This window comes from Melanotaenia boesemani, chromosome 5, assembly GCF_017639745.1.
Source record: "Melanotaenia boesemani isolate fMelBoe1 chromosome 5, fMelBoe1.pri, whole genome shotgun sequence".
Lineage (NCBI taxonomy): Eukaryota > Metazoa > Chordata > Actinopteri > Atheriniformes > Melanotaeniidae > Melanotaenia > Melanotaenia boesemani.
The window spans coordinates 16667977-16812155 of record NC_055686.1 but is presented as its reverse complement, the minus strand read 5'-3'; the positions used below and the strand labels follow the sequence as shown (position 1 = coordinate 16812155).

At 38.3% G+C, this 144179-nt stretch overlaps 4 protein-coding genes and 1 long non-coding RNA gene across 14 annotated transcripts; 3 read left to right on the top strand and 2 right to left on the bottom strand.

The window, feature by feature from the left end:
- Positions 1-25453: 25453 nt before the first annotated feature.
- Positions 25454-46760, bottom strand: LOC121639261 (B-cell scaffold protein with ankyrin repeats-like). The gene is made up of 15 exons (XM_041984421.1): positions 46748-46760; positions 46082-46474; positions 44001-44131; positions 43774-43912; positions 43533-43675; positions 42321-42435; positions 41473-41669; positions 33131-33194; positions 32664-32858; positions 31019-31081; positions 29580-29758; positions 26276-26336; positions 26167-26196; positions 25845-25924; positions 25454-25726 (listed from the first exon to the last, which is right to left on the bottom strand). Exons 1-15 carry the CDS (start codon positions 46758-46760, stop codon positions 25700-25702), a joined length of 1830 nt encoding a protein of 609 aa, XP_041840355.1. The 3' UTR covers positions 25454-25699.
- On the bottom strand, positions 27025-27693 carry LOC121640396. Its single transcript, XR_006010451.1, has 2 exons — positions 27178-27693; positions 27025-27099 (listed from the first exon to the last, which is right to left on the bottom strand). It is a non-coding gene; the product is annotated as an uncharacterized LOC121640396 (long non-coding RNA).
- A 3454-nt stretch (positions 46761-50214) lies between the features above and the next one.
- On the top strand, positions 50215-120465 carry LOC121639677 (serine/threonine-protein phosphatase 2B catalytic subunit alpha isoform). 3 transcript variants are annotated; one of them, XM_041985068.1, is made up of 15 exons: positions 50215-50487; positions 80751-80951; positions 90835-90959; positions 91510-91621; positions 92003-92148; positions 92887-93026; positions 96670-96747; positions 97734-97828; positions 104767-104892; positions 107363-107434; positions 110853-110937; positions 112337-112434; positions 112856-112864; positions 115419-115448; positions 118625-120465. In XM_041985068.1, the coding sequence occupies exons 1-15, from the start codon at positions 50427-50429 to the stop codon at positions 118825-118827; spliced, it is 1581 nt and encodes a 526-aa protein (XP_041841002.1). In that variant the 5' UTR covers positions 50215-50426; the 3' UTR covers positions 118828-120465. The 3 variants fall into 3 exon arrangements, with proteins under 3 accessions (XP_041841002.1, XP_041841003.1, XP_041841004.1); XM_041985069.1 differs by lacking the exon at positions 112856-112864; XM_041985070.1 differs by lacking the exons at positions 112856-112864; positions 115419-115448.
- Positions 120466-123264: 2799 nt separating this feature from the next.
- LOC121639678 (flocculation protein FLO11-like) lies at positions 123265-134811 on the top strand. 8 transcript variants are annotated; one of them, XM_041985071.1, is made up of 12 exons: positions 123265-123534; positions 127382-127465; positions 127754-127852; positions 129149-129229; positions 130338-130418; positions 130707-130805; positions 131609-131629; positions 131915-131950; positions 132919-133023; positions 133197-133221; positions 133301-133383; positions 134000-134811. In XM_041985071.1, exons 1-12 carry the CDS (start codon positions 123477-123479, stop codon positions 134011-134013), a joined length of 786 nt encoding a protein of 261 aa, XP_041841005.1. In that variant the 5' UTR covers positions 123265-123476; the 3' UTR covers positions 134014-134811. The 8 variants fall into 8 exon arrangements, with proteins under 8 accessions (XP_041841005.1, XP_041841010.1, XP_041841009.1 ...); XM_041985072.1 differs by having other exon boundaries at positions 123266-123534; positions 131921-131950; XM_041985076.1 differs by lacking the exon at positions 127754-127852.
- A 3988-nt stretch (positions 134812-138799) lies between these two features.
- LOC121640824 (DNA damage-inducible transcript 4-like protein) lies at positions 138800-141141 on the top strand. Its single transcript, XM_041986713.1, has 3 exons — positions 138800-138902; positions 139091-139243; positions 139870-141141. Exons 2-3 carry the CDS (start codon positions 139153-139155, stop codon positions 140358-140360), a joined length of 582 nt encoding a protein of 193 aa, XP_041842647.1. The 5' UTR covers positions 138800-138902; positions 139091-139152; the 3' UTR covers positions 140361-141141.
- The last annotated feature ends 3038 nt before the right edge of the window (positions 141142-144179 follow it).

Genomic DNA, 144179 nt, shown 5'->3' with positions numbered 1-144179 from the left:
ACACACTGGCAGTTAATCAGCCCAAGAAATTGCTAAGACAACCACATGAGAAACAGACATGACGCAGCATCAGCATGCATGAAGCTTGAGAGTACATTTTCAGGATGTTGAGGTTAAAATATTCCACTGTGGTTTTTAGTGTAAAAGCCCAAAAACTTCAGGGTTCTGTGTACTTCTAAACCACCTACTTAGTTTCAATCCATTAATGCCACGGCTCTATTCCCACCAGACCCCTCCCTCTGTAAGCTACCACGTCTAAACAAAGTACCCATTGTACCAATGCCCTCATTCTTCCTGCAGCTCCCTTTTAAGAGTTTCCCAGTGCTTACCTAAACCTGAAGTGATTCATGTAGAGCTGTGGCTAAAACTGAGAATATATACTTTTGATTAATCATGCATTATGACTTGGTGACTTGACACCACTTATCTGAGTCATAAAATTGTTCCTGACCTCATTATCTGGATAAAGCACTTAAACCTTACTTGCAGTGTTAATGTGCTGAGTTTTCCAATCAGTGTGTCCAGTCCTGTGACTTCTTTCTCCTTGGACTTGAAAGTTGCTGTTAACTCTGCTTCTCTCTCTTTTTTTTTAAGTGCCTGTCTGGTTGCTATTTTCGAGCAGAGACTCATTTGTTATTTTAAAGAAATCAGATGTTAGACTGGGTTGCTGTCTGTCATCATATGGGCATCTTTATTAACACGTGTTTTACAGAATTAGGCTTACGACAGCTTCAGGGGCCCCGACAGGAAATTCCAGCATCCTAAACCCATCCAGGTCTGACAGCCTTTTTCTGTGCTGAAAAGCGCATTAGCGATATTTCTTATCACACAGACAGCATCAATTTGCACACAGCCTCCCCCTCTGACATTTCGCCCCTGCCCCGAGATAGATGGACATAAATCCACCATTACCTTGAGGAAGGTGTTGACACTGGGACCAGCACCAATGAAATGCACTGTTGCCTCAATTAGCTGCTCAGGATCTTGTGTCAGAGCCACGAGGACAGGGGGGTGATATGATACCCTGCAGCTGAGGCTCTGTCACTTACCTGTGGGCCCCATAGTGTGTCTTTGCATATCATGTGCCTGTAGACTCTTCACACACACACCCTCCGGGCTCTTTTTACACAAATTCGGCAGAAAACGCTGCCTCTGCAGGTCTTCGACTCCTCCTTGGGCCAGGAATGCATCTGTCTTACCAGGGTCGGCCCTGACGGGTGGAAAAGTTACAACTGATGTGATGTTAGATTCTCTCTGGAAACTCGCAGTTGCCAGAAGGATTAAGGTTAAGGAGCATCTTGGTGCTAGATCTGCGCTTAGGGGCATCTTGTAGCTCAGAGGAAGCAATGTCGGCAGAAGGGGGCAAGTGTTTCTCCCTGCTACCCCCTAGCCACCCTCCTCCAACTGCCATCTGATGTGAGGTAACATGTGAGGGCGAGCTTCCATCTGTCCACGGTATACGCTAGCAGAAGGTGCAGCTAATGAGGCTTGATTTGCTGCTGCACCTGCCTCCAATCTGGGGGGTGATGGTAGTAGTAGTTGAGTTTTAGATGTGTGTGTGGGTGTGGATATGTGTGTGTACAGGGGATGCTGTAGCTCTCCAGCTCACCCCCCCACCTCCCCCTTCCTCTCCCCCTCAAGGTGTAATCATTGGTTATCTTGTATGGGAGCGCCTGCAGGTTGATGGACCCTGGGAATTCATTAGGAAGTAGGTGAGGCCTTGGGTTGAAAGGGCCTTTTGACCTGCCTCCAAACACCCTCACATTACAAAGCAGAGGACGATTCAAAGGAAGAGGGGAGTCAGCCAACTTGTCGATGCGTTTTCATTGCTAACCCCATCTTTTGTTAAAACAGAACGTTTTGATCCTGCTGCTTTTTTTTCCTTCAGAAATTAGATTTAAGTGCTAGTTATTGCTGCAGAATCTGCAGCATATTAGGTTTTATGAAATGCAACCAAAACAACATCCATGAGGTTGTTTTTCTCTCCAGATGGTGTCAGGGGGAGGAGTGATGTCCACATGTTAAATGCAGCATGTTTATCCCTCTTCCCTGTTCCCTGTCACAGATATCATTTGACACAAGAGCTCTTCAGGGGCCAGTTATTCCAGGCCACTGAATCCGGATCAAAACCTGCCCTGTGTTTTTTGACTCAGCGATCAGCTTCCCTTTTCTGCACACTGGTCAGTCAGTTTCTTAATCTCCTCCATCCTAGACAGGAGGCAAGAATTAACTGCATTATAAGCCAGAAATAAGACCAGCTCTCCCGATGCAGAGCGTAGAATGAAATATGTCTTCCTGACGGTGCGTATTTTAGCAGCTTGTAAAATATTCGATTTATGTATGGCAGGGACGTTTAGGAAAATCTCAGATTGCGTGGTTCGTCGTGGGAATAATTTGGGGGGGAAGAAAGCGACGGAAAAGAAAACAAAAGTGAAAAGGCTGCTTGCCCCAAGGCTGCACTTATAAGTGGTGAAACCATCATTGGGAACCCTTTACAAGCTGTGTGAATAATCCACAGGGTGATGTCATCGCTGACAAAAGCTGCGTGCCACTCTAGATTATTTTCAAATTAGCTGCCCCATTCAGAAAGTACTTCTGTATGTTGAGGCCCAAATTAGAACTTGCATATTAATGACTGACCTGCTTACTTTTCAGAGAATGTCCTTCTAGATGTGCATATTGTTAAAAAAAAAAAGTAATTTATTCCATGCAAATTTCTGAAAAATGGCATTTGGAGTTGTCTAAAGTCTCATAAACATTGTAAAGGGACCGATCCAAAACAATATCCTGTATTTGCTACACTTTATGCAGTAATTCATGATTTCAGGAGGACTTTATGTGTACATTTCAGATTAGCTGAAGTGTATAGAAGCTGACAGCAAAAGAAAACAATGTACACTCTAAGCATCTATAAATAAGTATCTTCCAGCCACGTCATAAGTAATCTTGTCCCGTCTCCTCTTCAGATTTTTGTTTTTCTTTAAAAAGATGCAGTCAGGGGCTGTTATGAATCAGAGCTTCGTCACCAGAAGAATCAGGAGCCGAGAGAGAGATACATAAATCCAAGCCCAGTGTTGAAATTATGAGCCAGCTCCATGGGAAGAGTTTATGCTGTGAATCGGAGAAGGCTGATCATCCCATTGGGCTCATTTGTTTACTTTCAAATTCCCTTTTTTGTGGGTTTGGAATTAGAGCAGTGTTTGTGCACGTTTGGCCAAGGGGGAAATCACTTGTGATGTGATTGAGAAAATTTATACTGCCCTCTTCTGGTGAAAAACAATGATAACTTTTCCTTACAAATGTAGAATAATTACTTCAGTAATCCATGCAATACAATTCCAACCCGCTGATGCACTGCAGAGGCTGATATAAATCTTAATTTTAGCCATTTTACTGTATAGATTCATACAGGAAATTGACTCTCTTTTTTAATCCTCTAAAACCTTTCTAAAGCTCTGAGTGAGTGTTTGTGTGTGCATTGGCTATTTTTTTAAAAGCAAGACATGAGAGAATGAAAATAAATTAACTCTGGATGCAGAAATAAAAACAAAATGAACAATTGTTTGACAGTTTAAAAGGGAGCTTTACGCTCTAACCAGGTAATTGTCCAAAGCTTTTAATGACCACTGCAGATCATTCATTAAAGCCATGCATAAATCCCATATGTTTCCCCTGCCTCTCTCTTGTGTGTAATGGTGCTCCAGTCCTGTGGCTGACGTGAGTCAGATCTTCAGGCAGGTGGCTGGGAAATGGAGGCAGATGGGCCGAGTGTACGCCACCACTGAATCTGTGAAGTTCTCTCTTCAGTTTCAAGCTGCACCGATGGGCCCTTGAATTATTAGCGGGCCCCCCATTCATAATTAGCCCGGGCCTGTTGGGGACCAAAGCCCCACTAATGATGCCTTTGTTGCCGCTGATCTGCGCTGCACAATCAACAAGAGAGGACGTATGACGAAGAGAAGCAGTCCCACATTGAGCGATAACGTGCCTGTAGGGCAGCCTCTCTAAAACAATCACGCATGGTTTCAGCTCTCCCCTCGTTAAAGATGAGTGTTCACATGGGGCGTGAGACAGAGAGTGTGGATGCAAGTGTGTGTGTGCGTGAGAAAGAAGAGCTTGTAGGTCTAAAGATATGCCAGTTCCCACAGGCAATATATGGCTATTTGATTTCATAGCCTTTTAGTGGCTGTATGTTAAAGATCCCTCCTTTACTAACAATTGACCATATTTATCAAACTTTCAGCTGGTTTCAGTTTAAAAAAAAAATCCCCACAAGCAATATATGCAAGCAATATGAATATGATTTTTTATGTTGTTGTTAATCTGAACCCACCAAGCTATCATAAAATATACTAATATATAAAAAGCAAATTGACTTGTTTTAACATGCAGAGTTTCAATCATCCATAAACATATGTAACATGAAATGTAACATAAATCAACAGGGAACATTGTGTACTTGAGTGCATCAGTGTTAACATGAGACAAATGCTTAAATGCATGTGTTCATAGTTTTACCAAAACATTTCAAAGCATAAAAAAAAGAAAAAGATTACAAAAAAATCAAACAGCTGTGACCTTTTCAACCAGAGGACAAAATGACCCCAAAAGATTCAGGAGTAACGGAAAAGGTTTAAGATATTTTACCAAATTTCATATAACACTCATTGGTTTGTCTAAAATGCCAAATAGCTGCAGCTTATTTAGAAAACTGTTGCCTGAGTTCTCACACGTGTCAAATCTGCTGCCCTGAGCTGATTTTTAAGTAGTCCTTTTGGTCTATAAAGCTTTAAATGGTTTTGGAAAAAAAATATGTGATGTGATGTGAATCCTTCAGGTTCTCCAGAATGTTTGTTCTCTGTTTTTATGCAACGGAAAAGTCTCATAAAACTGCAGGTCTGCTGCAATTCTCACTTCTTTTGATTCAAACTTGACTTTTCTAAATCCCACTGCTTAAATATCTGTAATAACCTTTTTTAGCTGTTATATTTTATATTTTTCTTTAACCTTTTTTGTGACGCATTTTGTTTAAGTGTATTTTAAGCTTTTTCTGATGCACATTTAATTAGTCTTTGTTCAATTAAGCATCCATAATCTTCCATCTTATATCTTCCTGTTTTTATTCTTTACTTGAGTTCCATGTCAGACTTTTAGATACTTACTGATATTTAACAATCATGAACCACCTTTCATTGGGTTCATAGTTTATTTAGATGGCAGTTGCACTTTATTTCTTAAAGGAGTATCTAGTAAGCTTTTCTTGATTTATCTTATAACAAAAAGTGCATCCACATTTTATTGACTACTACTGTAGTGAATAACAAAATACTTGTATCAGCAAACACTGCTGCGTTCCAGCAGCATTACAAAGCCTTGCGAAACACATCCAGTCTAAAGACACCTGGTCATTCATTGACTGTTGTATAATAATATTCTCATTCTTTACAAAATATTGAGACATTCTGTAGCCTACATGACCATACAAACAGATGCATTAGCCTCCTCTTTTACATGTAAATAGGTTACAGTACATTTTATTTCTGAGGCGTTCATGAAGGCAGCTTAATACTTGATTAGTTAAATTTGACTGATGTGAGCAAAAATCAGCCAGATATACAAAAACAAACACAACACAACTACAACTCTTAACAACTAACACTAGACTCTTAGATGGCATTTTACTAATAATAAACACATGATAGAGTTCTAAATAATCCATCAATAATATGGAAAATAAAAACGACATGGTCGCATGTCAGAGCGGTTGGCTTCCAGCCTGTGTGTGTTTCTCAGTTGATATTCCATCAATGGCAGATGTTAGGCCTTGTGGATCTTTTGTTTATTAGTTTTTTTTGGTTACTTTCTCTCCCAATCCATCAAATCTAATTGTTCTTTTTGTTTGTTTTCGACAGTAATGGCTGCAGACTCGTCTCCACCCCCTGCAGTTATATTTTGAGTCTAATTCATTTGCCAAAAATGAGACTGGAGACTGGAATTAATTTATCACAATATCAACACTACTATCATTTTCAAATTTTCTGTTGTAGTGATAATATCTGTATCATGAGCTAATCATACTATTTGTAATTATGTACAATAGTAAAGAAAAAAAAAGGAGCAGGCAGAAATACAAATGGAAGACACACAAAACAGAAAGCACAAGGTTTTTCTCCTCTCACACATTATGTTAAAGAAGATTATTATAGACTTATTTCAAGTAATTTTTAAAAACTGGTGACATTTTGCCACATTTCAGTAGAACAAACAACATCCCACTGCTTCCATCTGCCAGCTTTTCTTCACCCGTCCTGTTCAAAACGCACACAAAAAACAACCCACTCCCACAACAAGTGCAGAGGAGAGGAAAGGTCACACAGGTCTGAAATCATCTCATAGTTTCTTCCTCCTGGTCACGACAACTCCTCTCCTACCTGGAGGTAAGATGGTGTAAAAAAATGAAGGAAAAACTGAAGATGAGGATGGAAAAACAGTCAAAAAAGGCGAGAGAGTAAGTCTTATCAAGGAATTCAAGAGACTTAAAAATATATCTTTTTTATGACCACCTGCCACCTGAAATAGCTTCATCTTTTATCACTGAACATGTGCAATATTTGTCATTTTTAATTATGTGTGGACACTCAGAGGTACGTGCAATTTACTGTCTTTATCCTTTTTGCATTTCAAATATAATGCAAATGCATCTTCCTTGAACGTTAACTTGAGCATGACTTGAGTCTCTGCTGCTGAAGGTGACTGAATTTCTTGGCAGCTCCTGTCATGTTGGCAACACGGTGGCATCTGTCACTGGCTCACAGTGGCAAGGAAGAGCAGAGAAGCAAAGGTTTATTTAGCATTTTTTTTTTGTTTGGAGGGATCAACAAAATATTCAATCTGTACTGAATTCCTGAAGTATCACGAAGATGATGACAGTGTTCTTTTGTTTGGTACCCAAATAGATCAAGGATGAGATATGTGGTTCATTAGAGTGAGAGTGCGCTAGATGCAACAGAGGACGTCTATCCAACAGGGGGAGGATCCCAAAGTAAGGAAACTTGGCCCTTTTTCAAATGAAAGTGTATTTATGCATTTATTAGTGTGCACTGGCAGCCAGTTTTAGAAGATTGCTCTCCTCCCACGGGTTAAGTTGAGCTTTGAAGTCACTTGTGGAAAGCTTTTCAATTTTCAATCCTTATATGCCAGGACAGAGGTTAAAAAATCCCAGACACAGTCACTTTGAGACTTTCTCAGAGTCCAAAAAAGAGACTTGAGTGATATTGATTTGATTAAATTGAACTTAAGCTCGGAAACATCATCATAAAATCTTCTAACTTTTTGTTGATCATGACATAAAAAATGGAAAAGGAGAAAAAGCTGACTTGGCTGCTTCAAAAGTTTCTACATTAATTTACCAAAGTTTCTGGAACTTATAAAAGTATTTTGTGCAAATTGTTTACTCCGTACAATAGATCAAAGTGTAAAAATAACAATTTTGTGCAGCTAATGCTAAGCACAGTTTCCTTCAGACCTAATCTTCACTGGAGATTTTAAACTTCTTTAAATGAAGGTTGTCTTGTTGATGACTTTTTATTAGTGTCATGTTAATGTCAGCCTGTCATGTTTTTCAGAATCTAATAATTCAGGCTTTGGCACACAGCTCTGATTGTTAAGATGTTGTTACAGTTGTGTGAAATTAACAATGTCTGAGCAGCACAGCTCACTGATTACATTGAAACCAAGATGCAGGAAGTCAGCTGTGGTGAAGCCCTTCGTGGTTTTTTGGCATGTTGGAGAGCTTGTTCACAGCCAATTGTTCGAAACTCTGTTGTCTCTTGGATCTGAGCAGAGAGCACTCAATGATGCAATAAACTGATGAAAAGAGGACATAGCTCCATTTGTAGGACTGTGTTAGATTGCTCTTATCTCAAGAATCCTTTCAGCTTTTGATGAAGCGTTGTGTTTTCAGGAGGGCAATAAAGCCTCAGGCTAACAGTTTCCAGATAAAATCCTGGTTTTCGCTCTGCAAGCAGTTCGCCTACTGACCTCCCAGCTGTCAGTAAAACACACATTTACTTCTGCAACAGAGCAAGGCATCTTAAACAAAATCTGAAAATCCATATTGTGAAATGTGAATTCCTCTTGTTTCTGGACATTACTTTTGGGGCAAACACAGGATAGCCAGCCATTGCTGTACCTAGTAGATTAGTCTCTTTTACATCTTCCTGTTTCATTCCATCCAGGTGCATACCGGGAACGCTGCCATGTATATCCCTTGGTGCACAACAGTACAGCGCAGCTGTGGAAGCCACCTAAATTTGATTCCTCTCGTTGTAACCTAGCAACGGCGGGTATTAATGCTCACAAGCTGGATGGGTGCAGTTCTGGTGCCAGAGGCAGGATGGGCGCCTGGTTGCAGCTCATTGGCAGATGACATTGAGTGAAAGCTGGCATTCTGAGATTAGGGGATCAGATGCTTGCAGCACTCTACGCAGGAAGTAGTATAAAATGTAAAATCAATGCCAGGAGGGCTTGACAGGTCCTTTACACTTGATGTGCAGATGTACACAGATGCACCACACATAATGTTGTTGCACAGCACATAAACCCGCATTACATTGAGTCTCGTTTAATTTGGTGAATGCTGTAATTTGCTTCTTGGAAGAATCCAATATCGCGAATGAAAATGCAATATTTGCTGATGTAAAACAAACCAAAGAGCATTTAAAAATGTCTGTTATCAGACTGTGGCTCCCCCTGCAGATAAGAAAACAGGCCAAGGATGTGAGAAAATTACTGGCATCTCTCCAGCAGGTATGGACCTCTAATGCCACCTTTGGTATTGATTTTTTTTTGTTGGTTCTTTTTGAATAAAAAAAGCTACTTTTCTTTTTCATATATTTTGTGTTAGGAACTTTGGAATAGATGCATCCTGGCAACTCTGTGGTCCAAGGTGTGTGCTGGTAAAAATAACTTCCTGGTCTTTATCCAACCAGGACTTTTGTCACTTCTCTGTTATTTGTCTACCACTTGGAAAAATTCCCTAACACTCATCTAAAAAATAAACCCCCCAGGACAATAAAGCCCCCAAAAAACACCTCTTATGAATTTAAAACAGACGCTGGTAGAATTTCGACTGGCTTGAGGCTGTTAAGCAGGAGAGGGAGCTCTCCCCTGAAAGCATTGGCAGCCGTGCTAGCTTCTGTTTGCTAGAATACCAGATGCCTCACGCCACATGCTTCAACCACTTTGATTTCATCTCTGTGCAGTTGTTGATCAGATCTGTCTCTGTTTGACACAACCTGCCTCCCGTCTTCCTCATAACTTTCATCTTTTCCATGCCGGGCAGGCAGGCGGCCGCGGCTGTCTTGAGATGTCAAACAGTGACGTGCAGTGTCCATCTGGTATACGTTGTAATGGGCCTGGATGAATGAATAGCCAGCCACTCCACTGCTTCCTTTATGACTCTCAGCAGTGGTGCTGTCCAACTTTGATTCCCCAGTTATTAGGGAATTGAATTCCCCACTGCGGTGACGCCCAGAGGAGAGGAAGAGAAAGAGACACACAAAAGGAGTGTGAAATCTGTGGCAGTGCTGCAGAACATACTGCACAGCCCACCACTGCTCTCTTCCTGGAGCCTCTTCTCTCTTTGTGTGGCTGTCAACACTTTTACACTGCAACCAGCCTTCTGAAAGGGGTTCAGCAGATAGAGAATTGTCCCAAAAACCTAATGAGTAGAATAAGAATTTTATATCAATGTGTTTACGTTTGTACATTTTTACTTTTTAACTAATGGGGAAAATAAGTTAATGCATTTTAAAGAAGAGCAATGTAGAGAAAATTAGTCTGAAGGTTGTGTAATGAACCAAGCACCCAACACAGACAGACTACACTAGGTAGATAGCACTCAGGGGATTTTCCTTCATCTTTAAAACTATTGACCGTTTCCCTCCAAATTTAAAGGGCTCCTCCTGGATCCCATCACAAGGGGATTAAAAAGGAAAAGGGCAACTGGGATGGCTTGGAGAGCAGACCCCTTCCACTTGAGCCAACACTCAAGCAGGGATGAAGTGGAGGTGCAGAGACGACCCGGAGGGAGAGAGCGCAGAGGGAAGGGGAAAGGCAGGGAGGTGGCATAGTTTGGATTCCCAATATGTGTCCGGGGAATCCGATGTGAAGCCAGATGGCATAGGCCTGCCGGTCTTTGGGAATCGCAGCATACGGCGGCGGGATGCGTGGCAGAAGGTAGCGGGAAACAGTGCCGGGGTCAGCTCTTGATGTTGGACGCTCCCCGGAGCTGTTCCTTCCATCCCTTTGAACAAGAGAGCATCTCTACACAACTGTGCCGCTTCTCTGCTTAATGCGGCAGTTGACTTCAAACACAGCACTATTCCCCCCTGCCCAAAGCCTCCTGAGTTCTGAACATATGTTATCAGACCTGATGAAAACACTGTGCCAATAACATGCCACAGAGCTCCATGCACAGACATATGTGTACTGTTTGTTGCTGCAACTTTCATCTCAGACAATTCCATTCAGCTCAAAAGTGTAAACGACATGTGGAAGCTACGTCATAAAGCCAGGGTGAATGACAATGCTTCTCATGCCATGCACATCATGCCAGTGTGCTTTGCTGTATAGCGAAGCACAATATGACGGAAGCCAATTATACCAGTCAGATTTCTGAGACAGATGTCCAATATAACCTGGTTAGTGCTAATAGGCCGATTTCTAAACAAGAGTAATTATTCATCTTTCACAGACCAGTAAAAGAGAAGGATGCTAATATCTGATGCTGAATGTGTGTGACAGGTGTTATCTTCAATTTCTGTGAGTCTCATGTGGCAGTCCCATTCCACGAACACATCCTTAAACACCTCCACAATGTAGAGATCTCACACATTTTTAACACATACTATTTGACTTTGGGAAAGAAGCAGTTCTGCGTGCCTACTGATTATCTTTGTCTATTTTTGTCCAAATAAATAACAGTTTTTTGGAAGCCAAGCTTGGTGCTATGCTTGTTATTGCATCTCCATATCCGTGTATAGACTAAGATCCTCTCGCTATTCTCATTAATGGTCCATCTGTCATCTTGGCAGAAGCCCACTGGTATAGAGTTAGCTATGATTAACATTTAATCTATATGATTTTCTAATGAAAGCAGGGGTACCACGTTCAGTAATGATTGATTTGTTTAGCTTTTTTTAAAGAATGGCTCAAGTTGTTGGAGAGGATGTTTTAACGGTGGGCTGATTATGGCACAATTGTTTTCTTAATTTATTACAATGCCGCTCCTTGATTTGAGTTTCCTTTGTGTGTTTACCTGCAGATACACAGATTCCAAGGAGGATACCACCCAACTATAAATTAACTTTTTAATAGCATTTGAGATGGCTAAAAAATAATCATCCATTTTGTCTAATTTTTCAGCATTCTGTCAAAACTGGGCTTCATTCCAGTAAAGAAAAAACAGTCTTGGCTTCTTCTATCAATTAGAAATTTGACATATTTGATCAATTTACTCAATAACATGTAAAAAAATAATGAAACAAATCAAGTAAAGGTCGACTGATTCATATAAGAACCTTACAAAAGGCAAAAGCTGTCACTTGTTTTTGAAGGTTTGAGAGAATGAAACAAACAGCTGGACTTCACTTCAATCTCTTCCACAGGCCATGTCTTAATTAAGATATATCCTACAACTTTGAATTATAATGCACATATAAACTGGATATGAATAGCTGTAACTCCTGTAGCACATTATTAGCATTTGAGAGAGCATACAGTACCTAGCCTGAGAGCAAATGAGACACAACTCACATTTCCACTTAGCATAATAAACACAATGAACATTTCCCACATCTGTAGTTCAACCATACAACTGATCTTGATTCCAGTTTTTTTTTAAAGTCGTGTGTTGAACTGGCCCAGGTTGTTAAAATACTACACCACAAATGGGATGCCTGAAGTCATATGCACATTGGTAGGTGGCTTAATTTACCATTAAAAAGCTTAAAGTAATTCCTCTGTCACATGTCGGCCCTATAGAGGATTTTTTTAATGCCCTTACCAACTTTTTTTTTTGCAGCAGCTGTTAAGGACTGTTTCTTTATGGAACACTTTAAAGTTAAGTTTGTGTTTGAAATTGCATGGCAGTGCATTTTATGTCAAACTGCAATATCAATGCTTTGTCTTTGTACTGAGATTTTTAGTGTATTTAAATGAGCTCTCCTGTCTTTTTAAATAAGCTGAAAAACCCATCAAACAAAATCAAAATACCTATACTTTTCACACATAGCAGATGCCTCAAGACACTAATTGTGTTATGGTAGTCTTTATGAAGAACCTCAGTCACCTTCGATAGACTCACTAAGACATCTGCTGTGCATGGCAACAAGAACAGAAGAGTTGGCCTTGGTTCAAGAGTCTGAGAGGGCCTTTTGTCAGTGAACGGTCCATTGTAGGAGGATAGAAGGATGGTGTTTACGGTCGCCACTACCTCCATGGCCCCCACAACGAGGATAATGAGATACAGTTGTTATCAGTGACAGCCGAGGGCCGCAAGGAGTTGTATCGGCCGGGTGCCTCCACTCTGATCCTCCCAGTGTGGTAGATGAGATTGGGATGATGCTAATGTTCATCTGAAAGGCCTTTCATTAGCTTCTTAGTAGAAACCACACATCTCTAACTATGTTTTGGCTTCATAAAAAGGTTTCAATACAGAGATGTGACATGAATTTTAATCTGTATTTGATCAGCTGCTCCAGTTGCTCAGGAAAGAGGTGAGAAACCATGTGCACTTCTGCTAATCTGTGAGCTAGCTAAAAACCCATTCAGTCACTCATTTTAAAAGTAGTTTGATGACTTTACAATATTAAATCAAATCAAATTTTACTTATAAATCTCTTTTCATGCCAAAAGCAACACAAAGTGCTTTACAAAATAAAACAATTTAGGCATACAAGCCTTCACAAACCCAGGTATATGTCATAGCAATTTAAAAACACACACCTGATTTCACACAGTCCTGCACGTGTGCACACACACACGCTCGTGCATGCAAACACATGTACCCCTTCTCCCATCTGTCCCTCTCTCCATAGTCTACACAAACATGAATTTTATCCCGTATTTTCTCTCTCTTAACTGAATGTTGGTGTAAAAATATTATCAGAAATATAAATGTGGCTTGGCGCTGCTGTAAAGAAACTATATCTGGGGATCCATCCACACCAGGAGCCAGCCAATGACCACAGCGGGCTTCACCACAGGAACCACCCAGATCATGGCAGGCTGGGTTCACACCACAACCAGTGCAGGACCCCTAGCCACCCAGACAAGGACTTTCCCCGTAAAATAAAAATTCAGTTAAAATCTATTCTTAAAATGTAGGTCTTGAGCCTTGTTTTTTTTTTTAAAAAAAACTTCACACCGTCTCTGTAGCCCTGAGGCTTTCTTGCAGGCTGTTCCACAGACAAGGACCGGTCAGATCAGAGTCAACTTCACTCTGGGATAGAAAATTCTAGGAGCTGCTTAAGGAACTCCAGGGTTTTTAACAACTAGCAAATTGGATTTTTAGGAACCATTCTAAAGTACTTGTACTACTTCATTACATCACTTTTTTTATGCTACTATCTACTAAATATATTTCATTTCAACATTTTATACTTTTTAGTGCACCACATTTATCTGATGGTTGTAATTAGTTATTTACAGCAGATTAATCTTAAAAGCTACAATGGATTTTATGAATTGTATAAGATAATAACTTAGCTGGCATATTGGTGAGTGATGAATACTTCTCATTTTAAACTTTCTTGCTGAATTTATTTAAAAACTTTCTTACTGAAGTAAGAATTGGAAACTTGGAGTTTTCAAGTGATAATGCATCCTTAAAATGCAGAAGTGACACTTTTCCTCCAGTGAAATGTCTGAATTTTTCTCCAACCAAAGCCCTACACAAATTTATTCTTATCTTAGTGCTAAAACCAAACATAAAAGCAAATCAGTAGTGGCACACTTTACCCAATATCCTTCTGGATGTGGCACAACATCTAAATTGATTTGTTCCAAAATCGGATGAAGTGACTTAAAACAATCTGCAGTACAGTATATGCCCCTAGATAAGTGTGAAGAAACACAGTTTTTTACTTTGAAGAGAATCCAGCAATTATGTGTGGTATTTGTGGACAAACACCATTGTTCATGGAGTTTAGGGTCGAGGCTGAGGCCCATACAGATGATTTATGTATTCAGCTGGGGATGGGGGAGGATTGATGGGCAAATTTCATCTGGCTATAGAAAGCTCCAGCCCAGCGGGCCTTGAGAAGGCTTAAACATAAGCAGGATGGGTGCCAGGTCCTCTTCTCGGCCATTGTGCTTTAATTAACCTACATAGGAGCTGACTGCTTAAATGTGCAGTGATAGATAAGGCTCCTTGGATGATTGATTTATTTACTGCACATGCTAGTAATTTCCATAACATTACTATTCCCTTTACTTGCCATATGGGGCACAAATGTCAATAACACAATGTATGTTTGTCCATGGATACATACTGTAAAATATATATCAAAGCAGGGATTATGCTACCATACAATATGGCAAGCCTTTAACTGAACTCTGGAAGAACAATAGGGCAAGGCATCAACATCAGACCAGGTCTCAGATGTTTCAAGGAGTGACAACTAGGAGCAGCTACTGTAAACAATAAAGAGATGGTGAATTCATGACTTTTTTAGACTTTATTTTACAAAGCACACCAGGTCTGGCTTTGTAAGCGGAAGTCTGGCATGGACCCAGCGCCAGTCTGAGACCGTGATTGCAGCCGAACATCTCCATCAGAGAGCACTAGAAGGTAACGGTGGGATTAAAATGGGCACTGCTGGCACATACAGGCGGGCAGGGTGCTTTTTTTTTTTTTTTTTTTTTTTGGTAGGCCATTGTTCCATATGTGCTCCACCTGCGCCTCTTAGAGCCTCGCGCCAAACACACGGCCGGCAGGCTCTACCATCCTTGCTGATTGGAAGTTGCCATGGCAATGCTGGAAGCCGGTGCTGAAAATGGGTGGGTGGGGGGGAGGTGTGCTGTAAATCTCAACATGCTATTTTTTTAATTTAGGAAATTGGCAAAGGAAGTGTAGTAAATGAATCGTCGTTAATAATAATTCACATATGGGACAAAACACAATTAGGCTGTTTTTGGCTACAGGCAAAGAGAAGGCAGCTCCCTCAAAAATGTGATCTCATCTCATCAAAGCCACTTCAGCTTTCCCAGTAGTCTTGAGTGAAGAGATGGAGCAGTTCTGTCTCATAATGATGTTTATGGAAATAATATCACTGGAAAATTATCATTGGACACAAAGAGCACAGAGATGGCGACATCAGTCATGTAATAATGGCCCATAAGTTGATTTCTTATCAGCTCATGCAAATGGATAGTAGGAGTGATTCAGTGCTTCATTTATTAGACAACTAACTGAAAACTCAAATTTATTTTCTCCCCTCAGGGAAGCTCACCCACCAACCAACGCTGTTTTCTTTCATAAGACATTTTTTTCATAAATTATTTGCAGTGCAGAGGAAAGGCGAGCAGCAAAGCTCACCCGCAGCTTTTAATAACACGATGGCCACCATCCAGCTTCAGATGAGTGCTGGGATTGGCTGATCTCTTCACACCCTGGCACCTGGAGCAGCTAGAAGTATGTGTGTATACATGTACATACTGTATGTGTGTGTGGGTGAGAGGGAGGAAGAGGGTGAAGAAGGTTGTTATTGGTGGCTGCACTATTGGAGGCGTGACATGACGAGAATCAAAAGCCTTCACCTGCAACCATGTGAAAAGAAAAATCATTAAAATGGTTTCAGGCCAAAAGCCTTTGCATAAAATCCTGAAACTTTCAGTTTAAAAAACACATCTTTTTCCCCCCTTACCATTGAATTCAAAGTTCAGAGTGCATTTAAGGAGATTCTTGGCTTGGATTTTAATATTTGAAGCCAGCGTGAGGGAATATGTGAGGTGAAATAACCTCCTGAGATGATCAATGTTTGTGTGGGACAGATAAATCTGCAATTCTGTGGTGACCCATGTATTTGTGACCCACGTATTTGTGGATGATTAGCTCCCTTGTTCTTAAAACGGCTGTGTAAATATGATATGTACATTTGCATGCTTGCTGTCATTGATTTCCCCATTAATCCATAAACCAAACTGAACTTGTTGCAGATGGTGCTGGGTGGATGCGTGTCTGATTGTTCAGCTGTGGTTGCAGGAACATCGACAAGATAAACACACAGATAAAGACCGATTCAAGGATTTCTGACATCTTGAGTTGAATTTCAATAAGTCGGTACTGTTTGTGAGACTTCTGAACTGGTTTATCCAGCCCGGATGTGACCTTTCCAAGTCATTGAAAATGCAGAGTAGCCACAGATAAACTGACCTGCAGAGGAATTAGTCGCTGCTCCTTTTCGTCTCCGGCAAACCCAACAGCTTGAACACGCCTGGGCGCTGCCTCACAAAGGCGCTCTACAGAGGAAGCCTATTAATCTTCCTAAAGCCTCAAAAAGCAAAGAGGCCAGTGTGGGCCCCTGAGTCTGGTGCCCGGGGCCCACAGACAGGGGTCCTTGGCAGGCTCTGTGGGGTCAGTCTTGGCCCGCTATCAAATAGGCGTGGGCGGGACAAGGGCACAGGATGGTGTAACTCTGCCCTTTAGCAGATGCCAGGCTGGAACTGACTCCAGGGAGAGGTGAGAGGATCATTTCTAGTGCTGCTAGCCTTCACAACATCAATCAGGATGTAGCTGCTGCTCCTCCTTCATTAAAGAAAAGATGGATGGAAAGTAATCTGAATGAGCAACACCTGTGGGGCCACTTTTAGCTTCACTGTCCTCATCGTTTAATTCATCTTTAGGAGACGTATTCTATCAGTAGTTTGAAGTCTTGACAATGAAGACGCAACAGCTGTTAGGCTAAAATGTAATTTGAGGATGTAACTGATCTGTTTAAACTGCAGTAGTAGGCAATGTTTAACAGCTGTATAAATAGTCAGCACATGTAATTTCTACTTATTAGTGTTTACTTTTGGCTTGCTGATGATAGATAGAACTTATGCATTAACGTCTCTACAAGCACATGTCTGCATTTTAGTATATTTAATTTTTTTCTGTCTTTATCTTGACTTTCTTCACTCTAAAACAGCACAACTTTAATTCATATTAGAAGGACATTGTTAAAATGGGAGAAATATTTTGTTTTTGCTCAGTGAAAATGTATCATAAACAAATAACTTTACCAACATTGTTCACATTGCTCTGGTGATGTAACCCTACACTTCCAAAAGTGACACTTTGGGGGTGTCTTCTGCATTCAAAGGTAATGCAACAGATTCCTGGCTGAAAATCAGAACAGCCTTTTTTATTCTAAAAAAAATCTGTCAGCACCCAGTAACATCTGGCTTTTGAGTAAGATGTCAGTGTTTGTCTGGGATTCAGTCTCATTTCAAATAATTGTCCTGTAATTGTAAGGATATATTGACTATTGGCATTAATGGGAACACAACACCTGGGTCACTTTGACTGTGTTATCCTCTATGGTTGTCCTTTTTCTAAGCTACGAAACATTAGCTATTGATTCTGAAGTAAAAATCAGCATATAATAATAGCTGAGAAAGTTTCTAGATTGTCACCTGGATAATCTGCTGTATCCTCACCAGTACTCCCTGTGTTTCCAAGAGGGATGCAGCTTTAAAGTCACACACACACACGCGTGTTAGTACAGAATTAAAACAAACATGCATGTGAATGATCCTTTACTTGTCCTACAGACTACCAATACACATGATGTTTTGCATAATTTTTGTTACTTTGAGGGGATTCTGCACAGGTTTTGTTTTTTTGTTTGTTTGTTTTTTATTCCATAATTTTAGTAATTTTGTCACAATTTGATTATTTTAAATATTTTGTGCTACAGTTTTGATTTTAACTTTGATTTCTTAATGGCCACTTTGTGTCTCCATGTGTTACATATTGCAACAGATTGCAGGAGGTTGTAAGACTGTGTGGGAAAATTGCAGAGATCTCCCTGAGCGACCTCTCAGCCCTGTTCCACACCAGAGTCCAATGCAAGGCCCGTTCAATTCTTGTGGATCAAAGTCACCCCTTGGCTCATGAGTTCCTATTACTTCCATCAGGGTGCAGGTACATCCTACCAAGAAGCAAGACTTCAATATTCTTTTGTCTCTGCAGCCATCGCCCTTTTGAACAAGCTGAAAAAGTAGCTCTATTTTTCTGTTTTATTTTATTTTATATATATTTTTCAATCTATATATCATAGCCCTTTTAGATGTTTATTGCTGTTTGTGTGATTGTGCACTGACTGATTGTTTTTACTGCTTCCTGTACAACAAATTACCCTCACAGGATAATAAAGATTCCTTGATCTTTGATCCTTGATATTGGACATTTTGTGTCACATTTAGACAACTTTGTATCTCACCTCAGTTGTTTGCTTTTTTTTTGTTTCCCATTTAGGATGAATGCAGTCAAATCTGGATGGCTGTCTCATTTTCTATTTCTGTGCTATTATCTTGTCTTCTTTTTTTGGTAACTTTGATATATGTGGTATTTTGTATGTCTTTTGGTTGTTTTCTGTTTTTCTTGGATTATATTTCTAAAATAGTGCTTACAAACCATTCGACAACAATGAAACAATGAAACCTGTATTTGTTGTCAGTCCTGTGGTCAGCGTTACTCTCTTGGTTTTAAAAGGTGCACGAATGTTGCATTGGAAACAGTTTATAATCAGCTGGGGTGAGACACAAAACCATAAAACTAATATCTAACTTTCAGGAGATTGGCTGAAAATGCATCAACTCCATCAAATGGAGATAAAATTTATGTAGCCACCCACTAGATTTGTAAAACCCTCACAGACTAATCACTTTAAACAATCCAACACAAACAGCATCTGGTTAGAGAGTTTGTTTTTAACACAGAAATCGATTCTCACACTTATAATGGCTGACAAAATACTAATGTAATCTGATTATTTTCTGTCTTTGGTATGTGTGAACATTCCCATGAGCCACAAGTCCCAAGGGTGTAATTTTGAATCCAGTGCTAAACTCAGTGGGGGAGGATGAGGTAAAATAGAATATCATGACAAGGATGAAAAAGAACCAACATAGTTAATTATACCTGCATCCATTAACCATTTTAAAGTAATGTATGTAGTGTTTAAATATAGGCAAGGTGCTGCCCTCTTCATAAGAAACTTTTAAGCTCAACATAAATCAGAATTACAAGACAGCAAAAGACTTCAGCTATGTGCTTTTAAGTAATTTATCAGCAAAGTTAAAGTGGAGATTTTAATTTGTTTTACTCTCAGACTGTGGACAGGTCTTCTCATATCTCTCCATTTTCATCCCTTTCATGTGTAGTTTGGCCATACTCCCAATAAAATAAGAGTTAATATAGTCCCTAAAAGAGTTTATGTTAAAGTTTCTCAAATAAAAAACCTGCTATAATTAAGTTTCTGGATTTTTAAATGCATGAACAGCAAATAGGAAGCTTTTTATTTGATTTTATATCCGTCAAATAAATCCGATAGAAGCGAAACCATAAAATAATCCTGTTATTTCCTTAAAGCTTCAGCTGGGTCTATTGCCTCTTAAACAAATAGACCTTGCTCAGGCTTTTCAGTGTGTGTAAAGACTTGTCAGAATAGATGCTTCCTGCTGTGGCTGCTGCTCTTTTCACCCCACAGCCTCCGAGGATGAACAGAGCTCTACTGTGCCTCAGCGGACATTGAAATTCCCCTGACGTTTGTACAGTGAATTCCATTTCCTTGCCTTTTGATTCATACTCCTTTTACCTCCTCTTCTTCCCGTGAAGTACCTTTTTGTCCCCTGTTTGAACTTGGTGAAGAATCGCTCTGCAAATGGATGTTGGGGTCAGACAAAATGGGTGAACTGAATGACTTAAGAAGGAGGGAAATCTATGAAGAATGGTGGGATGAAGAATGTTAAATAAAATCTGAACATGATGGCCTCTTCTTGTGAAGCTATTACTGGGTGTGGGTTGTATAAGAGTACCTAGTTACTGGTAAATATCAGAAACTAAAGGTAGATACCTGTAGACACAAATCAATCCAAATAGAAAATCAGTTTGCATTTGCTTTAATATTTTATCTTTTTCTTTTGCTGTTCAGAGTCTCTACAGCCAATCAAAAGTGTCCACATTGACTGGTGAGGTAAAAAAAAAGGCTTATTCTCATCGCAGTAAGGTTCATCTATAACTGTATGCGGCTTGTGGATTAGGGGATGAAAGAATGCCACTGACTGTGAAATTGCCTGATTTTTATCGGGGATGTTGGGGAGCAGCTGTGCACAATCCTCTGCCCTAATCTCAAGGCTGAACAGGGGGAATAGGCAAGGGGGGAGCAGAGTATGTGTGTGTGTGTTTTTCTTGCCTCCCTGTGTGTGTTACTGTACGTACATGCAAAGGTGCATAACAGAGAGGTTTTGAATGGTTGTGTTTATGCGCGCTCCTTTAGTGGACTTCTTATCCCTGATAAGTTATTCCAGTGTTTTTCAGTAGAATGGAACCAGCAGTGTTGCTGAAGGCATGCAGTAGATGAGTGAGGCGACAGCTTGGCTCTTCATGTTTCAATTGATAAAGGCCATCACCCAAGAGCTGTGTCATGACATTATTACTGATGCATCCACTGTATAATCCTGTCTCTTCACCTAACCAGGCCTGGTGCTGGAATAGAAAGAAGGAAGGAATCAAATTAGGAAGTTGAACAAGATTTATTTTGGAATTTTCAGTTCATGCTGCATGATAGTTGAGACAACTTCCATCTATCTATTTTCTATAACCTCTTTATCCCGTTGAGGATCATTTGAGGCTGGAGACTCTACCATCGCAGGCCTAATAAGAAGGAAGACAACCATCAAAAATGGGCAGTTTTAAATCACCAGATGATCTAATATGTTTTTGGCCAGTGGAGTAAACAGGAGCAGCCTGGACATTTAAAAATCCAAATAGAAAGAAGCACCATGCAAGATTGTTTTTTTAAAAAACTTTGTATAACCTTTATATTTCTAAAAGTACTCTATAAAGTCCCTGAAGAGGTCTTTCACTATGACATATCTATAAAATAAATAAATAAATACAGTAATACACTAACAACAAACTGATGTTCCTTCTGTTTTCTGCAGAACAATCAACATCTTTTGTTTAAACCCTCACAAATTCACTGTCTTGGTCCAGTTTCACAGCTCTTTCCACAAGCCTGGCTGCATGAAAATACTATCACGTTATGTTTCCAAAACATTTGTACAGTGTGTAGCCTACTATTTGCTTTCTTTCTTTGCGTCCAGGTTGGACTTCAAGCCATGTATTCATGCCAAGCCATGATTAGGTATTTTATGCTAAAATTCTAAACAGAGATAGCCTGGTTAGGACACGAATAGCTTGTTGCAGGAGTCTTTTGGTGACATCTACCACCATCCCTGCGCTTACTGACTGCTTGTTTGTTGGTTGATTTGATGTTTGCTTGTGAGGCCAAAGTCACTCATGCATGTGATCCAAAGATAATTTATGTACAAAAGGCAAGTAGAAACTGTGTAAGCACGTAAAAGTGTCATATTGTTAAACCTTGACTGGTCAATGCAGCAATCATTCTCTGTTTGATGTAGAAGAAAGCAGGCATATAAAGTCCATACATTGTAGTATTTGTTGGCTTAACCCTTTATCTACCATTTGCTAGAGCAATTTTTCCAGTGACTATCTTCTTTCAAAGGCGTGGAAGCAAAGCTAAAACAGTTATCAGTATCATTTGGTTTGAGCAATACTAAAAGTGTTATCCCATTGCTGTCTTATGTTTTAACCATTAAACTAATAATAATATATTATAAACAGTTATGTCAACTACTTGTTAAAAAAATGTTTTTTTATAACTATTAACGTCCCAAGTAAATGAAATTTGCAAAGAAACATTTTTCATTGTTTATTTTGCTTAGTGTGAAAATGAAGTATGAAAAAGGTCAAAGAACAGATACTTCTCTCAAAAGTCAATGGAGATAAAAAAATACCAGCCAAAAACCTGGGTTCAATTTAATCTTACAGGAATGCACATGTATAGCAAGATTTCTCACTGTCGGAAACAATATAAAAAACAAGCAGACGAGTTATAATTGTGCTGTTTTATGGCATCAGGGTGAATAGAGTCCTCTCTTCATAGTAGCCTACATGGTGTGCAATGACAGGTAAAAAATGTAAAAGACACTGTTATTCACTGACATAACTTGGTTTGTTATGCATACACTATTTCACAAGACCAAGCAGCTGGGTTGGTATGAAACGCATCTGTGACGCAGTTAATTTTGTTGTTTTATGTTCAGCAATAAGTTGACTGGCTGAGTTTTCTGACAAACTGATAAGTATGAGAGAAAAGCAGCTGTGAGCAGGTGTCTGCCTATGGCCACCTTAACTTTTGAGTGCACCTGTTACCTGGTGCAGTTGTGGGACCACTGGTGTGACTGATGCATCAGCTAATTTATAGAACAAAGGGTAAGCTAGATGACATTAGCAAGTCCTGGACCATCCATGTGCAACATAACTTCATATTAAATTCCTTAATAGCATTTTGGTTGTGATATAATGCAAAACTCAACCACGAACTATGTGACCTCATTCCAGTCTTCCTTCCTACGCACGCCTAAACCACCGAGAATAAAAACAAATTACAGGGAAAACAAATATTAAAATGTATCACCTCTGGCATTGTGAGCAGAAAACTGTAGATTTAGAATAAGCTTGATGAGAAACTAAAAAGGTCTTATTTAATCTTCATCCTCCAAAAATAAAATAAAAATAAAAATGAAAGAAAAGCTAAAAAAGCAGCTCCCATCATTGTACAATTTATTTACTGATTATATCCAGAAATTTAGATGAGTAGGTGAATTGTTTGATGCCTCAGTGTTATTTTCATTTTTTTCTTATTATTTCTCTCCAGTAGTGTTGCATAAATTTAATATATCTGGAATCTAATTCAGAAGAGTGGGTTCGATATTATATTATTATATACATTTACATACATATTTACATTATTATGTGTTACACAAATCAAATCAAACTTTATTTATAAAGCACTTTTCATACTGAAGGCAACACAAAGTGCTTTAAACTATAAAAAAAAAAAATTCAAGCATATAACATATAAACATTATCATGTTATATTATTTATCTGTATGTTGTTGTATTTAAAGAACTACTGGCCTGTATCTCATCTAATTATTCTTTATTTCTAGATAATAAGGACCCCTATCATAAGTTTTAAATAGCTGTCTTGGGATGAGCCTCTCCTAGGTCCCTCTTTGTAAAAATGTCCACTGTATATGCTCAGTTTTTTAATGATAAAGATTAGATAAGACTTTATTTGTCCCACTGTAGAAAAATGATATGCATATCTCAAAAAGAGTAAACTAAAAACAAAGAAAAAAAAGATAATATAAAAAAAATAATCAAGCCTTTTTTATATTGGCCTACTTAATGTTACTTCAAAGGGAATGTGAATTCATGTTAACTAGACGTGTTTGTCAAAAAACATGATGGTGTTGAGAACAATTGTGTTGCATTTAATTACTAGAATATATCTATTTTAGAAAATGATCAAGATAAACTTCGACTATATGCCAAAAAACAGAAAGCAAATTAGTCTTTTTTTATTCACAATGTGATGAATTATGTTTTTACCAACATGCAGGAAACTACATGTTTAAATTGTTCAAGGAAAAGGAAAATTAAGTGCAATATATTGAACACAAGCTTATGTTTCTCAGGCCAAATGTCGTTTTGTCTCACGCACTTAAAATGTTTTTATTGTTTGCTGTAATATGTTTTTCTCTATTTACAGAATGTAAATCAGCTACGAATGTAAAATGTATTTAAATATAATATCTATGTTTTTGACTGTTGCTGCAAGTTAAATAATTTACACTTCAGAAAATAGCCTGGTTCATTTCATTTTCAAAGGAGATACACATTACCAGGGATTTGAAATACAGTACAGTGTGTCTTTGATCTTCTGTCTTTGATTTAGCTCTGCCCACATATAGAGGCATGTTTGGTGTGGGAGTCAAATGCCATTGAACCTCTCTCCTTAAGTCACTGTGATTGGGGAATTGCTCCTCGTGGTGGCGCTCACGTATTTGCATACATGATGATTTGAGGCCTTCCTCTGTGGACATTTACGATGTGTGTAATGAAGTACACTCAGCAGGTGATGGGCAAACATATGCCTGAAATACCATGGGGTCCTGAAGCCGGATCATCTCCAAAGGCTAACTGGCAGGTCTTAGTAGGGACGGCATTAATACATATTATTCACAAAGAGCATGATTGAACAGAAAAATGTGCCCAGCATGTACCCAGCTGCTTTGTTGGCACACAGTTCAGCCTCTGCCTGGGTTTCAAGACTGAGCTTGGATTTAGCCACGCATTCACTGAATTCCCCATGCAGCTCTTATTCATTCATTCAGGCACAGGCACGGCTGTACCAACAAGCTGGTGTCTGTATGTGTGAGAAAGAGTAAGAGCCAACTCCTGAATAGTTTTATAAATGACAGCAAATTCTGAATTTTAACAAGTATGTACAGTAAATGATCAGACGCTCAGTAGATGTGGGGTATAAAAGGCCTCTGTGTGTGTATTAAATAATGCAGGTGTTGCACTGTGGCAGCTGAACATGAGTCTCCCAGCAATATGAAGCCTTTGACCTTTAATTCTTCGCTTGCTTGCTGTTGCGACAGCCCTCTGTGAACGTTTTTATTCATCACAGCAAGCGGACTCATACTTTTACATTTTTCATTTTCTTTTAATTCATTCACGGATTCATTTTGACATTTCTTGGCTCATGCAAGCCACAACTGAACACATGCTTCCTGTTTGCAACCGGGCACAGCAAGAGCCCCTTTATTGATGTTCTCACCCTCCGCATGAGTGTTTTTACTTGTTGTTTACATTCATAAACGTATATGGATATGTTTTTCCATAGCTTGCCTCCTAGCCAACAGGCGGTCAGCAGGTGCTCCTGTGCTCACCAGATGGATCGCTTGATTCAGAGTAAGGGGGTGAAAGGGATAATTAGAGATAGGCCGCCCTCTAGAGGGAGATTCTGTTTCTTTCTTCTTCTTCTTCTCTTTTTTTCCAAGCCAAAACACACTGGGAAAATCTCTCAGTTTTCCTGTCTCATAAAATTCAAACTAGAATAAGAATTTGCATTCAAATTAGAATACAAATGTTTAAAAAGTGTGGATTTTTATTAGATAAATGAATACAAAATATGGTAGAATAACCTTTATTTAGCTATTTTATTTTCAATTTTCTAAATCAAGACAAAAAAAATCCAGTGTTACAATTTCAAAAACAGTCTAAACTTGACATAAAGTAGCTAATCAGACACATCATTAGTCATCATTTCATTTTTGCATTACTCTAAAAAAAACAAGACTAGGTTGAGAATAGTGAAAATAAACAAAAAACCTAACGACATCTATGAAAAATCTGTCTATGCTGACTGAAAATCAGGGAAAGAAAACTGCAGAAATATTGTGTGACTAGATATAAAGAGGCTAACTTTAGAATAAATTGGTGGCAGACAGTTTGATTCTCATTGACAAGTTATTTTTACACATGTATTCACCGTTTGTCACTTCTCCGAAACATCTGCAAAAAGAAGAAAAGGAAATCGCTCAATTAACGTGCAATAATCTGTAAATTATGTGCTAATACATTTCTGCATACTTCTGCCAAGCTATCCTGTTGGCAAATGAGATAAACTTACCTGCTGTCCTTTAAGCGGCTTGCTGTAAAAATCCGACTCCAACGGCTGGCTTGCTCTTCTTCTTTCATTAGTTGCAACACCTGGTGATGGGAGATTATACAATATGTACTGCTGAACTGAGAATTGTACAGTCAAAGAAAATAAAGCACTCATTTGGCACTAGTGAGACTTAGTAGATCAAAACCCAGCTCTGGGGATTTGATTAAACAACCTTTCCCACAGGATTAATTCCCCACCACTGCAGCTGGCAGTGGAGCAACTACAAAGGCATGCAAACACAGATTTCCTCTGTGCTGTATGAGATAAGTTTTTAAAGACTCACACGATGTATGATGAACAACGCTGATTTTATCTGCAGGGAGTGAAGAGTTTCTTAGATATTTACAGTATCAATTCACTGACTGTTTTTCCCACATAACCAGAATATTTACCATAGACGCTGTCGTCATTCCTGTTGCTGATGATTTTGGCTCTCAGGTGACTCAGCTTCTCCTGTCATGATGAAGATCAATGCATTAGAGCCCCACTCTGCTATAAGTAACATTTCTTTACACTTTACAAGATGTTTTATAATATGTTACATGACTGCGGAGACCTGCAGAACACCTTTATTTGAGATCAAGTGAACACTTACAAAAGACAAAACATAAAAAGCTGCATGAACACAGAAGACGATAAAAGACAAACATTAAGCAAACAAGTAAAGTGTGTGTCTGAGGTCACCTTCTGAGTTCAGAATAGAACTTTACTGTCATTGCAAAAATGTACAACAAAATTACAAAGCCCTCCAGTCAGTGCAAAACAGAATGATAAAAAAATAGAAAATAAAATTGCAACAACATAAATAAGATAAAATAAAACATAGCTACAACATAATAATAATAAAGATAAAATAAAATGCAAAATAGCTGCCAGAGTGTAATGTATGATATAGTTATTTTAATTAAGGCACCGGTGTTTAGTTCAATATGAAGGCACATGAGCTGGAATTATCAAGTGCTCGTCAACCATTGCTCAAGGCTCTTACTACTGGCTCTTACTTCGGAGATTTTTTATTTATTTTTTTCTTTTTTTTCTTTTTAAAGATGTGGCTTACTTGACACCTCTCAAACAGTTTTTTTTCTGTCCAAAATGTGTCACAAACCCGGAGATTGGACTCAAAAGAATCAGGATTCCAGTGAAAGGTAAAAAGGAATTTATTTGAACAATGTAAATGTGCACTGGTGATCTATCCGGTCTCGTTCGGTCAGCTCTTCTGTGGGGGGGTATGAGAACAGGTGTTAGGAGGCAGGGAGTCTGTGATAATGATGCAGGATGTTACAAATCCACGTACCGGGTGCTGTAGTGCAGTTTGGTGAGATCGTACAGGCAGAACCCGGGAAGCCGGACGGGGAGTCCACTGGAGTGGGTGGATAACTGCTGGGTAAAGAACAGATTAGTGGGGGAATAACTGGCGGGGGTCAGGGTCTCCAACCCACGGAAGTGGGTGATAATGAATATCTCCGTCTGGGCAGAGTAGATTATTCCGTGATCCAAAATCCACATCCAAAAACCAGTCCAGGGGTCAATAATCCAGAAATCCAATAACAAACAGAGATACCAGTCAGGGGGCAGGCAGAGACGATGGTCCAGGTCCAAAACAAGGTCAACAACAGGCAGGTAGGCAGGCAGACAGGTAGAACAACGGCTGGAAACGTGCAGGGTAGAACCAAGACGATCTGGCGAAGAAACGCTGTCACAGGCAGGTATTTAAAGGGCATCAAACAGGTGAAGCGTATTACCAATCAGAGTGGGAAAATTAGGTTGCGTTCAGGGAGGCTGGGAAGTCCGACCCTTATCAGACGGATCATTACAAAATGTGTACATTTTTGTCCTCAAAAGAGTGTCCTTTGTCTTTTAGGTGCAGATGAACCACAGAATCGTGACCTGTACAGCTGCTGTTGTGCCATGCATCTACACACATGGACAAAATTGTTGGTACCCTTCGGTTAATGAAAGAAAAACTCACAATGGTCACAGAAATAACTTGAATCTGACAAAAGTAATAAAAAATAAAAATTCTATGAAATTTACCCAATGAAAGTCAGACATTGCTTTTCAACCAGGCTTCAACAGAATTATTTAAAAAAATAAACTCATGAAACAGGCCTGGACAAAAATGATGGTACTCTTAGAAAAGACTGAACAATTTTATCCACATGTGTATGAAGAGGCTGTTGGGCTCTCCTCCAGGTCTGAGCATTCCTTGCTGCTCTGCATAAATGACACCACGCAGCTTGTGTTTGAGTGTTCTGTCTTTTGGATGAAGCAGCCTCTGTCTGATGTGAAATATACAGGAATGTCATAATTGTGGCAGGAGTTTCTCAGAAACATGACAATGTTCTTGCAGCTGTTTTTCTGTCTTCCCTGTTTGTGTTTGTGTTTCTCTGATTTGTTAAAATCCCAGTTGGGATAACTCCTACCATGGATTACCAGAAATCTACACCAATAACCTGATGTATAATGTTTTTTTTAAAATAAAAATCAGTCTTCCTGTGCATATTTTGCTCCACACTTTTGTCCTGTCATGTCTCTACTCTTCATTCCTGTTTTGTTTTGTCTTTTTGTTACTTGAAGTTTATGGATTTATCCTTTTTTGTTTGTTTGTTTTGCTTTTAAGATTTGTTTTATTTGTTTGTGTATTGATATGTCAATTATATATATATTTAATGAAACACTTTCTGTATATATAGTATTTTACACATCACTGTATTGGTAATTTTACTTTGGTAGAAGATGCCGAGCTTATGTCTATGGTTATTGTAGCCATATAGCCGTAACTGTACACCTTAGAGGGAAACTTGCTTTTAAATTTATGGAAGCTTAGAGAGCAAAAAATAAAAAATATACATATCTCATGAAATCATAAGTCACTTATTTTATGATCTCAAGATAATCAAGCTCATTTAGTGACAGATTTACCAATTATATCATTATCTTGAGATAATGATGTTTTGTTGATATAATAGATAAATTTGTGTTTTTATCTCAAAAGGTTTGTTTTCTTAAGATAACTGGTTAATATGTGTTGTTAGTTCAGCCTCGTAAAGTCTGTGCTCCCGTCGGGCTGTCCCATGGTCTGTTTACTGACTAAAACACGTGTGATGAGCTCAGTTTGTGATTGATTGGTAAATATTAAAGTGTAGGGTAATCATTGAGGTAACATAATAATAATGTCCAATTACAAAATGGGAGTTGATTGAAGTTTTAGTTGCTCCCACAGTTACACACTTAAATCTGTCATTTATTTCTATGAATATAATTATGTTCTTATTGAGTTTCATTTGGAAAAATTCCTTCTTTGTTGTTCTGAAAAACATTATTCATAAAATGAAAAACAAAAACTTTTTCATATTAATTCAATAAAGGCAGTAAAGTCAACTGATATTTTTGCTGGTTAGTTGATGAAGCTGTTTTCCCAATGAGAGGGCATGTAGGTCTTCCAGTTATGTGTCAGTTTTTTGGCACCTCTGGCTCCCTGTACAATTCATAGAGGATGCCCCATTTTGAACTTCCAGATAGTGGTCTATCACTTTCTCCCTGCCTCTTTCTGTGAGAAACTTTAAAGCCTTGCAGCTATTATAATTAGTTTGACAGATGATAGCTAACACAGCACCTATCATGCAGCATTAGCAGCACACAGATCATAAATCAGACTTCTTTCTCTTTGAATGTGACACCATGCAGACATCCTACCTCCTGCTTGGCATCCATGCCCTTCTGAACCTGCTGCCAATCACTGAAGCGCTCAAGAGTCTCATCAGTGCGTAAACCTGCTTTCAGCCTCTGTTGGAGCTCACCAAGCCCATGAAGTTTGTACATCTGGTTTGGTATAAAGGTGTCATAGGTGGAGGTGATGCTGCCTTCTGCAGCTGCTGCAATGATAAAAACACTCCATAAAAAATATCTGATCAGAATCAGGTAAAAAACTTTCAACATTTCATCAATAACCCAGTAGTTTTCTCTCTTAGACACATTATTCCATTGTATTATTTATTTTCACAACCGTTTTGGCACCTGCTTGTGTGAACATGTGCTACTTGCTTATTTTATTGCTTTTTTTACTGTTTACTTTCCCATCTCGTTGCCTCTATAATGATTCAATAAACCATTGCTATTGCTGTAATTGTAATTGAACAAAACTCAACAAATTATTCAGCACCTCCCAGCAGGTAACAGGAAACCACAGGAGAGTAGGAAGCAAAAATAACTAGCTCTGCAAATTGCTGCAAGTGTTCATAGCAATTCTACCCCAAAAGAGGAAACTTTAGTTTTTTATTTTTATTTTTTTTTTAAAGTTTTTTTAACAACCTGCACTAACTTTGAAAGACGTAGAAAATTCCCAGCACAAGACTATTTCAGTCCAGCTCAGCAAACTTGCCTCATTAGTAAATGAGGAGTGTGCAAGATGAACAATACTTAAGTATAAATATAGTATAATTAAGCATTACAAGTATATAATGATGTCATGATATATATACAATGCATATCATGATCCATCTGCAAATGCAGAGGCATCAACCTTTAAAATATATTTTGTTAATACCTGCAAGGGGACAGATATTTATGAAATCAAAGGAAAATCATATATAAGGGGAACCTGATGAAAATCAGAAACAACTGTTACCATTCATATCTGAAACTAATCTTTTTTGTTTTTGTTTTTTTTTAAATATCTTGACTAACTCTGGCTGAGCTTGGTTGAAAGCAAAGTGGAATATAGTGAGAAGTCTTTTGACAATGTTGTGTCAGATGGGGCTTTAACATGGTTCTCTGTTGTGATAGTGGTACATGTGTATTCCTTCCTGACTCCTAAGAGTTTTTGAACAAGTTCTAGTTGCAATTTGACATTTAAATTTTTATGTAGTCCAAAATGTGAGCTTTTTACCAATTCCAAAGGAAAACATTGGTGTGTGCTGTTTTTGATGACTTGAAAATGTAATAATTATTACAATATTTGAACATTAATATCAGGTTTATATAAAAAATGTAGCCATGCTGCAAATTTAAAAGGCAGACATAGGCATGCAACAATTTTGGAGCTCAGAAATAGACAATTTAGAGCAAAGAAAATAAATTAATACATTTGTTTAGTACAATACCAAGTGCTCAGATGTGACCCGTGTTAAGCTCACCTTGTTTAGTGGGAAGTGAATACAAATCAGCATCGCCTTGTTGTGTCTTCTTCTTCTGGAACACTTTGAACAAGTGGAAGTAAATATACGTTAAGAGTAACACAACAATCACAATTTACATTTGTTAAGCAGGACAATAACCTAATTCAAACCAGAGCTGACTTAAACAATTATGGCTTCTGCAGTACAGCAGTTCTTCCACCAGGGGGAGACATAGTCTAAAGTTAAAAATACACTACTGATGGACAAGATCAGCTACAGTACGTGTGGAAAACCACTAGAAAAATATAACAATATTTCTGAAATGTGACAGCATATGGTGTGCATAAGGGAGTATGAATAAGAAAATAGAGATTCTTGTTTTCTCTCTGTTAAATTTACATGCTGAATTAGACATAACAAATGATGCCTTTTGGCTTGGTAGTGAGCTCTCATAATGAAAGGCTACACTGTTGAGCTGTCAGAGGCGGTGGACCTGCGGTTGTGTGGCCAGCAATGGATTAAAGTTCAACATCCACACCCTGGAAGATAATCCCACCTCTGCCTAGTTCCACATTGACATCCTTCTTTTCCTCTTCTTGTTCAAGCAGAGCCTCTCTTCTCTGCCTTTGCTCGGTCTTTAAGGCTTCATTCAGAAAAAGGTACTATGCGCTGATCCTCATGTAGCTTACATATCTTCTAATTCCCCCCAACAGGACTAAATTTTATTCACATTCTAGCTCTTCTGTCTCACTGAGCTGGAGACGTCGCCGCTAACAGGAGGCTCCTCATTATTTCCACTGCAGTTTTCTCCAATAACTGGCTCCTCGCCTAATCCTCCACCAAGCCTCATCTCCTCTCACATCTTTCAGTGAGGTGGTGGGCGTGAGGAGCAAAACGTGATCCTTGTGTGGTTTGAAACTCTGCTGTTTCAATAGATGGAAACCTCTCCTTCTCTTGTACACTCTGGGGACAAGGACGATGGAAAACATGTGTAATGACTTATTATGGCTGACTTGGCCTTGGTCGGGCCAAGATTGGTTGCAGATGGCAGCCTAGTCATTCCCTCTATTACTGAGGGGATGGTTGGGAGATGGAGGATTCAGTGGAGCACTTCTTGCTACAAAATAAGGAGAGGGGCTCTACTGAGAGACAATGACCACATTTATGTGTTTTGAATGAAACGGATAGTCAGGGACAGGTGTAATATTGTTGTCAGTAATAATTAATTGTAGAAGCATGTGTTATGTCTGCATTTGCGAAACAAAGAAGTCAGAGCTGTTTTAATGATTTATGAGTCTTAATAATACCAGTCACTTTTGAATGTTTCAGCTTCATGAAATATTTAAGCAGTTGAAATTGAACAGTTAGAAGATATGGGCTTTCGGTGCAGCCAAATGTGTCTTTCTCCGGCCTTGCTGTTGTTTGTTTAGCAACAGGGAGCGAGTATGTTCTTGTGGTTTTGTAAAATCAAAACAAACTGCATCGTATAAAAGGCCCTTTGCTTTGTTCAGCAGCGCTCCACTGACAACTGAAATGCACATTCCAGGCACTTCCTCCCTCCCACATGAACTCCCCTTCACATATTGTGCATATCTCAGACTTGTTTTTACACTTGTATCTAAATGTGGGGAAAAGTGGAGAAAGATGCATGAAAGGGAGGTACCTTGGGCAATGTAAGGAGTTTTGCTGTCTTTCTCCGTGATGCCTTCAGGCCTGGGTGTGGGTGCTGGAGGGCGATTGGTGATAACCAATGCTTTTGCTGGGTTCAGAGTGGTGTCATGTTCATCATTCACTCCTAACGGTGCATAAAGGTCCTCCTCCTCATCTTTGTCCTCATCTTGTTGCTGTTTCCGCACGACTGTGATGGAAAGAGTCCATAAGTGTTTACTGCACTGTTGCTTCAGTGTCATTTTGTGTGTGTGTGTGTGTGTGTGTATGTGTCATTTCACAGCTGATAGTAGGCAGTGCTACATGATGTCCCCATCAGCAAAAGGAAAGCTATTCAGTAGTCGGAAATGAGCAGCAAACCAGCTAAATAATATGATGAAAAAAAAAAACACAAAAACAAAAACAATCCCATTACTGGTTTTCTTTTGTCCCCGTTCCACTTCCCATCATTTCCTCCCTCACCTGTGTTGCACATCATTTCGTACACACTGGCATCGTCATTGTCCTCGCTTGAGTTGAACATTTTCTGTAACAGCACAGAATGAGGAGAAGCATTTTAAATCACAAAGCAACAGCTTGAGAGGGGCATTTTAAAATTCAGGGATTTCATCTGTTATGTGAAGCTGAATGTTTGCCACATGAAATTGGATTTTTTTTTTTTTTTTTTAACAAATCTTACAAAGTAAGCTTGTAAATTTTGGCAGACATGTGAGTTTCTCCTTTTAACTGCTCATTTCCTCACCTACAGCTGTCCTCCAAGGCAGAGCTGGGCAACATTTTCTTCCTGAGGGTCATATTGACTTTAAATGAAGCAGCCACAAGTAATGAAACAGAGGCCCAATGTGCTATTTGTCTTTTTTATACAGTGTAAAAGAAAATATTTGCACTGTTTTGCTTGTATAACATGTACATAGAGTTGTTCCTTATTTATTTCTTTGTCTAAACGAATATTCTGCCACCAGCTTTTGTTGAAAGACAGTTTTTAACAATGTAAAATGTCTCTTCAGTGCTTGATGTTGCATCCTTTGAACATAGTGGTACACCTTTGGCATATAAAATACATATAGATTACCATTCTTGGTAATAAATAAATAAATAAACAAACAAATAAAAATAAATAAATGAATAAATAAATGAAAATAAAAATAAATAATAAAAATAAAATGAAAAAAGGACTGCATTTTTAAGTATCCATCCTTAATCTGTTTCTGCAAGCACAACCTCTGACCTTACTAACTTAGCTTCCATCTCTGTAAGAAAGGAATACAATGGTACTGTAGATTGCCTCAAGAGTTATTATAAAAGCTAAGTTTTTTCTTTTTTCTAATCCTTTGAACAACTGATTAAGTCTGTCCATATTCCTAGAATTGGAAATAATTAGAGATGTCCACTGAGCAGCATCTGCTTCTATGCAATGCTTTAATACCGGCTGTGATATCATTAATAAGCTATCTAATGTTCTGCTTTGACTTTCAGAAATGCAGTTTCAGGGCTACAACATGAATTGAAGAGGTGTGCTGTTGAACAACACCCGCTGGCTAACAGAAGGAAGTTTCCCTGTAGCAACAGAGCTGCTGCAGAGTCGGCCTATTTGTTAATTGCATGCTGTGAGACAGACAGGGCTATGATCAGGGTAATTATGAAATCACACAATCTTCCCCATTCACTCCAAACATATCATTTAGCAAGTGACTCAAGACCCTTTGCTTGACATCAGACTGCATCCGTAATTAGAATAAGATATTACGAGTTATTATTCATGACCATATTTCCAGCTTCTGATAGAGATGTAAAGTATAGAAGAGTTGCATCATTAAAGGGTTAAAAGCAAAAACAAAATAAATCTAATAAATAATTCATTCTTAGTTAAAAAGAAACTGTGTGTCATATTTTCTCAGAATTGTAAATACATCTACTTTAAGTCAAACTGTCTTTTAAACGGTTTGGCTTTTCTATTATTATCCCTTAGAATTATATATTGCTCTTCTGTTTATTTGAGAGGAATTATTACCAATTTGATGTAAAAACGTCTGTCTAAATCTGCAGGATTTATAAGATAGAGCTCACTTGGATCAAAATATTACCATACAGCCCGCTCTGCACTGTGTGCCGTTCCTAAGCAACACAGCCAATCATATCTCAATTACAATATTGTACTCTTCCTCGAACTGCAAATTAGGTATTGGCTAACATGAATGCATTAACTGACTGTAGAGATTCTTTGCAGGCTCAACAGGTTCAAGGAATGGGTTATTTCCTGCTGCTTGAACATTGAATTTTAATAGTTAGCTGCTGTGGTTCTGCTCAGTATGGTATTTTCAGAGGTAAAATCAGAGCAGGGGAGGGGTATTTATTTACAAACCACAAATGCTAAATTATTTTACAGATGTCTGAAACTAAAGGACCCTCAGGCATTCTAGTTAAAATCGGTTTCACTGCTGCAATCCAAGCAGCAAGACTCCAGACAAAACAGCAGGCAGGCTTTTGTCGAAGTGAGAAGAAATCTTAAGTTTATCTAGAAGCTACAGGATAAGGAGAGCAAATCTGTCTGCAGCAGCTGAAACGGCCAGTTCAAAAGCAGGCTTGGCTTTGCTCTCAGTGGCAGCAAGCTACTGTCTTTTAACACACAGAGTATCAGGATGAGAGTGTTTGATGCATGAAAGACAGCACCCAATGCAGTGCAATCTGCAGCTCTGAGTTTTTGGAGGATTTTTTTTTTTTTTTTTGAGACATGAAACAAAAAGAAACAAATTCAGCATGAAATATTCCACACATCTGCAGCATTAATTTTGCCCATTAAAGTGCCAAAAGCAAATGTATGAAGTTATTTATTTACAACCCAATTCCCCAAAAAAGTTCTAAATGAAGTTGAAAATGTAAATAAACGCAGAAATTTGCAGAATTGACCAAATTTATATTCACAATAAAACATAAAAAGTGTATAAAATGTTGAAAGTGAGACATTTGACTAATTTATGGAAGATATAAGCCCATATTGAAACTGACAGTGGTACTTAAAAGCAACAGTTGGAAGAACTTGTTGCAACTAATTAGATTAAATGGCAACATGTTGGTAACGAGGTATAGAAAGAGTACTTTAAGAGTCTCTCTGACATAAAGATGGGTAGCAGTTCAACAATCTGCAAGAAAACTGTGTCCACAAATTGTGGATATTTTTCATAATAATACTCATTAAAGTGAAACTGAAGAGTCTAAATATGCCACAGGTTACAGTACATATTATCATCAAACCTGGACACATCTCTGAGTACATGAGACACGACCTTAAAGTCCATATTGAATGCCCATTACTGTTGGGCCAACTGACTACACAGCATTAAAACAGGGCTGATTCTGTTGTTGAAATCACTGCATGGGTTCAGGAAAACTTCCAAAAATCATTGTCTGTGAACACAATACACTCTCCCATCCACAAACGCAAGTTAAAACTCTATGATGTAAAGAAGAAGGTATATGTGAACATGATCCAGAAAAGGCCATCATCTTTCTGAGCTTAAGCTAATTTAAAATGAACTGAAGCAAATTGGAAAATTGTTCTGAGGTCAGGCGAATTCAAATTGGAAAGTCTGTTTGGAAGTCATAAAGGCAGCATCCTTTGGCTCTGAACCATCTGGCTTGTTCATCATTCAATAAAAAAAGTCTGCATCTCGGCTCATTAGTGCCTGAAAATGATAATCTGCACATCTGGATAGGCTGTATAATTTCTGAAAGGTACAGTATATACAGGTTTAAGAACATATGCTCCTGTCAATGCATCTTTTTGAAGGCCTTGCAAATTTCAGCAAGACAATCCTATACCCTACTGCATCTATGGCCCACCATCAATCCAAATCTTCAACCAATTGCACAAAACTCTGCATGTGTAATAGAAGGCAGCAAAGACACAGTCTGCAAGTCATCTGGTCTGTGAGACTCAACAAGGTGTGCCTTAGGCTAAATGCAAATGACAGTCTGTTCACATGTTAAATCTTTAACAGGCTGACTAACAGTTTAGCACAACATGCTCACATTTGCTGAGCTGCCACCAAAACCAAGTGCAACTGAACCATCAAGATCAACCTCATGTTACAAGAGGGAAATTCAGAGGTATCCTCAGGTGTGTGGGGTTTATCATTCAAGAATCATGAGATGCGTGTTGTCTGTGGTTTTATGATGCCACTCCTAGCCTTGAAGTGGTTAAAAGTTTTTCATCTGCTCTATCACAGGTAATCTGAGGGAAGTAACTGTTTCCTCCTCCACAGGAAGAGTAATAATGATATAATTCAAATGATAAACAAATCTCTGGTGTTTCTCCATTTTGACAAACATAATGGGCAGTAACTGGCAAAACAAACACAATATGCAAAGTAAGGCCTGTACACTCAGCAGTTCCCTGGACTAGAGTGTAGTGTATCACCTAATTTGGCTTTCCTCAGTTTGGGTAATGTTATACGGTAAACAAGCAGAGCATGCAGGATATGAATGGCTCTTTGTTGTCTATCAAGGCCTTACAGTTCCAGGCTTATTTATATTTATTAATTTCTGCTCCACATCTGAAAACAGCCAGAGAAATCTCATATTCCATCTAAATGCCAAGTGACACTCAGACAAATTTATGGTCCAGCATTAAAATGTTAAATAACAACCATGTGTGCTCATGCTGGTTTTTCACCATGCACAATCATGCACTCTGAGGATATAAACATTATAGATAACAGTGGAGCATTTTCTGTATTTATATGCTAGTTATGTTCTCTTTGAATAATTCAGCTTTCCCCACTGGAGCAGTTCGCAGCTAATTAACAAAGAAGTGCGACGCCAGGGCAGACTGGTAGATCTGATGCAGGATTCGTGAGTGATTCAGCCTGTGTATGAGGCAGGGGACTGATCCATCTTAGATTTATTGACAGAGTGCTGCTATACACCAATGCCCAAATCACTGATTCATCATAGGTTGATTAATTGGAGGTTGGTGGAAACACTGCAGATTAGTTAATGAAAGTGCTGAACCTCACCTCACAGCCATGACTCTTTGGATTTCTCCAACATGCTCCGACTGCATATGTTTCAGCTGTCAAGATTCATTTCAATTACCCTGCACAGAAACGGATGGTGCTTATACATGTCAAATCTGTCTGTTGTGTTACATCTATAGGCTTGTTGACGTCCCTGTGGAGAGACCTGTGTTTGACTCAATTGCTCCCCTGTCAGCTCTTTCCAGGCTTGCAGCAAGCACTCACTAAAGCAGTCTGATCAAACCATGCCCAGTCTGCCGTCACTCTCAATTAGCAGTGTTGCTAGGACGATAAGTACATTGCAACAGCTGTTGGAGTTTCTAAATTTCCCTTGGGGCTAAATTCTCCATAGGTTGAGCCGAGGCATCAGTGAAAGTTAAAAGTTGGTTGTAAGACAAACAAACACAGGTGATAAGAGGAGAATTTCATGAGAAAGACTGAGCACTACGTTAACAAAGTGCTAAAACATGATAATGATTCAACAGCTTGTTTCAAAGGATCATCATGGTAACAACAAATATAGGTATGAAGTTGTATTCTTAACACACTGACGTCTAGTTGTGCTGAGCCAACAGACAGTTGTGGTTTTATTTGTACAGGTTTTGAGATACTTTTACTAACTTGTTGTGTTTGAGTGTTAATATTACTCATGATTTGATGGTTATCCATCAGTTTATTTCAAACACTTACCACACATTTAGCTGTGTTACTCATTCCACAAACACATGATCCTCACATGTTGTAAAGGTGACTCATCAGGCTCTCTATTGAAGTACAACACCACATACACAGGCTAATATAGTTCAACATAAATGGACCCTTGACAGATGAGCAGGTTACCCATACCGTGTGCACTGATGCATCTCTCTTCCATCACATTCTGGCTTTCAGTCTGTGTGCTGATAACAAGATGGATGGTGCCTCTCCCTTTCAAGCTGGGATGATGCAATGTTCAGGCTTTTAAAAAAGAACTTTTTTACTTTTTCAACTCTGTCTGCCTTAGAAAGATTTCAACACAGAAAAGGTAGTACTAAACTAAAGTTTATTACCATTCAGTGTACACAATGGTGTAGACTGATTTACAAAGGCCTGTTTGATCTGCTCCTTCTCTACCTGTGTGGGTATTTCAGCAAAAGTCTGATGTCCTCATGCACTCAGGATTTCTACACACTGACCGTCCCTCATGTTGTTAGTGGGTAAATAGTATTTCAGTATTGTTCTCCTTCAGATTGTAATAGTCTTCAAAACACCTTAAACTTCAAAATCTTAACTCATTGAATAATTTTAAACTTAGAGTGAAAGTCTTAAAATAATAATAATATTTTTTCAGTTGTAACAGCTATTTAGTCTTGAAATTAGTCTAAATTAAGAGTTCGAAGAGTTTAATTATTCCCTTGTCCATTTGTCCATTTGTACTGTATTTTGGAAATGTAGCTGAACTTTGTAAAATAACAAGCTAACTATCCTGATATAAAGAAGGCATAGTCTACTATTATTATGCCTTCCAAAAGTCTAAACCTATTGTATGCTTATTTTTAGAAAATTTTTTTCATTTAAAGAAAAGCATTTTTTCTGACCTGTCATGCTAATTATCATATTTTCTGCCTTTTCTGAAATACGACTTTGTGGCAGTCAGCTGGCTGTGCTCAAAAGGAGAGAAATTGTATTTGTAAACTCAAGCAATATTTCAATCCAAAAACCCCTCACCCGCTTGTTTGAGAAAACTATTTTCTCTCTGCCGATCTTAACCTGTCAGCCTAGCGTATTTTGTTTTAGTTGAAATGGTTTTTCAACAGGAATATCGCTCCTGATTTCTTTCTGATTTATTTTCTGGCATTTTCAGCACCATGAGACAGGGCAGACATGGTTGTGACGGATGTTTTCAAAACTCTGCTGAGTATGTTAACCCTGAATTTAGGGAAACCCTGGCTTTTCTGTTTCAGAAGGCGAGGTAAGTCTTACCCTGAGTCTGTTACCATGGTAACCGACTGAGTACTTGTCTCCTCCCACCTGAAGCAGCTGTCAGACATGGGTTCCAGAGATTAATACCACAATGATTTATGTAGGCAGAGGACTTTTCAGAACTCAGGACAGATGTTTTATAATTTCCTGATGAATATCTCTTCAGTTTTTCTTCTCTGTAAAATAGACATTTTCATTTGCCTACATTTGTGTTTTTCCCCAGTGGGACTGAACGTAGAAAACTAATATCCACCAATATTTTAACCCACATGCTACAGTTTTAATAAAGTTAAGAATTCTGTGAGTGGACCATTGGACAATGATGCATCTCTCCTGAGCACCAGCATTATTACAAAATAATTTTTCTTATTGCCTGTATGCTTCAATAGGAGCCTATCACTCCAATCAGGTAAAAGAACTACCTTTTTGTCTGTGGTTGTCATGGTGAATCCAGGTATTGTCACACCATTGATGGTGGCTTTTTATTGTGGTTGCTAACTAAGTAAGATATTCAGAGTTGTTTGAGCCAACTCACAGCAGCTGTTCTGGAGCCGAAAATTTGGAGTTGCTCTACTCAGAGTTTTTCCAGAGTTGCTTTTGAGACTCAGAGTTAGTTGAACCTCCTTTTTGAAACAGGCCACAGATCAGAAATTTTGTTTGTATGATGAAATTTTTCCTTTGAATAAAACACAGGGTCATTTCTAATTTTGTAAGACTTACTTGCTTTCTGCCTGCAAAGATTAGATTAACTTAGCATTTGCCTATCTTGAGGCTAGCATGTGTAGCTTAGCGTAAAACTAAGGAGAAAAACTGAATGCAGATACACATGGATATAAAGTATTTTGAGTTTTGATATTTATGAAGCTTTTCTGTAACATAAGCAGGTTCAGTTACAGATAAAATGGGAAAATGACTGTCTTAAAGGAAAAAAACAAAAAAACACCCCAACAACGAACCAAAGATGCCACATTTGCCAACAGCCAAATTTTTCTTAGATAATTTTTCATCAAAAGAAAGAAAAATGTTCAAGCAGAAATGTTTCTTTCTTGTGTAGTATGTGGTTTAAAACTTAAAATACTTTGGTGCTTTCAAACTTCAATCCTAGATTTTTTTTTCATTGTCCTCACTGCCTGATGAAATTTGCATTGGGAAGAACATTATGATACTAGCATCCTCCAGCTGTATAAAATAAAGAGACGTGCATGCATACAAAGGAATGATTAAATCTGGATGACCTCTCATTCGTGAGTGACAAGCATGCTGTTTTGGCATTAATATATCTTTACAGTCAAATGGCAAGTTGAGCAGGAATCTTCAGATTAAGAGGAGAAAATGGCAGCCATTATGCATGAAAATCTCTACATTAGTGGCAACATTAATTGTCTGAATCCATGCAGACGACCTGTGCTGAAAGTCATTGTGTATGCATGAACAAACACAGCCTGCCTATTCTCTGTGGGAGTGTTCCACAAGGAAGCTTGCAGGCCAAGCCTCCTTCAAAATGAGAGGAGAAAGGAGCTACTACATACCCTCCTACTGAGCCATGAGCTGGGTGTAGAAACACTAGTCAAGAGGGAGATTGCATGTGACATACAGGACATTTTCTGCCTTTCTATCCATTTTATTTTAGTCATTATTAATAAAAAGCCACACACTCACAGTCTTAAGAGCATCCCTGAATGCTACACTGCACTTCCTGGCTTTGAGATCTCAAAAGTCAAAGTACAATCAGTCATTTTCCTCACCTCTAAGCATAGATCAGCCAAGAAATTCATAATACTTTTAAAACAAACATGATTTGAGAGTAGCAAGCAGGTGATCTGTTACCAGTGTCTCTTTCAGTAAGATGTGAAGCTCTGTGTGGCCATGGCTCTTTGCAATCTCAGTGGGAGTTTGTCCGTGGCGATTGGTTGTGCACAGGGCTCGATCAGCACCAGGACACTGCAGAAGCAGGCCAGAGACATTTCTGAATCCGTACTGAGCTGCAAAGTGGAGGAGCGAAGGCACATCTGCACGGTGAAACTCTGCTGACGACATTCAATTTGAAAGAGAATTTCTAATTAGTCTGGTTAAAATGAGCAGGTGTACATTTATGCACTAAGTGTTCCACAAATAAACCATGATTTTGCCTCCTACACGAGTAATAACTTGAGAGTGAATTAATGCAATGTGGACAATATAGTACATCCAGGAAAGTCAGAGAACGACAGCTTGGAGGCACTTATTGACCTGCTTGTCATAGCAACACCTCTCTCTGCCCTTTTTAGCTTCGTTAGGGATCAATCTCAGAAGCTGATGAAGCCATCAGTCTGCTGCATAATGAGCCAAAGAAATGGAAAGGTTTTTTTCCCCCCACATTGGATATTGTTTATCATACAAAAGAATTGTGCTTCGACTGTGAGCAATGTTCAGTTTAAATCACAGCAGAAAAACCTGATCAGAAGAAAAGATTGAATAAAATGGACCTTCTCTTACAAATAATTAAGAACAATACGACCTCTATATTTTTGTACTTCCAATGCAATTTAATATTTAGCAATTTCACCCAAATAATAATAGATAAATGCACAGGTAGCAGTTAGTATCTAATGTTAAAAGTCCAAGTAAAATTAAAAGAAAGATTCACCAGGTTGAGTATTTTTTTTTCTCAGTGTGATTACTCTGCAGCGAAGTACCTCTTTTATGTGTGGCTTCACTCTTCAGTCCCTGAAAACCTCCAGTGGGCATGCCTTCAAGAAGCATGGAGGACAACTGTTGATCCAGTTTGTCCACAGAGGAAACCTGAAGGGCCTGAAATCCAGACATACTCTGAAATGTTTTGTTGAGTTATGGCTGCACAGGAAATATAGAAACTTTGATGTTAAGGACCGATGTCAGCAAATCGTAAACTTAATCTTGAATGTGTTGCAGGATAACAGAAACACTGGTAGTGAAATTGGAAATGTCTATAGAGACACAATAGAAATGCCAAGTTTAATTTAGTAATACACGCATCAAACTTCTGCTTGCTTTTAGTTTATAAATCCCCTTGGCGAATTCTTCCTCTGACATTACTCAAGTTTGCTTTCTCAACAAAAATCAAATCTAATCAAATCAAGTCTTCATTACAGAAAGATGGACGAAAGCTGCTGTAGCCTATCATTTCAGGGATAAAAAAAAAGTAAACAGTGACTCATAAAAACAAGAGCAGAAATGCTGATTCGTTGCTGCTTTTTCACAACTTTCAGATAGAAAGAGTTACTTTTAATAATTAAAGCATCCTTCAAACAAGCATTCCTATGATTAAATCAACAAGTAATTTGAACATATTTGCTTAGTCTAAGAAGTACACCCACTTTTGTGTTTGTTTTACTTTGCATTTTACAGCATATCTATTAAATAAACAAAGTGCCAGATACAAATATATATGCCTTGTTGGGTACATTTTCTGGAAACAATTTCAAACCCGCAAAAAATATGGCCCCAACCTTCTTTTGTTTTATTGGACTCATCCATTTATTATACTTCTACCATCAAGTCAGGGGACTTGTGGCTGACTTTATTAAAAAGAACAGTCAGTGGATGACATGATGTTCTGACTTTCAATGTTTTGTACAAGTCATTCTATTGTAACTAAGTGGTATATTTTTGTTGGCATTTCCCTGCCTAAATACCAACAACTTTATCACTTTATAATAACAAGCTCTTTATACATTCATTTTCAATATGTACTCTTAAACCAAGGTCAAAACATCCCTGATGATGTCACCCGAGTTATTTACTCAGACCTGTCAATGACCATAAATCCCCAGGTAAATACAGACCTTTCCAGGAAAACAAATTCAGATAAGGCACAAAAACTAAATGTAGATATTCACTGAACACAGATAACCTTTTAGAGATTTTACCTGACACATAAACTCCACAGGGTCTGCGACCCTTGACAGGAGGCAAGCAAGTTCCTCCATACTGGTGTAGTACTGTAACTGCGTGTTGATCAGTGCTTTTCCACCACTATACACAGTCACTCTCACATTCCCTGCTGGAAAATCTGCAGTAGAAAGCATGCAGGAAAAATACATAAGCTGGACGAAAACAGAAGAGTCCTTCATAAATCATGCAGTCATCTTTTGTTTTTATTTTGTTCACCTGGTGCATTGACACAGAGGATCCGCTCATTCCAGCGAACAGGCTTTTCTCTCACTATCTGTGTCTCAGCGCTGAATTCAACCATACAGTCACAGCCAGCTGCATCATTTTTCAAAAGAACAAACACCTCCATGGAGCTCTGCCAAACAGTACGGAGGATTTCTGTGTAGTCAGTGTTACAGATGCTTTATGAATAAGCGAATGGGATTACTAGAAGAGCATCTCACCCCACAAGGAACTCTCGAGGGAATGACCACAACATTGGATCTGACTCTTTCAGCTGCAGATGAATGAATCTGCTCGACCTTTGGCTGTGATGCTGATTGTGGGTTGATGTTTGCTGCTGTGGCTGATGTACCTGTAAAAGATACTGAACTGTTGTGACAATGTCTTAAAAACGTTTTTTGATACCAGCTTCAAGTAAGGTTTATTTTGGCCATGCTAAATGAGGTTCTCTTGGCAAAATTAATGTCACTGATTATTGCATTTTAATACGGTATCAGCCTAGTAGAAATGACATGCATTGCTAAGATTATCTCTTTTCATGATTAGAGGTAGACATGGTTTTCACAGAGGGATGCTGAACCCCATTGTTTCCTGTAGTTCAACCATGAATTTTGTATTTGTGAAACTCAATCAAATATTCCAACTACTACTTAAAAATTATCATAAAACATTCATAACTCCATGAGGATAAAGTGTGTCCACTTTGTGATTCCTTAACTCAAAATCTAATGTGATCCTCAGCCAGTTGTTTCACACTGAACACTTGAAAAATATTTTTTACTGCTTATTTATGTTTAAGGCAAAAAATCTGTCTGTACTTTCATCTATAGCATGCTACTAGCTACATGCTAAGTAGCCTAATGATAAAGGCATAGACTGTACCTGCCTGCCCCAACGTTGTCCCTGTTAGCAATTTAGTGCGCTAATATTTACCTTTAGGTAATGATTTAATTGTTTATGATGGAATACTTATTTGCTTAAAAACAATAGTGTTTAAGCCTAACCAGCAAACTGTACTTTAAAGTTTAGTTTAGCATGCTAACACAAAATAATACTATGTCTGTTAGCCTGTTGATGTTGTAACTTTCATGCAAAAATATCACAGATAAAAAAATCTTATCAATTTATAGGCTAAGTGAATTCTAGAAGCATTCATTATTTTTCATTGAGAAGTTTGTATTAAAAGCTAATCTCTCAACTTTAGCATGTAGCATGCTATCACACGCTACCGTTTAAACTGACTACATGCTCAGCACATTAGCCCGAATTTATTTTGTACAACCCTCCTTAAAGGTGGCTGAAAGCTACTAACTTGATATTTAAAAGTGGATATATTTAAATTATCTAAAAATAAAACTTCTTTATATTTATTATAGTATTTTACTGCAGATCTGTGCACACAATTATATTTTCATGTATTTATGTTTGTTTAGTGAGTACTTACAATATATAATTTCCATGTGCTAATAAACACACTGCATCATCCTGTAATACCAGAGGTACTTGGGTTAAAATATAACTGTTCCTGGGACCTGTATCTATGCCATGAAGTGATGCAGAGTGCTCTTGAGTTTGAATTGGCTTGCAATGAGTAATCAGTGGTGGCCATATTTGCATCAAATGTTCCTCCTGCTCACACACCTGTTTAAACACAAGCCTACAGCTCTACATTTGAATTTTATACAAAAAGTGCAATTAGGAAAAACTAAGAAGGAGGCACCAGATAACTGGCAGGGCAGAAGAAGATGTGGTAGAGATACACACAGTATCACCAAAAAATTCTCTGTGGGCGCTGTAGAAAATGTTTTATGTCAGATTTAAACACAGAAAATTAAAAAATGAAGCAAAACAGGTTCCCAGGCTGCTGCAAGCATTTTCACAAATAAGGATCCCTTTCCTCCCACCCTCAAAGTGGCCACTAAAATGCTTCTTAATAGGGGAAGGCAACACAAAATAGTTTTCAAGGCTGGGATCAGCTGTAAGGTTTAATTTGTTTTAGGATATTTGTTTATAATTTAAATTTGTTGAGACTATAGAAATAGAGGCTATATAAAAACAAATTAATAACCTTGTAACTCCTCATGAATTAATTTAGTAAACATTATATGTTCATTATTTAAGAAAACATTTCTGAGACATGTTTAAAATGACTTAGTCAATATAAGCAGCATGCAAATACAGTAAACAAAGTAAAGTACAAAATTTTATTATTTTAACCAATTTTTCTGGCCCTTAATATTCTCTCAACTTTGCAGGTCTTCAGAAAGTGAAAATTAAAAATACTTTGGAGTTGATGCCATACCTTTTCTTATAATATCAATCACAGTGGACAGGTACTCAGGGGCGTCTTGTTCACTGGAAAGCTGCAGGCACTCATCACCATTCAGGGGCACCAGATCCAACAAAGGAGTCAGGCTTTCCACACCGCACAGCAACACCACCACGTTAGATGCAGGACTCAACACACGGGAAAGGAAAAAACGGCGTAGATGGCAAAAATCCTCAAGCATGCCTTTGGTCAGGATCAGGATCTTGCAAGTGTAGCGGGAAAGTCTGAGGAAGTCATGTCGTCTAGACAGTGTAGCAACATCATAGCAGCAGATCCCAGCCTCTGAGACTGGGCCAGTGAAAACTGACTGAAGATAGGTAGCCCATTGCTTTGCCTCTGTCTCGTAGATGATAAGCAGATCCTCACCTACAAAAAATAGAAAATAAAAACAATCCATAAAACACAATTCCACAATTTTCTGTATCCTGTATGATAACACAATATTTCCCCCACTCAGCTGAAATTTATCAAACATTATTTGAAGCTAACCTGAATAGTCTATAAGAGCCATTGTTTACAACAATTGGTTCTTCAGCTTTACAGAGAAGAAAAATATCATTAAGACATATCAAAGCAATAATCATCTTCATAAGCCGATAAGTGTAGTTAATAAATTAATAATACAAAGAGATTGCATACCTGTCTGGCTCATATCTACCTGTTGGCAGGTCTCACTTCATAGTAACATGAAAAACAGCAGGGTTATTGTCAGGAGGAGCCCAGATAAGAGTGTTTCCTGCTATGTCAAAGTGGGTGAACAGAAATCTCTTTTTCAAACAACATGCCGACTCCTATCTGCTCTGCTAACAGTTAAGGTTTATCATTATTAATATTATTATTTTATAGAACAAACAGCTTAATTACAGTATTGTTGAGTAGTCAGTGGTGCTACAAATCAACATGTTTATGTGGTGGAAAATTCCCACCTAAGGGTTGGGGCACACAACTTCCAGCTTTTCAATATCATGCTAGAGCCAGCAAAATATGAAGTCATAAAATGTGAAGTTATAAAAAGCCAAGGTTTAATCTTTATTAAATGAAGAGGATGGTGAAGTAAGATGAAAAATGTGTCTATTTAATATATTTTCTCACTACATCACTTAATAGGAAAAAATGTGGATATGGTTCTTGTAATAAAAATCCACCAACAGTTGAACTACTTTAGAATAAAACTGAGAAATCCCATCTTCACTTACTATTACAGTGTCTTATATGAAGACTGGGTAGGAGGGTATGTAAGCAAAAAGAGAAAGCTGCAAATATCAAAGGTGACTGTCAAATAGGCACCAGGTAACCTAAAAATGAAGAACCTGAGTTTGGATCTTGACCAGAGTTTAATTAAGTCTGGCTGCGAAGCAGAACACTAGAACCTGAGGCGTGTTAAAACTAATGATCTGGTGTGAATGTGTCCACTGCAGGGAAAGATAAAAAGGATGCTCTGACCTGCCACACAGTCAGACCCTCTTTGAGGGAAATGTAAAACCCAGGGATTCATTAACTGCCTCCACCTTTCAAACAGACAACTGACTCATACTACATCCGTGTCTGGTTAATAGCAGTTTGCCTCCATTTACTTCGACTGCAGCTCTAATGCAAAATGTTAAAAAAAAGAAAAAGGTAAGCATGTGAAAGGTGAGGTCTTGTTTATGCAAATGACTGGTATCTTATGACTCACCAGTGACAGATCACACAATTCCTGTGCATGCACATTCAGATGCTTTCACTCTTTCATCTTCTCTGCTTGGCTGGGACAGGACCTGAAATCTTCTTTTACATCTGTGGTGAGTTCAGCTGAACAAACCACAGCTTGTCACACAGCCAAGATAATAAAGCAGCCATAACTGTTGCATGAAAACAAGTTGAATAGTTAAACTTAACCTAAAGATGTAAATTATAGGGAGAATGGTGAAACAGCTAATCCTGTCCTGAGGGTGGTGCCAGTGGGAAGGACATAGAAGAGCTGAAAACTAATGATTTATCTTGGAACCATGAGTACTCTCTGGAGTTAGTTTTTGAAAATTAGTTGCGTAAGATGAGGATAGAAATTTATTGAGGTCTTTGTTGATGCTTAATCCTGAGGATGGTGCTAGGGAGAGCACCGTAGCATTAATAAAATGTACTTCTCTTATTAGAGCTTTAACCTTTTGTTTCCCCAGTTTATTTTGTATAGGGTAATTGAAATTAATATCTCTGTCTCTCTTCCTTGTATTCATTTGTTAACCCTTTTCACCTAGTCATTAATCCTGTTGTTACTGTAGGTAACTGTGTCTGTGCCACTTTCTCATTTATGTTGTCAAGATTTGGACTGCATGGCATGCTATGAACTTTATTATTCAACAATATTGTGAACCACCCCCTCAATTTTTAATAAATTACCAAGAAAGAATTAGAAATAAATGCAATGATTTGCTGAAGCATATCCTCCTGAGACCCAACAGAAAAACAAACTTTAGCTTTTTTGATGATTTATGATAATTTCAGAAGGTTGCAACATTTAAAAGAAAAAAGTTCATTTTTATGAACTGTCTCTCTGTAGTGTATATTGGGTCTTGCTTGGTACACGTAATGATTTAATGTTATGATTTTGAGGTTGTTTTAAAGTGGGTTTCTTTGAAAAATTCATTTTGTATGAGGGAGGAAATCCCCACATTTATGTGTTACCTTATTGCAATTTATTGATGTTCTTGGCTCTAAATGATTCTGCACACTGCTGGGGCTGGGGCTTTCTGGAAAATGAAAAGTAAAACATAGTGCAATGCCAACTGAAAGCAAGTTGGACCAAAGACCAACTCTGGATCTCCAGTGCCACTATATTGCAGGTTTAGATGTTTCCCTGCTGCAACACATTGGACTCAGACTTGAGCATAACTTAACATCAAGCTGTTGGAGAACCATTTCATTCGAGTCAGGTGTGTTGCAGCAGGGAAGCATTTAAACCTGCACGACACTGGCCCTCAGGTCTGTTAATAAGTGAATTATTGTTAAAAAAGATTCTGTGTGACTCAGAAACCAAAATGGGTGTGTTCAGAAATAGACATTCTTTAAATTATGCTCAACTATCTAGACTGAGATCTCAGCGTCGTGTTAGGTGCTAGGAGAATATGCATACTGCAGCCTTTTCCCATTGTTACCCTTCCTTAGTAATGATTTCATGACAGCTACCCTTTCTATTGAGAGCATTTCTGATGAGGCTTTAGTGAACTGTAAATGGTTCCGTTGAAGGTCCTGATGCATCTCTCAGGTCCTGTGTCAGTTCTTTGCTAAATTATTTTCTTTTTCTTAAAGAAGTCATTTTTTGTTACAGTTAATCTGCTGTAGATGTTTGTTTTTAGGCCAGACACCTTTTTCTTTTTTCTTCCACTTGTCTATTTCCAAAATTTTTCAAGGACACACTGCACACCATGCCATAAAATGTCTTTTTTTTTTTTTTTTTTTTTTTTTTTTTGGCTAAAACTCTTTGAGAAAGGTCTTTTGGTGACCTTGTTGGTGGAAAAATACTATTTTATGTCTGTCAAAGTATGTTATCTTTGGCATTGTTTGTGGTCTCACCTAAAGAAAATGTTTGGAGGCTGGAAAATGATCCAATTTGTAAATAGTTTCTTTGCCAATTTGTCTGTTATGTGCAGACACAAAAGTGGTTAATCCCTCGAATTAGGTGCTTTTTAATGCCTGAATGATTTATAGGTTAGTGTCTTACCTTTATATTACTTTGTATTTTGTTTACAAGGAGCCAGACTTTCTTAAAGTAAAACTATTAAGTAATAAGATGCGCCTTAATATTTTAGCACAGTGCTAAACATTTATATACCATTTTACAGCTAAACTTACCAGCAAACCCTCAATCTGACATAAAAAGCCTTGTTTATTTCGCAGTTTTGTTTTTGTTTTTTTATATATATAAATTACTCGTTGCTACAGATTTGTTATAACTTTATTACAATAACACTAGTCAGTAATAGATGGACATAGAGGCAGCCCTTTGACAAAAGTGAATGTACAGATACAAAAGCCAATGGAGCTCTTCACCAATAGGAAAAGCCGGTGTCACGTAGGGGCGGGTCTTGAGCGTCAGCACGCTTGACTGTACACTGCGCTCAGACAACTTGATACAGAGTAACAGTAAATCAGACAGAGCAGCTCCCACAGCTCCAGCAGTGAAATTGTAACCCTGTAGCAAGTATTTTTGGCCGCTGATAGGACCGAGTGAGATCACTGCGGTCTCTTTTCTTGGATAGACTTAAGAGTTGTTCGGCAGGAGCAACGCAGGGGCCGTTTTACTCACATTTCTGCTATATCTTAATTTTATATCACACTGGAAATGTCCGAAAACAAGCCGAATGATGAGCCGAAGTTATCTACGACGGACAGGGTGGTGAAATGTAAGTGTAAATTTTCTTGTCACGCTGAAATGAAACGCCAGCACAGCTCTGTTTCTGGCCACCACAAGCAGACTTGTCGCCGCAGCGGCAACAGCAGCAGCAGATGTAGTCGAAAATTGTTTGGTGGCTTATGGAGGAAGAAGGGTGTTAGCCGAGCTATGACAGCAGCTGTAAAGTAGGAAGTGAGGGTAACTCCAGCTTGTAGACCAAGAGCAAGAATTTAGCAAGAAACCTCTCACTGTCTGCATGTGAGGGTGATGCAGCTGCCTGTCCGGGAGTGTGGCAGATGAATGATCATTTTGATTCATGTACAGTTGCAAAGCTCTACAGTATGCATGCAGATATTGCACAATCCTTGCATGCAACACCAAAGACGATTTTGACTCATTGTGCATGCACGAGCAAACACTTTTACCCTCCGTTTTTCCTTTAAGCATTGCACAATATTACTCAATGTCGTCTATTTTGTAATGTCATAATTGGGGTGTTCTTTGTGTGCTTTCAGTGCACATGCCACATAGGGTGGTTCTTCCTGCCTCCTGTGTTTACAGGTCTGACATTCCACCTTTGCAGTCTACCATAAAAATGCAATAAAGATCATAATCAAGTCGACCTGCACCAGAATGGGAGCAATGTAGGCTGCCCAGTTTAATTTCAGTTAACATCCTCTTAAAGACAGCTTTAAAGCCTAGTTCTGTTTATGGCTATGAGCAAGTAATGTGTCACTGGAAGACAGATGCATGGTCTTTCTTCAGAAGTAAGATGACACACTCATGCTTTTTTTGTTTGATCCTGCACTGTACATCACAAGAGGCATTTGCAGGGATAACAGTGTGCAACATTGCACCAGGGATTCACTGAATGATTTTATGAAGGCTGTCGATTGAAGCGATTCGATCCTTAGGGAAAGCTTTTGTAAAGAAATTACAAAAGCTACCGATTCAGTCCTCAATAGATCATGACTGAAGTAATTTATTCTTTACATCAAACCCTGAGCTCTTGCTTGCAATACTCCATCACAGATATATTGCTTTCTTAGCTTGTGCTATTAGAATTGGAAAAGTGTTAAACACAAGAACATCTGCAACGATTTCTCTCTTGAATTACAGAGGAAACCAGTTGTGTTATGGCTACACTTACTTGGAAAATGGGGGTGAGTGCTAAGAGAGTCACAGCATGTCTTGGGTGCTTTTGTAATGAATATTTCAGGAGTTCATACCCCTACAGTCTCCACCAACTTGAAGGCTAATGAAAAATGAATATGACAGGGTTGGGCTCTAAAGAGATTTTACAATATCACTGGGTTGACATGACTGGTCCCGTTTTACGGATTTAAAGCCACTTTTCTCATGTCACATAAGATGCTGCTGAACTAAAAATCTTAATAGTGTTTCTTTAGCACCTTACCTTTAGCACCTTTACAATATATTAATCAGTTTGAAATGTATTGATTAGACATTAGAGGGGCTGTCAGACAATATAAGATCCTAGTTTAAATGGCTTTGTTTTAAACCCCATGTTGAGATCGTGGTAAGTAATTTGACTCATATTTCATTCATTGAGTTTCGAGAAGTCAGTGTTTTGGTAATGCATCAATATTATGACAACACAGACGCTGGCTGTGTACAAAACACCTCTCCAAAATATCTGCAGGGTAAAGGTGTGAGGTCATTTATTTTCAGCTGTCTACTTTGCCATGCTACAAGGTATCTGTCGTAACTTATCAAAAGTGCTTTGCATCCACCTGTTTTCAAAAGGCTTTATCGTAGTGCTCTTGAAAGCCACTGCTGCATAGCAATTACTCATAAGACTTTAACCTGCTGTGGCAAGAGAAGTTGCAAAATTTCCTACATGGTTGTATCCTCAAAAAAAAAAAAAAAAAAGTGAGGCAATTTCCATGTTGTAACATTTCAGTTGACTGGAGCCGTTGACTTATTGCTAGTTGATGATGCTCTGTATTCAGTTAATACTCACTAGTTGATCATTGCAGCTGCTTTGTGTTATGTTTATAAAGGCTTACCTAATCAAGTATCTAGTAATTTATGATAATACTAATTTTCTTGTTGTTATGATTATTTTCTGAAATGATTAGCTGTAGGGCCAATAGTAATAACTTAGTCTTTCTATAATTGATTAATTACTTGATTATAATTCTGGTATGGGAAAAACAGTCTGAATATACATATTTAATGTATATTGCTTGAATTAACAATGTTCTGAAATATAGAAATAAATAAATATTGGAAGCTCAGCCATATTAGACAGCTTGGAATTATTATTAATTTGTAATTTATTGTGATACCTGTTCCATTCTTTCATTCATTTGTTTTTTTTAGCACATTATTCATCATTCTTTGCACCTTTGCAGTAGATACTGTGGACTTCTGACATTATTAAAAGTTTAAAGAGGAGAACCTTAGCATATAGTTATATGATTGTTTGTACAAGCACTACCATACAGAATAAATACCTGTTAATATGGTTGTCATGGTGAAGTCATGACAGCCGCAGCTCTCTGAGCTCAGTAATGGTGTTTTTCCATCAAGCAGGGCCTCTGCGCCCCCGATGCTGCACCGGGTCCTTTTCTGTGAGTGGGGATGGATAACATCTGACATTTGACTTTTGAGAAGAGGCCCCCATGCTCAGACATGCGTGGGTTGGAGAGATCGCAGTGGTGACAGCGGCGCAATGCCAGCCACTGATCCCAGCTGGATGGCCGAGTCATTTATAGAACAGGACATTAAGTAATGCCACATACTTGAACCTCTCCTTACATGTGATCACCTGCACACAGATCTGCGTTTTGTTCATACACAGACATGTGTGCCATCATTATTTTCTCTCAGTTGCAGACGTGCACTGGAGGGCTCCAAAAGTAAAGGTTATGGGAAATTTTCCTTTAGGTGTTGCAAAGTAAGATTGCCTCATTAGTATTCATAAACCTTGTTATTTGGTCTATTTGCATATAAATACAATTGCTGTGGTAAACGTAGGTGAGTCATCATAACTGTTGAGGATATTTATAATTTTAATCCTGTACCAGTCTGCTTTGACTGTAATTTGTGAAGTTCAAATTTTCGATGGAAATTGTCTGCTTTATTTGTGTTACTAAACATGTACAAATCAAACTTAACAGTCACTCCATCCTTTATTTGTTTTTGGCACACAATTTCCTCTTTTGCTAACCATCCAGTTTTAATTAGGAATCAGTAATGACGCATGTTTGCTGCTCTGTGGGACAGAAGCACTCAGAGGCAGTCTAGTCTGTACATGGCAATGCAATATTCTGAGATGGCTGCATTTTGTACACGATACAGACCACAGAGACTTTAAAAAAAAAAGACATTAAAGCCTTTTTGTTTTGCACTTTTTAGGACTGTAACTGAATTTATTCTTTTATGCTTGCTTGTTTGATTGTTTAGCACTTTGAGATTCCCTTTTTTTAGGCTGTTGTTTTTCTTCTAATAAATACAACTGATCATTTCAAGAATGACCTGGCAAATTGCATATATTATTGGAGAAAGGATTGAGTGGAAAAACAAGTACAGCCGCTTTGCTATTGGTTATTTGGATCGTTATCTATAACCTAATTGTTAAAAGAGGCGAAAAACATTTAATTAACAGTGATAGTCATTTTCACTATAAAACATAAAACACTGATTTCTTTTGGGCTGATTGGATTTCTTTGTCCTTTGTGACAGTTAACTTGTTGCAGCTGGTCTTTTGTATAAAAGAAGAGTCTAAACCTGTAGTTGTGCCGACAAATGATCAAATGCAACAAAGCAGACATTTCAGTGACAGGTTGTCAATACAAAAACGAGTTAAGGTTAATTGTTTGCATGAAAAATCCCCAAGATAACAAATATTAATTGTACTGCCATACTCCATTACCTAAATCCCTCCTCTTCACTTGCTTTTGCAGATCTGTGCATTTTTTCCCCCAAAATAGCGTTTTTGTTGGCTGTGCAAAGCTGTTATACTATTGTTTTTTGTTTTAACTTATCTGAATTAGTGAACGTCATTCGAGGTGGAGCCTCCCTATATGTTGACTTGTCTTATCAGGTGAAGGTTTCTGGCTGCTGGGGGGAACGCATCTCCTTTTGACAGCTGTTCACCTGCACTTCTGAACCTGGAAAGCAAAAGCTAAAAGTGAAAAGAGGACAACCAAACAAGCCTGCCATGTATCTGCTTGTCACATAATCTTCTGGTGGTTTATACTAACACTGTATTGCATCATGTCAGAGGAGGGGAGACCTGAGCAATCTCTATAATGATGTGTCCCTCCGATAGGCGGCATGTGGTATTTTTGAGCCCATGTAAGTGCACCTTTACTGCTCATTAGATTAAGGAGGAATTATGCTCTGTTGTGGATTTAGGGCAGTGGATTTGAACAGATTAAGCTTCATATAGCGGGATAAACGCAGCTCTGCTCAGAGGTTGTAATCTGACTCCATGCATTAGCTCCTGCTCTTGCTAATTCATGTGAACAAATGGATGTCGGGTCTTGATAAAGAAAAAGGTAGAAAAAAACTGCTTACCTGCCTTTGCATTAATGATTATTGCTTAGTCATGTTGATTCATTTTAACCAGTACTCATTAGTTTTGTAGCTTATATGTTGATGGAAGCACTTTTTCTGTTGCTTTGTTCTATTGTGGCTATTACGAGCCCCACATGCTCCACATTTTCCTCTTTTGCCTAACATCAAACACAAAAAATTCCACTCTTCATTGCCTCTGCCCACAGAAGCCATTCTTGAGCTGTAGAATATAATGTTGTGCTATTGTATTTTGTGAAAATCAGCCTCTATATAAACAAACCTTCAACATTTCTCATTTAATGGCTGGCAGACACCAACATAGTGTTGCAGTGAGCTAACAGAAGCCATTTGGAGCAGAGGCAGGAGTTGTGTGTCATTAGATAGCTCTCTGGTTTTGGTTGCAGCACAGTCACAAATTAATCAATATACTGTCTACAACACATGTAAATATATGTTTGACGCTCAGTGCTCTGAATGTGGGGGAGGTGAGGATAACCCAGTAAACTGCGAGCAGTGGGGTTGTTAGATTAAATTATAGGCCAGTTGCAGAGACACCTCATTTGTGGGTAGATTCAGATTGATGTCATGTCCGCACACTCATGCACTGATGCATACGCACAAATTTGCAACATGGGTTACTTTTAGTTATTCAGAAAAGCACATTTTTGGAAGAGTTGGGAAGAACATCTGTCATGGGATTGTTGCTTAATGCTGTTCAGCAAAATTTAAGAGCTATTGATTGGTCAGCAACTGGCTTGATATAAACTCACTTCAGTTAACTCAGTGTATGAAGTTGACTCTCATGTGTGTCTTACATTCCTAATTGTTGGGTTTTACTTTCAGTTGAGGTTAAATCTTCTCATTTATGACTTTTAGATTTTTCAGAAGGAATAAAAAGTAAACTCTTTTATTAAGTTAAATGCACCTTTCTTGACTGTGCTAATTATGTCTTAATAACTGTTGAAGTAACAGGAGAAGTAAAAATTCAACTCAATGCTTGTCAAAGCAGGTTGTTTGTGGGAGTAGATAAATAAAAGGGTTAACAGGAGGCAAAACAATAAATAAAAAACAATAAAGAGAGGTTTTAGGTAAATTGTCATAATAGTTTACTAAATTAAGTATGCTAATGATACTTTCAGGTAGGGCTGGGCAATATATCGAGATTTTCAAATATATCGAGACTTTATCAGACGCAATATAGAAGGAAGCAATATCGTTTATATCGAGATAGCTTGTTTTGAGTTAAAAGCATCTTTTCTTTTGTATTTTGCACAGCTGTATTTTTGTTATGGTCATTGAAAAGTATTTTAAATTTATTTTGTTTCAGGAGCAAATAATTTAATATACAGGTACTGTAATTTCAGTCAGCTTTTTTAATGCACATGTGCAGCTGTTCCTTAATAAAAGTATATTTGGCACTAAAGGCTGTAAATTAGAACTGTCTTTTTGGTTACTTGACAAAGTAAAACTAAATAAAAATATTGAGATATATATTGTATATCGTGATTCAGGTAAAAAATATCGAGATATAAGATTTGGTACATATCACCCAACCCTACTGTCAGGTCCTAAATCAGTGCAAAACTGGTTGCGATTGATTCAGCAGTGTAACAGCTTGGCTGGTGAAAATGCTTACCCTTACCATAGGGTGAATAACTTTTTTTTTTTTCAAATTCTGGGAAAATTTCATAAAATTTATACAGTGAAATCTTCATAAAATGTCCTTATCAAATGTTTTGCTTGTCTTATTCATCTGCAGTGTGAATTTATGAAATACATTATCAGTGGTCAAGAAAGATAGATTTATTATTATTATTAGATTAATGCAGTTGCAGTCAATGCATTAAATACAAGCCATGCAAGTTTAAAGCTTTAGCTTTATAATTAGCTAAACAGGATGAATATCTCATGCTTTGGAAGAAATATCTTAGCAGAAATGTCTCTATATCTTGGAAAAATATCCAATGACAACATATGTGTTGGCCTCAATTTTCCTGCCACACAAAGAGGAGCTTCGCTCTGGTAAGAACATTCCTGTCTTCTTAATCTTAGACTTTGTGGATTGGGGCAAGTCTCTGCATGCTGCTGTGTGACAGATGCAAACATAGACGCACTCCTGTGTGGTGCAGGGCGGTTGTTTGTACTTAAATATGGACAAAATGAGTAAGGCGGCGGTTTGACTATAAATGGTAGATTAGTAAGCAGAGGAAAGCCACCACACTGGAAAAGACGCTCTAACTCTTCAGTTAGCTCGTCAGCTCAATGCATTTGTTAAAGGGAATGACATAGAAAGTGCACTTTAAATCTTGGTGACTGTCTATGAGATTGCCTCTAAGCATGCATAGCGCTACACACACATACATTAATGCTGATGCAAATTTGACACCCTCCTTTGATAAACCGATGCAATTCTATGTTTTTGTCTTTTTTAGTGCATGCAGTGAATATACAACTTGTACCCTACATTATATCATAACAGGTCTAGAAAAAACCTTGCCTATGAGGAAGCGTGTTATAATGGTCTGACAGTGCTTCTGTGTCAGCACAGCCCAAAAAGAGAGTGTCACGGGAGTACTAAACAACTCTCAAAAGCAAATTTGCTTCTAAATCACAGCACCCAGCGGAACAAATCCTGGACATGAGAGCCTTTGAGACCTAATTTTCTCATTTCAGTCAATGCACCACAGTCATTACTGAGGAATCTTTTTTTCTAAGTGTGTTCGATAAAGCCAATCAGTGGTCATAACAAGATTTCACATAGAATTCACAGTAGTTTTCAGGCACAGCTCCTCATGCCACTGCAGGTTTGTTTTGGCGGGAGTTTGGTTTGGCATATCACTGTAGCATAAGCAGCATGAGCAGATTCATCCAACATGGCATCAGCACTGTGGAGTGAGACATAATGCCCCAAGTGGTTTCTGGCCAGTGATCGCCTTTAGGCCTTTAAGTGCAGGCTGACATTTTGCAGGACGGGATTCACAGCTTTTGACTTTCAAGTAGTATTAGTAAAGTGAGAAATATTAAATGTCTCGTGAACCACTTTGTCAGAGGGCTTTGTGATAAAACCAGCATTCGTAGGTTGGTATTTTTAGACTTTAGGTGGTACATAACAGGAATTAGAAAAGCGCTATACAATATGTATTCTACCTACTATTAGCTTGTGTTTGCCTTTAAATTGCATTTTCTTACCCAACTAATCTTTTTGCCTGCACATTCTGTATTTTAATATTTTAATCTAAATTGTTAATAAAGGCATATTTATACCTTTCTGTTTGTTATCAGGTAGTCTGAAATCAGTTGGTTCCATATATGCTTTTAGGCCTTAATATTTGTAGACATGTTCCAGAGGAGTTGCATGCAAGACAGAAAATATTTGCATTTAACCTGGACTTCCTGCGGAAAATACCCAGCTAGCTAACTAGTAATTACTCCACTGAATAGGCAAATGAGACCATGTAATCATCTGTAATATTTATGGTAAGCAAGAGTCTGCTGATAATAGTTCATTTTGGATATGTCCATAAATATTGAATTGTTGTCAACACAAAAACAGTCATTGTAATGGATAAGAAGGGAGCCTCTTCTACCAGTTGTCAATATGCTGCAAACACCAAGTTTTTATATTATGTGATGCCTCCTGGGATGATGGATAAAGTAACTAGACTTCACTCTGTGGGTGAACTACAGATGTCCCAATACAGATCTTTTTCTCCAAAACAGATCCTATTTGGTTCAGTAAAGGAAAGCAGCTAATAACTGCTTATTCACAACTAGTTGCAAAGTGCAGCCTGAGCTTGGTACCCCCTATATCATCACTTGATGTTTTTTTTATATTTCTTGCAATATCATGCTGAATCATGGAAACCTGTTGCATGTCTTTTTCCTGTGGTTTTAGCATGGAGTAATGCATGCTTTGATACACAGTTTCAAGAGGTTCATAATCCATATTCTCCACTAAAGCGATGGGGAGGTCATCTAGAGTAATAATCTGAACCAATCTCTGCAATCCCTTTTTTTTCTCCTAATTACTGGAAACTCCTTTCATCTTTCTAAAATTTCCTCCAGTGTGTGTTGCTTGGACGAAGCTGTAGCAGCAGCTTTAGGTGGTTTAAACTGTAGGTGTCTAATGCTGTTGGCAGTATGAAGTGAAGTACTGTCACTACTGCTTGAAGAAATACTCATATAACAGAAATGGGTGGCTGTTGTCTTCTCTTGTTTTATAAAATAACAACAGCTATCCTGATGCTAATCATAAAAAAATACAGGGATGAAACTAATTATAATTAGCTGTCATTGATTTTATAAACACAAAATGGCAGGCGCAAAAGTTTTTTTTTTATTTCGTAGAGGTGGTTTTCTTATACAGCTCCCTGCTGAGTATCAGCAGAAAGTGCTGCTGCCATTGACATAGCAGAGTAGACAGTGAGGTGTGTGTAGGTTTACTGTTAGGTGCTTTTTCTTTAAAAAGAAAAAAAATGGCAACAATGGGGAGAAGTTATGAGCGATTCTGCAGCTCACAGACACAGAGGGAGAGATTGTGTGTGGGGGTTGTGCAGAATAGAGCCACATCCAGTGCATAGTATTACAGAAGAAAGGTCATCCAGTTCTACATCAAACTGTTTATATTAATATAAATGGAGTTTTCTCATTTTGTAGCTCATTTGACAAAAGGTTGTGGCGCTTTTTTATTTATCATTCAAAATCACTTGCAAGATTTATGTAATCAGTAATCAATAAATATTTTTCTAGAAGTGTTATTAAATGCCATTATCACCCTGTAAACAAAAGCTAGAGCACTTGTATTTTTTCTCCTGTGTGCTGGGATCTAAGGGGATTTTAAAGGGACATACAATGCATGGATTAATTTTCACTCTGTTGTGAAAAGCCAAGGCTATTCTCAGGTTCTGCATGGAGCCTTTTATTAGAAAGTTTGTTGTTTTTTTTAAACAGATTGAGTTAAAAACAAGCTTAATTAAAGGAAGCCTTAATAACAGATGGGTAAATAAGCAGATTATGTGGCGGGAGGTTTTCCTCTGTTCATTCACTGTTGATCCTGGTGAGTGAAATGTCGGTGCTGGGAGTCTTTTCTTTCAGGTGTCGTCAGCTCACTTGCCAGAATACCCAGCGTGTGGACCAGAGAGAAACTCCAGCTATACAAATACAGCTGGAGGTGAGTCGAGGCCCCAAGGTTTATTTGCACACATTCACATGTGTTAATTATAGACCACCTGGCTGAAAATTAACCCTCTTATTCATTGTGGAGGTAAATTTGGTGTTGGCTTATCTTAGTTTACTGTTGGAAAAAAAAAAAAATCTTTGATTGGATGTCAGCACGTTCTATAATTGACCTGACAGGATGTTGTCTCGTCAGATTGGCGTTTGTGTGATGAGACATGACAGCACTTCCTGATGTTGGCAGACATACTTCTGATCCATGTATAGACTATTAACTGTTTGTGGCTATTTTAATCTAATATGTCTTTTTAAAGCCCTGTAGTGAAAACAGAATGGGACAAAGAGGTGTTATGTTTGCCCCAGAGCTGATGATGGCAGACCACTCAGTAACTCCCACCAATGTTGAGAGCTGAGGCAGGAGGACTGCTGCTTTGTCCACTCACTCAAAACACACTCTGCAGAGGCAGGGCAGAGCCAGAGTCGTGACTGTGGTGCGTGTGCGTTGGTGGGGAGTTTTGCGGGGTAGTCTAGCTGTAAAAGGGGCATGTGTTTGTTCCCCTGGCCTTGTTGTTTTGTTCATGGATTATAGGGAGAGGACCAGTCGATTTCCTTTGTGAATATTCTCATATTAATTGCAAAGTTAGCCGGTTTTGTCCGGTAAGATTTAACAGTGAAGCTAAATTTAATTTACACTACAGTGTGCTCACCGTAGACTGCAGCTCACAGGTAACTCTGGACGCTGGCCTCTACAGTTGCTTTGCTGAGTCGTGTGCAGTCATGGTGCAAACTGATATTTCACCAGTCTGAGCTTACAGTGTGGCTCCGTCAGCCAGATTGGAAAGGGGTTTGTGTGTCCCATGGCTTCAATTGATTTTGTGCCTGTGCAAACAACACAGAAAAGCCATATGTTACAGTGACCAATCATTGAAGCTTTAATGTTGCCCTACTTCCTTTTAGACCGCTAAGAGTAGAGCAAGAGCTCAGTGACTCCTATAGGGTCTACCATTTATGAACAGTTCCATTTTGCTTTATTGATTTCAATCATAGAGGTGCTCAGCTGACTGTAGTTGATGCACTATTTAAAAATCATTGAAAATGACATGCATTTTCATATACATGTTTATTTTTATATTGTATAGCAGCGGCAAATAGTAGGAACCTAGTAAGGAAGCTAGCAAGCAAGATTGTTCAAAGAAAGGCAGAATTTAATGAAGCTTGTTTGAGAGTTGAACCATTGAAAGACTTGATTAAACGGTGATCCATTGCTTTAAAATCGAGACCTACAGTCTCTGCATTAAGTTTTTTGCCAAAATGACTGAAAACTGAATTATAAAATTGTAGGAAAGAAGCACAACTTCCCTTTCTTGCTGGTAGGTGGAACCAGAGGATTTTTAATCAGTCTCAGACATATTCTGATTCCACTCTGCTCAAATTTACTTTAACAAGGATGCTTCTAAAGTCCAGCGACAGTATTTCACAGCTATTCACACTTACAGAACTGTCCAAAAGTCCTGACCTCCCTTATTATTTTATGTGTTGCCTGGAGGATGTGAAATTCTGCCTCCTCTTTTGAGTTAGGTGCCCTTTTTATGCTTGAATGATTCAAAAGTTAGTATTAAGTGTCTTAACAGACAAATAAACCCACATTTCTTTGAAAAAGATCATGTACAATAACTGAATTGAAAAGTAAAAAAAAAAGCAGACAATTTCCAAGACTGAAAAGATTACAAAAACATCTGGCTGCTTGGAAAAAAAATTCTACGAGAATGGGTTTTCTCAAGACCAGGGCTGCATAATATATAAAAAATGTATCATCCCAATATCACCATGTATAAAACCAACATCACCAAATACTGCTTGGACTGCAAGAAATGGTACACTATAGAAATTTCATGGCAAATATTTTGACTTAAAAAAGTAAGATGGTCTATCATTTCCCCTTCTGGGTTTAATCAAGTATTTTTTTTATTTAGGTTTATTAAAGAGGGCTGTACTCCACTTTAATAAAGTCCTGCTTTTTTGCATGTTTTATAGGTAACTAGCATGCACAGATTCAAAAGTGTTAATACATAAGTGTTTATTTTTAGTCACATAAATATAGTTATGACATTATTCAACAATGATATTGTATATTGTATCAGGCAGCTTTATTCAAGACTATTCCTCCATACTGTGCATGCAAACATGTGTTGCCATGGATGTTTGTCATCGATAACGAAAACAGAAAGCTGACAAGTTGATCAAAAGTTTTGTTTAAGTTGCATGAATAAGATAACAAAGTACAGTATCACCCTCTCTAGAAAATCTCCGAAGATTGAAACCTCTCTGGTTCACATGAACCAGGATCACATGAAGATTAGACAATTTCAAAAAAGGAAATCAGGTCTGTACTTTCTCCATACAGTAGCTGCATATCATATTCACAGCACAACCAGAATAGTGGCTGCATCTTCCAGTTTGTGCATAATCATGATGGTTTTTGTGTTTTCAGTGCAATATTACATTTGTTAAGAGGTATTTGCAATGTGAACAAAAGAGATGAAGCAGGATAAAATGAGTGGTTTTAGGGAGTTATTTGAGAGCCAGTGTAATATTATGAACATACTGTTGGAATAAATATGTTGTATCAAAGAAAAGATACAACTGTTTATCTTGTCCATTTTAGTTCTTCAAAAGAAAAAAACTGTGATCGGTTGGAGAATCTCTCCTTCTGGGCTTTTTTTTTTTAAATACCATTTCCATGTCCCAGTCCTACACCCACATGTAGCTGTCATGTTCTGGCAGCTTATTTGTTGCTTTTCTGTATCATACAAACCTTTAATAGTGGCCTGCCCCCACAGAAACTGGCAAAGTAGTTGAGTGACACAGCAGCTCACTGGTGCAAAGTTACTGCAGTGAACACAAGTTTGGATATGCTCACATCCATGTCACACAGTCTGAAGAATACTAAGGGGCACAGTGTCTTTGACAACTTTTCTACTGGGGCTTCACAGTTACTTCACTCAGCCTTTTTCTCTATCCTGTGAAAGTGTGAGGCATACTGTACGTGGCCCATTATTTTATTTTCCACTGGCTCTACTGCTGTCTGTAGCAATCATGTACTCCAGCTACAACCTGATAACATATTTCATACTTCTATCTTTATGCGGGTGTACCTGTAGAGCTGTCTTCCTTGCTTTCAACCTTGACTGCAGTCCTTCTTTTAGCTTCCTGTGCTGCATTCTCTTTGCATTTCTTTTCATTCCCTTTTGCACACTTGCTTGCCCGGACCATGTTGTCAGACCAAAAACACCCATAACACCTCAGGCCTTTCTCTCCCTGTATAGAACGTAATCTGATCCCCCAGGAGGAATGTGGCAAGCCTCGGGGACGGCCAAATCGAGGTACAAATCAGCTGGTTGGCAGTGAGCGTATCTCCAAGTGATTTTAAGCCAGCACCTCTAGAAGAATAAAATCAGTTTAATATTTATCTCCCGCTGGACCAAATTCATGGTTATATTTAATCTAAAACACTCCGTGAAAGCAGTGACGTAGGACTATGGTTGTAAGCTGCATTAAAAATTTGTTGAGTACTGTTTGTTTTGTAGCCAGCAGTTAAAAGGGCAGGGGCGTCTTTTCAGCCTAACAGATGGTGTTTGCAGTACAGAGCTATGCAGTTCCACAGTACTGGGCTGTAGCACTGCATGTGATGTCTTTAAAAAGCCTGTTTGCTTTTGATAAAAGTAAATATAGTATGTTTGAGAGCTAGATAGCTTAAACAGCTTCTTAGCGTATGGCATGGTAAGTTTGTCTTTACTTTCTCCTCTAGACAGAAATGGCTATGTAAATTACCAGCGCTCAATTTCACATTTTCTGTATGTAAGCATTGCAGTTATACGATACATATAATTGGCAGGAGAGCTTCTCTTGGAAACACACCCAGCAGGAATGCCTTTGGAAAAAAAAAAAAGTACTTAAAAAATATGGAAAAACTGACTATCCATATCTGATCTGCAGTATTTGCATGCAGTGAAGTGCAGTAAAATAGAGTCAAGACTCCCCTCAGGCAGTCAAACTGTCAAGTGAACTGAACTTACTCACTGACCTGTCTTCAACAACACATGACCCTTGTAGCAGGGCTGTTTGTCCCGAAGGCATCGGGGCACACCCTCTGCAGCTCACTGCTGCTTGACCCGCACAGCCCCACAATGCTTCGAGTCTTACAAAGGCCCTGGCCCTTACTCATGCTCTTATATTTGATTGGATGCTGACTGCAGAGAAAGCTTTCAAATGTGATGCTTTAACTGCCTTTAATCTCACGGCTGCTAGTACAGCCTGGACAGATGGTGCCTTCAGCATAATACTCCACTAGTGAATTTTGAGAGTGCTTTCTCTGCAATATGGAGGTCAGGCTGGCAGCAGAGATGGATGATTTACTTAACAGTCACTTCTAGCCCAGAAAGGTTGCATAATAAGTGCTACTTCAGGGGCTCGGTCGGTTTCTCCTGTTAGAACTCCTCTGGGGGGTTGGCGAGACAAGATATGTGTGTGTAGTTGGTGTGGAGTAATATCCCTTGCTGACTCAGAATTCCTTTGGTCTGTAGTGCAGTAATTCCTTCGCTGCCCAACCTCTCCCCAGTCCCAGCCCTGTGCTGTTTTTGCTTTTCTTTCTTGGCAGTCAGGTATCCCTGCTGGCATGAGAACCCACCACACCCCCACAGTCATGGCCTAGAAACGAAGATGTGCTTTAGAGGTGGGCGTGGGGATTTGGGGGGGTGGCAATAGCAAAGGAAGAGAATTCATAGGGGCCTTGTTGTCTTGGCAAGAGGTGGGAGGAGGTGCCTGGCTGTGCCATCCCATTGCCTCACCACCTGTCCTCTGAAAAGCCACGGTCAGTCTGCCAGATATGAAAACTCGATCACGGAACACTTGAATCCTTGTTGGAATATTGCAGGCGACTTATCATGCTTAAAATATGTAGCTTTATTTATGCTTTAATTAATTTAGAAATTAATATTATGCTCGCAGTTTGTAGCGTGACCTTGTTCTTTTGTCACTGCATGCAGGAATGCTATTTCATGTATGTGATGTGGCTATTCTTGTACGGTTGGAAGGGTTTGCCCCGGACCACAGATCGTTGTGATTGCTGGCAGTGCCGCATTCATTTTTAAGTCAGGCAGGTAAACTTCCCAACTGAGAGGAGTGGGGGTTAATTAATATTTAGAAGTGTTATCTACAGTTCAGAGTGTGTTTTATTTGGGTCAGTCTCAGGTCTGGTATGCTTCGTTTACCAAGTGTTGGTGCAAATATAGACCGGCTTCAGCCCCTCTGTATGTGTCTAGTAATTACATTCTAGAAATGCCAACATCATGGCTGCCAACTAGCCCTCCTTGGGAGGTGCGATCACGCCTGTTGAAGCATATTATCTCAGAGGCAAGCTGTGAATGACTACAGAAAACACTGAAGTCAGTTGGATTTTTGGAACGTAACAGCATTTTTTGATTAATTTATATCACATACTGAATCATAGTAGATAACATCATGTTCATTTAGGAGTGATTTGATGTGTCGTAGTGTAGCTTGGGTCAAATCTTCACCTACCACAGCTGTAGAAGAATATTGTCTCTAAATATGATCCTAATTTTTTGAATTCGTTATCATATTTTGTTAAGAAGAAATAGGATGTCCAGACACTGAAAACAAATATCTACAAACTGTGGATTATATGGTTTGAAATATTTAAAAAGGGTTGGAAATGTACGGCTCTTCACAGTTTCCTGTAGGCAGCAGTAAAACAGATAAAAGCGTTCAGTGGCCGCAGTAAATAATTAAACCAGGTGCAAAATAAAACAAATGTTCTTACCTAGCTAACTTTAAACGAGCATCCAACATTTCAAAGCATTTCTGTGTATGTTCCTGAGAAGCTGTCCGCTGCAGTTCTGGCAGCTTACTGAAGTATATTTAATTTTTCTGGCATGTTGTCATTATAGTATTTAGTTTCACATGCTTAGTAAAGCTTTTGAAGTCCGACTTATGATTTTGTGATGACAACTGCAGCCCCAGCTGATCTGCACACTGCTGATCTGTGTCATGTCCAGCCACTCGTCCCCATGTCACGGCACACTCATAGAACGAGTCACCAACAAGGACGCTTTGTAAAGTGGCTCTGGTGCTCTAGTTGGGCTGTCCAGGGTTAGTGGAGACATATGTTCTCCATAGACCAGTGTTGCCACTTCTTCCCATTACAAGTGCCAATGGACAGCATGATGGAGAGAGGTGGAAGACTCACACAAAGGTGTTTCTGTCAACGCAGTGCTCGATTTTTGTCCAGAACGCAATCAAAACATGCCCACCAAGTCCTCCTCAACTGTTTGACCTTTCTGTTTGCCATGTAAGGAAAATACAGAAATTATAGCCTTGAAATCCTGTGGAAATATGCCACGATTACAGTATGTCAAAGCCTAGACATGTAAGACCACATGGCTAACCAAATTTAATTCAGTTTGATCCAGGAATGACTTGAAACTATTTATGTGCTGTATCTATTTGAACAATGCAGGTATTGTGTTTTTGATGTAGATGAGATGATTCATCTTATTGATTTAGGAAGGTGTGGCCCCTTGACAAACCTACTTCCAGAAGTTTCACAAACAAGGGCTGGCTTAAGCTTCTTTGGGACATGCCCTGGTTTCCATGACTCTGGTGACAACTAAATGCGTACGTGTCTCATGTGAAGACCACCCTGGTGCTTTTCTGTAATATTTGGCGACAGCAATCTGACCAGGTTGGACCTAGTAGCATGTACTTATCACTTTCAACACGGCTTAAGTCAAAACTGCTAACCGTGTTAACTGACAGGCAGCACAGCAGCGCGGGATTATTTTTGACATATGATCAGGAATCTAGCAGATCATGTTATTTAATAAATAAAGAATATCTCTGATATAACGTTCCTCCTCCATGGTTTTACCTACAATAATTAACTGCAGCAGTGAGTTGTTTTTCACTCTGTATGAGCCAAATAAATAAGAAATAAATGTTCTTCTGCTTAAGCTCTCTTCTCTGATTGTAAGTCAATATTTTCAGCCACTTTAATTCACCACCAGTTTGTTTAACACAATGCTGCATGTTTAACTTTAAACGAACTACAATTTATTATATATATAAAAAAATATTATCCAGTAAGTGTTTTATGTGGTTGTGCAGTTTCTCATCTTACATACAACATGTTTTATGTAAAGATTGGCCATAAGGTGAAGAAAAAGCTTTTTCTGGAGTTGATGACTTTGCTTTTGTTGTAGCACAACTTGATTTAAGTGTAACACTGAATGTTCAACAAGCTTAAAAGTAAAATGCCATCCACCATTGTGGTGTTTTATCTAACCACTGCTCGCCTGGCATGCTAACAAGAGTTTTTATGGTGATAGGACAGATAATTGTGTTGAATATCAGACTCAAAACTACTATTATGTCTTTGGTTATCTATTTCACAGTCCCATATTAATAACAAATATCATATGCCCACAGTGTCTCTTTCAATTTCACAGGCCTGTCTGAATGCAGTCACTTCATTAGATTGACATATCAATTAATTTTCCATATCTCATGTGTGAAAGGGTTCAATTAGATATTTATTCTCACATGATGCCCTTTGCATTTGACAGCAGTACAAACACTAAAGCCAGCTGACATCTGACATTTATGTATAAAGGACTGCCATAAATAAACTATTTTAGTTGACATTCAGTAGTCATGCAAATAGCTGACATAGATTAATTAATGTGAATTATTAAATTATTATATAGAAAAAGCTGCAGTATATTGCTGAAAAACAGATATAAAATAATGTTTGTCTTTCAGGTTTGTAAAAAATAATTGCATGTATCAGATATAAAATGTCCACAGCAGAAGACAAGGGACACAGTCCGGGAACCTAACATGTCTGATCACTAATAATTACCTCAAATACCGTGACAGGCTGGTGTCTGTGTGGGTTTTTGCTTTTCTATGTATTAGTGTTTAGTCTTCTTTCTTGGAAAAATAATCAGAGAACAGCACAAATAAAGGATTACCTGGATTAAATTTTGATTTTTCACAGTTGGTCTGGTAATAATCTTTTGATAGCTGCCAAGAAAATGAACTTTATATTAAGTATAGGGACAAAAACTCTGCCACTGGCTGTCACTAAAATTCTCAGAAGGATGTTAGAATTGCCATGCTTCCACTGTCATTACCCCGAAAAGACTCATTAAGTAATTAATATATTGCATTGACTCTATATTTGCTTTTTTGGTGATTATACCTATTTAATTGGCAAGTACCGAATACTGAGTAATATATATAGATAATGTAGAATGGCTCTATCTGGTTGATGTGTGCCACAGGTTACTTGTGGGAATGAGTAGCATTCAACTAAGCCTGCGCCCATAGCACCCTGTCTTCCAGATCCTTTTAGCTTCCTCTATTGTTCCGTCTCTGCTATGCTCCAAAGCTGATTACAGCGCCTTCTCTAATGAAAGCTAATCCTGTGTCACAGCTCTGTGGTGGAGGAGGAGAGGGGGTAAAGCAGGCCTCAGCTTGGCAAAGCTACCAAGGAATGTCTTCTTAAAGGCCTGTCAGAGCAGCTTTCAGAGAAGATGCCAGAGTTGTAACATCTCCACATACCTGGAAATCCGTAAGGGATTTTAAAATTGAGCTTTTTTTCTCTGCTGGTCTGTTGGCTCTCAGCATCTCAGCATGTTGGCTTATGCTAATTAATATTTAAGCTTGTAATGCCATGTAATTGTTCACTTCTGTTGAGTCTTCTTTTGTTGAGGGTGTGAAGGCCAACGTTGTCTTGTAGGTCGGTAGGCGTTTCTGTTGTAGTCAGTTGCAGGTTTTGTAGAAATAATGGTTTCAAAAGCTGGAAAGAAATTATCATTTAAATGCAATAAAATAGATATTAGTGATGCACCTGCACAGTTTCCTTCTTTCTTTGCAAAAGCTGCCCTAAAAAGACACCTTAGAGTATCTGCCAGTACCAATTCTAAGTCTTAGACTACCTACTTGACTAAAGCTAAATTCTTTCCTTTTTCTCAAAATTAAATTCATGCACCTCTCAGAATTCAGTGTAGTAATGTTTTAGGGGGGAGTAAAGAAACCTTAGGGCAGAGATGATTGTGTCACTTAAATTGGGAGCTAACAGAACACTGAATATTTAAAGGGCCTTAACAAAGAAGCTTTTTAATATGGATTGGTCATGTCATTGTTGATACCAGAATAATTTAATAAGGTCTTTGTGGGCATAGAAACCAATCCATCACACTGGACTGGAGAATGTCTTATTAGTTTACATTTAATTTCTGCTTACATATATTATTTAGTATTTATTTGTAAAGGACTTTTTTAAAGGTGCCGTAATTCTACATTAAAGTATAAAGATGTTCATGATTCTTGGTGTATTAGTTGAAAAGTACAACCAGATTATTCAAGGAAAGTCATGTTTACTTTAAATATGATTCTTGTAAAGGGCTCATATCTCATCAGAAATTTCATCCCATGCTCATCTGCTTCGGGCACAGCACACCCACAAGGTCAAAATAATGGCCGTCTTGGTAAACAGAGTTTCTTCTCAGGCCTGGTTGCATGCCCTGAATAAACTCTAAACAGATGAGCTGCGCTGGTTGATAAATCTGTGCAGTCATATTCGGTCAGATGATGCTGGAGGAACAGCAATGGGGCTTTTCTCGGTGTCACCTTGTCCTTTTATTTTTTTTCATTTGCTTGTCGGCTGGCGAATGCAGCTGTAGCGTTACCTGCAGGAGAGCAGCTGGTGCTCTGGTCAAGACTAGTTCCTCTGACATTAGAAATATAGCTTTACTCAACCACTGCTGGCATATTCAGGTTGGGTGCAAAAAAAAAAAAGCAAATTGTTAGATAATTTGGTCAGATTTTGATATGTTTAGAGTTTTAAAAAGACTTGCATCTGCTGGGAAGCTTGTGTTGCCTTTCTAACAACATAGCAACTTGCTACTTGTGGAAGTTTCTCTGGCAATATAATCATTGTTAAACAATCAAAAGTGTATTAAGGAATCCTTGGGAAAGGCAGTGAATTACACTCTTTTCCTTATTATGTCCATCAGAGTGCATGTATGTAAAAAAACTGCATCTATAGAGCAAGTCCTGAATGAGTGGGTGAGTGAGAAACTCATAGAAGGATACGTAGAACAAACAATCCTTTTGATTAGTCAGTGTTGCATCAAGTTGTAATTGGTCAAGAATTTTACAGTTTTACTGCAGATGCCACAAAATAGCCATGTAGAACTTAAAAGGAGCTTATCAGATCACCTTCATTAATGCTCTATCTGCTGAGAAAGTAATAGCTCTTTCAGGGTGTCAATATTTAATATAGCTTTCCAGACACTGAACTGACATCAGGGCATGGCTTGTAATTTGCTGCAGACTCTATGTGATGTGAGAATAACAAATCTCTATGGGCATCCCATCACTGTGAGTCAAAGAATTGAGGGTTTTGATTGAATGGCAGATGCTTTTTTTTCAATCCATTTTGATGCATTTTCATGCCACTGACTGATCTTTCACTTTCCCTGACTCCTATCCTTCACCTGGACCAGTTCCAAATAACTGTAGTCATTTGCCTGCTGTGATCCAGGTCCCTGGCAGCCTTTCACTCTGCCATTGATCTGCCGCTGCACTGATTGCTCACCGCGCACCCAACGGAAATACTGTAGATGGACATCTCTCAGAAAATGTCTCTCTCGTCCCCACCTCATCATCCTCCGCCTACTCCCTTCCATCAATCTTTACATACATATATATTCATCCATCCCTGTGTTCACCCACGCTTCAGCCCTAACCTCACTAATTACTCAGAGATGTAGTTAGAGTTCTTTCTAAGCAGCAGTGCATTTCTGTCACCTGCTTCTGCAAATATATTCCACATTTGTCTTCTAAAATCTGCTGAGGCAAAGCAGGATTAACGTTTGCTTGTCCCTCACCCTGACATAACTGTTTCCAGGTCTCTAAAATACTGCTGTAGGCTATCTGCTGTTTAAGCCAGATGCTATTTGATAATCTTGACAGCTATGACAGAATGGATGCAGGTCTTGGGTATATTGTTGGCTTATTTAGTACACCAACTGTCTATCTTATATTGTACATCCCTAGATTGCTGCCGTTGATTCGAGCTTCAGTGGAGACAACCACACGTGTTTTTTTAATGCAGTGAACAGCTGTCAGATGCACCGTCACACTCATACTGTTTATGTTGGCCATGTTGTTGCAGTATGAATGAATGAATTTTAGACATGTAAGGGAAGAATATGTAGAAGCACACATCTGCTGCCCTGGATTTAGTCCTTGCAGAATGTAACTTGCTCCTGAAAACTCATTTTTAAGCCAGTATTTTGATAGATGAAAGATTAAGACTGAGACTCTACAGCACTGTTTCCCTGGCAACCCTTTTACTCACTTTTATCTAATATCTCTTCTGTTTGTTGATGCAATGTCAAAGCTTGTATCTCTGCAGCAGATGATAGAGATGGTCAGCAGCTCTTTAAAGTGCGGAAATAGTCAGCTGATGACATACAGCTAACCATAACAAAGTTACGGTTATTACAGTGACAACTGACCAGAAAATAGACAGAAAATTCATATAATATGAGCATGAAGCTTAAAAATCTTTAAACAACTTCATAGTTTGGCAGTATGAGGAAGGAGCAACTTGAAATCTACAATATTTTAACATTTTTGTTAAAGTAAACACTAGTGATCTCTTCAATCTTTACTCACTAACTTTAATTTTTAAACATTTTGATTAACCATACAACATGTCACACTTTATGCTTCTTTTACCAGAAAAGACTGAACTGGTTTATTTTTCATTTAAAGGAGTCGAGTCATTTGATAACCTGAATTATTAATTTAAAATAGCAAATTAAGTTGTGGAAGACTACAAGTTATTAATTTTAGGTAGTAACTGATTATGATTCTGCACAAACTATTAGTTGTGTATGTATGTTCTGTATTAGGCACAACCCCCATGAATCTTTTTTGACAGTACTACTCAGAGTACTACTAAGGTGTTTCTTTTTCTCTCTTTCTGTCCCTTGTGAGGGAATAGCTCTATTCTTCCCACCTTTGTTATCATTACCATCATAGCATCTAGAAATATTCAGCAGTCTGGTAAGATTTTCATCTGATGCTGACTTCTATCCTCACTAATGCATGGTAAAGAGGTTCATGCCAGCTTCTGCCTGACCCAACCACCATTAGTCCAAAAGCCAGTAAGCTTTGTCGATATCTGGTCTGCCCTCATTGCACAGTGTGTACTGTACATGCTGTAGGTTTAATCAATTTCATCTTAATGCATCCTTATATTACATCATATTTGAGTTTCCTCTCTGGTAAGCCATGCTGGTCACACCAGCCTCAAAGCATGCAGCTAATCAGCTCAGACATCTAGCAAAGTGTTGCTACTCTTCTAGAAATATGCAACAACTGTGCAATAAAATCACACGCAAGCCGTGAAGTTCATTTTAAAAGACATTTAAATTTGAAGCTGTTTTGATTTTGACTAAATTTACTCTTTAAGTGTCAGTGACAAGCTGCAAATGCACAAGAAGACTTGAAAGAAGATCCAAACCACAGAGCTGTTTAGGCCATGCGTGTGAGGAGGAGACAGTATATGAAAACATGGATGCATCTTTACTTCCCAGTCCTAATAATACTTATTTTTTTCATTGCTCCATATATAATTTTTAGCAATCAGTGTTGACATGCATCATGTCTAAGGATCGTTGGTCTATAAATTAGTGATTGAATGTTATTGGCTGTTTAGGAGTTTTAAAAACTCCACGGTTAAAGTAAACTTTATAAGAAACAAGTTAGCACCGTGTAAATATATTGTGTTGTGTGGCTCAGGTGCTACATCTCTTTGTTGTTGGGAAAGATAACCATATAATCTCAGTGTTTTGCATAATGTGTGACAGGTAATCAGCTTCCCAGTGGACCAAATGCTGTAATAATAAAGCAATTACACTATTGCTACGTGACATTTGAAGTTGAGGATGCTTTCTGGTGTTCAGTATGTCTTTTCTTTCCTGCCGCCCACAGAAGGTCATGCATTCTGTTAATCCAGTTCTCGTATCCCACTCTGATTCAGTGCTGTTATGTAATTTAATTAACAAACCCAGGCTACTACTGGAGAGAGCTCCACTCTCCCAGTGCCCTATTCAACTTTTGGTGACTGTCCTTTATGCATGCAACACACAGACTGAAGGTGGCTCACACTTAAAGGCCTCTAAATAGAAAAAGCATGTGCTAATTTTTAAATTATTTGTGTATTGTTATTGCAGACTAATTTGATATTCAGATTCTGAAGCACGCTATCTTATTTGCATTTTTCTTTGTGTGTTGACTGTTTCAAACAAACGCTGATACATGCCTCCCAGTTTAGGCTGTGATGTCTTACCTAGCAACTAGTATTTATGTACCGTTTGATCAGATAGTAAGTTTCCACCTGATTCACTACTCAGAAATCTTGCTTGTGCTGCCACTTATCTCACCTTAGGATAAAGAACACAGCACCATCATTCGGAAAGGCAAATAATGGTGAGTGCTGCTTTGTACAACTAAGGAAGCAGAGTAATAGATCGGTATCACACTTAAGATCAGACACCGTGCTGCCTTTGCATAATAGCATCTGTCCATACAGTCAAATTACCTCTGGTATTCTATACTTTGTGTGAAGTGACCTTTGTTGCTTTCATACTTGACTTCCAAGTCTTTGTTCAGCCTCAGCTCCCTGTTGGTCTTGCTGGGATTTCCACTGGTCATGCTGTGTCTGAGGGGGAGGAAAATTGCTGGTGTGGTGGCTTGTCTGGTGGAAAGGGAGCGGAGCGTTTGATGTGGGCAGTGACAACCAGAGTCTTGCCGATGCTCAGGGAGGGCCCCTGCTGCATCATGCACCGTCAGCCTTTCTTTGGGGTGAGATTTGCATTTGATGGAGAGACTGTACATTGCAGCATTGAGGCTTGTGGTACTGGATTTAAAAGATTCTTTTCATTGGTTGTTGCTTTTCTTATCACAAACTTGATGTGTCTGTGTGGTTTTAAAGGGTCCAAATGCAATATTTTAAACCTCAAACATGAGTCTTTCCAACAAAGTTTAGTTCAAATTTAATCTTAATGTCTTAAATTTGTTTGAGGTTTTCAAAGGTTGTTTATTACCACTTAAAGATTTGTTTTTTTAGATACATTTTGAGACGGTAGTTCTCGGTATAAGTTCTCACATGTTTTTTTTTGTCTCCACATTTTTAGTTAATAAAACACCTTTTCTAAGGTCTTTTCTAGTTCATATACCAGAGTAAGGGGGGTTCTTAAGATAAGGGGAGACATGTAACCATGCAGTGATATAATCTCACAACATAACACTGGAACCTGCCATGAAGAGAAAAAAAATCTTAAAATGTCAGTGAAATGTTCACATTCAAAGGCAAGGCAAGTGTATTTGTATAGCACATTTCATGTACAAGATAATTCAAAGGGCTCATTAAAAGAATTACAGATGGTGCAAATAAAGTATTAAGAAGTAGTAAAAGGCTGTAATAAATTACAATTAAATCTTAATGAAATCATTAAAATTATTATAAGCAAGATAAGTTAAAAGTTACCGTGCAGATTTCATGCATAAGCCCGTGAGAAAAGAAATGTTTTTAACCTGGATTTAAAAGTGTCTACATTTGGTGAAAGTTTAATCTCCACTGGTAGTTTGTTCCACTCTGGTCTGGACTAGTTGATCAGCATCTTTGGATCTAAGAGCTCTGGCAGGTGCAAATAAAAAGTCCTCATGTTAGTTTCTGCAAACTTGACCATTAAGCAGAGGGATGGAAATCTAGGGGCCTAAACTCAGTCAAGAGGGGAATTAAGATTAGTTTTAACTCATCTACAAGTGGCCTTTACATCAGTATTAATATCTGGGGTGCAGATGCAACCAAAGCAAACCTATGCAAGTTTGTTATCTTTGATAAGCTCCACAGTCCCCAAAATTCTCAGAGAAGTTCTGGTCACAGTGCAAAGAGCCTCAATGGCTTCAATGTCAGCTTGGCTCAGGTCATGTTTTTCATATATTTATTCAAACAGAAATAAAAATTTGATGACAGCGTGAGCTTCATGCATGGTCTGGAGCTGTTACAGTCAGTGAGATTTTATCAAAATTCTTATGTGTATTTTCTAGTTGCACAGTAGAAAAACATGCAAAATTTAATGCAAGTTTTTGACTTTTTGGAAAAGTAGTTGCACAATCTCCATTTTTCTGTCCCCTACAGCAAAGGTGACTGACTTTATCCTTTATTTTGTTTGTTTGTTTTTTTGTTTGTTTCTGGTTAGCAACTATTTCTATGTTTTCTATGTCTGCAATACATCCTAGTTTACTCACTTCAAGCCAGCTAATGGAAACACGGCTGATGTGTATTTTCCATAAAGGAAAATCTCAAAAGTTGGCTTGAAATTCCCATCACCTCTGTATGGATACCCAGCCAGTGCTTGCTACAGCTCTGTCTGCATGTTGATGTCAGTTGTGCTTCTAGTCAAATATTGATTATCTGACTATATTGTGTGAATAGAGCATTTTAGTGTACTTGCATTATCTCTGTCATTGTCCTCTTAATCCTAAAAGTCTCTTCTTAATATCAGGAAATGTCATTGTGCAAAGGTGTTTTTAAATAATGTTCAGTGCACACACAGAAACCTGGCAAAGCCAGGAAGAGAGATTATGTGCAGGAACTGTAGACACCTGAGCTGTCAGATCAGGCCAAACTTCTGCTTGCACTTCATGTTCCTCACTAAATGAAGCCAGAGGTTAGTGAGCCGTGCCATACTCCGTCTCACATTCTCCAATTAAACTGATCTGTCCGGTACCTTATGACAGCACGCCTCTCATTCTGGGAGGTTGTATCAGCTCAGAACTACACCAATTTCAACATTTCAAACTGCCCCATTTTCCATGTGGCTTCTTGATAGGTCCAAATGGAGATTCGCTGCACGCTGCATGGTAGATTTAAAAGAATTCACACCAGATCTGCTTTGTGATTTTATCATTTCATGTTTGACCCATGAACAAAGGAGGACGCTAGACTGGTCATTTAAAACTTGAATCTTAAACTTATCAAATCATTAAATGCAGCTGTTAACCTGGCCAGTGCAGGATGGTATTCTTTCATTAAATAAACTTTTAAAGCTTATTTAACACACCCTACAGACATTCATTGCTTTACTGCTCTATTAGGTCTTAAACCCAATGGCTGATGGATGGTTTTAATTTGTAGTGGGTAAATTACATATTAATGTGAGACAAATTACTGCAGAAAGTTAAATCAAGCTCCAAACTTAGTGTTTTCTTTTTTTTTTTCTTTTGTCTCCCCTGACCTGCTGTCACTCTTGTCATTTCTTTTTCATGCTAGATTTGAGGCTGCAGAGCAATTTCCCAGTTACATAACAGAAAGGAACAGAGAAATGGTAAAATTAATGAAGGCAAGAGCCACCCGCTAATGGAGACCATTTCTGACTCACACTCGAGTTTCAGGCGCGCCGCTGTGGGTCAGTTAATGTTCTCCTGGCTATAAAACTCTGCGTTAAAGGCTGGATGGATGCACGTGGAAAACCTGTTGTCTGTGAAAGTCCTGCTACTGCTGACAATGAAGGGTTTGGATGACATTTTGCTGTTTTATTCTGTTTGTTTTAGAGTAGTTCATGAACTAAATTTGAAAGTACCATGTACTTTGTTCAAATGAGTAAGAACCACAAATGTTTTGAGAATTTGTAAATCCACTTGGACCTTTTTGTTTCCTTAGCTCTGAGATTTTCATTTTTGTCATGGGAGTAACACCTTTTTCTTCAGTGCACAACCCACCATTACAATGTGCCATGTAATGTTTTGGCAGAGGTGGGTGTTACTCTTGTTAATAAGAGGGCTGTTATAAATTCCACAAGAGGAAAGTTCACAGTGCTTCCATTGTCACAACTGTAGGAAACATAGGAGTGATGTGTTGAGAGGTTACCGGCGTGCCAACATCCACATCGTTCACATCGGTTAGTTCTATTGTTGGAAAAGTGTTCTTTACTTTTTATTTAAATGAAAGAATGTGTTACATTTTGTCACCTTACTGAAGCAGACGTGGCTCATTTATAACATCCACCATGGCTTGAATGGAACAGTTTGTTTGTGGGAATGGTAAAATTCTCCAATCAACTTGCTGGCTTCCATTGTATTTTCTCACCTGTTGTAATTTATATTTAAAAGGGTCGTTGCCATATTTCATTAACTGACTATAATCGTTGTTGATGGAAACTAAATAACCATTATCTAAAGAACTGCACTTTAAAAAAACAGGCCTGTCCTCACTTACAGTATTTATTCCATCCTTACTGTTTATTTATGAAAGGTAAATTCTGCTTTTTGTACAATTTTTTTTAATAAATCTTCCTAAATTTTGAAACTCAAGACCAGTTTTTTTAAGTTATTTATCCAAATATACACACAGTATAAAAATAATAATCCACAATATTATCATGAATATAACTGAACTTTTTTTAGAAAAAGGGTCTACATACCATTTATAAGTTTGTTTCTTAGAGCCTGTCTGGTGGTCAGTAAGTCTCACTTTAATTAAGTTTGAATTGATAGGTTTATCTCTGCATTTCAATGCAGTACGCATGATAAACAAGAGAGCTAATTTAATGAATTGAAGTGCGTAACAACAGGTGTTATAATCAAGTAACCAACCTACGACCTGATTAGTTTATTAGGAAATACTGTTAAATGCTGGCAAAGGGCAGGTCTCTACTGTTAAATGTATACAAAATTATTTATTTATTTAATTATCAGATGATGAATAATTAATTAGCTAGCAGTTAACATAAAATATAATACTATAATGCTGCAAATTCTTTAGAAATGGCTTGCTGTTTACATAATAAAGTTTGAAGACCAGTGAAGTTGTAAACTAATTTGGAAGTTTGCAAATCATTACAATAATGCTTAACATGTTAACAAAGCGGTCTAAGGCTAACACTGTCAGCATCTCAACTTCTGACCCTGACTGACCGTTAAACACAGTCAAACAGTCTTTATTTAGACAGCCAGCAAAATGAAATAAACTTCTTCTAATAAGCATGCTGGGATCAGGATTTTCTTGGCCCATCACAAATTACCGGACAGGTCCTGAGCCACCAAGATGTCAAGCATTAGTTTCCAAGCTTTCCCAAGATAAAAAGTCAATTAAAAGACAGAATATAATAAATTGTAGTAGTTAATGACAAGGAGCTTTAAAACCATTTACTCAAACTCAAGTACTTTATGATATCTGTTCTTGAAAATTTGACTTGCCTAATACTGAGTCCTTAAGTTCAAATATTTCTCTCACAGACATATCAAAAGAATTGCTGGATCTCCTTCCTTGTGTTTACTTCTGACTCATCATTTGCTTAATTTACCAGCAGCAACAAAAACGTTTGTATTAGGGTTCCACGTCATTAGGAAAACATTCCAGTGTTTGACATTCCAGTGACGGTTTGATTTGAGATATGTAAACAAATATTTTGATATTGTACTTCATGTCGGCACCTGTGCATGCTAGTTAGTTGCAAACATGCACAAAAGCAGAACGTCCTCTGCCTGAAACACACACATTTTCTTGTCCTGTTTTAGTCAAATTGTCTTTGCAGTTTTGCACATGTAATGATAACGATATATAGTCCAGCTCTATTTTGTGCTCTATATTTAAAGAGAAATCAGACTGATTGTATTTTTATCTCTGAACAAGCCTGGGGGTACTCTTTAATCACCATCTGTGGTGTATCTGTTACATAATCATGCTGCAGATTCTTGACCCAGCTGTCATATTTACAGCACAGCCCCTAACTTGCTATTCAGATGGAAAAAGTCCCTACAGGTTTATAACCGTTCACATGAGTGTTCACACTGTATGATTAGCATCTCAGGGAGCCAGTGTGATGTGGTTGTTTGCCACTGTGGAGTCCAAAGCCCCCTAAGCCTTGGTCCTGGGCTAGAATTGTGCAGCAGGTGCTCAGGGAAGGCTGACCAGGGGCCTGGGGTAATTCTATCTCAGATGGGGACTTCTGGATGCCCCAGATAACTTAGTAGGCATTAGGCTTATGTTGTTTAGTAAGATTTATTTAAGGATGTTGTGTTTTTGATGTGGCTAGAAAACAGTAGAAGTTAAAGGCCCAATTTGAACCTTTTGATATTAAGTATGCATGACTCAGCAATAAATTTTGAATCTGAACCAGTGTAGAGAAAAAAGGTCAGCCTGCAACCTGGGGTTTTAGATTGTTGCAGACAGTATTGTTGAAAATATCCAGGGTGCAACGTTTCAAGTCCTCTAAATCAGTCATTTCAGCATACACCTGTTTGCAAGCTGTGACTACTGCAGCTGAGATCCCAAATATCATCTATCACCGAGCACACTGACACGTAAACGAGCTGGTCTGATTACAGTTGATGTTACCTTTGGGAGGGATGCATGTTAACACATACATGAGCACACAGTATGAGTTACTGACTTATTATCATGCTTTCATTTTATTTAGATTAATTTCTTAAGGATTCTTGGCCTCTAGTGGCCTTTACATGACAGCACTAGCAAAGGGTTCCAGGCCGGGGCATAAATCCTATATTTTTATAGTCAATACTTCCATTATAGCTCTTTTAATTAAAGAGCTAAGACTTATTTGAGGTTCATTCAGCTTTTTGCACCAAAAACAAAACTAATTTAATCTAATTCTATTTCTAATGCAGTCATTGGACTGGAGATTATTCAGTTTTAAATTAAGATACATGCAAGCAATATTAAATCTTTTGAATGCTCAGTTTTCCCAAAATGTTCTGTGTAAAGATATCCCTTAAAGGTAACTCATTACTTACAGTAACCAAGTTGTTTTGGGTTTGGTTAATTAAATTTTTTCAATTCCTTCACTGCTTTGAGGAAGAAATGTAATTTAGCCCTTTTTAATAACTGTGACTAAGTGAATCCATGTCAGAATGATAGGGATGTCTATTCCTCTCACACATAAAATGGGGCATGTTAAAAAGCAGAGGTGGTTACACATTAAACCTTGCAGATATGTTATTCAGACAATGAAAGGCTTCTTATTTAATAAAAGAACAGGCATGTCAGCTCTCTGACTCATCATCGAAGTGTCATCTCATTTGCTATGAATATTGGCAAGCAAACTGAAAAAAAAAATGTGTGGATCTGTTATAAATATTGAAAATGGAATGACTCAGATCATAGCGGCAATCTGGTAAATTGTCTCAGAGGGTGGGCTGAAAGCATGGGAGTGAACACTAACTCTGTCTCCTGCAGAGAGTCGATCCCCTGGAAGGTACAAAGTACCTGCTAATCAGACAGCTTAAATACCCTTACCTCAGTGATGTGGAATTAACTGCGTAACCACACAAGTCTTTTGTCAATAAGAAATACAGTAAAGCATTGTAGATATATTTTAAAAGGAACGCAGCCTTAATTATTTTTGGTTTTTTTTATCCTTGCAGCTGTCCCCTTCCCTCCCAGTCACCGGCTGACAGCTAAAGAGGTGTTTGACAGCGACGGGAAGCCCAAAGTGGACGTGCTGAAAGCTCACCTAACCAAGGAGGGCCGTGTGGAGGAATCGGTGGCCCTCAGGCTCATCGGAGAGGGCGCCGCAATATTGCGTTCAGAGAAGAACCTGCTGGACATCGAGGCCCCGGTGACAGGTCAGAAACTGAGTACAACACATAGTGATTGTCAGTACAAAAAGCTGAAGCAATCAGTTGGATATTTTCTTTGTCTTCTGCTGAAATGTGCTTGAGTTTAATCTTTGAAATGAAACATTGGAAGGTGTCAGCATGGGATTTATGAGATCAGGATATTAATCATCATAGGTGTTTTTTTTTTTTTCCCAGTGGGGTTATGTGAGGTACTTATGAGAAGTACTGCTGTAGATAACTGCCAGAGTACTTTTAATTTGAGAGGATTTCTGATAGAGGAGCAAACCAAAAACTACTTATAGCAGAGCCACAAAGGAGCTAATTTTACAAATAAAAAAACAAAAGAAAACTCAAACCTTACAAAAACGTTTGATATAGTCATTTTTACTCCATGCCACTCTTAACCTCTACTCCTTATTACAGGTTAGTCTGACCAAAATTGATGAACGAATCCAGATACTGTGGTGGGAAGTCAAGTGTCTCCTGCATGTAAACGCTCGGCTAGACTCAAATGTGCATAAGCCTCACAATCTTACATTTCATTTTATCGTGGAAAATAGTAAAGTTTAAATGTACATGAACACGTCAGATTCCCAGGAAGCTGCTCTCTTTTACATATTTTTGTTACCTTAGCTAAATGCATCAGAAGTTGACTAAAAAGCCGCACATTCAGACCCCATGTCAGCTTGCAGCTGCTGAAACAAGTTAGCTGTCCAGACTGACTGAAATTAATGAAATACTGATCTTATAGCGACAGCATCATTTTGATAAAATCACCATAACAGCAACATAAAAACATCTGTGCAGTGAGTTTATCTATACCAACATGTACAACAATCTCCTACAGAGAAAGTTGGAGGCAGCAGAATATCTTAAGAATTTTTTTCGTGCTGTCCAAAGCATCATGGAGTGTTATAAGATGTTGGTTCCGTTATATGGCCAGGTCGAACTCTAACCATAGCTTGACTCAGCTTGTTGGACAGCTTTCTGGGAAGGAATGCTTTTACCAAGATTTAAAAGGGTGTAAAAGTTTGCACCTTTCAAGTCTTTTTTTTTTTTTTTTTTTATCTTGCCAATGTTATTGAGGGATCAAACCAACAGAACTGTCAGTCAGTGGTGGAAGAATAAATTGTTCCAGCTTCAGGTACTCTTATGTTCAGATAAAAATAAGTTTGAGAAGGAAATTAAATGTTCAGAGCAATAAAAACGCAGTATTGCTAATTAACTTATTCGTTGTATGTTAAGACCACATGCTTGGTGATGTGTTTTGATATTTAGTCACTTTGTAGCTGATGCATTTTTGTACCTAGATAGGATTTTGAAAATGATGGCTAACTTTGAAGAAGATAATGTAAAACAGAGATATAGTGCTCTAATTCTGAGCATTGAGTGAACATGTTGAAGGGGGGGTTGCTGATGCATATGCACATATCCAATGCATCTATTGTTGTCTTTCTCACTGGTCAAGTGTGCTGTTGCTCCATTAGACTTTCTGATGAGGCTTCTTTGATGTTGATGTAATCAGAGGCAGAGACCTACTCAAGGGATCTATGGCAACCCATCATATACCTAAAACAATCTCATTCCCACAATGTAGTCCAGACAGGCCCATGCTCACGTTTGGTTGACATCATACTTCAATTAATGCATGACCCATGTGGGTCTCCGGTATTTATTAAGGCTGTCATGATAAGAAAATTTGTTGTCTTAACAAAAAGAAGTAGTAAGAAGTAAGACTGTAGCTCTTCTCAACAAGACATAAGCATGAAAGTAAAAATCACAGTTTATAGCACAATACATATTACTTACAGTCTTATTCAGACTAAAACTTAGTGTATTGATCTTCCAGTTAAAGTCCCCACTACGTAGCAAAGCAGTGGACTATTTGTAAAAATTAAACACATATGCACAAGAAGGAAAAGTCTCTTTCCCAGACGTTCTCCTCTTCCTCTGCCAGCACTCAGATGATTAAAAAAAAGAACTAAGACAGACTTTGTTATGGGAGATATTAACTTAAATGCCTAAAAATTAGATGTTGGGTGTGGGAGAGATTAAATTACTAACTGATTGCCTAAAAACATTATTTGATTTCCTGGTTTAACTTGATCACAATCTGGATTTGTGTGTGTAAACTTGCTCTAATGCTGACCTTCCCTTGTGGTCAGGTTGTCTTTCAGATTCTTAGAAGTTACATTCAGAGCTGACGTGCCTTGATTTTTTTTTTTATTTTTTTTTATTTTTTAAGATTTTATAGGAGTTCAAGTGGTGGATCTGCCACTAAAACCCTCCTTCCTTTGTTGTGTTACATAGAAACAACGGACAGCTTCTGTTCTGTGTGCACACTGCCGATCCTGAGGAGCAGGGTGTGTGTTTGTGTTCATCCACTTGTGTATACGAATACGGCAATGAAGCACTTCTTTCCCTCCCACTCAACGCCCCTGTCTCAACCCCTCTCCCACTCACAAGTGTTTTTCAACAAGGATTCTCTGTTGCGTGTGCTCATTGTCCTGCTGCGTTTCCCTCTCCTGCACGCTGCCAAGCTCACACATTTTCTTTCGGTTTTCCTCTTCCCTCCGTCTGCCATGTTTTGACTTTGCTCCCTCCCTTTCTCTCCAGCAGTGCCCCCCTCCTCCCTCCCCTCCCCTACGTGTCACATGGCCAGCAAATTAGTATGTAAATATTTATCATGGATGCAAAGCACCATAACATGTCAGCTATCTCTCTTTCTGCCTCTTGCACTCACACAGTCACTTCCTTGTTGGGCCAGATGGCAGGTGGGGCTTTTGTGAAGGGAGGGGTGTGACAAACGGAGCTGGCTAATGCTGTTGAATACAAGCTGCTCCCATGGCCTTCACTCAACTCACCAATCAAAAGAGCTCTTATAACCATATCACCAGGCAACAGTGAGCTTTTACACCTTTCAGGCACGCTTGCAAGGCGTGAGCTCCAATATGAATATGGTCTCTGTTTTCCTTAAATAATGTTTGTGGTAGATATCATGATAACACTGCACAGCACAATCTAAAATGCTCTGTGTCTTTAGCAGTTCAGATTTTGTAACATTAGACTTTTTTTTTCTTCTACATATGTTATGCATTCTTGGTAAAAGAAATATTATAACCTTGGTTGTGGAATTTCCTGTATACACCTTAAAAAAGGTCTCACTAGACCTTGATGAGGATGGCAGTTTTATGAGCGTAATGTGGAGTGTGTTCGCTCTCTGCAGTGTTTCAAGACTGTTAAGTCTCTCCAGTAGCTTCTTATGCAACAGACTTACAATGAGAAATACACTTGCATGGACATTTGAGCTCCACAGACAAATTTGCACGTCCAAATTTGGCTTATGCGCAGATCTCATTTTATCTTCGTGTATGGCCCCATATGTTTTGGTTCAAATGGTGAGCTTGATATGTATGCATCAAGCCTACTGTCTGACTCATACTACAATTCTGTTTCCAGAAAAGTTGGAAAAATATTAATGAAGTCAAAATTCTGAAATTCATAAATCATCTTCAACTTTTTTACAGATAGATTTGAGTTGTTATAACCAACGTATCGGCATTTTTTTTAATCAAATAAAAAAATTTGGCATTTTGATTATTAGAAAAAAGGAGATGTAAACAATTCCCCTGTGTCCTTTCTTGGTAAGGTTTTATAAATGATTACTCTCAAGGCCATGTTGATACTGAAGACCAATTCGCTCATATATGACACATGTGACCTATATATACATTTTTATTTTAGTTCGAACAGCACAAATCTGATTTTTTTGTCATATCCCACCAAAGCCACTGTCATTTTTGTTACTAAATCAGATGTATCTGTAGTTTTTATAACAAGTCTTAAGTGGTGATGTTGCGTTTCATCTAAGTTATGTCAGAAGTGAGTGAGATAGGCATCATAATTCTGTAGCAGAGGAGACGGGATGCGCCAAGAAACAACATATCGTAGTTTTGTCGACTCTGATTGCACAACAACTTTGTTTATGTAGCATGTTTTGATCAATATTTTCAGTTTGGATCTGTGCTATTTGATCATTGATCGTTGAATCGATGTATGGGTGTCTTGTCAAACCCCTCATATTATTATCGTAAAAACAAACACACAAGCACAAGTGTGTTAATGAGGGAAATTAGTGGCTTACACCAAACCCGGCCATAAACCAGACATTTTTATATTTATATATTTATTGTTGCTGCTGCTGTACTTTAATACCAGCTTTTTACACAAAGAGATTGATGTTCCTAACAGACTGTATGCGCCACCTCCGCTTTTGCATAAATGCATGCTCTGCAGGATATAGGCTCGTACAGAGAGGCACAATAAAAACCAGGAGAAGTGAGTAGGGGGTTACCATTATCACTCAGTCTCAATCAAAACACAATCTGGCACAGTCTGCACCACCGTGGATTTCACTCACTCAATGAGCCCGGCCTTTGGAGTGGCCTGTGTAGGTTCTGAAGCCAGGTTGTGTAATGCCCACCACCCACTCAGTAGCTGCTGCCCGCTGATATGCTGCTACTCAGGGGGATCACTTTAGCACACAAGCAGGAGATGGCCAGAACGAATTGTTTCTCACTCCGGATAATGTACTCCCACCTGCTCTTCTTATGTGGGCTTTGGTTCTCACCTCGTTTTTTTGTGTGTAGTGTGACAAGAGGGAGGGAGGCGAAGCACGTCTGTAGGTGTACTGGAACAGAGTGATGGGTGGATCGTGTGTTTGCTGTGATAAACCAGAGCCCTGAGCTGGAGGAGTGAGCTGTTGTTTCTCTCTGACTTGCATTGACCAGCATCATCCATGCTTGCACAGATGCTGTGACTCGGTTCCATCTCATTGGGTCTTTTCAGCCAGTGATTAAACTGTCAGCATCACCTTGTCAACCTGCTGTGATCCTCATTGGAAAGTGATAACTTTCAAATAAGCCCACTGGAGGTGCAGTCCTCCCACACACACACGCATATTTTGCCCATCAATGAATTTCTAAAAACTTTAAATATTTTTTTATTTGCTTGTGTAAAGTGGATGGTTTTTAAAAATAGCATAACTGAGATTTGAATGCAGCCTTCTATGTAATGGGATACTGTAAACCAGAGATGTACCTATCTGATCTCAAGTATTAAATTGGGCTTTTTTTTTTTAATGATCAGTATCGGTGGCACATAGTAAGTCTTACCTCCCAAGTGTTTTGTTTTAAGTCAGCTAAGGCAGTAGTGCTCTGTATGCATGTAATGTATGACATTAAAACATCGCTAATGAGCATATTGACACAGAGGCTCATGAGGGAAGTTATTTCTTAGTACTCATTGATAAAATACACACAGCACCTAGTTTCCTCGCTGGAATAAAATATTTTTTGCTCACCAATGCCTGAGTCACGGGGAGATGAAGGGATAATGGAGACGGCAACATAGCATCATGTTTCACACACATTGTTAATGTCAGAGCACAAAACGCTGTTTTCAAGTCATAATGTAATGATTACTGTTCAATATTGGATGTTTATTTCAACATCTATATATTTTTTTTCTTTCTTTTTTATTTATTTATATTTTTTTTAAAGCAGCATTTCTGATTTTAGGCAGATTTTCCCACTTTTGTGCCTCCTAAGTGGATAAACCTCTGATCAAGTCCTCTTGGTTTTCTTTGCTGGATCAGCCATGGTGCATGTCCAAAACGGCCAGTGTGTTGATATCCAGTTGCTGGCATGTGATGTGGTGCTGAAAAGCAAAACACAGCTGTCACATGATGCTCTAGGCTGGAACACAACATTGTGAAGTGCAGTTTCACAGCCTTGAGACGCAGCAGGGCAACAGCCATTCCAGGAATGTGCATAATGAAGTCATTGTGCCATCAAAACAAGTCAGAAGCACAGAGTTTTAGTGTTTAAAAGCTATGTATTGTCGCTTTTAGATGTTCATTTTACTTATGCAGTGTTAAACCACGTATAATAAGCACTAACTAGGACAAGAAAAATGCGTCATTGATGTTTTACTTTCTAGAATTATTAAGAACTTTATATAAAAAATAAATTCATTTAATTTTTATGAAATTTTGCATGATTATTTCGTTAAATAATATTTCTATTTCTTTATTGTACTTTCAGTGTGCAGTTGTAACTGTGTGCTGAAGATGCAGATATTCAGTATTAGCTGCACAGGCGGTTGCTTGTTTAAACTATCTGTGTGTTTTTAATCTATCTGTGTGGCACTGCATTGTTTCCAGTAGTGACACTCATAAGAGGTCCTTTATCAGGACAGCCCAGGTTAGTTTTCTTTTTCCTTCTTCAGTGACATAAGCTGCCATTGTCTAAAGATTAAGCACCATTGGGATGTTTTCATAGCAATATCATGTCATAGAAGTACTAGGATTGTTGAGTTGTGTTGTGCTTTAGAAAGATTCTCTTCTCATTCTGTTTATCTTGATGTTAAGCAGTACATTTAGTTTTAATGTTAACAATGTGTTTCTGATTCCCCTCTCAGAAATTTGAAAATTATGTTTACGTAGTCAGGATTAGATTTTTTTTTTAACAGAACTTGTACTCTAATAATAGAAATGAGAAGAAAAAAGACAATTTAGTTCCTTTACTTCAAAGTTTGTAATATAAGACAATAAATAAAAGAGCAGTTGCAATTTGAATTCCACTGTTTTTGTTATTTTTATTCGGTTAAAACAGCTTCTCAGAAACCTCACAGCCAATCAAACACAGACCAGCTCTGCATTTGTAGCAGACTTGGTTTGATTGTGAGAGAAAAGAAGGACATCTTTAGAAATCAGACACAAATAACAAGGTTGCTTTTTGAAGTCGGTCCCTGCTGTGGATTTCAGCAGTTACACAATGTGGGTTTAATAAAAGACAAATGCTAAAGTGGAGGTTTACGATACAGTCAAGGAGAGCAGATTCTCAGAGCTGTCTCACGAGGCTCATAACTTGAGATAATTGCTTTCCAACGCTGTTCTCCTGCTTCCACTAATTGGGTATTTCTACGTCAGATTTTTTTTTTTTTTTTCACAGGTTCTCATTGAATTTCTTGCTCCTAGATACAGTTCATAAAGCTTCAGGAAACACAAGTTTGTATCCTTTTTTAAATTGGATTTTATTATATTCACCCTTTTGTTAATGACTTAATTATCTGATTTAGTGTGAACTGGATGAATGGAGACACACTTGAGGCTTGGAGACATCAGGCTTGGATTCTAAGCTTATGGTTGCCTTTACTGTGATGGCGTTCAATAAATACTACTGATAGCTATCTCTGTGTTATCTGTTTATTATTACTATTAGCGGAGAAATATTACTTTTCCAAGCTGTTTAGTGAATTGGAAAGTGGGCTTGAAGGCATATTTGTAAAACTGTCACCAGTACTTCTACTAACAAGAGTAGGATTTTTTTTTATTTAATTGCAATCAGTGTCTATTATTTTGTAATTTGGGGCCAATTTTTTTTTGTAGTGGCAGCATACACACATCAGCTTACAGTATCCATCATCCACTCTGTGTCATTTAATGCAAACCTCAGTGTTTTTGCCAAGAATGCAAAGAATAAAATCTAAAGTAGCTGAAGCACAACTTGCTTACAGTGCTGTGAACTACCAAGAGCATTAAAAACGAATCCACTTGTAAGGAAAAGAAGTAGCCAGAGGTTAATTAAATTTTACAATATAATATAAACTGACATTAAAAAGAACTGCTGCAGTGCTGAAAATGTTGTATAGCTCGACTGTGTGTTACTTCTTAAAAGTCCTCAGTATTGGGCATTTTTATTCAAGAAATTTGCAGGCAGGTTTTTCCCAAACATTGTAAAGAATTTGCCACATTTTTTTTAAGTATTTAGATTGATCTTCTGTCTCTTCATGCAGTCCCAGACTGACTTCATGATAAGTTTCATGGCTGTGTGGGGGACAGTGCCATCTGTTGTAAGGCATTCTGGTCATGAATTTGCTGTTTGGGGTAGTTGCATGCTGCAGAGTAAAATAAAGACTGACCAGATGGTCACTTTCTAACCAGTTTCTAAACAATTTTCTGCACTAATTTTATACAGAATAGCCACTAAATTAAAACCACTGGTGGGTAAAGTTATTAACGCTGTTCATATTGTTGCATTGCAAAGTTTTGCTGGGAAAACCTGCATCCTGCCTTTCACACAGACGACAGCTCAGACAAATGCCACTTGCCTAAATGTTTTTGCAAAGCAACCACAACCCTCATAAAACAGCCAAAACTGTGTAAATACATGATAAAGAATCTAAAAAAAGCCTAAAAAAAAAAAAGAATTGTAAGATACTAACAGATCTTCTGGGATTTGATGTCTTTGTGTTGCAAACTGCCTTTTGCCCAAAATCCTAGTACCTACTCACTGCTAGGCATGTGGTCTTACATGTTGATGACCCTAACACGTAACTGTTTAACATGTGATAGGCTAAAATGTTGCTTAATGTCATGCAGCAGCACCATAATCTCACAATTTAAAACTACACATATTTCGAGTCGTGGCTTTTTCTAAGTATTTAAATTTTTTTCTATCATGCTAATTAATGTTCGGACTGAAAAAGTGATGTGGTTGTCCTTCATTTTTAAAAGTTCTTTTTGTTTATACCTCATTTCCAGCCTAACTGTTGTCCAAATGCCACAGAGAATAATGAATGCTGGAGAATGAATAAATTAAATATCTGTGTTTTTCTCAAATATGGGGGTGAAATGATCTTAAAGATGACTCACCAGTTGGGAAGAGATGTTTGCAATTATCTTTGCAAATGTGAACATCCCTTGAGCCGATCTTTATTATATTCACAAAACTTACTTTTAAAGCAGATGATCTCACATGCTCTCTGTCAGTCAATAGGAGCTCTGCATCAAATCTGTTTTGGCTTTTTTCTCCACCGCTCTCCCCAGAGAGTATTAGAGTATTGGATCTCACAGGGCGATAGGAAACCAATCCAGGGCGAATTACTTGTGGTAGCTCATATCTGACGCAGATGTTTTCGTCCCACATCTCTCCCTTGGCGGCGTTTTACAGCCGCCTCACCCTGCTCTTCGTAACCGTGCAGACTTGATAGAACAGCTGATTAAACTATGTCAAGTGATACAGCGAACTGAGCAGGTCTGAATGTGTTGAGAGTTCCTGTTAGCAACAGACCTTTCTGTCTGAAAGAGGTGAACCTGTAATTATCTTTTAGTAACCGCCATGACACACCGGATTTGTAATCACGCTTAACTCAACAGGACAAGTTTAGAAATTGATACAACTGACAGCTTTCCAGCGGTCTGAGCCAGTGAAACTTTACTGTGTTTGGCAACGACGCTCATGTTCAGTTGCAGCTTAGCTCGCCAGTTGAAACACAAAGAGGCTGAAAGAGGATGTGGTGGAAATGCACGGCATGGAAACAGGCACTTCGGCCAGTCCTCATTATGGATGAATATTTTATACATAAATTAGTGTGCACTTAAGTGTTAGTTTGTGCTTTTACAACTTACACCTACAGGTTTGACTCCTTTTTCTGCTCTTATTAAAAGCTTGACATGTAACCGTCCTGGCATTTAGTGCCTGTTTTAGAAAAAATGTTGCATGCACACTGTTAGACTTTAGTCTTTCAGGGTAAAATTACAATTACCGAATGTTTTCATTTGTTCTCTTCTGTGCATAATTATGTGGAGTAAGCCGCAGAGCTGATAATGAACTGTGGTCCATCTTGTCACTTCTGCAGCTACTGCCGGCATTTTATGTAAAGTGCATGTTTTTAAATCAATTAAGCATGTTAGAATTTATTACTTCAAGCAAAAAGGCTCACTCAGAGTTCTTCACATCTAATAGAAAAATATAAAAAATGATGAAACACGTTCTCTTGTTCTGTTTTTTTGAACGTGTGTTCTCTTCTTTCTTCCATATTCCAGTTTGTGGAGACATCCATGGGCAGTTCTTTGACCTGATGAAGCTGTTTGAAGTAGGAGGATCACCAGCATCCACGCGCTACCTTTTCCTGGGGGACTACGTTGACAGAGGGTATTTCAGTATTGAAGTGAGTCCGTGTATTTGTTTTCGTCCTTGCGCTGGGGGACTAATCAAGTGTGACATATGGCATGTCCCTGACAGAAGCTGGGGTTTTTTAATAGCTTTCTTTGAGCATAGATGAAATCAGGCTGCAGATATTACAGTGGTAACAGATTTAAGTGATGATTTCAAATGCAGCCTGGAAAGCAAATATCACAGCAGAGTTAAGGGCTATTTAGAAAGAGATTTTTAATGTAGACCAAAATGCAAGTATTTCTGCCATTGCCTTACCTTAAAATCACATTTTTATTAATAAAATATATTATATGGAAATGTGCTGTGCCTGTCTTCCGGTGTTTCCTCTGAAGGTTTGTCTTCTCTTTCTCTTTTTTCTCCTTAAGGCTTGGAAACACATGACCAAACTGTATGAATGTTTGAATACGTGCAGAAGTACTCATATTGTGCCACTGTTTGAAACTGACAGAGTCTGACTCGTTGGGGTTTTTTTTTGCCTCCAGTGTTGGTAACGGTGACACGCTAACTCTCCCCCTACCTCTCTTTATTCTTCTTTGTTTCAGTGTGTGCTGTACTTGTGGGCCTTAAAGATCCTTTACCCCAAAACACTGTTTTTGCTGCGTGGGAATCATGAATGTCGACATTTAACAGAGTATTTCACATTTAAGCAGGAATGTAAGTATTGTGTTTGCCTTAGTCTTAGATTAGTCGTAGCTTTGATTATGAGTCTCTATAGCTCTGCACAGGCTGGATGGAGAGTTATTCTTTTCTGTTTATTATGTGTATAGTTCCACCACTTACCTTAAATGCTCATTTTAAGGGGTTCAGATTTTACCTTTATCAATCTTTATACATATCAGAACTGTTTGTGTGGACTCAGATGGGATGAGGGGGAAAAAACTGTGAAATTGTGCTGTTTTGAAAAAAATTTGAAGTTTTTTGGCAGTGCCGAAAGCCTTTCCACCCCAGACTCTAGCACGCTGCCCCAGTATAAGAGAGCAGCTTTGTTTGACTTGGCCTGCTCTCTTTTCCTTGCCCTGTTTCCCCCCATGACAGGTAGAATTAAGTATTCAGAGAGGGTGTATGACGCATGTATGGACGCCTTCGACTGCCTTCCCCTGGCTGCACTTATGAACCAGCAGTTCCTGTGTGTACACGGGGGACTATCTCCAGAAATCACAAATCTTGACGACATCAGGAAAGTATGTGACTGATTTGACTTTTTTTTTTTCAATAATTTCATAAAGTTGGAGTCTGTGTGTGTTTATTTTAACAGCAGGTTGTTGTTAAAGGCTGTAAGATATCAGTGTGTTTGTTGAAAATTGGAGCTTCTTGTCCACTTGGTACATTTTCTCCTTTCAGTCAATTTAATAATAAAAAAAAAGCTGTATTGGTTTTTCCTTTATGTGCTGTAAATGTAACAGCCTTGTTTGCAGTGCATGAAGTGATTCTCCCAGATCTTTCTCAGATGCTGCTCAGGACTTGGACACTGGGGGATTGTGAGCACCGGAACGGTCCTTCTTCTGATTGAAAAATCTGGAAGAGTCGGATCCTGCTTTCAAACAAATTCAATAATTCCAAATGGATTTTGTGGCTGCAATCAAGGGGCATGCATAATTGAGTTTTCTCCACTCAAGTGTCCGCCATGCTACCCATCCAAGCTTTTGTTTAAGAAACAGCTATCCCTGAAAGCAAAGTATTTTATGTCATAAATAGTGGCTACTGTGAATATTTCTTTAAAGCCTTTCCAGAGCACATCTGTGCTGTTTTTGACACATCATTTGTGTGTGCATACAGTTTTAAATCACTTCACGCTCAATCGTGACTATGGCTGCAGTTGTTAGTATGGCTCTGAAGGACTTCCCTGCAGTCGTATATTGACTTCATCTGCAATTTTCCAGGCAACAGACTGACAGGAGTCCTCATGTTTCCTTCCACAGCTAGACAGATTCAAAGAGCCTCCAGCATACGGACCGATGTGCGATCTGCTGTGGTCCGACCCTCTGGAGGACTTTGGAAATGAGAAGAGCCAAGAGCACTTCACCCACAACACAGTGCGAGGCTGTTCCTATTTCTACAGGTGGGTCTCTCTCCCTCTCTCTCTCTCTCTCTCTCTCTCTCTGTGTGTGTGTGTGTTGCAGTAGTTCTCTTATTGCTTATTTTATCGAGGATTCCAGGTAGCAGTAAGAGAGATAAAATTTTCAATCCTAGCAATAAACTGAATATGTAGATTCACACTATGTTTTAAACTGGGTTGTTGGAGTTGCTATAATCTTCTATAATCATATGTCTGTCGTGATTTTCAGAAGCAATGATCAAACATAGAAAATATCAACATTCATTCATTCATTTTCTGAACCGCTTAGTCCATCAAGGGTCGCGGGTAAGCTGAAGCCTATCCCAGCATGAACAGGGGAGAGGCAGGGTACACCCTGGACAGGTCACTAGTCCATCGCAGGGCCAACACATAGGAGACAAACAACCATTCACACACACACACTCACTCCTAGGGAGAATTTAGAGTTATCAATTAACCTAACATGCATGCCTTTGGACGGTGGGAGGAAGCCGGAGAACCCGGAGAAAACCTACGCATACACGGGGAGAACATGCAAACTCCACACAGAAAGGCCACCGCCCTCAAGGTTCGAACCTCCCCCCAGCTGTGAGGCTGCGGTGCTAACCACCACACCACCGTGCAGCCCAGTATTTCAACATACAGTTAATTAATCAAACTCTTGCTTTCAAATTCTCTCCTTGTCATATCCTTATTGCAGTAAGGGAGGGAGGCCAACGCTGGTTAGAACACGGTGTGCATTTGAGGAATCTCAAAGATTTAGTGTTGCTAGTATTTGTGCAGCCCACATTACCATCAATTGAGCTGAGTAACTGAACAAGCACAGGAAATGCTTGGAGCAAGCAGCTTGCGCTGTCACAAAATGTAATGAACTGTCACATTACCACAAGGCACAGTCCTGTGTCTAAATGCATTCAGTTCTCCCTCTGCTGATTATGGTAAGAGCTCCACTTACTTGGCCACAGCATGCCCACAGGCAGGCTAGCAGAAGTAGACAGAAATGTCCCAGGGCTCCTAATATGCATCTTAGGTTGTCTTATTTATGTAATAGCAGGTGTTTCATAATAACTTTGCTAATGGTATTTTAATGTCGATGCTTAGAAATCGACTCTTGCGCTTCAGTTGTTGTGGATTTTTGTGGGCATATTTTTGCCTCACGATTTTTATGTTTAAATGAGGCGTTTCTTTGCATGATCCACAACTGGTTCTGTGTTAAAAGAACTTTAGCAACTGATGTTTTCATTTAACTGAACTGAGACTTGGTAGAAATGCTAGGTATGTAGTTATTTTTTCCCTCAAACAACTGATCTGAAAGTCAAATGCTTGTTGTACCGTCATCCCATTTAACCCCTTTGCCATTTGGTCAAAATTCCTCCGGAGTCTTGTTTTCATCAGTGTCCAACGCTTCATCTGCCCGGGGGACGGCCGCTAATTGGCTTCACACTGCTTTTCAAGATTTACGAGACAGTTTCAGTCAGACAGAGGGAGAAAGCCATTCCCCAACAACTCCTCCTCAAAAACCATCAGCTTCTTTTTGTTTCTCCTGTCTATTTCCTCCAACGCTGCAGGCACGCTCGTAACACTTTTACAAATGCAATTCAGCCATGAAATTGCACATGCTTCAAAAATGGTTGCTTTTATTGTTGCCTCCACACAGCAGTGTAGACGGGTCAGCTTAAAGTGATTTTCTTTTCTTTTTTAACACCCTTTATTAATGCTTTTTCATCCAAGATATTGATATTTAACTAGAGTATTAAACTGGGGAACAGTGCACATGAACAAATTACTCCTGGTGTCCTCAGAGCTCATTAACATCTGTGCCCTGTTGTTGGACAGATGGGAGATGATCTGATCCCAGAATTTATTTTTTGTCTCTCAAACAACACCATATGGCACGTGTCTACATCTGCTGCAGGAAATAAAATGAGAAACAAATCATTTATTTCTAATATTTGTCCTCTGTAAAGAAAAGATTGCTTTTTTAATTCCCTTCCGGCTAAGCCGCTGCTCACATGGTTTCCAGCAGATGTTTGTTGCCAGTCAAAAACACACATGTTCTCATGTCTACGTGCACCAACACTGTTGATCAATCTTTCTTCACTCCATCACCTTCAGTGATTAACCTCTTTTCTAAGCTTAGTAGCCGATCAACTTGCGCAAAAGCATCCACTTAAAGTTCATTTGCTGTGCGAGCTTATTTTCTAATGAGCCAGTCCCTGAAGGACTATACATTAAGAGATGTAGTAAAGCTATGTAATGATGTATTGTGTGTCTTACTTGACCAGAACTCCAGAGCAGCTTAGTGCACTCATTATGAAACCTGAGTGTAGTGTTGATTATAGAGGAGTTGCTGTTCAGATTTGTCGTGCTGCTAAAGAAGAAGTAGAGTTTAGTTTTGATTGCACCATGTAGGTGTTGTTCATTGTTGTTCTCTGATGTTGCAGGGGTGTTGTGCTTGGATTACAGAACGTAGTGTGTGAACAAGCACATCATATTGCTTTCATTGAACCACAAAGATTTGGGGGTTTGGGGGTGTTTATGGATTCTCGTTGCACTTTTTTTACCTTAACATTGCTTCACTAAAGAACACCTAAACAAAAACTAATGGATAGTCGGTGAGATGAGACTGACACTCCATTCAGACCAATAAAAGGACACAATTTTCAGTAACTCAAGCAAACCAAGTAGAAGATATCGACGTTACATAACCTTGTCATCTATCTGGCTTACTGAAGGCTATGAAATACCCAAACATTTCTTCTGTAGCTTAAATAACTGTTAAGTCACTGTTATAGTATTTAAATGAGCCAAAAAAAACTCTGTAACAAAAGTGAAAATGAAACATAATGTAACCATGTTTCTGAGGAAGTGTTTCTGATGAAAATCAGCAGTGTCACTCATTTATTGTGAGCTGCCTCTCACTTTCTTCATTACAAAGCATCCCACGATTCAAATATCTGTCATCCACTGGGGTTTGGGTTGAATTATTCCTCACATGTATGTTGATAATGTAGTTTTAAAGTCAGATCATGTTCAAATCAAGGCATTTATCTAAAGAAATACAGCTTCCCAGTTACTTGCCATGTTCTGTTTTCATTGCGAGCAAAGCAAATTTCCAGGGGGGGCTCCACTGGGGCAGAGAAAGCTCTGAAGTCTTGTAGTTTGACTGCAGTACAGCTTTTGGTTTTGCAAATCCCAGACTGAATACTTCAATGTGAGCTTAAAACAACCTCTAACACTCCCCAGCGGTAGCTTTTTATTTTTTCTTACAGGAGTCTGATAGGAATCATGTCATACCTGACATTTTTAGCTCCATTCAAAAAAACGTCTATCATTGTCTGGAAGCATCACACCTTGTGGGCTAATACTGAAGTTTGTTTAAAAGCTACACATTTTATTAAACAGTTAACAATCATGTCTTTACTCATGCTTTCTGTACAGCTAATCTTTCAAGGCAGCATCTCTGTATATAGGCTGCAGTGGAGGAAATTTAGCTTGAACTCTGGTTGTTTGTCCACTGTTGCTTTGAGCACAATCAATAACACCTTTGGCTTATTCAGTTTTTTCCTATTGATTGTCCTTCTTGGGCTTACTGGGATTTTTTTTCTTGATGTCTGAGTAAACTAAATGTCTCTTTATTCAACAGCTACCCTGCAGTCTGTGACTTTCTACAACACAATAACTTATTATCTATCATCCGGGCCCATGAAGCGCAGGATGCTGGGTGAGTGTTGTGGCATTTTAGTCTTTTCCCACCACACGATTACACAGCAGTGATTGAGAACCTAGTATTAAATGAAAAACATCCTTTGTATCAGGGGCTTTCTTAAGCTTGTCTGGAGAGCAGGTTCGAGGCAGTGCGAACTGTGAGAAAGGGGTCTGTTAATCCCAGAAATGAATATCTAGCATGGAGAGTGAGTCAGCCAGATGTGATAGATCAAGGATGACTCATGCAGATTTGGTTCAGAACTCAAGAGCTTACCCAGCGATTCAAGATAAAGCAACAGAAAAGCTCTTTGGAAAGTTTGCTTTTTGAAAACGGGCAGGTGGTTGGATGTGGCTAGCTGGCTTTGCCTCTTAGCAAGGTCAAGGCAGTGGGAGGCACGGCACAAAGTTGTTTACCATTTTACTCCCACAGCATGGTCACATGGGAAACCTTGCCACATCTCAGATGGGATTGCTGCCCCAAGATGCCTCAAAACACACATGCAAATATGTTACTGGACTCTCTTTATGTCCAGCAAATAAATGCTAAACTTTAGATAATGCAGATTATTCCAAAGATGAGAACAAAATGAAGACACTTACTGTTAACTCAGAAGATGGGAGTTTAATATTGGTTCGGAGCAATGTGATGTCAACTTGCGGGCTTGTTTCGCCTGTAACTCAGGGGTTTACTCCCCTGAGGGTGGACTGAGGTGTCCCCATGGCACACACTCACACATAGTGAAAGCAAGAGGCTGTAATATCTTCTAAAAGTTGTCCAAGCAATAATTAAGAAGACTAATACTCTGAAACAGCACAAAAAAGGCACATTTCCTGCTAGTAGATGAAATATAAGTCATGGAAAGAGTCATATATTTTGAAATTGTTTAATGAAAGATGGGAAAATTATAAAATCCTTCACAAAAACTATACATAAGGTTATACATAACTGTTGCATTATGAAAGCTGTTCTGATATTAACTGATGCTTCTGTTTTGGCACCAGATATCGCATGTACAGAAAGAGTCAGACCACTGGCTTCCCGTCCCTTATCACCATCTTTTCAGCACCTAACTATCTAGATGTCTACAACAACAAAGGTAAGAAGAAGGAAGCTGTCATTATCAGAAGCCAATCATTATCTATTATTGGCTTGTCGTGAGACTAACACTTTCTTTTCCGTGACTCGCCTCGGGGAGAGCTTCTGTTAAATTTAAGGACAGCTTTGGGATATCTCAAACTGCCTTTCTCACTGCATTTTGACATCACTGGAGGAAAAGCTCAGATGTTAATGGGAGCATGATGAATAGTTGTGTTTGTCTGAAACATCCAGCTGACATGGCTTGTGGGCACAGAGCGATAGAATGGATTCAGTTGTTTCTTTCCAGTAGAAATATATATATTTTTTTGCTTATTTCTTCTTTAAAATCTTCAGCGTTTGTTTTTGACCAGTTGTGAAAAGGGCTACCAGCACCTTGAGAAAAAAACAGCCTCAAATAAAAATGTGTTGGGTAAAATTTCATTTATATGCAGTGTTTTCATATTCCGATGCAGAGTGGTTCTACTCTGTGTCTGTAGACCATTTTCTAACACGGATTTGGATCTACTCAGGAAGGGACCTGGTGTGAAATAAAGTGGCCTGGTGCCGGTTCACTTGGCACCTGGTGGAGCCCTTTGCTGTGCTGCTGCGCCCATGCACCAAGACAGGCTTGCACTTGTGCTGTGAGTCAGCACTTTTCCATACAGAACAGGCTGTATCTGCTTTAACGGTGCGGGCATATTTGGAGTGAAGGCAGGCGAATGGGCAAACCACAGGAAATGGAAATGGGAAGGAAAGAGTGATGGTGCTAGGGCATGCTGTTTTGCAGTTGTGATAAAATGCCATAATGCTGCAGTGCTACTGGTGCAAGGAGGCTTCACAGAGGAGCTGGGGCTGTCCCCTTTTCTTTTTTTTTTATTCCTCCTGGCTCATTTGCTAGTGTGCAGTCTTTGATGTAAGCTTAGCTTACATTTGTTTACCCTTTCCCCCACGAGCTGACTTTATGTAAGATAGAAACAGCAAGTCAAAAGCCTGTCTAGGTTGTTGTTTATTATTAGGGAACCTATTTGCTCCATGCCAACTAATCTTCCTACGGCTTCCACTCAACACAACACAACATAAACAAGCATAGTAATGTCAGGCGCATATTGTTTTTAGTTTTGGCCACCAGTACCCTGGAAAATTACTCGCGCCCCTCAGGCTCAATATGGAGCAGTCAAGATATCTAAAATGATTTTGTCTGCTCTCTCATTTTAGCCGCAGTTGGCCGACCTTCTGCTGATAAAACACTTCCCCGTGGCTATCAGAGAGAGGAAAATGACTGTGTTTGTATTAGCTCTGACTTCATTTAGGCATAAAGATGCATCTACTTGCAATGGTACATATTTTTTTTTAAATTTTCTCTTCATCATTCACTCTCGGAATTATTTCTCTTTAGCGAAATCTGTCATATTATGATTATATAGATATGATTGTAGAGGAATAGAGCAATTTCTGTGCAAATCAACATCCCTCATGCTAAAAGTCTGGCCAGAGATTTTTTGTTCAAGCTTTTAAAGCTTCAATAAATTATTTTGCTCCCAATTCACTGTATCAATTATTTACTTGACTCTGCTTGATGGATTTTTCTTCCCCCACAGTTGCACCATTTCATGGAATAGCTACAGCTAATCGGTGCAGCCCTATCAGTCCTGTTGATGCTCCTCTAATCAGTCATGTAGGTGGGCTTCATTGGTGGAACCTGAAGCTCCTGTAATGAATCCCACTGCTCTTAGCTTTGTGTTGTAGCTCCGAGCCCACTGAGCAACGCCCCTGTGATTGATGGCCAGTCGAGTGGGCACATAAATCTTAAATGGAAGGGAGGAGGCATCAGCAGTCCCCATCAATCCTGCGCTGGGAGTTGGCAAGATTGGCCAATGAGATGTCTCCATGTGGGAGGAAAAAAGTAGCGAGCATTGCACCTCCCATCACTGAGGAGGAGGCGGAAGTAAATTGAACTTGTAGCTGAGTCAGAATAATCAACACATAAATGTTGCTGAGGATGGGATTCGCTGAAGTCCAGCTTCGAGATGCCTCCCCTTCCTTCCGCTTCCTGCAATGAAGCTGTTGGTTTTGCAGTAAAGTGTCAGGCGTTGACCATCTGTCCATCACTGCTATGACCCCTGCTCCCTATCGGTAAAGCAAAAAAGTCGGGGCAGACGCTTGAGCTGGCAGCGATGCTGGGTTTGGATGAGCATGCAGCAGCAGTGATTTGGCAGTTTTCACTGTTTAATCTCTCCCAGTTTTTAGTCCTTAAGTGACTGCAGCGGAGAGAAAAGAGAGATGGAGGAGGATAGAGGTGTAGCTGGCAGTTGTACATGTTGGATATTGTTTAGGGTTTTGCATTAATGGAATATTTTGTGCTGCATCATTATTGACCAGTCCAAGAAGCCATGAATGAATCCTGATGGTTGCTTGGATGAAACATAGAAAGGGATGTTGCTAATGCTGTTAATAGGGTGAAGGATTGTTGTGTTGCTTCCTCTCAAGTTCCTCTCCTGTGGTTTTGTTTAGTGATGAGGTAGAAACAGGGATCAAGTGATGGAGTGGAAAGTTGAATGAATTAAAATGAAGATCCTCTCAAAGATGAGTAGATCACTCTAGCTGATCGAGCCTTGACAGATATCACTATACTCCATTTCCTCCCTATGCTGAAGTGTAATGGGATGATTGGCTCCAGACCTTGCTACTGGAATACATAGCAAGATGGAAGCTAGAGCAGTGACAATGCCAGCGCAACAGGGAATTCATTTCTCCCTCCTCGTCACTCGTGCCAGAGAGAAGAGTATCCTTGCTGGCAGATGCTCATCCATCTGTTATCATTCCTGGCCATTAGTGGGCTTCCCTTTGTTTTTCTGTAAACATGGTTCTGCTACAAAACTTCTCATGTCATGTCAAACTAGAAAAATGCACAACATAATGTAATGCAGGACAGGCTCAATTTGTTTAATACCAACCAGAAGTTTGCATATTATTATTATTATTATACATTTTTATGCAAAAGTCTTTTAAAAAAAACTCATCTTTTCTTTATATATTGGCGGGAAAATTAGCAATATGTGCAGTGATTTATTGAGACATCTGCTAACATTAATGAAAATGCAAAAGCAAAAGAAGAGTTTGAACCTTTTTAACAAGCTTTAAAGTTGATATTAAGAATGACCACATTTAGCTTGAACCCTCTTAGGCAGGCTTTCTTGTAATTTCTTTCAGATGATCTCACACTGCTTCAGTAATGTTAAGCTCCAGGATTTGGGGAGGATTCATCACTTCATAAGAGTTTCCTCTGATTTTCAGTCTAGCTCTTGTGTCATTTGGCATACCTCTGTCTTTTCTCCCCTATTTCTCTTCCTTAAAATTGGCTTCTTAACAGCCACCTTTCCATGGAGACCATTTCTAATGAGGCTTCGGGAAACAGTAGATGGATCAGCTGAGGGGTCAGATGCATCTTTTAAATCCTGTGTTTTCCTGTTTCTTTAAGCCATCGCTTTCAGAAGCTGTTTATTTACTAATAGTTTCTTTTTAGCCTACCACTTTCGGGTAACACAAAGAACCTTTTCCTTTAAATGGAGCTGGGTTTATATTGAGTTAAAAACAAGCAAATGTCTTAAGAAAAACTGCTGGAGAAAAGTTTGGAGAACTACAGCTAAAGAACACTTTAAATTATTACGAGAAAGTCTAGCTCTATTGAAGTAAAAAAAGGAAAAGCAACTCGGGATTGACTAAAGGCTTTTACACAGTACATTATATTATCAGTTATGAACCGATAGCAACTTCTTCTGTAGATTCAAATTCTTTTAATTAATTCAAATTATTTCAAGCTGCATTGCATTCTTGAACCATCATCTAACTCAGCATGGTGGGAGGTGGAGCCTATCCCAGCTGCCATAATTTACGCTATGCAGGTCACCAGTCTATCAGAGGGATGCTCACACTAAATTTAACGTCACTATGCATGTTTCTGAACTGCAGAAATCAAGATTTGCTAACCAATACACTACCATGTAGCCACCCATTCTTTACTATATACAGGCTACTGCACTTTCTACTGCAACAGCTCAGTTTGGTAGTATCAAGCTGTTTGGTAGTTTGTCAGGTCATTTTTAATAAGATATGGCATCAAGGCTCAACTGTGTTTGACTACAGTATAAATGGAAGATGAAACAGTTTCCAGTGAGTAAGTGTCCTCATTAATTTGTCACCTGAAAATAAATAGTTTAACTGAACATGGGGAGCATTAAGTTCCTGCCATCTACACATCTGCCTTCATGTAGAAGTAGAGTACTGAATGTAATGAAGCAAGAAGGTCTGGCTTAGAATACTAACCAAGTGGAACTTTGTACCGGAGGCATTAGCGACAGCTCTGCAGTCAGCATTAAGTGTTGGGGAAAGACAGTGGGAATCTCCCCGTGGTCTCAAAGCAGATTTAATAGTCCTTGTTACCGGGGAAACCAGCTGGAGGCCCTCCCTTATGAAATATTAATGATCGGGTGTCGCCTTGCAATATCTTTGTTAGCATTGCAGCAAGTTTGGCCTGAGCTGCCATGTTAACCACCACCAGTGCAGCAGAGCCCTCTAGTGGCTGTCACGTAGGAGATGGATTCAACACAACCCACATCCTTAGATGATAAATAACTTTGTAAATAGTTGTACTTTTGTTGTATTAACAGAGAAGCAAAGCTCTAATCATGTCACCCTCATCTGCATGTTCAGTGGAGTATTCTAAAAGAAAAGTGGGCCTTGAACTGCTCGCAGCCAGAGCACAGCGAATGTATTTGTTTTGCACCAGGGAGGTTGTCGGGTGTCTCTGTTCCTTTAAAAGGAATCTGATTTGAAGGAGCGACAGCAGGGGAGCTGACCTTCTCCCCCGCTCTGCCTTTTTTCCCTCTGGGCTTCCATGGCTGCATTCAATCAAGTGCCTCAACGATGTTTATGCAGTGTGTGATGTTTATGCAATGGCTGCCCACGTGTGCGATTGCTTTCATGCACGCCAACGCACATGGATAAACACCCACAGCTCCATCTGAGTGAAGTGTATCAAGTAATGCTGGGTTTTGCTGATAGTGATAATCATGCCACATTAATTCTAGAAGTATATGGATGGTTCCATTTAAAACTAAACGTTTGAGGTTGTGTGGGGTGACAGCAGGGGAATCCAGAACTTAGGAACTTTGCATAGTAATTGCATTACAGTTTTTAACTAATTTTGCTAAAACACTTGGGCATTTATACACTGAGGCAAATCTCAGCACAGTCTGACCCAATTTGCATAACACCTGAGCTCATAGCTGCTTGGAATTCAGGTTAGATGGCTTGCTGTCACTGAGGCTGAGGCAGGAAAGTCCCCCATGGTGACCCAGCCACGGTGTCCACTTTCTCCAGACTGGCCTTGTGTGTTAGAGAAGCCGAAGCTTCTATTTCCAGCATGGATATTTATGTTTGGCAGCTCTCATGTTTGCCTCTACACCAACGTTCGCACTGTGCCCCAATCAAAGGTGAGGAGGTCACATGAAGCATGTCACGGTCAGGAGGAGGTTTTTATCTGATACATCTGATTATCATCTTGTATTTTTTTCGCTGAAAAAATGCACTAACATGACATATTCATAACGTAAGCATGGACACCTGTCGCTGCAATGGTGTAGTGTCTCTGGAAAATCAGCTGCTGTCAAATAGGCTTGAATTTAAAGCAAAGCTTATTAGTTGGGGGGGTTTCATTCTGTTTCCCTTTGACACACCCTCACTGTAAACACCAGCCTAACCACAACCACAGGAGTCATTCCTGTTACATGATTAATAGATCTGTTTAAATAATTCAAAACTACCGTGTGTGGAATTTTGTGCATCCTTCCAAACATGGAAGTAATATTGGTTTCCAGAAATAGATTCACAAACGTTAATAAAGGAGGAAACTGACTTGCTTTCATAGCCAGAATGACGTCTGAGGAGTAAATCTGAAGCCTCAGAAATTAAAATGTTTGTTTTGTCTTTTAATGAGATTTTAAAAATGTCTAAAAACAGTGAAATTTCCTAGCATTTAAGCCCCATCACTTATATGAATTCTTTCTAAAGTTAGAGTTTGATACAATTTAGTAATATAATTTTATAATAAAGGGGAAAATGAGTAGGCAGCTGTACTTAATGGGTTAGAGTGCATGTCAAATTGCTTGGAAACTAAGATGATATTTTAGGTCATTGCTGTGTTCAGTACTTGTGCAGTTATTGCACATCAATACTCGTCTTCCACCTTTACCAGGATTTGCTTTTCTGTTGCGTAAATTAAAAGAACTCAGTCTCATAGAGCCGAAACGTTAAGCCATGTGCTTCTTTGATTTAATTCATGTATTCAATCCTTCCAAATGACAGGCATGTTTCACTAACTCGGGGGGTGGTAATCAATACGCAGAGGAAATGATCCACAGGAGAGAAAATGGGGGGATTGATTTTCATTATAAATCTTGTGCAGTTTTCCAATCTTCATTTTCACAACTCAGGTTGTAATTATGTGTTTCAATTAGTCCTACTGTGATAGTAAGAGACTGCATAAGATCTGCCTCTGAGTGGATCTGCAGGTAGTTTTGTACTCAACCATCTTTTTTTATTGTTGCCACTGAAGGTTGACTGACAAGATCTTGAGCTGTATCCAGTCTAGTCTTGGAGTAAATGATCAGTTTGGCTGTTTTTTTTTCTAATTTCACAACAGTTTTTTAGCCAACTGAAGCTCTCTTGAAATCGTGTTGTTAAATCACACCTCAATACAACACCTGCACCTAATAAATCATTAACTATAAAAGTAAACAACAAAAACACCTATGTAATCTGAACATGACACCTTAAGACTGATATTCTGTAATAATATTTAAATGTTTTGTTTCTTCTTCATCCTTACTGATTTATGGTAAATCTCCTCAGACATGCAATCATGGGTGCTAATGTGATCTACCTTCTGTCTGTTCACAGCGGCAGTGCTGAAGTACGAGAACAACGTGATGAACATCCGACAGTTCAACTGCTCACCTCACCCTTACTGGTTGCCCAACTTCATGGACGTTTTCACCTGGTCTCTGCCTTTCGTCGGCGAGAAGGGTGAGAGTTTAGATACGACTCTGTTAACAATATGAGAAAATATTAATCACAGGCAGTTAAATCCAATGTTCTCTTGTTTCTTGGTACTGACAAGGGCCTTAAGAAATGTTTTGCAGACATTTGATGCTGTGCTATTAATATTTGATGAATTCATTAATAACTATTCATGATTTATGAGCCAGAAATGCGACTGCAGTTCGACTACATGCAGTTAGTAAAAAGGAAATAAAGTATACAGTTATTAATCTCTTCAGTTTTTAAGATTAGTGACTTTTAAGGTTTGGACAAACCTCAAACCACCACTGTGCTTGAGAGTTAGTATGAGGAGTTACTCCTGATATGTTTTGTGTAGCTTTCACCAAACGTGGTTATGACGAATCACATCTACTTTGGTCTTATGTATACAAACAACATTGTTTCAGACGTTTTATGGTTTGTACAGATCCAATTTTACTAATCTAAGCCACGCTGCCATGCTCTCTTCTTTTGAAACAACCTTGTAACCCATCCAAACTGATGGGTAGCAGCAGTTGCTGATCATTGCCGATGCTTTTCCATCTTTCTGGCATTACGTAAACTCAGCTCTATGCTATAGACCAGGGGAAGGCAAGTTCGGTCGTAGAGAATCCTGCAGCTTTCAGATGTTTTCCCTGCTCTGACACACCTGATTCAAATTAAATAGATCCAACACATTATCAAGTGATTCATTCATTTGAATCAGGTGTGATGAAACAGGGAGACCTCTAAAACATACAGGACTGCGGCTCTGTAGGACTGAACCTGTCTACCCCTGAAAAACACCAACAAACTGCTAAATTTCTGCTTTAATAGAGGTGCTTATGCTAATGATGGTTAGTTAGTTGAGTGTATTTTGATTAACAGATCCTGGCTACTTCCCTTCATACTTCTTAGAAAATAGTATTTTACACACCTCTTCTCCATTTTTTCATGTTGTAGTATAATGTATAATGTGTTGCAGTTAATCTGACAGCCCGATAAAGACCAAATGTTTGTTTGTTTGTTTGTTTGTTTTTTTTTTTGCTGTTTTTTGATTTTATGATATGTAAGACTTCAGCTCAACCTCAACGCAGCAAAAGCTTCAACCCTCTTCGTGTTTCAGAACACGTACTAAGCAGTGAATATTGATTTAGTTGTTTTTCACAGCAATTCAGAAATGGACTCGGAGGCTTCAACTTGAGCTACCCAAACTTTGTGTTGAGTCTATAATTCTTCTGACAGCCAGTGAAGTGAGGCCTCCACTGCAATAGTGGCTCTACGTGCTCTGTCTTTGTCAGAAACAGGACTATAGCAATTTTGAACCTTCTGCACACAAGCTACAGATGCTTGTTTGAGGCAGAAATCTAATGATTTACAATAGTCTAATTGTCAGGTCTCTTTTCAAATGTCAAATAGTAAATCATGGGTATGGAGCAGTCACTAAAAAGTAAGGAAAGCATTGCAGAGGTCTTTGTGTCCTGAAGATTGTACAAGTTGTACAAGTGCAGCTGTGACACATCTGTGTAAATTAATCACACATAACTATGGCTCATGAGCTCATTGCACCAGATCCAGTTGGCGTGACCCTTATGAATAACTCCTTTCTCAACAATGCAGTGAGTCATTTTACAGATTAACTAGGCGCATACTGAGGAGGTAATCAGGGAAACTGGAGTGTCTGACATTGGTCACTTTGCTCAGACATTTTCACCAGGCCATATTCACGCTGATATAGGACTGGACGATATATCAAATATACTCATTGTATCCCGAGAAGTTTTACGTACAATATATAAAATGGCTATATCTGGAACATCGAGTACAAACTGTCATAGCTGCATTTTGAACCGTCTACATGGGATTTTCTTCATGGTTTAGTTTCTCTCACTCACAGCAGACAGACAGCTTACTGCCCCGCCCACCCAGAAAAGCGCAAGCTAGAAACTAGCAAGCTAGTTTACAAGCATTAAGAGATTGAATCTAAATGTGAAATGTCCATTTTAGGCAGTAGTTCGCCTCAGAAAAGACGACAATGACAAGGTGGCTGATTGTTTCCCGATGGACATGAGGTTCTTAGTACACCGGAGCAGGAAACTCCTCCACCTGCTTCTCCTCCTCCACTTGCTGATCTTAAACCAGATATTTTTGTCTGTTTTACAGGTGTTTGACATGACAATTTCCCACGTGTACTGTCTGTCTGCTGGTGGGACATGTACAGACGTGGCTTGACGTAATTACATGTCACCATGTGAATAGTTTACTTAAATCCTACTGGTGTCTTCGTATGCATGATATTGTTGAATTCAACATTTACTGTGTTTTAAAGAGAGATTTCAAAACATCATATATACTGCATATCGAGATACAAACAAAAGATGTTGTGATATCAGATACGCTGATATCAATATTACAACACAGCTGTATGTTAAAAATAAATATGTTGTGGTGAAATCTGTTTTTCTGCTCTTTACAGTGACTGAGATGCTTGTGAACGTGTTGAGTATTTGTTCCAATGATGAGCTAACAACTGATGAAGAGCTGGATGGTAAGAAATGCAGTTAGCAGCTTTCACTGTAGTTTGTAGCTCCACTAGAGGGAGACCTCTTTCCACTTGTTACTTTAAAATCTGGTACATACATTCTTATTTTTTAAGTTGTCAGAACAATCAGTTCACTTTAGAATATTACAGATTATTGCTGTATTAACATTCAGCAGTTATACACAGTCTGCATATTTCTGCCTGTGGAAAACTAGAAGCTTAAAAACTATCCGATACTCTTTATATAACACTATATCTAGTTAGACTTTCATGCTTTCTGTCACGCATATAACAGGAGCAGGTTTGATGATCTCGGGTTATCTGTATTGAGATAACCAGTTTTCCTCTGACTGCCCCAGCTCTGATTGCCAAACAGGAAGTGCTCTCACCACTTCTTCCCCTCGTCCTCGCATAGTTTGACTCTCACACATGGGTGGGGCATTAGTATGTTGGTAGATCTAAACCACGTTTTCAAAACTTCTTGACATTTAAATTTAAATGTTCCATCATTGAACAATCAGGGGAAACAGATATGAAGTAATATAAATTTCCACTGCTGTGCTTGAGCTGTAAATAAGATCTTTTCCAATAAAAATTACATGTTGTATTTGCTTTAAGGTTCAGATTATTTCAAGTTACACAGTTTTTAATATTTATTTTTAGATTTTAAGAACAAGATTCACTTATATTGTTGGACATCGGCACAGCTCATAAATTACAGCATACCTCAAATTATTAGCAGTCCTTTAAGATCTCTTCATGTTTCATCAAGTCACTTCTTTAGTCATTTTAGTTGATTCTGATTTAATTCTACATATTCTCATTCCTTGTGCTGGCTTTGTGTCTCCTCATGAGCTCATTTTCTTTCGTTTTGCAGCTATCTCCACTCTATTTTCTGTCGGTTTTCACTCTTGACATTTGAATTATCATTTTTCTTTTGCACTCATGATCTCCCTTCCAGTGCCCTTGTAATCTCTGATAATCTTTTTTTGCTGCCCTGCTCTTTGCCTGCTGTTGTTTCCATGGTTTCCAGTTGCTGTTACATTGATCTTTCCAGCCTCACTACATTTTCACATCTTCTTTTTGACATCTTCCTTTCCTGTCTTTCTCTCTCTCTGTTTCATGCTGTAATGTTGTCACTCCCATGATTTACTCATCTGATTTCTACTTTTTTTTTTATGTTTTCCAGAGTTTTGTGCTCAAGGCATCGCTTTCCTTTACACTTGTGCTTTCTTGCCTCTTATTTCTCTCCTCCACATCATCTTTCATTCTACAGCCCATCCACTGATCTCTCTATCCTTTCTCTTGTCCTCTCTTCTGGGGGTGTTTCTTGAGAAGGACAGCTAATATATGCCCCCAAAAAAGGTACAAACATTAGCTATACTGGTGTGTACAGCAGTTGCTAGACTTTTGCTGCTTGCTGTCTGCCTGTAAACTAACATCACTGTTCAACGCACTTTTAACGCTTCTATTGAATGTTTCTGTTGCTCTTAATCTAATTGGAAGATGTGTCAGTAGGGTTAAAGTGACAAAACCCCTTTCTAGAAGAGTTTAAATGCAACAAAAATTTGAATCTAATTCTGTTATTTGTTTGTGGTTTTAAACCTTAACATAAAGGCAATTCTTTTCATTGTCTTCACTGACAAACTTAGTCATTAAAAAAGAAAAAGTTGGAAGAGACACACAGAAAGAACAGTTTGCAGCTTTGCAACTTGGAAGATTCTCCAGTCAGCAGATTAAAGCTTGTTACATACTCCGCGAGAAGCGAGAACTTTGTTCTTGTTCTCAAGGCTGCAAGAACCAGAAAAAAAATTTGTTTTGATCCGATCTTTGTCTACGATGGGGTGGGGTTGTGCACGCAGCGGTGTCCGATCAGCTGTTAATTAAAGCTGTCCGTTCAACTGCACATCATCGGAACTGCAGAAGTGACAACTTTCCACTTCACGTTGTTCCACTTTAACCACGCTCACTTCAAATGTTCGACCAATTATCATTTTGTTCTCTCGAGAACAAGAAAAAGTTCTCACTTCCTGGGGAGTATGAAACAGCCTTAACTGGTGATTGGTGAGGGTGTCAGGATTAGATATAAAAGGAGCATCCCCCAAAGTTAATTAAAAGATATTTCTTAATGAACAATTGCAAATGTCTTCAACATCTTACAGTCCACATTATGATAAAAAAAAAAAAAAAATAGGAGTCTGGAGGAAATAATTCAACTGTTGAACGGACATGAACCTTTGAGCTTTTAGGCAGCCCTACATGAGAAATCAAATTGCCTCCAAGATTAATATAGGCACGTGAACTCAGGAGTACCTTGGAAAACCATTTGAATTTAGCACAGTCTGCCACTACATCCAGAAATCTAACCTAAATCTGTTATTACAAAAGAAGAAAGCTGTATATCACCTCATCTCATATGGTTGTTCTTTTGTCATTTTCAATAGAAGTGCTATAAGGGTTAGAGGGGTTAACACAAGGGAAAATATGCCTTTATTCCAACTTTTTATTTGAGTGTATTTCTGTTATCAAATTCAAGATGTGTTTATATTTTCTAAATACAATAAAGTTGGTCTGTGAACACAGAAAATAATTTCCTTTGTCTGTTAAAAAATTTTGAGCTAAATGAAAATCCACAGATATCAGATTTTTCTTTCTTTTTTATTCTTTTTTTTACTAAACTTTCCGCAACTTTTTCTTGGAAAATGATTTGTACCTGCTCTGCTTTTGACAAGGTTTAAAAGGCAAAACAGTGATTCTCATAAGCCAAATTAATCTGTTCTTTGCCTGTATAAAATATTAGGAAAGACACTAGAGTCCTGTGGAGAAGCAGCAAATTCAACAAGAGCAGGGGAATTTTAATTTTTTTTAATAGGGGAAAAAAAAAAAAATGTTTTTCACTCCAGGAAAAGTCATGTTAAAGTCTACACAAGCAAAGCACAGAACAGGAAAATTCTCAGAGCATGAAATCATGCTGAACAGACACGTTTGGACAAGGACCAGACCATTCACAGATCATGTACATTAACACGTTGTAAAATGTTTGAGTACTATCTGGGGAATACAGGGCGAGGGAGTAAAAGGCACCAAAGCCCATTGCTACAACTGGCATAAAACATATAAGCAGCATGAATTCACCGAATGCTGGGAAATTCTCAGATGTGATTATGGATTAAAACTTTTTGTGTAAACTGAACTTGAGACTTTAATAATAACATTTTGTTTGTATTGTGCACTTTGGGTTAAAACTAATAGTCCAACAAACTTGCTGTCTTAGCCACTAAATTTGACAGCATCTGAGTGATTTAGAAAGGGATTCAGATATGAAACAAGCACAGAGATAGTGATCTGCATTTCCGCATGATTTGATTTAGCATGGATGAATCACTTATTTTCTGACTATTTTTCTGACCTTTGACTCCCTCAGGTGCCACAGCTTCTGCCCGTAAGGAAGTCATCCGCAACAAGATTCGTGCCATTGGAAAGATGGCCAGGGTATTCTCTGTGCTCAGGTATCTGCATATGGAAAATCTCTATTTTCTCTAGTACTATAGTATTAACATTAACTGGTACTCTAATCAGTATGTTTTCATTAACAAAATATGGAATTACTTTGTGTAATAACTTCTTGCTGGTGGTGATAAACTAACAAAGAATGAACTTATTTGCTTACATGACATTAAAAAAAAAATCTTTTGTTCAAAAATGAATTATTGAAAGTCCAACTAACACACCTAGATAATGTGATTGGGAGTCAAACTTTTGCTGCAGCATGTATGTAGCCGTATAGCTGTCCAGTTCACTGCCTGACCAGCTAAAATAGGTTTTTCCTGATATATATTTATATATATATATATATATATATATATAGATAGATAGATAGATAGATAGATAGATAGATAGATAGATAGATATAAAAGGTCAAGCAAAAAAATAATAACAATAATAATAATTCTCCCTTTGCATACATATATTGGTAAGTTTGTGTCAAACACTCTCAAACTTCACTTTGCATATACTCCCATGCATGCTTTATGCTGGCATAGTTGTTAGGCAGCACATTCACCAGAGGGCAGTGCAGAGATGATGTCGGGGGTAAAGATCATGTACATTTTCAGAAAGGAATATTAAAATAGTAAACGGCGGTGATCTGTGCAGCCATTAAATACGTTGCAGCTTCTTCTTTGCTACTTTTGCTGGTTGCACACGAGTTATGCTGCTCAACACTGCCCCTACAATTTCCAACGGTACTGCTCTGTTTGCCCTGTTGGCGCATCTGCAAGCTCTGCAGATATATCAAAATATGCATGACATGAATGCAGAGGTCAGACAGAAGTCTCATATGTGTAGGAGTATTTATTTTAAGCATAAATGAGCCTTTACTCTGCCGACATAGTGAAAGGCAGCTTCTTAGTTACCTGATCTGCCGCTACTCAGGCTCTAAAACTAAACCTCTCATTCACTGACGATGCTCCGAACATTTAAGGTTAAATGTATTGATGCACCTATATGCAAACTTTCAGGGGAAAATAAGTGTTTTTAAATAATCTATATATAATTGTTTTATGTAGTTAACTCCTTGTGTTAGGACTTTGTTGTTGTTATTAAGAATGGGGTCTCTGTGTGGTAATAAGATAGAAGAATGTTTAACCTTATGAAAAATTGTGCAAGTTGACATCTATATAACAATAATCATATTAAAAAGGAAATATTTAGTAGTAATACCAGAACCAATAAACAAGCAGCTTATTACTCTATACTCAAATCTGAAATCATTTAACCCAATTGTCTGTTTAAATGCCAGATTTCTGCACATGTCCTTTTTATTTCTGAATGTTTTTGAACAAGAAAAGAACAAAAAGGAAGTGCTACCTAAGGAACTGAGTACATGTTGATGTGTGTCTGCTTCAGAGAGGAAAGTGAGAGTGTGCTGACGCTGAAGGGACTAACCCCCACTGGCATGCTACCAAGCGGAGTTCTGTCCGGTGGCAAGGAAAAGCTGCAGAATGGTAAGACTGTCACAAAGACTCACAAGGCCCCCCATCCACAGCCCCCAAAGATGGATTCCCACACACATATCCCCCTCACAAAGCAGAACTCTGAACAAAGGTCTAACTCAGTGTATGGAGAGGTTTTTATACACACCTTGACTTTATCCCACAGTTATGCCCCTGTATTTAGTTTAATCCAACTAAGCAAAACTAGCTGCTCTATGTGGCTTTCTTTCAATTTTAATCTATTTTTGTGTTTCTGGATAAATACAAGCTTCCCCAACAATGTCAAGTAGATATTCTTCCAACCTTTGTCTTCTTCACTGTGTCCTCTCTTAACATCTGGCATTAATACCCAGTCTTCCAGGCCTGTTTTCTGTTTTCCACTGGTTTTATCTCAAATATTACTTATGTCTTTTTCTTTCTCCTTTCTCCCTAGAAACTGCAGGTATAATCGGTTTGTGCAAGTATTTTGTTGTATTATCTTTTTTGTTTTTGTGAGACAAATTTAGAGTTCAGTTCACCCTCTCAGTTCCAAACTCTCCCTCAGCGAGTCTGACAAGCTGTTGCAGCTCGGAAGCTGAAAAGGCTTTCTGGAATCACCTTTAGGAGTGCTTCAAATTGAGTCGGACTTCTGACAACTTCATTGGCCAGATTTAGAGAGCGAGTTGTGAATCTCAGCAGTGTTCTGTCAGGTTAGATGTAGCTCAGGCAGTGAATTGGAATTGACACAAACAACTGTGAGTGAAAGGAGGGGATAGCTGCTGTCTGCCTTGTCATTCCCGAAATAAAGCAGAAATCCAGACCACTTGCCTCTCTTCTCACAGGTTCTCACGCCACATCAGCTAGCATTTTCCTGAGTATGATACTAGGTTGTCACAGAGCATGCTGTCATTTGACATTGTGCATAGTTTCAGTCAGGTTGCCACTTAAGTTTGGACATTAGATTTATAAAATTGTGCTGTTTGCTTAAGTCAAACAACATGATGCTAGTTAACAGGAAAATGTGCAAAACCTTGAACTCATCCAAAATGGCATTTTAAGTTTTGGTATGTGTTTTTCTTCACCCAGTCTTGCTTCTGTCATAGCATTTTGTAGGGGTTATCAGTTCCCGTTCTGCCCACTGGTACATGCTGCCTGCTAGCTCATTCAGATCGCTAGAGAACTCATCCTGAACTACTTCACAGAGTAATGAAGACAGCATTAGGAGGAGTATACCCTTCCCTTCATTATTACGAGAGACAAAATCAACAGCTATTAATGGATAAACATAGTTTTATTAATGTTTGGGCGGTGATATTATTTCAGACTTTTTTAAATTAACTTATTAGCTGATGTTTGTATACTTCAGCCAGCATCTGCCACTGTAATAGGGTGGATTAAAAGTTGAAATGTTGGGGAAACCCTGAGCTCAGGGGTGATTTTTGAGGCTGATATGTAGAGCCAGCCCCTACTGGCAATCAAGGGTATTACATTTTACTGTTATGAGATAGTCATCTGATAAAGACGGTTCTATAGATTATCCGTCCATCAGTTATCTGTACCTGCTTATTCCAGTGCAGGTTAGCTGGAGTTATGTCATTAGGTTACTGCAAACTGGGTTGTGGGTTTTCTACCGATGCATAAACACAAACAGTCACAATATAAACCTGTGGGTCCAGTACATACCTACTGGCTCAATTAGCCATCAGACTGATAACACCTACAGAAAGGCCATGAGAACAAGACTGGCTGCTCTCTTTGGAGAAAAAAGTGAGCAAAGCTGACACTTATGCTAAGCTGAGTCATGCAGGATGAGATATTCATCTCTGTAGAAGCTTGACCTCTTTCATCTAGAAAAACAAGCGTAGTTTTACATTCTTTTACAGCAGCTTAACTTAGCATCCATCTGTGAGGGTTTTTTTTTTCTGGTCAACCACTTAGGCACCTGAAGAAAGACAGAAGCAGTCGTAAAGATTACCATTTGTAAAAAATGGTATGATGCCGAGACTTTCTTTTTTTAAATATATTTGAAAGCAGCTGACATTAAAGAGAACCCGAGTGAAGGTAGAGTGATGTTCGGAGATTCCTGTTGCAACATTAGTAGAATCACATTGCTCCCCTCATTTAGGCAGACACCAGTGTGCTTCTACTGCGATGTTGACCCTATCATCTGTGCTCTTTTTGTATGTTGCTGATTTGCTTTCTTTTTTCTGTGTGTGTGTGTGTGTGTGTGGTTTCTAATCATCTTCATGGACATGTGTTCCATCCACTTCTGTACTGTGAATCTGTTGCCTCCTGTCTCTCCCCTGTTTTTCTGTGACGCTGATTTTATACTCTGTGTAAATTTGTAATCTCCAAGATGACTGTTGTTAATTGGTAAGTGGCAGAAAGGTTTTTTTTCCCTCATACTCAGTTATAGTAAGCAATGCTTTTGATATTTTTATATCAAAAGATGCTTAACCAGTTGCTCTGTCATGTCACACGATACAGCTCCATGTTTTTACAGTACGGTGCCATAGTCTCAAATAAGCAGCAACCATAATAACCACAATCCCACTTAAATCTTATCTGTTTTCCATTCGTTTTATTTCCAGCTCTGCTCTTTTGATGTTCTTACTTACCAGAAACAAACTGTTTGTCCAGCTTTTTTCTGTATCGTATTTGCTATGATTGTCAGCATCCATTCTTTTCAATCACTACATCCCCTCTCTTGTTAGACTTTTTCAGAGTACCTCAATGATGCAATCCTCTCCATGAGGTTTGCTGCCACAAATGTGTTTCATTCCCTTTACAGATCTGGAACATATCACAAAGCTAAGGCTCATCCCTCTCCTCCTTCCTCCACATTTTCCACTCTTTTGCTAACATCCATGTGTCCTTTCGTCACAAAATGTGAAGATGACGTTAACCTTTGTCTGCATTGGCTTTCTTTGCTGCTCATTGACTTGTTCCTGGGACAAATTGAACTCCTCTGCTCACTTTTCTCATTCATTTTGCAACCCTCCTCTTCTTCTCTTCAGCTACTATTGAAGCTATTGAGGCTGACGAAGGTAAATGGGTCTGGCTGCCCTCTTCTGTTGCTTTTCATGGCAATAGACAGGGGGCTCCGCTGGGTTTTCATCCATCTCGCTGGTGCTTGAATAGAGTGTGTTTGGGTGTTTGGGCTAACAAAATGTGGCGTAGTATTAACAGAGAAAAAAGAAGTAAGTAAGTCAGGATATCCTGTGGCCGCTCGTTTTAAAGGGGAATGCATTTCATAGCACAGATTTCATGATCACAGAGGCCGCAACTGTGATTCTGAGTGAGTGCAAAGCAAAATCCTCACGTTCTTTCATAGCAATATGTAGTTTTACTTCCACAAGTACACGAATATCAGTGCTGTGTATACATGTGATAGTACATACAGCAAGCTGTGATGAAATCAGTTTATCTACAATGGCTAAAACTGCTTGCATTGCATTTAAATAGAATCTCTATATATACTTTGTCATGCAAAAATAGAGATTGTAGTTAAGGAAATGCACATTCACACTCACACTGTGGAAAGTTAAACTACATCAGGTCTTCTGGCAGCTGTAGTAAGCCTCCACCAGATACCAGAAACTCGCCCTTAAAGCCCCGGAAAACCTGGCTTTTAATTTTACCATTTTACCTAAACAAACCCCTCCCCACTAAAGCAACACAAGAGCAAAGATGTTTAAATTCAGAAAAGGTGTTTTGGGGCCTTTAAGAGATGACAAGTCCCACAGACATCATTTTAAAATATTTACCTCTATAAAAATCCCTTTACATCATGATAGAATTTGTTAATAACACCACAAAGAATATTAAATTGCAAAGTAAGTGACATTTGTAATGATAATGCTGCTTCTCTCTTTTATTTTTAAAGGATAGTGTACTATTTGCGCTGCTCTCACACAATACAGTGAAGTCTTGCTATGAAAGCTTCTTATGTTTCCTCCCCTTTGAAACAACTGAAGCAGTTGTGCATTGTTGTTGCTGTTGTATTAATAAACAAATTTCTTTAGAGCTAAATTTGACTTGAATGAATAATCCTCCGCAGGAGTAATCTAAAATGGATTCTACCTTATTTTAAAAAAAATAAAAAAATGTTTTATCATCGCCTTTGGCGCAAGAACAACCTCAACTGCGAGCTAAATAGTAGTACGCCAGCTGCTATTTACGTTAAAATTGTCCGGTACTTCCTCTTTAGCCCTATAGAGGACAGTCCATTGTAGTGTCAAGACTCTTCTCTGCTTCTCTCTCCATGTGGATCTTCTGTGACCCTGCTGTGTTGTGTTCGTTCCTCTGAGCTGCTAATAACCTGTGTCTGACCTGTGCTATGCAGCAACACAACTGTGCAACCCATCATGCCCTTCTCTACGCTCCACAATTTGTCCTCTAAAACTATGCCCACCCCACTCTCCCTTACCCTCACTTCCACCCACCGTCTCATTCCAGTAAAGGGTCATATTTTATATAATCACAGTATTTATTATCATCAAAACCCTCAGTCCTTATGAGAAGTGGAAGTAGCTAAATTTAAACCGTTTTTCAGGTAAAGTGAACCTGAACCAAGCTGGATATTGGAATGATTGGGTTTCCTTGACATTCCCATATTCAGTTCAGTTAAATGTAATCCTGTTTTTATTTCATTCAGATCTCATCATGACTTCCACCCCTCATATCTTCTAGTAAATTTTACTTGCTGCATGCTCCAAGCAGACTAAACAAGTCGTTAGCACCCCAAGTATTCGTAGTGTCTCTGTACATGAGCTCAGTCCCAACGTGGTTCTTTTTTTTTTTTCTTTTTTTTTTTTTTTGTGGAAGTGAATGTCTCAGTGGACTCCACCCTAGTTACTCTTTTTTCTATTACTTTTTCTTCTGTTATTATTTTCTCTTTGCTCATTCCCTTTTTTTTGTTGTTTTAAGCTGTGATGTGATGGGGTGATCTGGACATTCGGGGTCCTCAGGTGTTCTGAAATGTGCTTTGATGTAGAGACATGTTGAAGATTTGACCAAATTGAAGTACAACAAGGCCATTAGATGCTCCTGCGTTGTAGAGGTCTTTATACAGATAGTGATTAAACCATGGATGAGTGTTACAGTGAAAACCTGTCGACCCTGATGCCAGCAGCCCCCGTTTAAAGATTTAGAGGAATTATTTGACCCTTTAGTCTGTCCTACAACTACAACTACATTCTTGAAACTCTGATAAGTGTTACATTTGAGTTGTTCTTTCATAAACATGAGTTTTATACCTCCCAGAGCACATTTTCATCAGAAAATAATCATTTAAAATCATCAGTGATGTAAAATAAATGTCTATTCAGAAAACATTTAAACATGAGTGGTTGGAGAGGTATTCAAGCTTTTTATGTTTAATTAAAAGAATAGTTCAACATTTTGGAAAATTCACTGTATTGCTTCCCCAGATAGAGTTACACGAGAGGGTTTAATCTATTCTCACGCATATTATTTAAATTTTAGATTACAATATGCAATGTAATTTACTTCCATCCAGTCAAAGTTAGCAAAACGTCAACCATGCCAGGATTTAAAGCCTTCAACATCTGCACCAGCTGTTTCTAGCAGTTTTATGTAGATGATAGTTGTCCATAGCTAGAGCTAACAAGGCTAAACTAATTATAGCTTTTGTAAATAACACCAACTTGCTGAGGTCCAAACCCTTTGATATTTTTTGTCTGTATGTATTAAACAAATATGTAAAATAAGTCAAATTTATTTTACTAGCACCTATCAAAATAACTATACTTTTACTATAATGTATTATTTACAGTTTTTCCTTCACTCCTAGCATGTTAAGCTAACCAGCATTAGTCACACTTACTTTATTAATCTTCTCATTTAACTCTACCCCAGAAAGTGTGTATTTTCCAAACTATTGACCTATTGCTTAAAAGTTGTGTTTTTACAGATCGGCATCACTCAAGTTATCATTCATACAAACGGTGCCTTTACATTACAATAAAATGAACTGTTGTTAGATTATCCAACACATGCTCCAATGCAGACTTCATGCTATCTCAGTAAGACGAGTTTCTTTTTCTATGAACTGAAATCAAACCAAAAAATTTCCAAATCTGATGATGTGTGGATGAATGTGAGCAAGTGTGACTCCATTATTTTATTTGTTTACGGCCTCTCTTTTTAAAATCACCCCTCATTTCTCCCCTTCTTTCCCATTTTTCTCACGTTTCAACAGCCATCAAAGGCTTCTCACCCCAGCACAAGATCACTAGCTTCGAGGAAGCCAAGGGTCTGGACCGCATCAATGAGAGGATGCCGCCGAGGCGAGACGCCCTGCCCTCCGACGCCAGCCTCAACTCTCTCAACAAGGCTCTGTCCTCAGAGACCAACGGCACAGACGCCAAAGGGAGCACCAGCAGTGGCAGCAACATCCAGTGAAGGCCGGCAACAGCAGGCGCCACCGTGGCCGACGGGGCTGCCTGGCCCCCAGCCTCAACACGGCCCGCTACCACAGAAAAGGGGCAAAGGGTGAAGAAGGAGTGAAATTGTAAAAGGGGGGAGGCAACTATGGCTGAAACTTGGGGGACATCTCACTTGCTAGTCTTTGGAAATGCCTTCATAATATTATTTCATAGTCAAATCTGCTAAGTTATTGTCAGGTCACTTTTCCGAATGGTCCGGCCTTAAACATGGCCGACTGTATACCACACCAGTCTATCAGTAAGAAAGAGAGAAACAGGAAAGAGAGACCCTAGAAGCCATTGGTTTCCTTTTTTTTTTTTTTTTTTTTTTTATTTTGTTTTAATTTTTCTTGGAAGACCCTTGCTCATTTACACCAAAATGGAAAGTTGTGTAACTTCTTACTAACTATTGTACGTTTACAAAAATACAGCACTAAAAAGGACAGAACATGAGATAATGTTTTTAACATATAAGGGTGTACAAACTAAATAAGGACTATTTATTGATAACTTCTTTCTTTTTTTTTGCTACTCTTATGAAATAGCTCAGAAATTAATTAGGCAGTCTTAAAAAGAATGTTGCAATGTTGTCAAAATGCCAAATAATGGAACGTTTTATGGTTTTGTACATATTATGCTTACCTCAGGTTCTTTTGGTGTGTGCTTTGACCTGATTTTTCTGTATAATGGCTAAATAACTTGGTAATGAATACCTATTTTCTTGAGTTTCATAACTGGAATTTACACTTACCTATCTATCATTTGCAAATATGTTTATTTTTGTCCTTTTATTTTTTGGAAGGGAGGGTGGGGTGGGTGGGGTAGATTTATTGTGGCTTGCTGGAACTGAGTGTTCATTTTTTCTCTTTTTAAGTATTGCGAACAAAGTAAAAATAGAGAAGCTATATTGTGTAAAAAAAAAAAGAGAGAGAGATTACAATAAACTTAAAGTGTCTGCCTATGCATGTTTTATAAAAATCAAACAAAGGAAGTAGAAAATCTGAATACCTTTGGCTGTGGAGGCCTGTTTTGAGATATATTGCGCTTTAGTGAACATATACTGGAAACATATACCTGCATACTTTCAAATAGCACCATGATGCTCTATGCCTTCAACTCCTTTTGTAATTGAAGCATTTAATTATCTAAGATGGATGAGGAAATCATATTTTTAACCTGCGCTTGTAAGTGCACACAGTCCAATTAAGCATGTTTGGCAAATCTTGTGAGGTGTGTGGTTACATGTGGAACTCCAAAATGCATGATTAGCTGTTTGTGTCATATAACAGGTGAATCAGTTTTGTTTTGTTTTGTTTTGTAAATGTGCCACAGAAAGTGTAATTTGATTCCTATTACTATTATTTGGAACTCTGCTTTGTATATCAGTTACAGGTTTGATACTGCTCAATACTTTAAGATGAAACAAAAGAAAAAAAAAACGACTTAGATCTTTTTTAAGAACTGCTTTAAGTGCCCAAGTAATTCACTACACGACATGAAGCCTTGCTTTTTGTAATTTAACTTCAAAACTGTTGGCAAATGAGGCATGCACTTGCAACTATGAGAAGTATTTTATATAACTGTTCAATAAAAATGTGCATGAATTTCAACTTGAGATGACGCTGTGTGTCTTGTTTTTATGTCACCCGAGCTGGTCTGCAGACACCCGCCAGCACAGGGGGCAGCCATGTTTGTAGGCACCTTTGTATTTTCCAGCAAGATTACAGGTTTCCATTCACCATAATTCAAAACCACAAGGACACCAGAGACATCAGCATTAGAGAACATAGTTAAAATATCCTGTACACAAAAGGGAATAAATGCCTTGAAAGAGTTTTAAGACAAAACTGCAGTTCTATCCCTCTTTGCACATGTCTGTTGAATTAAGTGTCTTTTTGTTATGTACAACTCTTCTTAACTAAACAATCAGTCATTGGCTTCTCACTGTGTTGATGGGAATCTGTATTTTGGCCATTTTTCAACCAAGGTGTTTCCTCCTAACCTTGGAGACTTCTTTGATTAAACTCAGATGACTGAGCCAAGATCCCTGAAGCATATCTGTGTGCATGTTTACATGTGGTGGAATTTGTTTTCCACAACTCTGGTCTAGACATAATCAAAAGGCTGAATTAGTACACATCAATTTACCTGTGTCAAAGCCCTTATTTGTTTTCTTAGTGTGTTTTTTGTGTTTTTGTTTTTTTGGGGGGGTCTTCCTCATAAGCAATTTAACCAATAGGCTAGCTCAAATTAAAGGAAGTCCATTCTTACATCCTGTTTTTTTGGGGTAGTGTGGAGGGGGGCAAGAAGCAGGCAAGTGAGTTTCCCTATTGTGGAGGTGACAATGAATTGGAAAGAGAAAGCAGTCAAATTTCAGCAATGCTCTCATGTTCACAGCTTCTGCTACTCAGTTTAAAAATCAGTGCAGTCTTTTGTAAAATGAGATTAAATGATTTTTCAAACATTGTAGTGCCACATTTCCATATTTCATTATGTTTCAGGCTCCTCTAAAAACAATAGTGTCTTTCTTCCAGAGACAATTGTGACTGGGTAACTGCAGAGGCCAGATGCATAGAACCCATCATTTTATGCAGAAACATCTTATGTAGAGACAAAAGCTAAATTTAATTATTTAAGCTATGCTAAGCCAAGCCAACTTTATTTAAAAAAGCAGTTTATGACAGCAACCACTGAACAAAGTGCTGAACATAAAATAACTAAAACCAATAAAACATTAGATAATAAAAGACAATAGAATCAGTAAAACAGTAAAATATGCATTCTGTCTGTTTCATTTTCATCGATCTCAATTGTTAAATTGTACACACATATATGAGCCTGGTTTTCACTCATTTAAATACACTGTTTGCACCACAGCTTAATAGGCATGCATGACAACAGACAACTGTAGTAAATAATTGTAAGTTTATAAAATGTGGAACTGCAACGCTCAATAAGGTGGAGAAAATTAAATCAGTTTTATTTAGAGGTATATAAAGCGCCATCAGGCACATTCCGACACTTCCTTTCTGCAGTATAGTCATCAATTAACTGTACATTCATGTGCAAACATTAAGTCCAGTTATCATGATGGCTCCAGGACTACATTATACATGGCTGAAGTTATTTGTAGGAAGCACAATTAAATAAAAGCATAGTGGACTAAGAGTTATTTTGTTCTGTTTTGGTGTATCCTTCCTTGTGTTCTGTGTCTAGCTTTTTTAAGTTCATCTTGAGTTTTCAGTGTAATGTCCTGCCCTCTTCTTCTCCCACAAACCTGGTTTTTAGTTTCCTCATCACCTGCTCTTTGTTTTGTAGTTAGCTCCCTCCAAATAAATCCCCCAAGTTTACATTTGCTCATGCCGGGTCCTCTGTTGATGTCACTGCTGCTTTTGAACACTGGCGCAGTCTTGTTTTCCTTTGTGCCTGTTTCATTGTATTTTCGTCTTTTGGTTTCCTGCTTCCTACTCGACTGACTCCAGCCTTTTAGTCCTGTGCTTGGTTTCTTCTTACCATGGAACATTACAACAAAACATATTACAAAATATAATTTAAAAAAAATCAGAAAAGAAAATGATCAGCCTTTATTTTAGTGAAGAGGTTTGTTTTATAGGATTAAATTCCATTGTGTTTTCTTTCCATTCCCACCTCAGATCACATACTGATTGCTCTAAAAATGTGTTTATGCTTGGTCTCAGGAATGTGATGCGTGCACATTTTCACCATCCATTGTCTTTATATGACAATGTGTGTAAGTCAAACAATTGGTGCAAATCTGAAATGTGTGGAAATGTTCCTTCATTAACTTCCTCCATCACTTTGTGTGTAGGAAAAGTTGTTCTAATTTACTAATGTAAATGAGATATTTTGAGACAAAAAAAGTCTGTTTTTTTTAGATAAGTCTGAAACAGTCAAACACAAGTCTGAAAAAAAATATGGAAAACTTGAAATGCTTCAGAAAAAAACCATCAGGATTATCTGTTGCTAGAAATAAGGCTGAACTTTTCAGGTAGCAGAGAGTTTATCTGCATACTTTCTGAAGACATTGTTCCAGAAACAGTGAAGAATAGTAAGACGTCATGGCTGGTCTTTGTGCAGCTCCATTGGGCTGTCAACTGTTTATCATCGGTTCCAGCTCTTCATGGGCAAAACAAGCTGCCATTTTATGATTGTATCTTTTTGTTTTAGCTTGTTTTATGATGCATGCATCTAACAATTGGGGCAAAACTAAAATGTGTGGAACTGTGTTTTAATAAACTTCTTCCACATGACATGTTTATCTTTACATAATTGCTTACATCGCTAATAAATTGGCTTTTGCTCTGTCTCCTCCCACATGCCAAGTGTTGTCAGACCAGGAAAAAATAAGTGATGGGAGTTGCCTTAAACACATTATTCCAAACTGAGATTGTTGTTAAATGGATGCAGGTTTGTATCAAGTGGGCTGCCTTGTGTTAAGTCTCTGCATCCACCCACTTTACATCAGGAAGGGAAGCCTACCCTTCTTTATCTGAAAGGAAGTGCGAAAATAAGCATCAGCGGCGGAGTGCCCAAGCTTGGACACCTTTTACACTGACCACTCAGCTCGAGTCTGTGAGAGAAGTCAGCGAGAATCACACCATCACCATGGAGCCCATCAAGGTTTTTGTCTTCCTGCTGCTGGTGTCTCTCCATGTCTCCACAGGTAGGATGAGGATTCACACTGACTTTGGCTGAACAAAACTTGGTTTGACAAAGATAAACATCTTTAACTCTTAAAAAAAACTACTGCAGACAAAGAGTCTCCACTGGTCTGAAAAAGAAAACTAAACTTCTTAAACAGTACAGTTACTTCTATAATCTGTTTTGTTTAAAGAAATTCATCTATTTTTGTGTACACTGGGACTGATTAGATCACGTTTTATCCTTGCTTTTTTTTTCTTTCCAGTGCAATTGAGACTTGTTTAGGTATGCACAAAGATAAAGATCACACTGATGTTTGAAAGAGACTCACACTTTGAACGTTGCCTTTGATACGTCCACTCAGCGGGAGCTTTTCCGTTTATCCAGCCTGGGATAAGCTCTCTAAGTAAACACATATATGTGCTTTTGCTTTCACTTGTCCTCAAATTTTTACTGCAAATTTTACACTAACATTGTTTTAAGTAGTTTTTTTTTTCAGTTATTATTGTATGATTATTTGTATTGATTGTTGTTTATTTTAAATTGTATTTTATGTACAGTGTTGTCTTGCTGGCTATTCCTTTAGAATAATCTAAAGTGCCAAACCCTTGCCTCTTGGTTAAAGGAAAGGACAAATACATTGGCCTCTGAAATGTTTGTTTTTCCCTGAGCAGAGCCAAAAGAACTATTAACTAGCCCTGTGTTGGGCTGATAGGTGATCTAACAGCAGATAGCCAGTGGGAAACAGACTGCGCCCTCTCTCACAGAGACAACTGATTATTGTCTTGAGACTAAAAGGTCCCAGCTGGCAACAAATCCACTTCCAGGAGTAAACATCTGGAGGAAACACCCCTGCTAAAGCCATGCCATTAAAGTGTGAGAGATGCCAATAATGTGTCATATTGGGCTTCAGGACTTATCTTTAGAAATGGGGACAGTTTTGGAGGCTTGATTTTGGTAGTTTCAGAAAAATCTGAAGACACAACTTCATCAAACATAGAACTCAAGCTTTTGAGATTCGTTTCAGATGTTAGTAGCTTGATATGAGCTTCACACTGGTGGCTTTACTTGGGCGTGTCTAAACTGACTTGAAGGATATGGTCCAAAATACCCAAAACTTGATTTGAATTTTTCTATGACTCAAAGACCCTTTCATCTGATGCTCTGTAGTGAAATACACTGAATGAAATCATCACACAGCAGTGAAGACAGGAAGCCTGACATAGGGCATGGGACAACAATTGTATGTCTGTAACAGGATGCAGCTTCACACTTGGAACAGAGGATGTCCAACTCAACATGCCACAACCTCTACTTGTATCTTGACTTTTTGGCCTCAGTCTGACACTTGGAGCAAAAAGGCTTTTGTCTCCAGAAAGTGGCCTTTAAAACCATGCCAAGCAGGAATTTAGCAAATATGAATCTGTCTAAGGAAATGTCTTGCACAGACAAACTTATGCTTAAAGTTTTTGTGTTGCAGTGGTTTTGAATATTGCCCAGTAGCCTCAGACAATGAGGATGTAGAACACACAGAGCCTGGAGAATTCTCAGGCTCTGAGAGTATGTGTTATCTCATCTGTCGAAAAAAGAAAAATCTCTGCAGACAATATATATTATGAAAGCAGTCACAGGTCAATAAGTTATTTCTGTATGGTCACAGTTATTTTTCTGCTTCACAGTTTCAATGGTTGAAATTGAACAGTCAAACAGCGTAACATAAGTATGAAATTAAAACATTTAATTAGCTGGATTTGAGACAGAATTGTCCACCTGTTTGCAGGTTCATCAGCCTGCTCCATGGAGTCTAAAGTCTGGAATCAGACAAGAATTTTAAATAAACAAATATATTCTGAATATTTACCCTTATTCGCTTTCTTGTATTGGGTGTTACAAGATGAATATCACCCTCATGTTGCTAAGTTGAATACATGGTTAAAGTCAGAAGCTACGTATTACAGCTAAAGACAAAAAATGTGGTAACATTAATAGGAAATATATTAATCCATGGCTATGCATTACTAAGTTGTTGCTACAGATTACTATTTGGGAATGAGATAATTAACTCTTAGCAGCATATTAGTTACGGTTGAGACGTGATATTGACACTGTGGCTTCAAGAAAACAGGCAAGCTCCCTTATAGCACATGTATAACAAGAAAAAACATTAACTTAATTTTAATTATAGGATTGATTATAATGATGTTAACAAGCTTGCTGGGTTTGCCTGACTGAATAGTTTGCTATAAGACAACAGACAGGCCACAGGTACACTATTTAACATTGGCTCAAATGCTTTATTGTTCCTCCAAAACTACAAATCCCCCCAAAACTTGCAACCGAATGCCTATTCTGTCTGTGGTAGTCCTGGAGGAACATACATCCTACTCAAACACACCCCGAATATTAAAGAACAAGATGGTCTGTTATGATGATATTCTGCAATCATGTGGTGACACCTTAATGATCCAGTCCCACTGCATTAGCAGTTCATGCTATGACTTAAAGCCAAGCATACACTTACCTTTTAACATCACGTTCATGGAGGCAACCAGCTCCATCCTGAGAGTAATTTTTCACACACTTACTTGTGGAGTAAGCTTGTTACCACAGAATTCCATTAGGAAGCAGAAAAGAGAACTAAGTGTGGATACAGTTCCCGAATTTAGGGTGTAAACAAAACAGGGTGACAACAGGGGAGGTTAGCATTTGGTTAATTTTGAGATCATGGCAGAAAAACCCACATTAGTAGTATCATTGAACGCCTGTGAAATCTGCAAACGATGCACGCCATACTTTGTCTTTTAAACTTTCATTAATTTTTGCACGTGTTCACCCTGTTACTCTACAAAACTGGTCCCTACACTGGCCCTGCCAGTTACTTACCGATACTGCCGCTTAGGACCGTGTAGCATTAATTTCCAAGGATATACACAAACAGCACTTCAAACAAATGGAAAATATGCAAGGTAGCCATGATATACATATGTATATTTAAAAGTAAATAAATTCAGGGCTTCAGTTATCTCATTCCCCTGCATTAGCCTAGTAATGCTTGTCTATGAGAAAACTATCTTTTTCCAACAAGCTATAATCTGTGACCACAACCCTGTAACATGTAGCTTCTCATAATCTGTGGCCATGCAATAACATGTATTGTTTTTCAGTGTCACTTGAAGAGCTCTGTACTATTCTAACTCTTCATTACCAATCACAAAGTTCATCTGTCTTGATTCAACCATTTGATCTAATCTAGCATCAGTCATTAAATAGCTTACATACATAAGGTGCTTTACAAAGTTAAGGGCACTTCCTTCATAAAATGGTTATTTCCAAGTCTTTCTTGGGCTAGGAAAGGCCTCTTTCTTGCATTGGGGTAACACAAACTGCAGCACTTTTGATTTGATACACAAGCTAGCTGTGTTCCCATTTCCAAGCTTCCTGCTATGCTAGCTAGTAAGCTAAAATTGTGGTATCGATCTTTTCCTTTAACCTTCACCAGAGCATAGACAAAATTAAACAAATAGGAACATTTTATTAATTAGAGCTCAGATTGATTCTGTATTTTAAGAAGTCCATTCTGGTGATCCAGCAGTTTTAACCAACTACAGGCCAATATCAAATTTGTGCCTCTTGTCAAAAATGATTGAATGTCTTGTGTGTGATCAGTTTTTATATTCAAATGAGCTTCTTTCAAATTTGCAATCAGGTTTTAGGAAAAAAAACACAGTACTGCTGCTATTGAAGCCCTTTTGTAATACTCCTGGATGCATTTTGTGTTTGCTGCAGCCCACTTGTTTACATTAAGATATTTATTTTTGTGTTATTCTTTTACAAGTGTTAATCTACAGATTTTATTCATGATTTTATAGAGGGTACAAATGAAACGGATACTGGGGTGCAAGAACAAGCAGCATCACCTTCACCAAAGACAGTAGCTGAAGCAGCATCATTAGGTATGGAAACTGGCAACAATTATTTATTTTAACACTGTGTTATACATAATGAATCATTGAAGGATATTTCATTACAATGCTCATACATATACAAATTAAATTAGAAGCAAATTAGAAATTTCAATGACAATGTGCACAATTAAAGCCATAACAATTGAAATAATAACTAGTTTTGTGGGATTTCTTTCCCATATGTTCAGCTCTATTCAGCACTATTTTATGGTGGAAATATTATGTAGACTGAGTAATAGAAACCTGTTCATGGCCTCGTTTTCTTTCTCTTTCTAGGAACAACTAAATCTGTGAAGGATCCTTCACCTACAGGAGCATCTACACTCCACCCTAAAGGCAACACTTCACTATCAGTTTCCCAGGAGCCCAATGAAAGTTAGACTTTCTATTAATCTTTTTATTCCTTTTAATTAGTTTATTGAAGATTTGTCATAATCTAATACATGCTTTTACATAGAGATGGTGTAAAAGAAAAATAGTCTAATTTGTCTGAAAAAACAATTTACATAATCAATTAGGCTTTGTTGTAATAACTTTCTGAAATCAAATTAATCTAGTTCATCTAATCAGAACTCAAAACAACTGTCTTGTGTCATGTTTTGACCTTTTGTGAGGAGTTGATGGGTTAAATATGGGACTATATCAAAAGATTCCCAAGGTAAGACATGAAATTCTAGAAAGAGCTTAGCATGTATACTCTTAATTTTCTTCCATTTGGTTGACTAACGGTTGTTTGCATGATAGGAAAGTATGACTTAGTTGTTGTCATGGTTCAGTTTGCATGGATGCTTCTTCAGGTGAGATGAGTCAAAAACATATATATATATATATATTAAGCTCCCCTAATTTTTAAATTACGTCTGGTCCGGGCTAAGCCTGGGGTGTCCTCAAAAGCTGGAGACACCCCTGGTGTCAAATGTGAATGCATGCACATAATTTCCTTCTCACATTTTGTGGTGTGGCAGTGTCGCACCACAAAGGTGGCAGAAGTGTCAGAATCAGACATGGACATTGGTAAAAGTTATTTAGCTCAGCCTTACTTTGTGCTAAAGAAAGATAACTTGCATTTTGTGGCAAGTGGTTCTTTGTCTGACTCTATGGGAGCTGCCTCAACTACTCCCTGTATAAACCCTCAGATGTTTTGTGGAGATCGTTTTCATTTTGTACCTTTTACTGTGCAGCAAGTGCATAAGGCCCTCAAATGTTTAAATCACAGAAAACCTCCTGGACCTGACTTGATAGAGCCTTATTTTTTTTTTTTAATGGCTGCTGATTTTATTACACAGCCTCTAACGATACTTTTAAATCTTTCAATTGAAAGTAAAGAAATTCCATCCGTTTGGAAGTCAGCTTTTGTTGTTCCTCTTTTAAAAGGAGGTGATCCAGCAGTTTTAACCAACTACAGGCCAATATCAAATTTGTGCCTCTTGTCAAAAATGATTGAATGTCTTGTGTGTGATCAGTTTTTATATTCAAATGAGCTTCTTTCAAATTTGCAATCAGGTTTTAGGAAAAAAAAAAATACACAGTACTGCTGCTATTGAAGCACTCTTGTAATACTCCTGGATACATTTTGTGTTTGCTGCAGCCCACTTGTTTACATTAAGATATTTATTTTTGTGTTATTCTTTCACAAGTGTTAATCTACAGATTTTATTCATGATTTTATAGATGGTAAGACAAATGAAACGGATACTGGGGAGCAAGCACAAGCAACATCACCTTCACCAAAGACAACAGCAGCACCATTAGGTATGGAAACTGGCAACAGTTATTTATTATAACACTGTGTTATCCATAATGAATCAATGAAAGATATTTTATTACAATGCTCATACATATAAAAATTAAATTAGAAGCAAATTAGAAATTAGAAACATTTTAATGACAATGTGCACAATTGAAGCCGTAATAATTGAAATAATAACTAGTTTTGCGGGATTTCTTTCCCATAATGTTCAGCTCTATTGCTCTAGTCTGTCCCTCATATATATATATATATATATATACATATATATATATATATATATATATATATATATATATATATATATATATATATATAAGCCTAGGGTGTCCTCAAAAGCTGGAGACACCCCTGGTGTCAAATGTGAATGCATGCACATAATTTCCTTCTCACATTTTGTGGTGTGGCAGTGTCGCACCACAAAGGTGGCAGAAGTGTCAGAATCAGACATGGACACTGGTAAAAGTTATTTAGCTCAGCCTTACTTTGTGCTAAAGAAAAATAACTTGCATTTTGTGGCAAGTGGTTCTTTGTCTGACTCTATGGGAGCTGCCTCAACTACTCCCTGTATAAACCCTCAGATGTTTTGTGGAGATCGTTTTCATTTTGTACCTTTTACTGTGCAGCAGGTGTATAAGGCCCTCAAATGTTTAAATCACAGAAAACCTCCTGGACCTGACTTGATAGAGCCTTATTTTATTTTTTTTAATGGCTGCTGATTTTATTGCACAGCCTCTAATGATACTTTTAAATCTTTCAATTGAAAGTAAAGAAATTCCATCCGTTTGGAAGTCAGCTTTTGTTGTTCCTCTTTTAAAAGGAAGTGATCCAGCAGTTTTAACCAACTACAGGCCAATATCAAATTTGTGCCTCTTGTCAAAAATGATTGAATGTCTTGTGTGTGATCAGTTTTTATATTCAAATGAGCTTCTTTCAAATTTGCAATCAGGTTTTAGGAAAAAAAAACACAGTACTGCTGCTATTGAAGCCCTTTTGTAATACTCCTGGATACATTTTGTGTTTGTTGCAGCCCACTTGTTTACATTAAGATATTTATTTTTGTGTTATTCTTTCACAAGTGTTAATCTACAGATTTTATTCATGATTTTATAGATGGTAAGACAAATGAAACGGATACTGGGGTGCAAGAACAAGCAACATCACCTACACCGAAGGCAACAGCAGCACCATTAGGTATGGAAACTGGCAACAGTTATTTATTATAACACTGTGTTATCCATAATGAATCAATGAAAGATATTTTATTACAATGCTCATACATATAAAAATTAAATTAGAAGCAAATTAGAAATTTCAATGACAATGTGCACAATTGAAGCCATAACAATTGAAATAATAACTAGTTTTGTGGGATTTCTTTCCCATATGTTCAGCTCTATTCAGCACTATTGTATGGTGGAAAAATTATGTAGACTGAGTAATAGAAACCTGTTCATGGCCTCGTTTTCTTTCTCTTTCTAGGAACAACTAAATCTGTGAAGGCTCTTCTACCTACAGGAGCATCTACACTCCACCCTAAAGGCAACACTTCACTATCAGTTTCCCAGGAGCCCAATGAAAGTTAGACTTTCTATTAATCTTTTTATTCCTTTTAATTAGTTTATTGAAGATTTGTCATAATCTAATACATGCTTTTACATAGAGATGGTGTAAAAGAAAAATAGTCTAATTTGTCTGAAAAAACAATTTACATAATCAATTAGGCTTTGTTGTAATAACTTTCTGAAATCAAATTAATCTAGTTCATCTAATCAGAACTCAAAACAACTGTCTTGTGTCATGTTTTGACCTTTTGTGAGGAGTTGATGGGTTAAATATGGGACTATATCAAAAGATTCCCAAGGTAAGACATGAAATTCTAGAAAGAGCTTAGCATGTATACTCTTAATTTTCTTCCATTTGGTTGACTAACGGTTGTTTGCATGATAGGAAAGTATGACTTAGTTGTTGTCATGGTTCAGTTTGCATGGATGCTTCTTCAGGTGAGATGAGTCAAAAACAGGAGACACGAGACAGACTTTCTTCCTATGAAAGGACTAGGTGGCTTAAAACGGACTACATACATGTCTCACTCCAACATCTGAAAAGCATATACATATAACTTGAGTACCTCATGAGTTTTTCTCCACTATTTGTCACTTAACAAGTTAGACAGTCACTTATGGACTATCGTATATATTTCCTACTAAAACAATACTATTAGTTGTATAGGACAGTTTTTAAATATTAACTGGATCCAAAGTAGTTTAAGTTTTGTTTGGATTTTAGAGCAGCACTGAAAAAGTTAATGTGCCAAGCCCCTGTCAAATGATTTATTAGATTTGTTTTCTTTCTAATGATAATATGATATTGTTTATCTGCAGGTGCACCCACTACTACCCAAGGTACTGTATATGTTTGCATGCATTACATTTTTGTTTTGTCTTCTAAGATAAACTTCTTCCCCATTAAATATATATATATATAGATAGATAGATAGATAGATAGATAGATAGATAGATAGATAGATAGATAGATAGATAGATAGATAGATAGATAGATAGATAGATAGATAGATAGATAGAGAGAGAGAGAGAATGTCAGACAAATTGTTACCTGTGCATCTAAAATATAAATTGATGTGTCGTGTTTTTGTGATATCAACTAAGTCATTTATTTTTATATGATATCATCAGTTAATCTGGGAGCAGCAGCTCAAACTGCTGGTAAGTAAAACTGTACCACCACACGAGTAGCTCACATGGGGTCATAAATGCAGTCTGAATAATGATCAGAAACTAAAATAATTTCTAATCATGTTGATAAGTGATAAGAGGAAAGCTAACCAAAACTTTTCAGTTCATTTACTCTTATTTGTGGTTTCATTAGAGGACATGGTTTTCCTTTTTTTGTTTGTGTGTTTGTTTGTTTTGGCTTATCTGCTGTAGTAAAACAGTGCACTATCACTTGATTGGTGGGATTTAGCATGTATGGAAAAGAATGGATAAGAAACTAGCAAAATGAGAACAAAAGAGCAAATGAGCAAGTTAAAGCAGCCATGAATTAGCTTCAATGCCAGTTCCCGTCTGCTCAGTCAGAGAAGCTCCAGCCAACCTCTCCTCACAGCCTGTACTAGTGCAGTTCATGCTGAGATTTGGGAAGTGTAAAGGCTGCTAAGGAAGCTAACAGTGTGTTCACTGAGCAATGAGAGTATAAAAACTACGAAAAGTAGCTCATTTTTGTGTTGTATTATACATCGTAGAGATGGGAAGTCTGACTCTTTTTGAAAGATTCTGCACTTTTAGCTGAGATGCTTTAGAAGATCTGGCTCTTACAGCTATAATCTAGCTATTGTGGATGCTTTACATATATGAGTAGAGTTTAAGTTTAGCATTTTCTTATGAGCCTTATTTTTTATTCCTTTTTGCTTTGTTTTTTTAAATACAGTAATTAATATTTAATCAAACATTTAAATGAAAAGCTGAACATAGAACCACACCAATCAATCAAATAAAGGGTAAAGTCTTAATAAACATGTACTGAAAATCCTTCTGGCTTGTTAACAAGGACTTAAAATTCTTATATAAATAGAAGGAGCTGCAAGTACTATTTCATTTCTCAGCCATTTGTTTTGACATTATAGCTCAGAAATATGATGGATGTTGATGAGTCTGTTCTCCATTTGTACCCACAGGCAACAGTCTCTGGTCGCTGATGGTGCTAGTTGTTGTAGCTGCAGTTGTAGCTGGAGTTGCCATGTGCTGCAAATTCAAAAGCAAGAAAGTCCACAGTCACACAGGTACCAACACAGATAGGATGTGCATGTTTTAAACTCTGCAAACCTAAAAAACTCTTTATGAATATTTCTGTCAACGAATGCTTGAACCGTATCAGCTTAAGCTGTGAGTAGATGTTTTATTCCTCAACGAAAACACTGATGTCTCCTCTTGTTTTGTTTTTTTCATCAAACAGAAACCATTGATACTGGAACTGAGAAGTAAGTTTGGTATAGAAATTCATTATTTGTTTTTAAATGTGAGAGAACCAGAGAATCATTCAAGCCCTTGTCTCTACAGCGCATCTTTCCAAAACAGGCCTGAAGGCTCCAAAGATAGTGTCATGCTTGTCGGAGTAAAGTCATCAGGTGGAGAAGAAAATGGTGAGGTGCCTTCTCTCTGTTTCCTGTGACAGTTCGTCCTGTTTATACATTCTTCCATCATTTGGTTAAGCTGTTTCTCCATGCACAAACTGGCAATTACTTTGGGGAAGTGGCAGGCTTTTAATATCTCATTGTACTGCATGAGCTTTAGGGGCTCGACTGGGCAGCAGAAGGTGTTTCCTGTGATTTCTCGTTCCCACCCTAAAACAAGCAGCAGGGCTTGAAAGATAGGGACTTCCTAACATAAACATGAATTATTTTGGACAGCAGCTATTGTGCAGCCAGTAAATGTCAGCATGGCCCAGGCTCTGGAGGCACGTGTGAATGCACATGCACAGCATTGGGTGTATGTACACCCCCTCACCCCATCTATGAAATAATGAAAAACTTGAAATCTGTTCTACCTTCCTTCCTTACCACAACATGGCCTGGAAGCATTGGCTGAGACCTAAACAGGGAAATGGATTCATGCTTTAGGAATTTTGCTGGAGCAGAAAGTGTTTACATTGGTACAGACTACTGAATGTTGTTGGATTGTAGCTTTAAATCTTCTAAAAACACTATAAATCAAGAGTCTTTTTCTTCGTAATTGTTCTTGATGTGACGTGTGTTTCAGCTTCCGCGAGATAAAGAAAAAGAAAAGGAAGAGCAGAAACATCAGGATGGGCAAGTGGAAAAAAGACAAATGTCATCCAGAGGCGGCCAGTCTGGAGAAGCGTGTAGATTTTTTTTATTTCTAATTTGGTGAAAGATTTTGTGACACAGGAACATTTTCAGGTATATTTCTGTAAAACACAGCAAATTCATTTGGTGGAAAGTGACTCAATAAAGCAAATTTTTCACATCATGGACAACAAAGCTCTTTAGACTGACAGCTGTCAGTCTGCCTATGGAATATAAAGAATTAAAAATATGTTTTGTTATCTATACAGCCTTTATTCTATCCAGCATGTTGCTGCTTTGCTCACTTTTTTTCACTGCTGATCCACAAACCTGTTTCCTGTAAAGTGCACTGACCTCAAATCTGTCACATCGATGCTATGAATCACCTCATTCCATAGTTACCGTCTTTCCTTTGTGTGTTATCTATCATTTATCTAAACTGAATTATTTCATAGATTTTGTTTTTAATGTCACATTCACACATAAGTATTTTGTAAGATGAAGCTCTTTGTAGGTGGAGACTGTTTTCTGCAGGAATAAAAGGGATATCTGCAAAGAAGTCCTCCATCATCTTGTAGATCTTGTGCAGGAATTTTGTTTGTACATTTTGTTGTGTGAGGAATCTGCAGTACAGTGAATAAAATATTACACAGATTCAGATGGATGTATTTACTGTAAAGCTACTGGAACTGCTTTGTGATGAAAGACTGGAATTAATTACTGTCAACCTCTGTTTTTCAAAAAAAAAAAAAAAAAACATAAAAATGGCTCTGCTGTGCAGCTTCACGTCATCAGTTTTGATCTTATGATTTATTTTAATTAGTTTTATAGTTAAGACGCTTTCCAGGAGTAAAATAAAGGAAGAATAGTCATAGTTTATTCTATTATATTTCCTATGACATGTAGTAAATGAATCAAGACAGTAATAAATAATGGATTCAACGTAAAGCCCTTTGAATGCCTACTAAAGCACTGTAAAAATTTGATCCACCATTATTATATTATTCAAGTAAATAAAACTTAACCCTATTGTATAAATTATTCTGCCCGCTTCAAGGAAAATATCTGTCTTGTTTTATGTTTTTGTTGTTGATGTATTGGTAGGAGTCAGTGATTCACCACCAGGGGGAGCAGCTGGTCTTCATAAAAACCTTCATGAGGTTTTAACAGAAAACTGGGATACTGAATCAGCACCCAGTCCAAAAATCTTCACACCATACAGAAATGCACAACAAAGATGTCAAATAAATCACTTATTTTCGGTATGTCAGTGAATCAAAAATATGCATCTATCTATCTAGATAGCTAGCTAACTTCCACTTTTGGCTGAATTATTTGAATCTTGAACTTAAAAAAAAGACTATGTGATACATTAAAAATATTATAATATGGTTTTCTGCTTCTGGGTATCTATTAGGGGACAGAAGACAAGTATCAGATTGTGTTCAACAGGATTTTGAGCAAAGTTTATACCATAAATTAAAGCAAAATGTCTCAGAAACTGTATGTAACATATATATCACGTCGGGCTGTTATGGGTTAATGTGAGTCAAATACTTTTTTCTCCATTTTAAAATATTTTCTGCATGTTTTATTTACAATGCAGCAAAGCATTATAATAGAAGGCAACAGATAAGCTCCAAAAAGCTCTAATTAGATGTGCACTTTGTAACTTCTCTTTGGAAAAACACACCATAGCAGTATTTGGTTTTAATATTCACATGATATACATTAAAGCACTTATTTTATACAACTGTCCTGCTCCAATAAATTTTAAGATCATGACATTATTTTAAATTTTACATATATATATATATAGTCTATTGCAGCTTACCTTTTTCCTCTCAAACCCACCTCAAAGTTGTGTTAAATAAAGTAAATATATAGCATTGGGTGGAATCAGGGGCAGAATCAATGTTACACCTAATGTGTTAATCCTCTGTCAAGGGCAAAAATAATTGAATAGGAGCATGTCTGGCAAGAACAGTTACATCAAAAACATAAAATTTTATATTAATTAACTGTAAGCTAAGGTAAAATTTCCTTGTTGTGCACGCGTCTGATTTATATGTGAATGAATTCCTGAGCATGCAACCAGCTGTCTCACATGTATGAAATGCAACTCAGCAAAAAAGCTTAACAGGCAGCATGTTTCACTAGAAGCAGAGTGGTGCAAGCCTGACATACCATGTGTCTTTACGGGGATGAAAGGAGGTTCATCTGAACTGTGATGGATTAGTAACCTGACACACCACACGTTTCATCTTCTGCCTCATTCAGGGATAGAAGAGTTGGAGCAAATTACCAAGCAGATTTTGCTCAACTTGTCTCAATAGCAAGTAGTGAAGGTCAAAAGCAGGCATGATTTGCATTACATTTACAAAGTGACATGTTCAATATGCAAAGTACAATGTATAGGATGTTGTTACCAAGCTAAGTACAGAAGAAACACAGAGAGAGAAACTATTCACAGAATGTCAAGACAAGGCTACAGAATGAAACACAGGGGAAAAGAAAGTAAATATCCTGAGCTTTGTTTCTTTCATAAGTTCATAAGCTTATCAGTTAAAGAGCTTAATTTTTATCCACCCCTTTAGAACAGCTGCAAAATGAAACATGAAGCAAAGGCTTTTTGTACAGTTTAGGCAAAAAGAGAATGGTGCACAATGCAACACCTTTAACACCGCAGGTCATTTCAGATTTTAGATCCACTGCTGACAAACCAGGAAAGGCCAGGCTGTATATATTTTACATTTCATCAAACATTTCCAGCTCTTTTGCTTTGGGAAATCTAAAATCATTGATGTTCACTATGTAGGCAAAATCGTTTAGAAGATAACAAAGCTTCAGTCAGCAGTTTCAACATAATTTATTTAAGAAAGGGTGCATAAAAAACAGTTCCAGTTGACATCCTCTTAATTTTTGGTTATTTTCAAACTGTAAAAGATGAAGAACAATTGTTTAAAATATTGCAGAATTTTGTCATCTTTCATTTTTAACTTTGGAAACAATTATATCTTTACTCGGTTAAAATTTTACAAGAAATTTAAAAGCGATTGCTCCTGTGTACTAAGTATAGACTTTTATGGGTCTGCTGTAGACGCTGTAGCATCATCATTCTCAGATTACACCCAGACTGTACAGTTGACCCACATTGTTGCAGAGTATATAAATAAGAACTGATTAGGAGCAAGATTCAGACACCCTCTACAATCAAAGCTTTTTTTGATAACTTGTTCTTTATACCAGATGGGTATTTCAGTGAATTTCACTTTCAGGGTAACAGATGTTCAAAAATGTCTATTTAAACAAAGTTAGTCTAATGACATCATTTTGCTTTAACTTAACTGGATGACCTGATTATGATGAAATCTGCTGCTGCTTGTAAAGTGTAAAGTTGTGTAAAATGTTATCAGCAGCACTCTCAGCAGCAACTTAATTTAACCAGCATAAATATAGATCAAAACCTCACTAAAAGCCTCTCATAATGGTTGTTGTTGCTATGGATTTTTAATTTGTGGTCCCTCCGAGTTGCAGTCTAGATACATCTTCTTTCATTGCCATGTATGCATACAAAGAGTCACTATTGTTTTTATCTTTTCCCCACATTGTTTTCAGACAATATTATATCTGCCAAATTTCATGTACTGATGCATATCTTTCATATTCAAACTTGTGCTTGAATTTGCACAGAATTTCCCAATTTTTCCAGTTAGATACCATATTGTAAACAAGATGTGTGTATCTACAAAGACTGCAACATTAGCTGAAGAATGTGACTTTTTTTCCTGAGCCATATCTAGTTCTCTTCATGTGACTGGGCTGAAGCACTTTCCAACACACCCACTGGAATCCATCACCTTTCAGCCAGGGGCGCTGCTTAAGGCCAAAGAGCTGGATCCAATTACTGCAAGAAAATCTCAGTTGAGACTGTGTGTGATGAGAGATAAACCGCTGATGAGTTGAACAACTGTGGTCAGTGTTTTACCTGCTATATGTACACATACACATGCACACACATAAGCCACACATTTTTGGCACAGAAGTTTCATTGAAAGAGATTCCTTACTCATCCAAAACCCCAAATGCAGCTTTTTATCTGGCTTAGAAATGAAGGACAAATGTGGAAATGTAAGCTTGTTATGCAACGCTCTGAGAGCAGGTTTCATTCATGGAGCTTTCATTTTAGAGTAAATTTTACATGGAAAACACTAGTAATTTGCAGTTTTGCTGCAGACTTCTTACTTCATTTTCATTTGAGAGAAAGGGTTATAAAACTATACTTTTGAAATTAAATCAAGAAATATCATGCTTCTACCCCATGCTACTATCAAGGTCAAATGGCTGAAAATAATGCTAGTAAACAGTGTCTAAACTGTTTGTTAAAAATGGGAAAGATTATATAAATTTGACTACTGAAAGAACCTAATGGAAACATAAATATATACTATTAAAATGTCTCAATGATCTATATGGTTCCAAAAACTTGGATGAACCTCTGCAAGCTATATAAAACACGCTTCATATGGATTTATTTATAAAATTTACTTCTACGTGTTACAGCCAACTTGTTCCCCCATCAACGTAGCAACGCAAATGTTTTCCGTGTGTATAATTGGCCAATTATTTCATTCTAAAGTTAGTTCTTAGCCAATCAGGAAAAGGCTGCGGGTCCGCCTCAAAAGCGGTGCGCTGATTGGTCAAGCCCTCTGGTCAGCTGAGTAAAAAAGGTTTAAATATTCCTCAGTGCTGTTAGGTGATGTAGTGTGTGTCAGTGTGCGCATGGTGGTCTGCGTGAATGAACAAATTTATGAGACCTTCGAAATTAATTTATTTTGCACTAACGAGTATTTAAGGTAAGTAATTTCATACTCCGAGTACGACTGCTAGCTATAGGTATGAAATACCGTTTGTTCAATAAGGATTGCTTTTGGAAGTTTGAAGCCTTAGAGAGTTACTTTGATGGTTGACTTGACTTGTTTTTTTATTACTCTAAAGTGAGTCACTGCTACAGATTTATTGATGATATCACCTTTATTTTCAGACAGCTTTATTAAAGAAAAAAAACAACAACTCCACACTCCTGGAAAAATTAAGACTATAATCATGGTTGCTACAAGCACACTGAAGACCAAAGCCAGCGAATGTATTTCGGAATTGGTAGAAAGAAGATATGACCAGGTTTGCATTGATAAAGGTAAGTTTAGTGGCGTTTTTGTCGGTGTTTATGTAAACTGCTGGCTGCTGGATATTTCCAGTTGGGTGCTTGTTTATCAGTGGTCCTGCTCCTTTACTGTCAGCTGGGCGATGACCCGGCCGATCGCCTGGTTTAGGTGGAGTGAAAACTCCGCCCACCCGGCTCGCCGCTGGGTAGCCCGGGCGGTAAATGGTGCGGACCCAGTGTGTGGCGCATGGCTGCAGCAGTGTAAGGCAGGGGGGCGGGGAGATGAAGTCATCCTACCAGTCTCCCTGCACAATAACAGCCTGCGACTAATGGACCATCAGACACTATGTTTTTAGGCCCACGACTAAAATACTTTGTGGCATGAGTCTATATTATTTGTTTGATTCTCACTCGGTTTTTTTGTTGTTTTTTGCACTTTTCAATCCGTCATCTCCATCTTTTTTTTTTCTCATGAGTGACCATTCACTGCTATCAGAGGGCATGCAAAGTCTGATCACATTTCCTCAATCACTTCTCTATCTGTGGTTAACTTGGGTGTTTTCTGCATGGTGAAATCATGGGATGGTAATCTGTCCTGCATTTTGTAAATTTAAAATAATGAAGCTGCATCAGTCTCAATGTTTGACTTGTTTTCTTAGAGTTGGATTTCTGGGATAACTGCTTAGCTGAGCCCGAGAGGACTGCAGACATCACAGAGGACAGAGCCTGTCACAAGCTGGCCAAGATGTTTGAAAACTGCCTGTCACGGGCCAAGAAGACAACGCTGCACTGCTCCTCTGTGCTTGTACCAGAGAAGCTGACACGGAAGATAGCTCGCGAAGTCCTGCGTCTAGCGTCTTGTGAGCCCTGTGGGCTGCGTGGTTGTGTCCTCTACATCCACCTGGAGCTGGACAAGGGCTGCAAGCACCTCGAGCGCATCACATATGACACTACAGTGGTGCCCACATTTGAACTGACTCTTGTGTTCAAGCAGGATGGCACCGCTTGGCCCAGCCTACGGGACTTTCTTTTCATGGGCTCCTGCTTTGCTCCAACTTTGCGACATGCACTTAAACTGAGCCCAGGTTTCCGGCTTGTCAAGAAAAAATTGTATTCCTCCTCGGCTGGTACCGTGATAGAGGAGTGCTGAGGCATTTAGAGTTTACAGTAAGATAGTTGGGTTTCCTATGGGAAAATGCACTTTAGCCCAATTGTGAGAGACACCCCAGTGGTGTCACATTTTGTACAGTGTTTTTGTACAACAGTTTGTCAGTTCAACTAATAGCCAGTTGGCTTGGGATGTAAAGTTAAAAGCTTGTTTGTAAATTTGAGTGCTTCATTGTCTCAAACTTTTTTTTTTTTTTTTTTTTTTTTTTTTTTATTTTTTAAATCAGCAAAACTCTCATATTCTGGATGTTTAGACTTTTTTTTTCCTCCCCCTGCCTAAGAGCCTTTGTTGCTCATGCACCACTTTAAATTGTAATATTTGCAAATGAATGTAAAACTGTTCACATTAACATGTTTGAAAGGGACATACTGTGGGTACACTTTTTAAGACACCAGCCACTTTGTTGACATATCTGCGTGTTTCCAGGTGTATTGAATGTTCAGCAGCAGTGAGCACACAGATGCTTGAATAGGATGCTCACATGTAGTCTATGGGGGCCATATGTAGCTACCTGTGTAATGCTGTGTTAAATGCTTTTGATTATTTTAAGACTTGTGAAGATGCTGCTGTCATGGTGTGGGCTCCTCAAAGTAGGTCAATATGGATGCCTTAAATGTCACAGAAACAGGTTCTTCACTTGGATCATAGTAATGTCTGTTTTGTGTGAATGTTTTATTGCATTTTTTTATATTTATACCTCTTCCCCCAAATGCACCTTTTCAATGCAGAGCCTTTATATAATTAAACGTTTAATTCACCCAGATATGGAGGCTTGTGTAATTATTTGTTTTAAACTTGTACTTTTAAAGAATTGAGGCCCAGATGCTTTTTTTTTTTTTGTTTGTTTTTAAGTCCACTACTTGTCTTCTAGACGATAAAATATTTAAGTGCTTTTTACTTTAGTAAATCTGTTTGTCTGCTCTAAGCATTTTACTAATTTAAACATGCTAGTGCATATGCTACAGCCCTGATCAAGTGTGCTGAAAGTAGTTAATGCAGGCTTAATGTTAATGGCTTCATTCTGATAAGAATACTAATATTTACAGCTGGACATCACTAGCCTTTCCTGCATAAGTGTAAAAAAAAGTTTATTAGAGCTCCTTTAAATATATATTCCTTTGAATATATTTTTAAATACAGACCTCATGAACTGAGCTTTAGTTGCACCAACTCATCCAAACTGTGTGAATCCAGCATGTTTGACATTTCACACAGTCATTAGCCTCCTTAATGCATTTAAGAGACTCTTGTGAGATTTGAGTCACGAGATCTAAATGATTTTTGACACTTGTTTGAGACATTGGCCAAAATGACTTCTCCTTCCAGGCCAGCCATTGTAAGTGCATTTTATGCCCAAGAAAGTAGGTTACTGTCATAATTGACCACTTTGTAAGAGAGTGTCCAATTATGTGGCAACGTCATTCACACATTTAAATGGCTGACATGGCTACAGCAGGTTAATAAAAGGAGAACATGACGTGCAAGATGTATTATTGTTGTGGCACTGCACACAGCAACCTCTACTCCTTTTGCTTTGCTTTGCAAATGTGGGTTAGCAATACAAATCTGATTGTGAAAATCTAGTTAAAGAAACTCACAAGTATGTTGTAGGCTGAAAGAATGCATTGTCACTAGAAAAATAAAGTTCAGAGAGAGAATAAATTATTTAAAGATGCATTGTGTCACTGGAATATGCATTTTGTTTTAAGCTATGATTATTTTACTTAAGTATTTTAAGTTAAATTGTGTCATGTTACTGAGAAGGTTTATAGTTGGGCTAAAACTAAGTTAGGCTAATAAATACTATGCTAGGCTAACTGTCTTCTAGTGTTATCTGTCTTTATGCTAAACTACCCTACAACCTTTTTCAAATGGTTTATTTGCATGTTTGCTTGATTAAAACTCAACCCAATCTAGCTGAAGATAACTCACATTGTTATGTAGGCTTAAAGAACACACAACATTATCACTACAAAAAACAAAACCAAATTAGCAAAAAAATAATTTATGTAAAGATGCACTGGTTTAAGATATGAATTTTTTTTTATTTATGGTTATTTTCTTTAAGTTTTTTAGGTTAAATTGTGTCATGTAAAAATAGGTTTTTATTAAGTGGACTAGCTAGATTAAGTAATACAAGGCTAAACTACCTGTTTGCCTCTGTCATGTCTTTATGCTAAGCTAACTGTGTCCTGGTCTAATTTCACTGTTTAATCACCAGATTTGAGAACAATAGATTAAGCTTTGATTGATTTTGTTTGATTTAGCCAACTTTTTAGTTTAGGATGCAACCCAATGTTTCGATATGTGGTTAAGGTTTAGCTTCCAGTCATTTACTAAAGTACATTTCATCTAGTTCCTCTAAGGCAGGGATCTTTATTCCTGGTCCTCGAGGGTCACAGTCTGCAGGTTTTAGAAGTTTGACAGTCAAAGTTTCTTTGTGCAGAGCTTGATGTCAAGCTGCACAAATCTTCTAATTACACATTGATTTGAATCAGGTATGTTATGCTTCCCTACAGGACATCGGCCCTCAAAGACCAGGATTGTGAATCCCTCCTCTGATGGTATTTGAAATGAACAGTTCTTAAATGTAATACAGTATTTTACATCCTTAAATTACAGCCTTTATTTAAAGAAATGCGAACATGGCAAATCCTGTTAACATAATTTATGTAGCTCTATAGCTCATGGAAAAGTACTGAAACCCTTTTTATGCTGCTGCAACCAAACGAATCTGAGCTCCACTGTCCTGACTTGGCAGCTTATTTGCTGAAGCCTGTGAATCTACTGGTGGTGCTTGAGATCCTCCAGCGTCAACATGATTCATCTCAACCTGCACAGTATGAGTTACAGTGACAGAGCTGTGTTGTGAAAGGAGTACTTTGCTGTCACAGCTGATCAGACTCAATCTCACCTGCAGATGTGACTGATCACACATGCCCTCTGCCTACAGATGCCTACTGGCTTTGAGCCGCACTCCATTCCCACAGTGCAAGATATACTAGGCATGCGTCCATGTTTCCTCCTTGTCCATTTAACAACTGCTTCTTGGAAGATGGAAATCTGATGAACTTGGCTGAAGCTGCATGCATGTCTTACTGGGACTTGGTGTGTCTGACGATTCATATCAGTTTATCTGTGTCCTGAGTGTTTGTGCATATTCAATGTGAAACAATAATTCAGTCAGTCTTATCAAACCTGGCTCAGGAGAAAGAAATTGTTTGCTTTTCCAGTCAGTAAACATTTGATCCTCCATGAAACTATGTCTTCTTCTCAACAAGGAGGAAAATTAGCTATTCCAATCACTAACTTAACACAAATACAAATAAATGTGCAATTCTTGGCCTGAGAAACGTCACCCCTTCAACAAAAATAACGTCCCATAGGCTTTTAGAAAAACTCTTAATTATAGTCTCTGATCAGCTAATTGAAAATTTAAGCCACTCTTCTATGCACAATTCCAGAAGAAACACTGTTGTTCTCCTAAGAAGCAATCTGTGGTCCATGCCAAATGTGTTGCCCAACAATGTTTTGATTAATCTGCACATTATTCCAAAATACCTTATAATTTCTTTTATATTCATTGGATAACTGTGGGTTTGTGCTGATGCTATTTTTAGAGAGCAAAGGTTTCTCACATGGCATATCTCCTGGCTTTGTGCAGTCTCTCTCTGTTTACTTAATGCCTGCACTTTGACACCAACAGCTGAGTTACCTGCAGATCTGCAGAAGAAATTTTGGTGTGTTGGGATGCTAGTTTTTTTCTATCACTCGCTTTGTAGGGCACTGTTGAATGTAGTT

Coding starts and splice junctions, on each gene's coding strand:
- LOC121639261 (XM_041984421.1), bottom strand. Junction 26,337..29,579: donor GCATGGATGCCAAGCAGGAG/GTAGGATGTCTG, acceptor TCATCATGACAG/GAGAAGCTGAGTCACCTGAG. Junction 25,925..26,166: donor CGTTGTTCATCATACATCGT/GTGAGTCTTTAA, acceptor TCCCATCACCAG/GTGTTGCAACTAATGAAAGA.
- LOC121639677 (XM_041985068.1), top strand. CDS start 50,427: ATGTCCGAAAACAAGCCGAATGATGAGCCGAAGTTATCTACGACGGAC. Junction 92,149..92,886: donor ATCTTGACGACATCAGGAAA/GTATGTGACTGA, acceptor TTCCTTCCACAG/CTAGACAGATTCAAAGAGCC. Junction 110,938..112,336: donor AGGGTATTCTCTGTGCTCAG/GTATCTGCATAT, acceptor TGTCTGCTTCAG/AGAGGAAAGTGAGAGTGTGC.
- LOC121639678 (XM_041985071.1), top strand. CDS start 123,477: ATGGAGCCCATCAAGGTTTTTGTCTTCCTGCTGCTGGTGTCTCTCCAT. Junction 127,853..129,148: donor TTCCCAGGAGCCCAATGAAA/GTTAGACTTTCT, acceptor ATGATTTTATAG/ATGGTAAGACAAATGAAACG. Junction 130,419..130,706: donor GGCAACAGCAGCACCATTAG/GTATGGAAACTG, acceptor TTCTCTTTCTAG/GAACAACTAAATCTGTGAAG.
- LOC121640824 (XM_041986713.1), top strand. CDS start 139,153: ATGGTTGCTACAAGCACACTGAAGACCAAAGCCAGCGAATGTATTTCG. Junction 139,244..139,869: donor CCAGGTTTGCATTGATAAAG/GTAAGTTTAGTG, acceptor TTGTTTTCTTAG/AGTTGGATTTCTGGGATAAC.